The sequence below is a fragment of the Myotis nattereri genome (assembly GCF_964212035.1).
Source record: "Myotis nattereri genome assembly, chromosome: 7".
In the NCBI taxonomy this organism is placed as follows: domain Eukaryota; kingdom Metazoa; phylum Chordata; class Mammalia; order Chiroptera; family Vespertilionidae; genus Myotis; species Myotis nattereri.
In genome coordinates, this window is record NC_138082.1 from 30,491,465 (window position 1) to 30,595,456 (window position 103,992).

At 41.7% G+C, this 103,992-nt stretch overlaps 1 protein-coding gene across 1 annotated transcript; it reads left to right on the forward strand.

The window, feature by feature from the left end:
- The first annotated feature begins 5,720 nt into the window (after positions 1-5,720).
- LOC308522142 (nuclear autoantigen Sp-100-like) lies at positions 5,721-69,169 on the forward strand. The gene is made up of 27 exons (XM_081095356.1): positions 5,721-5,823; positions 24,287-24,449; positions 24,904-25,072; positions 27,899-27,982; positions 29,257-29,319; positions 32,407-32,556; positions 33,007-33,090; positions 36,537-36,662; positions 37,395-37,457; positions 40,049-40,102; positions 40,777-40,869; positions 41,835-41,888; positions 42,496-42,579; positions 47,702-47,818; positions 48,988-49,041; positions 53,376-53,420; positions 55,418-55,489; positions 55,853-55,900; positions 56,713-56,817; positions 58,733-58,875; positions 59,325-59,360; positions 60,349-60,390; positions 64,532-64,647; positions 66,315-66,435; positions 66,717-66,788; positions 67,336-67,479; positions 68,790-69,169. The coding sequence occupies exons 1-27, from the start codon at positions 5,792-5,794 to the stop codon at positions 68,910-68,912; spliced, it is 2,457 nt and encodes an 818-aa protein (XP_080951482.1). The 5' UTR covers positions 5,721-5,791; the 3' UTR covers positions 68,913-69,169.
- Positions 69,170-103,992: the final 34,823 nt, after the last annotated feature.

The following is a 103,992-nucleotide window of genomic DNA, read 5'->3' on the forward strand; positions in this document are numbered from 1 at the left end:
TTCTAAACCCACTGTCCTGCAAAAGAGACCCCTGTCCCTGTTGGTAGACAGACCACTGCCCTACCACTCCCCCCCCCCCCGCCATTTTGCCTGAACTAAAGCAGTGTCCTGCTTCCCTTATCCCTCCTCCTCCCAAGAAAATTCTCACAATAAGTCACTGACCAAACTAAGAATATACTAGATGAGCCTGCTGGCTGAAGAGATAGTTTACTCCAACAGAGCTGCAGGTCTGGCAACGTGTGCTAACTGTCACAGCAAGATGAGTAATTTGTGTAATGGGCAACAATATGTCATCAAAAGAGATTATAAATAGATGATCAGATGGTTGAAAGAGGCATCTGCCATCCCTATTTTATATTCTAACATAGTTTTTCCAGGTTCACTCCCACACACAACCACTGATCCATGCTGGCCAGCCAGTCCTGGTCCTTTAGAAAGCTCATCCAGAGAACCCAGATAGCCAGGGTGACAAGCCTATGGTTCAGGTGATCCACGGAACCAGATCTATCACTCCATCTAGCAGCAGAGCCCCACCAATGGCCCTATCCAACTGACTAATACAGCCTATGCCCTCACCCATTCAGGCAGCCTAGCCAGTGAGCCCACACAATCATGAAGCATAGCCTGTAGCTCCACCCAATGAGGGAGCCTGGAGGTGACTCTGCCCAACGTGGAATGCAATGCAGTATGCCACTGGAGGCCCCTCTCAATCAGAAAATGTGGCCAATAACTATGTCCAACATCAGAGAACAGCCAGAAAGTTAACTTATTGGGAAGCCCACCCTGTAGCACAGCCAACTTCAGGGAACGACCAATGGCATCACCAGATCTCAGATCACAATCGAAGGCCCAGTATGAGTGTGAGGCCCTTATAGTAGCACCAACTGAGCATTAAGTCCAGCCAGAGACACCATCAGACTAGGGGACACAGCTTGAAACTCTACCCAACCAGGAGCTATTGCAGAGCCCAGCCTGTAACCCTGACAAATTACAGAATCCAAACTTTGGCACCAACATAACACAAAACACAGGCTGAAACCTTACTCAACAAGAGATGACTGCAGAGCTCAGCAAGTGGACCCATCAATCCCCAGAGTACAGACAGCAGTTGTGCCTGATCAGGGAGCCCAGCCTGCAAGTTCACCAAACCACAGAGCTCAGCCATCATCCAACCACCAACCTCAGAGCACAGGCACTGGCCTTCCCAACTGAGACCCTGATGACATATCCATCTTCTCATTGATGCTATCAGCTCTCCTGTACTGTATTCCAACCTGAGTTGACTGACAAAGGCATTTTTCTGGTTAAGTGAACCTATAAAGTCTATGAGAGGAGATTGCTTACTTATGTGCACTGATACCAAACAAAGGGAATCAAGGATCATGAATATTCGGGTAAACATCGAACTACTCCAAAAAAAAAAAAAAACAAAAAAAATAAACTCTAATAACTACCCTTAAAGAAATGGGGGGATATATAAGTTGTCTGACAAAGAATTTGGAATAATCCTCTTAAAGAAGTTCAGTGAACTATAAGAACCCATAGACCAGTTATGGCGAACCTATGACACGCATGTCAGAGGTGACATGTGAACTCATTTTTTGGTTGATTTTTTTTTTGTTGTTAAACGGCATTTAAATATATAAAATAAATATCAAAAATATAAGTCTTTGTTTTTCTATGGTTGCAAACATCAAAAAATTTCTCTATGTGACACGGCACCAGAGTTAAGTTAGGGTTTTTCAAAATGCTGACATGCCGAGCTCACTGTCATAGACAGACAACTAAAAAAATAAATAAATAAACCAAATGAGAAGTTTAACCAAAAAGAGAAACTATATAAACAAACCAGCCCAACTAGCTATTCCCAGTCAGGACACATGCCTGGGTTGGGGGCTCATTCCCTAGTGGAGGGGGCAGGGTGAGTGCAGTAGGCAGCCAATAAATAATTCTCTCTCATCATCGATGTTTCCATCTCTATCTCCCTCTCCTTTCCTCTCTGAAATCAATAAAAATATATATTTTTATTTAAAGTCTTAAAAAATAAAATAAATAAGTAAAAAGGACTTTTTAAGTGGCCAGGAACAAATTTATTGAAATCAATAAGAATAGCTATTCTGAAATCTAATTTAGGCAGAAGTCCTTTGTGCATCCTTCTCTGAGTGTATCCCTCTGAGTCCCTCTGTGCAGGGACAGTTTAACTGATCCTTCTCCCCTGGTGGCGCCTCCTTATGACATCCAACTCCTGTCCCACAACCACTGAGTCTTCACGAAGCTGCAGGGGCCACCTCCACTGCTTCTGTTCTGTTCAGCAACTCTGAGGTCCCATCCGTGGATCCTCCACTCAACAGAAGCACCCACTTACAAGCCAAAAGAAGCAAAGGCTGCTGCCCAATGGGCACCTTCTGTGTGCTGAGTGGAGATAACTAGAATGAGCTAAGTGTACGACTTTTCTGGCTACATATGCATCACTTGGCTATCCTAAGGTTCAGGACATTCACCATCCGGTGGTCCGTGGACCACTGGAGGTCCGTGAGGTCCGAAAGGTTGGCAACCGCTGGTTTAAGGAAACCTTTGGAGCAGCGATCGCCAACCGGTGGTCCGCAGACCACTGGTGATCCGTGAAGTCTGAAAGGGTCACCATGATTAGTAATGGATGAAGGCGGAACTTGCAGAAATGTTAAGAGTGGGGCTTCACTGTTCATTCAATGGCCTCCTTCACTGGTACATCCCAGCTTCTTGTGGTGCCCAGCCCAGCTAACACTCTGGGTCTCACAGGGAAACCCCAGGTCGAGGTAACTCCCAAGAAACATTCCTCCCCCTTCCTGAGGGCAGGACTGACACGTACAGCCTTGCATTTTTCTTATGAGGCAAGTCTGATGTGGAAATGCCTGGTCCCAGTGATGGCAGCAAGATTCCACCAGGATTCCCGGGATTAAGTGTGGTGAACCCCGTAAAAGGTCAGCCTGTTTTTTCAGTCACGCAGTTGGGCATCTGAGTCAATAAGAGTTGGGTGAGGTTAAGACACTAAGGTTCCGATCCTCGAGGAGGCAGAGAACCATAATGGTGGAGGAAGGTGAAGACAATCCCCCAGGGGACAGGGGTTGGGGCATGGCAGATATGATACCCCACAACTTCCTTAAAATCTCACATTTTCTCTTAATCAGTCACTCTATGTCATTCATTTTTTAACTTGTTTAATAGTTTTAATTGCTCTACATAGCTCACCACCTAGTAAAATCAACATGCCTGGCAGGGATGTCAGAATGATTCTCTTGTGTGCACCCTAGGAATGCCAGTCTCAAGCCAAGGAGGAGCAGGTTTGAGCAGTTCTGTCTCCAGGAAGGTGAAAAAGGCAAGGTCACTGTGGGGATTCAGGACAGAATGAACCTCTCTGGGAAACAGAAGGGTTCTCAGGGGGTGGGAGGGGCCACAGTTTCAGGACCCCCCCAATTTTAAACCTAGACTTCTCTGTCCATGTCATAAGCTGGTTTTTGTGCTCATGAACTGCCAAATAATATCAAAATTATCTCAGAATCAAATCCATAAGTCATTTCTCCTTTATTTAGATAAAAATAATGGTGCTCCTATTGCTAATTTAGAGGGTTTAGATAGACACAATCTTGAGAGAACAGGGATAACATGTCCCCCTTCATCCATTACTAATCATGGTGACCCTTTCAGACCTCGTGGACCACCAGTGGTCTAACAATCTTGAGAGATAAGGGATTGTTAGTTTTGGTTTCTCTAAACAGGCAACCAGATGCCGTTCTAAGGAAGCAGTAATACCATGCACGACCAATAGAGAGAAGTGCAGGCATGGTTGGAGTCAAGTCTGGGAGGAAAGGGCTACCCAGTTGATGGTAATGGGGACTCTTAGATGCTAAAATGAGAAATGTGATGGCAGTAACAGGCTCCTTCCTTTGTTTATGTCCACCCCATGTGTCTGAGGCTGGGTGGTCATGAGAGAGAGGCATTATGTGGTTTCAGGGGGTTTCAGGGAGTGTGGTGCTATCCAGCAGTAACCAGGGTACCACGAAAATCTATCCTTGTTCCGTTCTGGATACAGGTCACTAACTTCCCCTGAGGTGGAGCCCAGGGCTCCAAATGAAGGGCTGTTGTTATGGTGGTGACTACGGGTTGGGACAGGCCATGTGGCCCTGAGCCAGCCTTCTTCCTCTTTGACCTGCAGAGGGGTGTTTCTCATGCATAGCCCTAGACTTTCCGAATGTGGCCCAGGTAGGATTACTGTGTTCCCCTATAGTCTCTTCCTCTTCTGCACGCCTTAACCTCACTCCTTAACCTCTTCTTCCTCTGCCCAGATGTCTCTTCCAGACCCCTTTTCTAAGGATTCACTGCCTTCTCTATAGAGATAATCACATTTCCCCTCCAACAACCCATCTGGATTCTTACCAGCTTTGTAGGAAGACTCAGAAGTCCACAGCTGTACCCTCACTGAACCCAGTCACAAAGGTTCTACTAAGTTCTACCACACCCCAGTCCCTAAAAACTGAAATATTGCCATTGAGTGCCACCAAGTCTACACAACCATGCAATTGCCGGGGGTATGATTCCCCCTCTTTACCCATCTAGGGCACAAATGGACAAGAACTCAAGGAGCAAGACATACACCCAGGTGCTTGACTCCTTTCAGGGTGTTTATTTCCCCGCCCTACTCCTGCCCAAAAAAATGCATACCTTTCCACCTGAATTCCAAACCAACTGACAGACAAAAATGTGAGACAGATGGGGAGCAAAATACCAGCTTTCTTCCTCATAAAAGCTGGGGACATGGTTTGGATGTGTGTGAAAAATAATTCCTCAATCTGAACCCCAGAACTGGGCTTATCCACAAGGCCCAAGGCTGCTCCAATCAACCACACACATTCCCCACATCCAGACCGCTGTCCCTGAGCACTGGAGCTCAGAGGAGCACAGAGCCCTGGCCCCTCCAGCAGGATGAGCCCATGGAGACCCACCAAGGAGCAGACTCACCTTCACAGAACTCCAGCCTCAGAGACTCCACAGGAAGAAGGGAGGGCAGGGAGGCCAGGAGTCCTGCTGACTGATGGGCCACCTCCCAGAAGGGGACATTGGTGTGGGGCCTGAGTGCTCCCACTTGGGTCCCAGGTGCCCCTCCTCTCTATTTCTGCATCCGCAGAGGTGCCAGGTCTTCATTCTCTGCACCAGAAGCTGCTGATGCTGTTGCCTCCGCTTCCTCCTGCCCCTGAATTCTCAGGTCTGGGACTCTGCCTCCTCTCAGAGACAACCCTGTCCCCACAGGGTCTCCCAGGCTGGAGACTCAGCCCACAACTATCCTCTGAATGGAAACTGCTCCTGGTGAAGCTAAGGAAGCATGTCCCCTGGGTGTATTCTCTGCCCCCTGTCCCTTTTCAGTCGCTGCCTCTCCTGCTCTCCAGGTTTCCAGGCCCCATAGCTAGGCTATTTTCCTGTTTTTGGAGTCGTTGCTCAAACAAGAAGACTCCTGGGGGCTGGCCCTGCCCCTCCCCTTGGGTCGTCCTCCCCTTGCCTCCTGGTCCTGACTGTCTCTTTTTGTCCTCCATTCCTGCTGCCACATGTCCTGATGGCTGAGAACGACTGCGGGGCTGCAGAAGGAGGGAGATATGTCTGAAAACGCTCAGAAAGTTAGTTTCACTTCTAATTTCCCCATTTGGGAGGAGCTCTCCTCGGGTGATTGTACACACTTCCTGCTCGGGGCTGGGCAGCCACACTAGACGCAGGCTGGGGACACAGGAGGGCCCCAGGCCCAGAAAGGGCCCAGGGCAAGACGATGGCCAGTGAGGGCACCGACCTCAGCACCAGGTCAGTCTCTGCCTCCCTTTAACTTTCTCTCAGGTTGTGCTGCTGCTTTAGTGTGTGTCATTCGACTCTCGTGTAAACCTTGACCTCATCCTGCTTTACAAGAACACTCATGTGCAATGTAATGAAATACAGGAATACCAGTGAGGGAATCGGATCTTTAAACTGCAGAGGGACAGCTGCTGGTGTGAGTGCAGCTGCCACAACCCACAGGACTCTTGTCTTACAGCTACTCCTCAGCTGTGGGCCACCTGGACTCGGCTGTCCTTTCTGACGCAATTTGTTATTTTCTCATGATCTCTGAACCCTCTATTTTCCCTCGGGGCCCCTCTGCCTTCACCTAGGTTTATTCAAAGAGGGTACTTTAGAAAATATAAAATTCTGGGTGCCTTGGTCTCATACCTGAGCTAGGGACAGGTCAATGCCAGGCCTAGTCCCATCTCTGGCTGGGGCTCTGGACTCTCCCTCCAGGGATCTTGATCTAAGGGAGTAAGAGAAAAAGAAAAGGCCAAGACATGAAAGCCTAGTTCAGGCTGAGTATTTTCATCTGCACTTTGAGTTCTGCTCTGTAATGGGTTATACCTCTGACAAGGCAAAGGCCAGAAATCCTATCCTTTTCTCTAGTAATTACTTAATATGTTTAACCTTTTTTAATAGAAAAGAATTACATTTTACATTCTTGCTCATAAAATTTCAAATGACATGCAAGTGTGCAGAGGGGAAAGTCCCCTTCCCTTGCCACCTGCCTGAAGCCATCAGTCCTGGCCCTGTTGAGTGTTGTGGGCACAGCCTTCCACGTCTCTTTCTCTGCGTTCACACATATAACTGATTGTCCTAAATACATAATTTGTGTTTTGTTTTTTAACAAAGAGGATAATATTGGACTAGAGGCCCGGTGCACAAAAATTTGTGCACTCGGGGGGAAGGGGGGAATCCCTCAGCCTGGCCTGTGCCCTCTCGCAGTCTGGGACCCCTCGGGAGATAACGACCTGCTGGCTTAGGCCTGCTCCGGGTGGCAGAAGGCAGGCCCAATCCCTAGGTGCAGCCCCTGGTCGGGCTCAGAGCAGGGCTGATTGGGGAGTTGGGGCGCCACCCCCTATCATGCACAGAGCAGGGCGGATTGGGAGGTTGCGATGCCACCCTCAGTCACGCTCAGGGTAGGGCCAATTGGGGGGTTGGGGCACCTCCCCCACTCCGTCACACTCAAGGCAGGGTCCATGGGGAGGTTGTGGCTCCACCCCCTGTCACTCACAGAGTAGGGCCGATAGGAGAGTTGGGGCACTACCACTGTCACACCCAGGGAAGGGCAGAAGGGGAGGTTATGGCTCTACCCTGTCACAGAGCAGGGCCCGTGGCGGGGGGGGGGGGGTTGGGGCACCGCACCCTGTCACACACAGAGCGGCAGGGTGATCAGGGGGTTGGGGCGCTGCCCCCTGTCACGCTGATCCCGGTGCCAGGAGGCCTCGCGGCTCCACTGATCCCGGTGCTGGGAGGCATATTACTCTTTTACTATATAGAATAGAGGCCTGGTGCATGGGTGGGGGCTGGCTGGTTTGCCCTGAAGGGTGTCCTGGATCAGGGTGGGGGTCCCCACTGGGGTGCCTGGCCAGCCTGGGTGAGGGGATGATGGCTGTTTGCAGCTGGTCGCACACCCTTCAGGGTGGGAGTCCCCACTGGGGTGCTTGGCCAGTCTGGGTGAGGGGCTGAGGGCTGTTTTCAGGCTGGGACTGAAGCTCCCAACTGCTCCTTTTTTCTTTTTCTTTTTTTATTCTGGGCCAGCTTTAGCTCTGAGGCTACAGCTCTTAGGCCTCCGCTCCTGAAAGCAGGTATCTGGTTTGTTTCGGTTCTACAATCGAAACTCTGTATCAACTCCAGCTCTGTGATCCCGGGCTCACTGAATGCAGGTTTCTGGGTTTTTGTTTAGCTTCTATGTTTGTTACATAGTTGCTTATAGCTCAGAGGCCTGCAGTGGCAGGCGGGGAATGTTGGAGTCCTCCGTCAGTGAAGCAAGCAAGCCTCATGTTAGTTTCAAGCTGCCTGGCTGCCGGCCGCCATCTTGGCTGGCAGTTAATTTGCATATCTCACTGATTAGCCAATGGGAAGGGTAGCGGTCATATGCCAATTACCATGTTTCTCTTTTATTAGATAGGATATGCTATTTTGCATTGTTAATTATTTTAATAGTGAAAATACTGAATTTTTTTCACATTAATGAACATACAGATCTCCTCCATTCTTTTTAAAAGCTGCATACTACTCCATGGAATCTATATGCCCTAATTTTTTTTTAAAGAAGTTTTATTATTTTTTTAAATTCTTTATTGTTTAAAGTATTACATATAGTATTACATATGTCTCATTTTTCCCCCATTGACCTCTCCCTAGCCACCCCCAACCCCACCCACACATGTCCTCAACCCCCTAGTGTCTGTGTCCATTGGTTATGCTCATATGCATACATACAAGTCCTTTAGTTGATCTCTTATGCCCCACTTCCCTCCCCTGCCTTCCCTCTGAAGTTTGACAGTCTATTCAATGCTTCTCTGTCTCTGGATCTGATTTTGTTCATAGATTTATGTTGTTCGTTATTTCCACATATGAGTGAAATCATGTGATATTTATCTTTCTCCAACTGTCTTATTTTGCTTAGCATAATGCTCTCCATGTCCATCCATGCTATTGTGAATGATAAGAATTCTTTCTTTTTTACAGAAGCATAGTATTCCATTGTATAGATGTACCGCAGTTTTTTAATCCACATATCTACTGATGGGCACTTAGGCTGTTTCCAAATCTTAGCTATTGCAAATTGTGCTGCTAAGAACAAAGGGGTGCATATGTCCTTTCTGATTGGTGTTTCTTATTTCTCGAGATATATTCCTAAGAAGTGGGATTACTGGGTCAAATGGGAGTCCCATTTTTAATTTTTTGAGGAAACTCCATACTGTTTTCCACAGTAATATGCCATAATTTTTAAACCATCCTCTTCCATTGACAGATACTTAGGTGATTTCAACAAGTTGTGATAACAACAATTATGTATTTCTCTTTTTTGCATGTATATACACTAGAGGCCCGATGCACAAAATTCGTGCAAGAGTAGGCCTTCCTTCCCCTGGCTGCTGGCACTGGCTTCCCTCTGAAACCTGGGACCCAGGCTTCCCTCCGGCCCTGGCTTTGTCCAGAAGGACATCTGGAATGATATCGGGAATGATGTCTCATCTAATTAGCATATTACCCTTTTATTATTATAGATATATTAATTTGTCTTGTGTCAGTAAACAAAAAATCAAATTGTTGAGGCAATGAATACTAATACTTACTCATTTACATATTCTGCCAAGCTGCCTTTCTAAGGAACTGAACCAATATATTCTGCTAGCAATAGCGAATGAGATGAATCATCTCCCAACACCCATTTTCACAGATTCATTTAGTTAATTTAAATTTTCTTTTTTTAAATTAAATCTTTATTGTTCAGATTATTACATTAGTTACTCTTTTTTCCCACCATAACTCCCCTCCACCCAGTTCCCACCGCACCCTCCACCCTCACTCCCCACCCACTGTCTTCATCCATAGGTGCACGATTATTGTACAATCTCTTCCCTCACCCCACACCCCTTCCCCCCGCAAGAATAGTCCATTCCCTTTCTATGTCCCTGATTCTATTATAATCGCCAGTTCATACTGTTCATCAGATTATTTATTCCCTTGATTTTTAGATTCACTTGTTAATAGATGCATTATTTGTTGTTCATAATTTGTATCTTTACCTTTTTCTTCTTCTTCCTCTTCTTAAAGAAAACCTTTCAGCATTTCATATAATACTGGTTTGGTGGTGATGAACTCCTTTAGGTTTTTCTTATCTGTGAAGCTCTTTATCTGGCCTTCACTTCTGAATGATAGTTTTGCTGGATAAAGTTGTCTTGATTGTAGGTTCTTGGTATTCATCACTTCGAATATTTCTTGCCACTCCCTTCTGGCCTGCAAAGTTTCTGTTGAGAAATCAGCTGACAGTCGTATGGGTACTCCCTTGTAGGTAAGTGACTGTCTTTCTCTTGCTGCTTTTAAGATTCTCTCTTTGTCTTTTGCTCTTGGCATTTTAATTATGATGTGTCTTGGTGTGGTCCCCTTTGGATTCCTTTTGTTTGGGGTTCTCTGCGCTTCCTGGACTTGTAAGTCTATTTCTTTGGCCAGGTAGGGGAAGTTTTCTGTCATTATTTCTTCAAATAGGTTCTCAATATCTTGCTCTCTCTCTTCTTCTGGCACCCCTATAATTCGGATGTTGGTACACTTGAAGCTGTCCCAGAGGCTCCTTACACTATCTTCGTATTTTTGGATTCTTTTTTCATTTTGCTTTTCTGGTTGGGTGTTTTTTGTTTCTTTGTATTTCAAATCTTTGACTTGATTCTTGCGATCCTCTGGTCTGTTGTTGGGAGTCTGTATAATGTTCTTTATTTCAGTCAGTGTATGCTTAATTTCTAGTTGGTCCGTTATCACAACATCGAGGGTCTCATTAGATTTCTTGAGGATCTCACTACATTGATCAGCGGTCTCACCAGTCTTCTTGAAGATCTCACTACATTTATTGGCGGTCTCACCAGTCTTTTCGAGGACCTTTTTAAGTTTATCGGTGGCTTCTAGACAGTTCTTTAAAGACCTTAAAAGTGTGGTTTTGAACTCTATATTCAGCAGTTTGCTTTCCTCCAATTCTGTCGTTTGTGTCCTGTTTCTTTGTCTCGGCATTTTCTATGCTTCGCTGTGTTGGTAGAGTTCCTTTCTGTGCTAAGTGTCCCAATTACCTGAGGTAGACACTCTTGGTGCACCCCCTTGTGGGCTTTGTGCACAGTCTTGTTGTAATTAAGCCTTGATTGTTGTAGTTATCACTGTGAGGAATTGACCTCCAGGCCAATTGGCTGTGAGAATCAGCTGTGTCTGCAGTGGGAGAACTTCTGTGCTGGAGACACCCCTCTGGGGCTAGACTTGCTTCAATGGGGCTTTGGTGCTCACTGAGTCTTCCCCCTGAGTGTGTCTTTTATGGTTCCACAGAGCTGCAAACTGGATGGTCCCACTCTGACCTCTGGGCTTCCTGGCTCCTGGATCTCTTTGGAGGTGCTAATCTAGCCTTTGCCTGAGGCTATCCAGCAAAAATCTCCCTGCAGGGCTTGGGCGGGGAGGGTCCCACGGGATCAACAGGGCAGGGTTAGCAATTATGGCTGCTCTCAGTCTTGCCCTCAGAGGCTCTGCTTCTCAGTGTCCCAGTAACTGCTGCAAGCCCCACGGAGAGAAAGCTGCCCTAGGGTTCTGAGCGATGCCAGACAGTCCCGCTTCTCCCATATGAGTCTGGGTCCCTAGAGACTCAGAGTCTGAGACTCCCTCCCTATTGAAAACAACAACCACGTCCTCAGCCACCAACCCGCTCTGCATGCACTCAGCACCTTAGTGTTTTACTTCAGCACTGCGCCTCCTCTGAGTCACGGTATGTTTTACTCTTTCCTCCTAGTTGTAGAACTTCCACTCAGCCAGCCTTCCTGTGGTTCTGGATGATGTCTGTTCCATCTTTTAGTTGTATTTTTGAAGTGGTTGTTCGAGGCAGCAAACTCCGGTGTTTACCTATGCCACCATCTTGGTTTCTCCCCGCATTTTCTGATTACATGGGAGGTGGACGTGTTTTGTGTCTATTGGTCATTTAAATTGCCTCTTAGGTGAGTTGCTGGCTTATTTATTGCCAGTGCTATTAGTTGAAGTGGTTGTCTTTTCTTTGGTAATAAAGGAGGGTTTGTTAAATATTCTGAAAGTTATAAATTTACTTTCCTTTTCTTTAATTTTGTTTATGGTGACTTCTACTTGTAAAGCTTGAAATTTAAAGACTTATTATAATATTGATTTTATAAGATAAATATACTCTAGTTATTATGAATAAATGGAAGTGATGCTAAAAGTTACTGGTGAATTCCATGCACACCATCTTCAACCATAGTTCTCGTGTTCTTAAGATGGCAGAGTCAACTCTACCTTTACTTCAGTGAAAGTTTCTTCTCTACTATCTTCAAAAATGTATTCTTATTTAATTTGGGGACAAAACTATTCTTCCATTGGTGCAACTTTAGCCTTCACAGCTTTATCTGTCCCTAATAAATCTTCTCTTTTTCTCTTTACTTTCTTTTGTCTCAAACCTTTCTTCTATAGGAGTTATTTAATTTTTAGTCATTTTTTTGGTTTATAGTTATATCTAACTAGAGGACTGGTGCATTACATTTGTGCACCTGGGAAGAGAGGGGGAGGAGGGGTTCCTCAGCCCAGACTGTGCCCTTTGGTAGTCCGGACCCCTCAAGACTCGGTTGTCCTTCAGGCTGCCACATTCGCCAGCCATGAGCCTGGCTTGTAGCTGAGAGGCACTCCCCCTGTGGGAGTGGACTGACCACAGGGGGCAGCTCCTGCATTGAGTGTCTGCCCTCTGGTGATCAGTGCATGTCATAGCGACCAGTCATTCTGCCGTTCAGTCGATTTGCATATTACCCTTGTATTATATAGGATATTATTTTAAGTTGGTTGTGTTTTCTTGAGGGGGTGTCTTAATTTCCCTCAATAGCTCTGCAAACTCTACTTTATTATTATTTTTTAATGGTCACAGAACTAATTTTATTTTTTAACTTGATTTAAGCTTGACTTTAAACCACATGTTATTATATCAGCCCATTGGTGCACAGTTGCTTTATTTAGTTGTTTCTGTGATATTAAGTGCTTTGGGGATGTGTTCCTCACCCTCTGGGTGATTCCTCCAGATTGACCCTGTCTGCAGTTTGGTGCCTGTGTTGCTTCACTTTCTATTTATTTATTTATTTACTAGAAGCCCAGCACATGAAATCATGCGGCCCCACCCACCTGTGCCAGTCTTTGCTCATTATTGTGTTATGGCCACTGGGTTTTTTATCTATATAGATTTATCTATTTATTTATTATTTGTTTGTTTGTTTTCCATCACCATTTATCCCCCTCTATGTCCTTTTAACCTCCACCCATACCCCAGTACCCCACTCCCCAATCACCACACTTGCATTGCTACACTCTCTTTGCCACGTGCCTGCCATGGTTTTACAGCCCAATTCAGTCATGCTTGACTTAGCCAGCTCTCCCCTCTTCTCCAGTTTGCACTGTCCTCATCTGGGTTAACCATCCTTTTCCCTCTGCTCTTACCCAGGGGCCACATGAGCAGAGTGTCTTCTATTCTCACTTCTCTGCCATTGGCCCACAAGAGTCTCTCCTTATGCCTCACTGACTGTCATAGCTCCATATGAACTCTTGACACTTGGTAGAGTACATCTACCCATCTTCTTTTCTTCTTCAAAGTGTCATGACCCTTTGCATCTCCAAATAAGCATGTCGAAATCTTGTTCCGAATTTTTTTTTTTTAGGATCGTAATGATCCTATGGATTGATTAAAAGAGAATTGACATCTTTATAATATTGTGTATTCTACCTCATTAATATGGCACATGTATACTATTAATTAAAAATATTTTCTGATAAAATTTATATTTTTCCTTCTGCTAGATTTATTTGTAAATACTTGATATATTTAGGTTATTAAATCTACATAATTTAAAATGAACTTTCTAGCTGTTTGTTATTAAGATATAAAAGTAAATTAAATTTTTGCCAAACTCTTTTTAATTCTAATGCCTTTGGAGAAATATATACATATTAATTTACATAATATATTTATAATGACAGTTTCTTTCTACAAATCTGATCCTTACTAGTACACTTATTATTTCTTTTTCTTGCTTGTGTTGGCCAGGACTTCCATTATTATGGTGAATACAAGTAATAATAGTAATCATCTGTACCTTAAGCCCAATCCCAAAGGGAAAGCTTTACTCATTATACCATTATGGATAATGTTTGCTGTGGATTTTCTTTTTTAATATCGAAACTTGGACAGATTAAAGAAGTTTTGTAGTTGCATATGATATTTTCAGTGTGTGAGGTGTTTCTCATCCTGTTTTCTACTTTTTCTGCTATTCTCACTTGCAAACATTTTTTTTAAATAAATGATTGTTTTGGAATAATTTTATATTTACATTAAAGATGTGAAGTTACCACAGAACTTTCTGTATACTGCACACCTAGTTTCATTTCCTGTGATATTATCCTTTTACACTATTGGGTATAATTTTCAAAACTGGAAAGCCAACATGAGTACATCAGTGTTAACTAAACCACAGAATTTTGTTCATTGGTTTTTTTAATTGCAACTTTTTTAAATTTTTAAATTACAATTTATATTCAATATTACTGTGTATTAATTTCAGTTGTACCATAAAGTGGTTAGATAATCATATACTTTACAAAATGTTCCCACTAATATTTTCAGTATGCAACTGTCACCAGACATAGTTATTGTATTACTAGTAGTCCCATGCACAGATTAGTGCACATTGAAAGGAAATTAATTAGAAGAAATATTTTAATATCACTATTCACCTTTTCTCTATAATAGAAGTGTCAGAGATGATAGAAAATTAGTAAAATGTATACGAAAATAATATATAAATTGATTAATAAATCAATAATAACAACATGAGGACAACCAAGATGGCAGCATAGGTATATACCTGTATGTGCCGCCCCACCCCACAACCACATTAAAACTACAACTAAAAGACAAAACGGCGATCATCCAGAACCATGGGAAAGCTGGCTGAGTGGAAGTTCTACAACTAGAAGGAAAGAAAAAAGTGCATTGAGGCTGGGTAGGAGGTGCGGAGGTGCCAAGAGCAGAGGGAAGTGGCCAAGATGCAGAGACAAAGAAACATGTCACAAATGAAAGAAATGGAGGAAAGCAGATTACTGGATTTGGAGTTCAAAACCACAGTGATAAGGTTACTCAAGAATCTTCTACAAACCTCCGAGGAACTTAGTGAGACCTTCAAGGATCTTAAAGAGAATGCCAAAAAATGGAAAAGGACTAGTCAGAAATCAAGCATACACTGACTAAAATAAAGAATAATATACAGAGATCCAACAGAAGACTAGATGATCCCAAGAACCAAGTCAAAGATTTGAAATACAAAAAAGCAAAACACACCCATCTGGAAAAGCAAAAATAAAAAAGAATCCAAAAATATGAAGATAGTGTAAGGAGCCTCTGGGACAACTTCAAACGTACCAACATCCGAATTATGGGGGTGCCAGAAGAAGAGAGAGAGCAAGATATTGAAAGCCTATTAAAAGAAATAATGACAGAAAACTTCCCCTACCTGATTAAAGAAATAGACTTACAAGTCCAGGAAATGAAGAGAACCCCAAATAAGAGGAATCCAAAAAGGACCACACCAAGACACATCATAATTAAAACCCCAAGGGCGAAAGACAAAGAGAGAATCTTAAAAGCAGCAAGAGAAAGACAGTCACTTACCTACAAGGGAGTACCCATACGACTGTCAGCTGATTTCTCAACAGAAACTTTGCAGGCCAGAAGGGAGTGGCAAGAAATATTCAAAGTGATGAATACCAAGAACCTACAACCAAGGTTACTCTACCCAGCAAAGCTATCATGTAGAATTGAAGGTCAGATAAAGAGCTTCACAGACAAGAAAAAGCTAAAAGAGTTCATCATTACCAAACCAGGATTATATGAAATGCTGAAGGGTATTCTTTAAGAAGAGGAAGAAGAAAAAGGTAAAGATAAAAATTATGAACAACAAAGGAACAACGAATACATGTCTATCAACAAGTGAATCTAAAAATTAAGTAAATAAAAAAATCTGATGAACAGAATAAATTGGTGAATATAATAGAAGCAGGGACATAGAAAGGGAGTGGACTGACAATTCTCAGGGGGAAGGGGTTGTGAAGGGGGTGCAGGAAGAGATTGGACAAAAATCTTACACCTATGGATGAGGACAGTTGAGGGGGGTAAAGGCATGGGGTGGGGTGGGAACCAGGTGGAGGGGAGCTATGGGGGGAAAAGAGCAACATCTGTAATAATCTGAACAATAAAGATTTATTTAAAAAATGAAATATGAATTTGGAAAAAAAATAACAACATGATAAAACAACAGACATGATATAAAAATAAAAACATGATATAAAAACAACATTGATAAAAACAAAGACTGATAAATTGATTAAATTTATTCTAATATCTCCTTGTATACCATATTAAGAGTAAACACACTTTCAGAGTGCTTGACTAATTTCCCTTCTGATGAACTTTAACATCTTTAACTTCAAAGTCACATGTTCTTCTAACTCGAGAGAAAGCAACATATAACTGACCATGTCCAAAAACGGGTTCAGATGGGAATATTCCTACTCTGTCTAGAGTTTGTCCTTGTGATTTATTAATAGTCATCGCAAATGATGGCATCATGGCAAACTGTCGTAGAATTAATTGAAATGGGAGGCCAGTGTCAGATGGGGACAAATATCACGTATGCGCAAGCCAACATTTATTTTTAAATTGCCAGTGCGCATCATATGTACTGGCCAGTCGGTCGGATGGTCAAATGGATGGACAATCAGTAACTTAGTCTTTTATATGGAGAAATATATAGACATATAGATGTATAGATATATAGATATATAGATATATCGATATGTCAATATATAGATATATAGATATATGGATATATATATGGTTAATCTTTAGTTTTACTTTTCCACCTTACTCAAAAATTATATTTAAAAAATTGTATGTACTCCAATTTGCCAATGTTATCCTCCTGTGTCTTTCATAAGAATGTATAAACACACACACACACACACACACACACACACACACACACTTGGATTTTGTGTATCCTCATTACCAATTCTTCCCAAACACTCTACAGAACTATAAAACTCTTCTCAATAGGGTGAGACACATTAGATAATTGATCAGCTCTGTTTCTTTTCTTAGAGAAGCTCTCCAGGAACCCTTTATTCTCCTGCTCTAATTACTTCTGATTGCTTCAAGCCATCAGGGCTGACCTTCTGAAGCTTGATCTCTCTCAGGTTGCATCCTGTTTTGGGGGTTTTATGTATTCCCCTTTCTTGTTTTACTCCCTCATTTTGAGTTGCACATTATCCATAGCCTCCTGAATAATATCATAGAAGGTATGCATATATTTTAAGATCATTCGTGGATTTTTTTAAATGATTATTTTTGTCCTCACCCTTGTGTGAAAATTTGGTAATGAAAAAGGCCTATTCCAGAAATGAATTCAGTCCATTGTCTTGCAGTTTACTATTAGCAATGCTATCATTAGTATTTTACTACCATTAGTATTGCTAATGAGAGCTCTGCTGCCATTCTGATTCTGATTCTTTCTTTGTATGTCACTTACTTTGACTCTGAGACTTTCTGGTTCTTTAATCACTTGATTTCATGATAATTTGCTCTGGTGTTGGTTTTAATCATTGTTTTGGATACTTTAGAACTCTTTCAAATGGAAACTGATTTATTTCAATTCACATGATTTTACTTTGAATATTTCTTCAATAATTTCTTCCCTTCTGCCTCTCTCTTCCATCTTTTTGGAATTCCTGGTAGTTAGATAGTAGGTCTCATAGGTTAATCCTCTACAAACTTTCTGTTTTTGTGTTTGATTGGCAATCTTTGATAATTTTTTCTTTTGCCATATTTTTAATTTCTAACAGCTCTTTTTTATGTTTCTCCTTTTTTATACAATCGTGTGTGTGTGTGTGTGTGTGTGTGTGTGTGTGTGTGTGTTGATGTTAGAGAGAGAAAGGAAGGGAGAGGGAGAGAGAAACATTGATGAGAGAGAACCATCAATAGGCTGCCTCCTGCGCACCCGCTACTGGAGACTGAGCCTGCAATCCAGACATGCACCCTTACTGGGAATCAAATCAGTGATCTCTTGGTGCATGGGACGATGCTCAACCAACTGAGCCATGCTGGCCAGGGTTATACCATCCTCTTTTTTAATAAATCTAATCTTTTCTCTCTATTCCTGAGGATGATAATGTTTTTAATTCATCCGTTTCTTCCAAGGTTCTTTTAAGAGTTCATTTTTCCCCAGCTCCTGCCTCATTATTTGTTTGTTCTCAGCGATCCCTCCAGCATCCACTGGGTGTCCAGCCGCATTTAGAAATGAGACATGAACACCTGATTAGGGCTATGGTAATGAATGGATGCCTCTAGATGACTGGTGAGCTTCAATAAGCCAGTTTTGCTTTTCACCTCCCCACCTGTCTTCTGAAGTAATGGTGCTTCTGATTCCTGAATCCTTTCACAATTCAGAAACCCAAATTGGCTTGCCTCTTGCTAGTTTCCCCGTATAAGTAATTACATGTTTTCGAAAGATTTATTGCGCTATTTAAATACAAAAATTATGACATTAATGTATACATCTTCATGAATTTGGACATATCCATACATTTATGATACCATCACCACAAGCAAGGTACTAAATATGTTCATCATGTCCAAAAACGTTTTAATGCTTATTAACTATAGGTACCGTTTTATAGTAGATCTCTAGGACATATTCATCTTTCATAACTGAATCTTTATACCCACTGGAAAACAATTTCCCATCTCCCTCTCTCCCACGCCTGGACACTGCTATTCTGTTATCTTTGTTTTGGATACCTCATGTAAGTGGAATCATGCAGTATTAATCCTTCTGTGACTGATTTGTGTCACTTAGCATAATGTTCTCTAGTTTAGCCTGAATCTGTGAAACTTTTTGACATTGTTCTTGGCAATAATTTCTTGGATTTGACACCAAAAACACAGGCAACAAATCATTAAGAATTTCAGCCGAAACCGGTTTGGCTCGGTGGGTAGAGCGTCGGCCTGCGGACTGAAGGGTCCCGGGTTCGATTCCGGTCAAGGGCATGTACCTGGGTTGCGGGCACATCCCCAGTAGGAGATGTGCAGGAGGCAGCCGATTTGGTTTCTCTCTCGTCAATGTTTCTAACTCCATCTCTCTCCCTTCCTCTCTGTAAAAAATCAATAAAATATATTTTAAAAAAAAAAAGAATTTCAAAACTGTAAAAGCAGAGCATTAGAGCAAACACAGTGCCCTGTGTGACCACATAGAAACATGCGCTATACTGGCCCTGCTCTCACATTTAGGTCTACAATCTATTTTGAGTTGATTGTGGTATATGCTCTGAGGTAAAGGTATAAATTAATATTTTTGCATGTAGATATTCAAATATCCTATCACCATTTGTTGAAAGACTACCTTTTCCTCATTGAATTGTCTTGGCATTTTTTATTGAAAGTCCATTGACTAATAACATAGTGTATTTCTTCACTCTCAATTCTGTACCAGTGATCCATATTTTTTTTCTGCCAGTATTATTACTGTAGCTTTATAATAATGGTTGAAATCAGAAAGTATAATTCCTCCAACTTGGTTCCTCAAAATTGTTTTGGCTATTCACATTTCCACATAAAATTTGGAATCAGCTTTATAATTTCTGCAATAAGGCCTGCTAGGATTTTGATAACTGCATTGAACCTATAAATCAATTAGAGGAAATCACCATCTTAAATATGTTGAGTCTTCCAATCCATGAACATGGAGTGTTTCCATTTATTTAGATCTTTAATTTTTTTCTTAGCAATGTTTTGACGTTATCAGCATATAATATTTGTGTTCCAGCCCTAGCTAGTTTGGCTCAGTGGATAGAGCGTCAGCCCACGGACCAACTGGTCCTGGGTTCAATTCCGAGTAAGGTCACATACCTTGGTTGCAGGCTCAAATCCTCAGCCCTGGTTGGGGTGCATGCCCTGCCCTGTTTGGGGCACGTGTGGAAGGCAACCATTCCATGTGTTTCTCTCACATTAATGTTTCTCTGTCTCTCCCCCTCCCTTTCACTCTCTCTAAAAATGAATGGAAAACTATACTTGGACAAGGATTAACAACAACAATAAAGATTTGTGTTCCATTTGTTAAATTTATTCCTAAAAATTTTATTCTTTTTTCCTACCTTTATTTTTTAATTAGAAAATCAACTTTTAAATTTCTAAATTTCCCAGCCAGTTGTTTTACAGAAAGAATATTATCTCATAAGCTATATGGGTATTAAATATACTTATTCTAAAAGTCTTACTTTGGCCCTATTTTTTTCTATTTCGTCTGATGTTACCAAAAATGATAAAACAAGGAACTGAAGGGTCTGGGGTGAAATCCTGACACTCTGAACTAAGCCAATGTTAACAGCCTGGGTGTAACATTGCATTGCTTTCCCAACATTTGCTCCACACTTCACACACAAATAAAAGACTTTTATTACTTTGATTTGTATAAAAATGGAATCATAACATATTAATATGAAATTTATGTTTTCATTCATCAATAAAACTATGACTTTCCATTCAAATACTAGAAGTAAGTAATTATGTATCCAGCAATATGAATTTACCATAATTTACTCAACCATTTAGCTGAATGAACCATCAAACTGTTTTCAGGTGTGGTGGATCAGTATTATGTTGTTATGGTTATATTTTGCTTCAACAAAAATTTTTGTACTTATGGGCATAAATATTGATTATCAACTTATGTGTATCAAGTACCCCCCTAAAAAAATCAAAGGACAAAACAGACACAATCCCTATGTTTATAACATATATATTTTTGAAAGAAGACAGACAATGAATATGACAATTAAACTAAATAAAATATATAAATAATTGACAATATATTAAGGAGTAGTAAGGACATGGCAAAAATCGAGCTAGGTTACAGGATTGGAAGCATAGGAGTAGGTTGGAGTTTAATATTGTTAAAATTTCAGTTCTCATCAAATTTCTCTATGGTTTCAAAATGCAAAAGGCTATAAAAATCCAAAAAGTTTTTCTTATAAAATTTGACAAATTTATTTTAAAAGATATTGTGCTAGATGGGTACTGGAACTATCTGGGGGAATGCTTTGTGAAGTATATGATTGCCTAATCACTATGATGTACACCCAAAACAATATTTTTCAAAAGGACAGTGCCCTCAATAAACATTTGTTAGATTTTTTAAAAAAAAGGAATGAAAAATAAATAAAAGATATGTGGAAAGCCAAAAGACTTAGAAAACCAAAATAATCTTTCCCTAATTAACATCAAGACCTTCCATAACCTGTAGTAGTTAAGTCAATATGCTATTGGCAAAAGGATAGACAAATATATCAGTAGCACAGAAGAGAAAAATCCAGAAACATACCCATGCTTATATGCAAATGGCTTTTTGAATATTTTCATTAACTTAGGGTAGACAAAGATTTCTTATTACACTAAAGTTATTAACCACACAAAAAATAGATTTGGCTTCATCAAAAAGATTTCTCCTCATCAAAACACATAGTTATGAAAATGAAGGGCAAACTGGCAGAAAATATTTCCTATACATAAATCAAACATGGTGCCTCCGGGAACATGGTGGGTGCGGTGCGAGGGCAGGGATCCCCTCGCACTTCGATCTGAGGAAATGGCCGGCCCTGGGCAAGTTGGTGTAAACCCAGTGAGGGAAGGGAGCCTGGGGGTGGGTTCGCAGATCTTTTCAGATCCGGATTTGGAGCCCAGGACTCTGCCCTTCTTCTGGGCCTTGGGCGCATGGGCTCCCAGGATCCGAGGGGACCTGAACGCCATCTGCTTTGCATCCTTAAGCTTTGGCCACTAGCGCCCCCTCCCACCCCACATATTTTTCCATCCTTTGGTAATAGCCGCCAGAGTGCAGCCATAAGACTTTAGGACTTTCAAGTACACCCCTGACTCATCTCTGCACTGCTCCCTAGAGGCCCCCCAATGAAGCTGACAGAGCTAACTCCTTTCAGCAAAAGTTGGGCGGGGGTGCGGGAGGGGGTGGGGAAAGGCATGTGATAGGGCTTCCCCTCCTACTTAATTTCTGGCCCCAGCCCTTTGTCAGTTCATTGCTCTACTTCCTAGCCCAAGAGATGGGGATGGATAACTCCTCAGGTTATTGTTACCTAACAACGCACAGATCATAGGCACTTTTGTACCTGTTTTCCCTTCTTCACCCCTCCTCATAACCCCTCTTCATACCAAATTGTACAGTTTTGCCTGTGTGCAGTTATGAAGGTTTTAACAGGAAATTCCTCCCATATTTTGTCAGCTGAGCCTCTAGGGACAAATATCCTTGGTGCTTTATTCCATCAGCTAGAGGCCCAGTGCACAAAATTTGCAAACAGGGATGGGTCCCCTCAGCCAAGCCTGCACCCTCTCCAATCCAGGACCCCTTGGGGGATGTCTGAGTGCCAGTTTAGGCCTGATCCCGGTGATCGGGCCTAAACTGGCAGTCAGACATCCCTCTCACAATCCTGGACCACTGGCTCCTAATCACTCACCTGCCTGCCTGCCTGGTCACCCCTAACTGCCCTCCCCCCCGGCTGGCCTGATTGCCCCTCACTGCGTCTGTGTACCAGCCTGATAGCCCCTAACTGCCCCCCCTACTGGCCTGGTCACCCCTAACTGCCCACCCTGATGGCCTGGTCACCCCCAACTGCCTTCCCCTGCCAGCCTGGTCACCTCTCACGGCCCCCCGCCGGCTTGGTCGCCCCACGCAGCCTGCTGTTCAGTCATTTGGTCATCCCTCACTAACGCCGCCCCCCTTGCCAGCCTGACCATAGGCAGCCATCTTGTGAGGGTGTGAGGGTTAATTTGCATATTACCTCTTTATTATATAGGATTATTTATGGGCCTGCCACATGCCAAGCCCTGCATTTTGTTCTGTAGGCCCAGATGAACCAAATAGACTTCCCATTAACTTGAGACTAGTGGGAAAAATTAGGATTTGTGAAAAGGAGTGGAAGGGTATAGTGCCATAGGAAAGGAACAGAGGAAGTGCTCTTGAAATTGGTGGTGGGGGAAGAATTAAGTCTTTAGAAAGGATATAAGCTGGAACCAGAGTTGGCATTTGCAAATAAAATTGATGGGAGAAGGCAGCTTGAGAGCTCACTAGGCCCATGGAGTGAACATAATTAACTTTGTCTGTATGTGTGTGTGGTGGTGGGTGGGGGTGGAGGTCGGAGGTAGGGGTTGTGCAGTTTAATTGCTAACAGCATATTTGCCCTAAGACTTCAGGCATATAACCTCTTAAAACAAAAAAAAAACTAAAAGAAAAAAAACTACTTATTTCTGCCATATATTACAAACTCCTACACATCAATAAGGAGTAAAAGGCAGCACAATAATCTAAATAGGACAAAGACTTGAACAGGCACTTTACATGAAGATACATAATACATAAAGATACATGAATCTCCAATAAGCATATGAAAATGTGATCATTATAATTAGTCATTAAAGAAATACAAATTAAAGCTATTTGAGATAGCACATCACACATTAGAATAACTAAAATTGGAAAGGGTATATCTTATAGACTTTGAAAAACAGTTTGGTAGATACTGTAATGGTTAAACATCTTGCTACACAATGACCTAACAATTCTAATTTTAGCTGTTTCTCCAAGAGGAATGAAAAGCAGAGCAGCTTTATTTACACTAGTCCCAAACTGGAATCAATCCAAAAGTTCATCAATAGGAAAATAAATAAGCAGATTGTGGTAAAAACATCCAATGGAGTATTCTCTACAATAAAAAGGAACAAACTTCTAATTACCCAAAAACATAGATAATAAATAAAAGCAGTTAGACACATAAGCATACACAATGTATTATTCCATGTACAAATCCAGTAACAGGCAACATTAACATACCGTGGTAAAAGGACAGCAATGTTTGCCTCTGAGAAGCTGCCTGGATCCAGGGGTCAACTTGTGGGTTGTGGAGTTGTTCTGCTCTTCATTTTTCAAATAACATGTTGGTATTAAGCACCAGGTCTCCCATTCCAATTTTCATGCCTTTAGGATTCCACAGGGCATGCTGTTGCTTTCCTGGCCACTAGGAGTATCCTCCACCTACATTCCTTCATTATCATTTTAATAGGGTTTTCAATAAAAGAGAAGACAAATGCTTCTCTTCATCTCCCATCCTTAACCAGAAACATTTTCTTGCAGGAATTTGGAACAATAATGTGACATTATTATTACCTGATGTGTATATGCCTACTGGGTACTTTTCTGGTTTGACAAAAATATGTTATGAGTCTTCATAACATTTAGAAATACAAGATGTTGGTTAAAACATTGTTATAGTAATAAAATGATCAACTAAGAACCAGAATTGCAGACTCAGGTTTACAATTAATTTCACTGGAAACAACAGCAATTTCTGAAGTTTAGATGCATAAAAAAATTCACCGTATATAACAAAGCAGAGGTAGATTTATAACAACACAAAGCAGAAGTCCCAGAAGAAATGGTGATATTCTTGTGAAATGCTAAATTTATTCTATATCATTATCAAACCACGACTTTTTAGTTATGAACTAGTTTTATAACGCAGGGTGATATTTCTCTTAACTGCCTCCACAAGCATCTCAGAATCTTGATAACCATTTTCACATGGTATCCCTTCTCCCTAGGATGTCCACAGAAGACCAGGGCATAGACGACAGTTTTATCTACGATATTATATTCAAGCACTTCAAAAGAAATAAGGTGGAGATTTCAAGAGCAATACATAAAGAATTCCCTTTCCTTCAGATTCTTCGTGACCGTGAACTCATCACCAATAAAATGTATGAAGTAAGTGAGGTTTCTTATGTTACAATCACTTAGTAGTCATACAAATATATAACAATTCTAAATTTTACATGAAAAAATACCTATGCGGGAAATTGTAACACATTTACAACAAAATCGATTTCTAGCTATGGCCTGACTGGTTCAATGGTTAGAGCGTTTCCCTGAGCTCTGTAGGCTCTCAGGTTTGATTCCTGGTCAAGGGCCCATACCTGGGTTGCAGGTTCCCAGCCCCAGTCAGGACTCCTGCGGGCGGCAACCAGTTGATGTATCTCTCTCTCATCAATGATTTTTTTCTTTCTCCCTCTCCCACTCCCTCCCTCCCTTCCACTCTCTCTGAAAAGCAATGGAAAAAAAATATCCTCTGGTGAGGATTAGCAACAACAAAAATCACTTTCTAGGGCTCTTCTGTAACTTGGAAGTCCATATTTATATTTTCCCCATGTATTGTTTTTAGGATTGTCAAGAATCTTGTAGAAACCTGGTCCCTGTACAGAGAGTGGTGTACAATGTGCTCGAAGAGCTGGAGAAGACATTTGACCTATCACTCCTGGAAGCATTATTCAGTGAGGACAACAAACAGGAATACCCTGCCTTAAATAACATTTATAAAGGATTTGAAAATGGTAATTAGTTTATTATCTACCTCTTGCTGTACAGGAATAACTTTTTTTGACAAGTATATATTTAGCTCCTACTATGTACCACTCACAGTGCTGGGCAGTAGGGATATAGCAGTTAAGAAAACAAACATATCATGAGCCTCTCAAAGTTTTTGATAAAATGGCTACACTATAAACACCCACCTGCAGGTCTGCTTAACTAGGCATTTAGGGTCACAGGACAACCAGAGCTACGGTGGCATGAGACCTACTTAGAAAGACAAATGACAAGAAACTCAGCATCCCAACAGAGCAGCATCAGCTGCTGCTCTTCTGTGGAACCCCTTGCAGCTGTCCACACAGCAGTCCACCGAGGTGACTACCACCCACCACTAGTGACAGCTTAGTTGTGCGATCCACTGTGATTTGGCCATCCCAAGCTCATGGGAGTCAACGTCTCATGTAACAATTCTGTAGTTGTAACTTTCAGGGACCCCACAAAGAAGAGCTGAGTTATAAGAGTCACTACATTGAAGAAAGATCATACATGGCTTATAGTTCACATATAGTCCTTCCTAGTATACATACAATTTATCTACCTACAGTCACAGGTCATTTTTTACCATAAGCTCAGTGTTGGCCTAGTGACACAGACGAGAGGCCACCTTCATCAGGTGTCCAGAGTAATAAGCAAGAAATTTAACTCAAAGTCAAATTTGCTCTTAAAGATCAAGAAATGGTTTTATTAACTTTCTTCACAAGGGGTGAAACACACATTAGTCATAAAATCACAAAACCTATTGCTCTCCCAGGGACTACTTTTGATGCTATATAACACAATAGGTATGATTCTCAAAAAGGTATGATTTTTCTAAGAAGACATAATTTATACTTTATAATGGTACCCAGTTAAGAGAATCTTCTACTGTAGATGATAGATAGATAGATAGATAGATAGATAGATAGATAGATAGATAATAGATAGATAGATAGATAGATAGATAGATAGATAGATAGATAGATAGATAATTTACTTGCTTAAGCGAACTTTGTATTCCACTGGAAGCTCAATGGAGTTCTCCAGATAAGAGATAGAGACATTAAAAGAAAAATGGTCATATGTTCTAAGAGGGTGGATGCTATGGGATCAGACATGAGTGTGAAAAGGACTAGTATGTCTTCAAAACAAGGACAAATTTGATTTGGCTCAATCAGAGAGTGAGAAGCAGACTGTGGGAACGAATTCAAGAGAGATAAGTTTGAAGATGATTTTACAAAGTTTAGTATATAAAGCTAAGCAGTTTGAAGTTTATAAGTAGGCAAAAAGGAGATACTAAGAGGTTTGTAAACAAGGAAATAGTTTAAAGTATGCATGAAACATGTGGCTTATTGAATTGTATCAATAGCAGTCTTATGTAATGAAGAACAAAGTTGTTTTGCACAAGTCATTTAGTCAGAAAAAGGGATAAAGGAAGTCAAATACCTAGTCACAAATTTCAAGTCAATATTATATTTGTAACCAGGATGTCCCAAGACATGGGTAAGACGGGAATGGCAGTTACCTTTACTGCCTACATCTTAGGGTCTCTGATCCTCTCCATGGAGTTCGGGAACTTCCCTCCCCAGGGCCTCGCACCCAAATCACATGCCTCTGTTTCTAGGGCTCCCCATTCTGGGATGACCCACATGTATACCCACAGCTGCCCACCGACCTCTGAGGAAGGCTGTAGCTTCCACCTCCCATATTCTGCTGCCCATGTAGCTACAGGTCAACAACACAAAATTCAAGAAGCTAAAGGTTGTAGTTTGAGGTGTGACACTCTCCTGCTGCCTGGACCCCACCTTCATTCATTCAAAGATCTGCTGGAACCCTCATCAGAACACCTGACTATAGGTTACTTTCACCATTTCTGGCTTTAAGCCCTATGTTCTCCTTCTATCTTCCACCTGATTTTTCCTAGATTTATAGCCATGTCCTGGAATGACAAAGCATCCGTGGTTCCCACAGTCTTGTTCATCTACCAACCAATGGGCATGGTCCCAATGGAACTCCCATTATCAGCCTAGGGTAGCCTTCATTTCCTTCCACAGTGCCTCATCCTCCCTGGACTCCCCATAGACATTCACACCCAGACTTCTTGGTTTATGTGCTTCCTCCTTACATTTATTGTGTCATCTACATGCAGGGGCCCTAGGTTAATGCTCTAGTCCCTCCTCACTGCAGCCTCCTCTGCCCCTGGTTCAGGAATCTGGAGGCATCCTCCAGTGCTGAAATATTCATTCCCTGCTTGCAGGTTCAGTGTCCTTTCCTTATTTCTGAAATCAATCCCCCAGGAGGTCTGTCTAATTCCACCAGTGTCCTCTGGTCTATCTCTTTGGGGAAAACTCATCCTCCCTGACCTAATTAAATCCAACCCTACTCTTCTCCAGGCCCATCTTTAAAGCTGTTGGGCTTTATCTTCATCACAAGGATCTCTAGGATCCTAGTCCTCCTACTGAGAAACCCTCTGTTTCTTCATTATACTTGGAACAGTTCAGAAAACATATTTAACTTCCAGTATTTATTTTGATATTTTATTTCCCAACCATATGATTTTTTTTTTACTATGTTTCCCCAATTCCTTTATACTGACATTTGAGTGGCTACTTTCTGTGTGCAAAATCTAAATAGTTGCTTGTTGGGGGCTCTTTTTTCTGTCCCAACAATGATGGAGAACTTTACCATGAGGATGGGGGCCCAATGAGCTCTGAGTGACCCAAAGGTTAGAAATTCTTAAACATGTAAATTTGAGATGATGTCCCTGGTCTCTGATGGAAATCTCTGAGTGTCTTTTCTCTCCATCTTCTCAGCAATCCGTGAGAGCATTTGTTTCCAAGAAAATGATGGAGAAGAGAGTGTGGAGAACCCTAACACCCAACTAAGTCTTGAACAAGGTGATTGCAAACATAAAAACTGATTCTCATCTAAAGTAGAAAGGAAAACGGGAGATGGGCCCTTAGTCCTAATGAAATTTGGGAATCAGAGAAGAACTGTTGAGGAGCATGGAGAAGGCAGGGAGCGCTGTTTTTATGAGCATCTTACCAGAAACTGATCCAGGAGTAGGAGCTATGACAAGATACCCTTGGCTCAATAAACAAGACAAAAGAACAGGAACCCAATATGTCAGGAAACCAGATTTATAGACAATGCTAACCTGGAAGTAATTGTGATTTAGAGAGATCCTGTAGGAGAAGATCAGTGTGAAGCTATATAGGGTTAGGAACTATGGACCCCAGGTCAACATCACAGAGGAGATCCTTGATAATGAGAGAAAAAGGGACTGATTCAAATGTGGGGGATTCTGTTCAAGAGCAGGAATATTCAAGGAGATGGGCAGTAATAGAAAGAAGAGAGGAAATGTGCATATTTTGAGAAAAGAAGGAGGGGAAATGAAAGACAGAAGAAAGGGGTAAAGGACACAATAAAACAACCGTATTACTAAGAGCTCACTTATTGAATATTTACTCTGACAGCTGTGGACTTAGTGCTCCCAGGTGCCATTAGAAGTTAATATTATGTATGTACTCTTTCTGCAATTAGGAGACTAAAATCTGTGTGTAGTTGGCAGGTTGTATGTGTAGTTGGACTGGGGTCAAATGAGCAAGATGAACCAGGCATTCTTAACCCTGCACACACCCAGATAATCTCATGGAAAAACCAGAAGCATGAAACAAAAATAGGGAAATATACGCAGATAGAAACACAGAAAGAAGAATACTACGAGCTGGAAGGAGTATAGGAGAATCAGACACTGAACCTCATGAAAAGGCCAACAAGACAGAGAAACAGACATGGGGAGGGAGGGTATGGTGCAAAGAGGGGTGCAATGAAGCACCAGGACTTTGTAGGAACTACAGCAAGGCCACCAGTCAGGGGCAGCTGTGGGAACAAATACAGGTTCACTATGGCCATGGGTGACATGAAAAGCCATTGCCAGTCACCTAAGGTGCTCATGGAAAATACTTAGTGAGATGGGCTGGCCAAGGCGCTGTCAGTCCAAAGAGGGACTTGGGTCTGACTATAAGAGTGAGGTTGAATCCTCCAGGTACGGATGGGCTCTGTATTGATACCTGGGGGGAGGGCATCCTCAAGTCCTACTTTATAAAGATTAAAGGGGAATTAGGGGAGAATGACATTTCTGAAATAAACTTCTCATTTTTCACCCCAGGCACTGGTGAAAATTCATATCAAAGCCTGACCTGGATCTGCTCACATCCCTTGAATTACAATGGTCTGTTCCTGTTGATTTCTGTGACCTTTTGCAGTTCTGGTCCCATCTGGCAGGTTCTATGGTGGGAGGGCTGCTTCTTTTTAGTAATGATCACCCAAAATTGTCCATTTTGGCTTCTGCAATTTCTCCAAGGATTTAGATAACAGAGTCTTCATTTTCCTGGTTGCCTGGGAGGATCACTCCTTCCTTATTCCTGAAATGCACTTGCTGCCAGCTCCTGACAACCTGGGCCTGGACCTATTGCCCATGCACCTGTCTTCATAGTGTTCTGCCTCCGTCTTGCTTGAATCTGGCTGCAGCCTTGCTTTGACATCACATCCAGCTGTGGCCAGCACTGTAGCAAGGGTGGTGAGGTAGGGGTAATAAGTGTGTTCCTCCTGGGCTAGGTTCTCTTACCTGTTGGGTCCCTCACCATGGACGCCATGTGCCTCCAGAGCAAACCCTCTCCCATCATCTCTGGAGCAGCAGGCCTGGAGCTGCCCTCCAAACACCTGACCAGCCTCCAAAAAAATACTTTGGTAATTTAGCAATCAATAGCCACTGTTTACAACTCTTGACCTTCCCTTAATCTATAACACTCTTAATGATGGTATTAAATTATTTAAAATATTATATATTTAAGATATTAATCAAAAAAGTTAATTTTCTAATCAGTCACAATATCTCTTATAGTGATATAAGCAATATTTTATTTAATCGTCTCAAACACTTAAAATGATGGTATATCACCCTGGCCAGTGTGGCTCAGTTGGTTGGAACATCATCCTGTACATGGAAAGGTAGAGGGTTCAATTACCTGGCAGGGCACATACCTAGGTTGCCGGTTCAGTTCCCAATTGGGGCACATACAGGAGGCAAGCAATTTCTTTCTCAATCTCTCTCTCTCTCTCTCTCTCTCTCTCTCTCTCTCTCTCTCTCTCTCCCTCTCCCCCCCCCCCTTTTTTCTCGAAAATCAATGAACATGTCCTCAGGTGAGGATTAAAAAAATACAATGATGGTGTTTCAACCACATTTTTCAGAGTACAAAGAATGAACGGAGACTTTGGCTATTTGTGCAAGTTCAGCCACTGAGACTAGGGATAGACCTCGCCTTAGAGCAGTGTCAGAACAGGAAGTCTGCTGACCCATGGCTGGCTTTATTTTATTTTATTTTATTTTATTTTTTATTTTTTTATTTATTTTTTTAATTTTTTTATTTCTTAAAATATTATAAAGAGTATTACATATGTCTCCTTTTTTTCGTGCCCTTGACAATCCCCTGGCTTCCCCTCCCATGGCTGGCTTTAAATTCTGCCCTGTGGCCTTGGGAATTGGATTTCCCTCTTTGTCCCTTAGTTTCACCATCTATAAAATGGAGATGATAACAGTACCTACTTCACAGGGTGATGGATTTTAAACAAGTTATGTGATGTAAAGTATTCACAATCATGCCTGGTACCTCATCAGTGTTCCCTGCATGTGTTAATATCACTACGTTTAATGCTCATTATTATTTATATCTAGTGCCAGAGTCTACGCTTTTAAATACTACAGTGAACTGGGATATTTGGAAAAGCAGTGATAACAGTAATACCAACCTCAGGCCCCAGAAAATAAATTGAGGGCCTCAGTATCTGTACCCTAGAGCACACTAGCCTATAAGAAGAATCATGTGTTTGTTGCATGACTCTCCTTTGGAAATGAGTGATAGGGAGGGGATTCAGGAAAATTCACTATGGAAGGCATTGCAATGTAGCTTCCAGTGGGAAGTGTTATTTAAGAAAGAATATTTAAATTAGCAATACATTTTTATAAAAGAAAAACTTCTTTTATTTTTGAAAGCATAGTTATACTTTTAGCAAATCATATTTACTCAAAAAGTTTAATTTAAAAATATCTTTTAAAGTATATGAGTCAATGTTAGGCATGTAGCCACCAGTCCTGCTGGTGGTAATAGGAAGGGTGAAAGGAAAGAATTGTGAGGAGTAATGAGCAAGGAAGGGATTCTTGTGTGTGTGCATGTGCGCATGTGTGCGTTTGGAGGGGGGAGGGGGGCGGTGGGGAGGAGGATGCAATGACATTATGACTCCCAATGTGATCTGAGAGCGAACCTTCTTGGAAATAAAATCCCAGAGCATCATAATGATTGGGAACAATGTATACTAGTATAAAGAGAGGAATTTCAAATTTCAAAGATAAATTTTAAAATTTCTTAAATTTTTAAATAAAAATAAAGGGAGGGATTTCAACCTACAACCCAAATGATGCACAATAAGCAGGGATGGTTGACTGTGATATGCACAGGCGAGGGAAGGGCTGTGTCTCATGCTTATCACCCTAGGAAGAGGCTCTAAGGAACTCTAGATGTGGCATTATAATGCACCAGGATTCACATTCTGTATTAAAATTAGGGGAATTACTTTTAAATCATACTTTACGTAAATAACTTTGCTTAGAAAATAGCACTAAATGAAAAAATCCAAACTGCACTGAAAAATATATTTACCAATTCATACAACTATTGAGGTTGGTAGGAACAGAGTGGATGGGTCAATGGAATCAATAATGAACCAAGGAGGCCCACCGTAGGGAAGAGGGTGCACTGGTCCTGGGTAGTTTACTCAGGGATTCATTCCTTATGGGCTTCTGCTCTGCTCTGCCCTCTATCTCTGGCCACAGACCCCTGCAGCCTTGCTTGCTAGGTCTCTTGCTACACCTTCCTGCTGGATTCCTAAACTGGGAGACACCAGCAAGGGAGTGGAGAGTGGAAGCAAGGGAGAAGCATGGTATTTCCCTATCACTGTCTTGGGCAGCAATTCTCTCAATAGCTGCATCTCCCATGACTCTACCTCCCACCAAGCAGGCCAGCCATGGTCCAGCTTCTACCTACCCGGTAACTTGACACATGAGCTCACCCTTGGTCCCTCCCATAGCTTCCTGTTGACTATTCTTCAATTTGGAATTGAAAGTTCTTCCACCAGATGTATAACTAATCCCCTGGATTAAATTCCCTCTGCTCCAAAGGCTTAGAGAGCTTTATATTTTCCTGTTGGACCCTGATTGATGCTCAAAGCAAATAAAATAACTACTAATCAAAATGTGGTTTAGGTACATCCCCACCTGAAAATGGACTGTCAGAGCACCATCGTGAAAGAGGACAGATAAATGTGAATGAAACAGTTACAACCAGTAACAATAATGATGCACTAGAAAGCCAACAAGCGAATGAACAATGTGCCCAAGAGACTGAGTCAGCAGGTAAGCCTGAATGCCTGGGTTGGATGAATGTGGAGAGGCCAAGGGGCATTTGCTGGTGGCAGAGAATGAAGTAAGGTAAGACTCAAGGAGACATTCACTAACAAAAAGAGGGCAATCACACAGACACACAGAGTGCAGAAATGGATCCTGATATATTGATAGGAGAGACCTGGAGAAAAAGAGAAATACTAAGATAAGAGACAAAGGGAGAAGAGCTGCAGAGCCTCACTGGGGAAGATAGACAGAAACAAAAGTCAAAATAAGTCAGGGAGAGATTTACCGTGGAATCAACGAAACACAAACAATTTCACTGAGTGAAAGTGGCAATATATGCAGTCAAGCTCTAAGTAGGAACAGGAGAAGAAAAGAGAAGCCAGTAAGGTGCAACAAAATGGTAATAGGCAGAGTAAGGCTCTGTGGGACCTCAGCTGTTGTCTTTTTTTATTTCAGAGTCCTACGAACAAGTATCCATCCAAGGAAATAATGGAAATGCAAGACTAGAGATGCCCAGCCCATTGCCCTCTGATGAAGAAAGTAATTATTACCTACCTTACCATTGATCTAAGTATATCTTTGCTTTCCTTTGTTCTCCCATAGTAACCATCTCCCCCAACCACCTAAACATCAGGCAAGACACACAGCCTTGTGCACAGCCTCTAGCTGTTTTTAATAGGTGGAAAAGGCCAGGGAGAAAGAGAACTCAGCTCTTTGATAAAGGGTCATCCCTGGAGGAAAATGCAAAGAGAGAAACTATAGAGAAGGTAGACTGGGAACACCAAACAACAATGTATAAAAGTGAGATAGAGTTCACATAAATTGACATGGAATCCAACCAGTGCCATGTTGTGGAGTTGGTAAAAAGAAATAAGCTGCACTTCACTTTTAGAATTTATAACAGAAACGTGGAAGTCATGGGTAATGCTGCTGGTTAGATCTTCAACTAAGGAAGCCCAGGTGAAGGACCTTTAGAATGAAGTGGCAGGTGGAGGGATTTTATGCAGTGCACAGAATCACAGGGGACAACTTTGGTGATGATTTGAATGCTTGAGATGGGGTATTAGGGTCCAACCACAGCAGGTCCAGGAGTTCCCAGAGTCGGCGAAGAAGGAATAACACGGAGACAGTGTTCAGTCGATCATCATAGCCAGGTTCTCTTGCCAGGTTCTATCCAGGATCTCCAGCCAGGTTCTGTCCAGGTTCTCTTGCCATGTTCTCTTGCTAGGTTCTCCAGCCAGGTTCTCTGTCCAGGTTCTCCAGCCAGGTTCTGAGTTTTATTGTCTTGTTACATCTGTATTTATACCAGTTGATTTTAACCTTGTCCATTTCTATTCCAAAGGTTAGGGCGTTTATTATCTCCATTCAAAGGTTACTACTCTATTGTTCTATTAAGTTACAAGGAAGTAATTGAAGGAGATTTTCCTAAGTAAATATTATGTAGCATAAGCGTGATTGTTATAGGTAAAGTGATTAACTACCCACCTGGCACTTAGTAAAGAGGTTTTATTCCCTCCCTAACTCCAGGGAAAAATCCTCACCTGGGGAAACAACCTTTCTCGGGGAGTTGGTCTTGTTTAAAACACATAGCGTTAAGAGGAGGAGCAAACATATGCCATATACTCCAGGTCCCTTGAAACATAAGCTGTGCAGATGTTTCTTCCTGCAGCAACTGTGTCAAGCAGCAAGGGTGGACCGGCTTCCGGCAATGAGGAAAATATATGGAAAGACAAAATTGATACATAAGAGGCATACACAGGTCCCATTACCAATTAAAAACCAGGGATAGAATGGAAGAAAGCAGGAACCAAACAGAATGTAGGAACTAAAAAATCAGCTAGGAGATAGCAGCGCAAGGTCTAGAATGAAGCAAGAGAAACCTGAGGTGACAGATAAAGGGGATCTCACTCAGCACCTTCTTGTGTCCTGAGTACCTCATTTGCATCACCTTAGACCCTGCTGGGCCCTGAGGGAAAGACATAAAAATGTGAAGGAAAAGAATATGAACAAAGAAAGACACAGAAGGAAATGAATGCCAGTACATAGAAAAACTGAGGGAGACACAAAAGAAACTATGTAAAGAATGAGTAAAGAACAATGAATAAAAAACTGGTTCAGAGATGACCGAATAAAGAGAGAGAGCAGACAAATCAAGATATTGTTTTATTTGAGAGACAGTCATAGGTAAAAAGACACAAGGGGCTGTTCACAATACCATTGAGAAGTTAAGGTGTCCACAATGATCAAAAGGGCCCTGGAACATTCTCAGATAAAAATAGGCCTCCTATTGCTTCTTGGCCTTTTGACTAAGATCAGGTGTAATATCTATTTTTATCAGTTTAGTATCTGATACATCCTCTCTCTGAGGACAGTGTTGTGTGGGGTTGTATGGTGTCACCCCAATGAATTCAATTAAAAAGATAAATTTTTTTAAATGACCTCTTTCCAGATATCTAATTATTTCCATGACTTCAGTCACCATTTATGACCTATTGATTTCCAAATACACATCTCCAGCCCAGATCTGTCACCTATGCTCATTTGATCAAGTGCCTGAAGCTCTTGATGGGAAGATCTAATGAACATCTCTACTGGAGGCTGTATCAGTTATCTACTGCTGAGTGGCAAACAGTTCCAAAATGTAGTGATTAAAAAACAACCATGATTTTATTTGCCACTTCTGTCAATTCCAACTTTTACAAATCTCCTCTACTCTAATCCAGACCCCTTTCACTTCTCACTTCAGTATAGGAACAGTCTCCTGCTGGGCTCCTTTTTCCTATCTTGCTCCTTTCAGATCCATTCTTCACACTTCAGCTCAATGGACCTTTCAAAAATTCAAACAAGGTCTTATGGCTCTACTGTTTAAAACTCAATACCATCTTGTGGCCCTCCGTATTAGGTCAATACTGCATGCTGTGGGGATTAAAGGACGCTTACCACAGCTTCATATTTCCCCTTCCTTCATGCCACCTTCCCATTGAAAAAAACTCCTTTTAGTTACTTGAATTTGCCAAGCTCTCACAACTAAATCTCTGCCTTTACACATGTTTTTGGATAACAGTTTGGTATAATCTTTTAATGGTTTTATTTTTTAATGGATAACTTATATTATGGAATACTATACAGAAGTGAAAATAAATGTGCAAAGTAAATACAAATGACTTTAACACACATAATGTTGAAAAAAAATAAGTCAAATCCCCACAACTAAATGGCAGAGAAGCAGAGACATAAAGAAGACATGGTTCCATTTATACAAATTTATATAAAATATAGAACTGACAAACTTAATTATCTGTGATATTGAAAGTCAAAGTGATGGTTAACTTAAGCAAGATTGGTGGGAACAGTTAGTAACAGTCATCACTAAGAGGCTTCTGGGGTGTTGTCAATCTTCTATTACTTGACCAAAGTTATGGTTACTCAGATATTCTTCCTCTATAACAGTGGTTCTCAACTTTCCTAATGCCGCGACCCTTTAATACAATTCCTCATGTTGTGGTGACCCCCAATTTCATTGTTACAAATTGAACATAATTAAAGCATAGTGATTAATCACAAAAACAATATGTAATTATATATGTGTTTTCCAATGGTCTTAGGTGACCCCTGTGAAAGGGTCATTCAACCCCCAAAGGGGTCACCACCCACAGGTTGAGAACTGCTGCTCTATAATAATTCAAAATACATGATTTACCCATTTTTATCCATGTATGTTTACAGCAATTATTATTCTTATTTTTATAAAAGAAAATAAAAAATCATCGTCATCAAATAATGAGAAGAGTGAGTAAAAACAAAAAACAATGATAGTTAAGAGATGCATAAAGGAAAGACAGAGTTGAGCAGCTGAAAGGAGAGGGATGGAGGTAACTTTCCCTAGGGTGGAATTACAGGGAGAAGGGCTTGTTGATTGTAGTGAGGGTGCTCTCTCCCTTTGTGGGAGACAAATAAAATTATTCATTTATTATAATTTTGTTCAGGAGCAGAACTACCCAACCATGGAATCCAAATAAATTCCTGCTCTGTACGTCTGGTAGATATAAAGAAGGAAAAGCCATTTTTTAATACAAATGCTGAAAAGGAAACCCAAATATCTAACGTAATAGGTAAGACTGACTGAAAGAATGTGTGATATGAATCCCAAATACTGTAAGGGTCTGGCACATGTCACCAGGGTCCACCGAGGAGATTCAGGTGACCTTGGACGGAGGCAGGAGAAGAGGGAACCAGCACCTTAGCAGTGATTTTTAGCAGAAGAGGGTTCCTAGGAATTGAAAAAAAAATGCCAAAAAACTGAAATTGCAGATATAAGAATTGATGTCTGAGAAACTATTTCTAAAATAAGAGAGTAATGTATAGTAGTAGGAGATGAAGAAAAGAGAAAACAAAAGATTTTTAAAAAGAAAAAAATAATCAGAGCCAAGATACTTCTGAGAGGAAATGAGAAAGAAATGCATGAAGAAAAAAAGAGGTATAAAGAGATAACATCCCCAGAAAGACAGGCATAATTAAGGGAAATGGGCTGAGCCAAGAGGAAAGTGAAGTAAAATGAAAATGAAAAAGAGGTGGGATGAGGGTGGGGATTGGAGGTAGGCTGAGGATGGAGGTAGGAGGTAGAGTAAGGGTAGGGGGAAGAAGTGTGCTGCAGGATGGGCAAAGCTGCTCTCTGTGCATGAATTTCACCACCTTCTGGATAGGACTTGGAGCAAACTGCAGGTCGCACATTTGGGTACAGACCAGGGAGACCTGAGTTAACTTAGCTTCTCGTTATGGGGTTTTCTGTCCATGGGCTCCTTGGCCCCATCCTGAGACACTAAGGGGTTTTTCTCTCTGTGCAGTGATCAGCAGTGATGAAGATGAGTCTCCCAAAGCCTCTACCTCGGAACAAAGAAGGAGGCCTGGTAAGGAGGTGGGAGCTCAAGGTTGGGGCTGCAGGAACCTCAATTAAGTGCTACTGTTTCCTGAGGCATCAGTTCTGATTTATTCTGTACCACGGATCCAGTTTATCCTGCAATCCCATTCTCTGCTTCATTTTACCTTCACCTTTTTGGGAAATGCAGGAAGATAAGAAATAGATATATATAATTATTAAATATACATATACATTTTTTGAGGATGACATCTATTGATGGGTCCTAATAGTCAACATATGTACTCTATGTTGATAGTACAGTAGAAATAAGCTAGCACTAACTAGTTGTTATGACTATAAAGTGCTGGATTTCTACAGTAATTTCTATAGAGAAGAGAAATCTCATATTTCTTAATTGGACAGTCATGTTGTCATCTGATTACAAACTTTGAATCATGTCTGAAGGTAATTCATCCAGCTCTCTAGTGTTAGCAGAAATAAATACTTAAGTAAAGTATTCTGAAACCCAAAGTGGTGTTTTTTAGAGTTTTTCAGCAACTCATGATATATAGAGTGATTTTTCAAAGGATCTTTGCAAATAGTGTCTTAGTTTTTCCTTTATAACAGCCTTGAGGATTAAGCAGGAAGGACACTATTATCCTTGTTTCTGAATGAGAAAATGCAATCACATAAACCTTTCGGGGTCATCTACAAAGCCTCATGAAAATTAAGGGAAAGACAAGGCTACTGGATTCTGTGTTATTTCCTTTGTAAATTAGAGCTCGAAATGGTTAACAAAATGTTGTTTTCTCAATCCCATGAGCATCACAACTGGTCACAAACTACAGCTATTTAGTGCACAGACTGGTGGTTGGTTTCCCCTTCCTACTTTCTCAGAGAGCATTTAGGAAAACACACTAGGAAAAGATCTAAGAAAAAATAAAAATGTTACCTGGTCTTGAGGTTACAAATGATCAGTATTTCAAATAATATATATGTTCATTCCACTGATCACTAGATCTATCAAAGTAAAATGTAAATGTACTTCAGTTTTCAGGGAGTATGCATTCTAACTTATGTGTTAGTGTAAGCAAACTGCTCTAAAAGGCCATTTCGATATAGGTCTACATCTCAGACACAAGAGAACATTATTTCTCAGCCTTGTAAACAGTTCAAGTTGGTATACAGGAGGCTCTTTACCTTTAGCACAAGATTTCCAAGCTCTCCCCAAAAAGAAATAACAAATAAAGGAAGTGTGAAATGACAAGAGAAGGGGTAAGAGGCAGGAGAGAGGTATAGGAAAGTAAGGTTCAAACAGAGCAGAGGGGCTCTTTGCTAGTGACTTGTCTCTGTTCTAAGGACAAGGAATGGAGCATCACTAACCTACAAGGCAGGTGACTTAGAGGGACAGACCGGGTGGGCCTGTGTGTAGGCCATTGTATACATGGGTTTTCAAGATTTTTCAAGTTGTATTAGAGCAGTGGTCGGCAAACTGCGGCTCGCGAGCCACATGAGGCTCTTTGGCCCCTTGAGTGTGGCCATGAAGTTTCAATCGCACTGTACGTGCGCACCCGCACGTGGTATTTTGTGGAAGAGCCACACTCAAGGAGCCACAGTTTGCCGACCACTGTATAAGAAAATTTCCTGCTGAACCAGTTTCTTGGTCACATACTGAGACATCTAAAGAATCCTATTCTTTTTTGCACTGATCAATAACCTTGACTCCTTAGAATCAAATGAGGAAGGAGAGATCCAAGAAGCCACCTGCTCAGCACCTGAGATTGCACCACATTTAAGAATATTAGGATTGCATTCCTGGATGAAAAATATCCAGAGTCTAAACCCAGAGCTCTATTTCCTAATAAATCTTATTCTGACATTCTCCATATGCATTGATTCTATTACTTCCAGGGCACAATTTTCTGCTTTTAACTTGTTTGACCCTTTGGAATATGAAAGAGGGCAAAAAGGCATTATAAACTGTTGTTTAACTAGATGAGCCCAATCAATTGATATATTGAAAAGGTAGAAATAATACACTAGCAAATGACTGTCTTTTTTACTACACACTATCATATCTATTAGTGTGAAGAATTGAAATAATGTAGGTAGTCTTTACCAACATGCTTTATATTCTACAGAGCATAGTAAGCACAGCATTTCTGTATTTGTTGACAATATTGTCATTAGTCCCCAACTTAGAAAGTCTTCAAAGAATAATTCGTGCTGCTACTTAATTATTGACATAAAAATAGCTTCAGCCCAACTACTCTCAAACACAAATGATAGTTAAGTGGTGGGCTTACATTGTGATTTTTTCACAGGGCTTTTATGAATAAAGATTTATTTTGTTTTCACAAATATTTTAACTGGGAGATAGAGTAACTAAGTTATCCCCACATTATAGATGAGAAAACTGGAGATAGAAAGTGTAAGGGTCGGTTATAAATTCACATGGAGTATCAAAGGGAGAGCCCAGCATTATGACCCTGGGCACCAGAACTTGATTCAGTTGAAGAAAAGAGGAAAATGATCATCTCAACATCAATATTATCATAAATCCTATCTGCTATGTGACTTATCATAGAATTTGTAAGACTTTGTTGTACAAATAGCTGTTTCTTCCCTCCTACTTCACAGAGCCCCTGGATTTGAGAACATCACCCACATGCAGGAAAAGACTTTGGGAAAATGGTAAGAGTAAATAAAAATTCTTCATAGTTATAAATGAACAGTATTTTCTACAAAATATCCATTCTAACTTTTTTATGTCCTTCAAAGTAAAATATAAATTTGCTTTAATTTAGCTGGTTTGGATTTTAACTTTTGTATAAGTTAGGCTAATGACTATAACATATAAACACAAAGAGTCAAAGACTCAAACACAATAGAATTTGAATTTTTTCTCAAGTAAGCATTCTTAGGAGGATTAGATGGTGTGCAGGTGGGGCTCTATTTCACAAAGTCATTCTGGAAAGCAGCCATGGGGAGGTCTGCCTTCTTCAATACCAGATTTCCAAGACAGCCCTGAAAGAGGAGCAGAGCTAAAAATAAATGTGAACACAGATAAAAAGCAACAACAAATCCATAAAGAGACAAGTAAAAGAAGAAAGCAAATCCAGTATAAAAAAAAACAGAGGGTCAAGAGAAAGCAGAGATGCCCACTGGGATGAAATAGCTTAGTCCCAGGCTCAGGGGAGAAGGGGGATAAAATACTGACCTACAGGTCACATGAATGCAAAAGGCAGGTCATCGAGGTCTCAGGGAGGGTCATTCTAGCCTGGGTTTCCAGAGCTTCCCAGGTTTTTCCTCTCTAGGCTCCTTTTCATACACTGAGACCTTCAAAGGGACATTTGCTCTTTCTGCAGGGAGAAATCATGAAGAGTCTTCTGAGTCCAGTGCAGATGAGACGCCCCCGGCAATCAGGAGTTATACAATGAGAAGTGATCCTGATGAGGAGGGTGAGGACTGCCATTGCTGGGCTCCAGGACATCAGGAGCCTGAGCTCAAGTTTCCTGTTTCTCTGCGCACACACCATGGCCCAGGGAGCCCATTCCTGCCTTGGTCTCATGTAGCCACTTTAAAAACTGCAAAGAAAGGAAACATTATAATTCTGGCTTAACCAAAAAGGATGGCTCTTGTTGGATGGCAGTGAATCTTATTCCATGTTCTCAGACCTGTCATCATCCCCAGGTGTGGTGGATCACATTGTGATGTTCCCATACTCACCAGCTATTCTGCACAGAGCAGAGAAAGTGGGACAGGCAGCTACTGTTCAGTTTTGTCATAAACTTGTTCAAACCTCAATGGACTCTGGTCATACTCTCTATTGACAGAAGGAACAGCTTCTGGTTATTACCATCAAATCCCATTTACAACTTTTGTCCAATGACCCCCAATATGACATTGGCCTACAGAGTGATAGTTTTTGAAATAGCTTCATAATTATAGGGAATCACAAATGTGATAAATAGTTTACATAGGCTCATGGTAGCTAAGTCCAGATTCACTGCCAAATTAGTTAGCTGCCAGCCTATGAAAAAATGTTGGTTTTCTTTTTCTTAATTTTGTTTTATTGCTTAAAGTATTGCAAAGAGTATTACTTATGTCTCCTTTTTTTTTCTCCCCTTGACCTTCCCCTGGCCTCCCCTAGCCCCCAGTGTCTTGTGTCCATTGGTTATGCTTATATGCATGCATACCAGTCCTTCGGTTGATCTCTGTGGGTTTTCTAATACTACTTTTGCAAATGGGCTAAAGGATGTGGGTCTTTGCTCCACTTGGTATTGATGTCTTTCCTTTAGATGGGAAGAAACAGAAATAAAAATTATCCCGTCTTTATGTTCCAAAGCCTTCTACAATGTGAAGAGTCATAAGATTTAACTCTTTTCCTTATGGAGTACTAGTTGTGTTTTCCCTTATCTCCTAGATTCCCCAGATATTGGAAACCAATCTACTCTGAAGATGAGCAATAAGAAAAGACGTAAGAACAATCAAAACTCTTGATGTAACAAATTGCTTTCTTTGCTACAAAAGCTTCAGCCAATTTTTTGTTATATCCTTTATATTTAAAAAAGTTATTAGGATTTTAGGTGATACACATGATACATTTTGCATTGGATGGGCTGAGCTAATTGGTATAAAAGTTTAATGGCATTACGACCAATGCAAGTTTATGTTCTTCACTCAAATAAAGGACAAACTAGTTCTGAGGTGGAGGGATACTCTGCTCCACACGATCATTGAGGACGCGGCTGATAGAGGCCCTGACTTCTAGAAAATGTTGTTTCCATGGTTCCCCTGGAAAAAACAGAGTAGAAGTAGAAGTATCTACAGATAAGTGGAAGGTTAAGAAATGATGACAAAAGGAATTGCCTTCCATGGCAAAATTGTCCCTGACTTTGGGGATGGCTCACAGAGCTACCTTGACCAACAGGTCAGATGGAGCCACAGGGTGGCCTGGCAGTAGGAATGTTCCTACCCCTCTTACACAAGCTTTCTCTTTCCAATTTTTCTTTTGAAGATCCCATGCTGGGTTGGTTCCTAAGATGCAGACTGGGACTGTTATGGAATTTTATTTTTTTCTGCAGGGATCAACAGTGGTGACTCTTCAGAATTGAGTAATGGAGAAGATCCTCAGGAAACTTCTAGTTCAGCCCTCAGAAATGGGTCAGGTAACGAAGATTAAGATGCCAAGCCTTGGTCTTCGAATGTCAGGAATCTGAAATTAAAGCTACTGTTTCCAGATGCATTTTTCCTCTGAGCATCTTGAAGAACTTATACCCAGTTAATCCTGGCAACTCCTTTCAGCATTTTAGAAAATGGGAGGAGGCAGGAAATTATTACAAGCTCATGTTTAACAGGATGAGTCCTATTAATTAAATGTATATAATTATACATTGCTGTTTTAAAAGAAATAAATAGAAAAATGATAACACCTTTTTAAATACCTGCTATGTTGCCCATTAAGATCATAGATTATATTCGTTCACATTAATATCATTTGTAACGGTAAAAGAGAACTGGTCCTGCTATGTAATTATAGACAGAAATAAAAGCTTCAGACCAACCACTCTCAAACTTAGAACAGTTTGTAAAGATTTCCATCACAATGTGATTGGATTATATCGTGTTATTTTAAAGAAGTACTTTGGCAAATGAGATTTTACTTAGTCATCACAAAGTCTTTAAGACTTAGGCAGGCTAATTCTTTTGTTGTTGTTAATCCCCACCTGAGGGTACTTTTCCATTTGGTTTTTAGAAAGAGAGGAAGAGACAGAAACATTGATGTGAGAGAGAAACGGATTGGTTGCCTCCCACACCAAGGTACTGGAATCGAACCAGAACCCTCAGTCTGTGGGCCAAAGCTCTATCCACTGAGCCAAACTAGCTAGGGCTAGGCAGGCTAATTCTTTCTATCCCCGTTTTAGGATAAGGAAATTGATGTAAAAGTTTATAAGGGTCAAAAAGGATGAGTTTTGCATGTTGCAGGCAGGAAAATAAGGGCTATTTCAATATGATCAAAGTCCAAAGAGGAGGTACAAGGGACTTGGCATATTCACAAGGGAATGTATCAGTGCTTAATATAAGAAAACTTATTTAGCAAACAACAATAAATAAATATATACATATACATATATACGTGTGTGATGTATTGTTATAACCACCTATAATGGTGTAGATATTAACATATTAATATCTTGATGGAGAAGGAAATATGAAAATCATAAAGAATCAGAAAGGTAGAAATAGAGCCAACTATATGGTATACAAAACACCTAGAATAATAAAACTAGAAAGAATGGACAGAGAAATAAAAATAAACAGAGATTAACAGTGTCATTGATTTAAAAAGAGAAATCAAGGACAGAGAAGCTCACAAAATCGACAGGATGGAGACAGAAAGTATAAGGCAGAGCAATGAGCAAAAAAACTGAGAAGTAATAAGAAAATGTAGTATGGCTAGATAGAAAAAGAAACAGGTATCCATTGTATGCGAGGTGTAGTCATTGGAGTAGGTGTACTTTTCCCTGGCTCATCTGAGCGGTGAATGTAGTTCAGCATAACCACATTGAAGTGCATTCCTGGTCACCATGTACTGTGTGTTATTTTCTTACTTCCTGTCAGTGTCCAGTGTCCTGTCTTCAAATGAATAGAGGAAGAGGGTCAGAAGAGATGCCAGCCTGATAGACTGTGGTGGACAAGCCAATTGTGATACTACTTATCAGTTACTAGAGGCTCGGTGCACAAAAATGTGTGCACTCGGGGGAGGGGGGGTCCCTCAGCCCGGCCTGTGCCCTCTCGCAGTCTGGGACCCCTCAGGGGATGACCACCTGCTGGCTTAGGCCTGCTCCCCAGGGGATTGGGCCTAAGCTCACAATCACACATCCCTCTGGCAGCCCGGCAGCCCTCAGGGGATGTCCACTTGCCAGCGGGGAGCAGACCTAAGCTGCAGTCTGACATCCTTAGTGCTGCTGAGGAGGCAGGAGAGGCTCCCACCACCACCGCTGTACTGGAAGCCATCAGCCTGGCTTGTGGCTGAGCAGAGCTCCCCCATGTGGGAACATACTGACCACCAGGGGGCAGCTCCTGCATTGAGCATCTGCCCCCTGGTGGTCAATGTGTGTGTCATAGTGACCAGTCATTCCCAGTCTTTCTGCTGTTAGGGTCAATTTGCATATTATCCTTTTCCTATATAGGATAGAGGCCTGGTGCACGGGTGGGGGCCGGCTGGTTTGCCCTGAAGAGTGTCCTGGATCAGGGTGGGGGTCCCACTTGGGTGCCTGGCCAGCCAGGATGAGGGGCTGATGGCTGTTTTCAGGCTGGCCACACCCCCTTTAGGGTGGGGGTCCTCACTGGGGTGCCTGGCCAGTCTGGGTGAGGGGCTGAGTGCCGTTTTCAGGCTGGCCAGCGACTGAAGCTCCCAGCCTCTCTTTTTTTTTTTTCTTTTTTTTTTTTCTGAGATTTATTTACCTTCTATAATTGAAACATTGTTGCTGTCACTGGCAGTCCCAGCTCTGAGGCCGCAGCTGGCTGAAAGCAGGTATCTGGGGTTTGTTTAGCTTCTATAATTGAAATGTTGCTTTCGGGCTCAGAGCCAGGCCACAGCAGGCGGGGAACCTTGGCTTCCTCCATCACTGGAGCAAGCAAGCCTCATGTTCGCTTCAGCACTTCCTTCTTTTCCCTACCTCTCCCCAAAAACATTGCCTCACATGTGCACACAACTGAACACACACTCATATACAGACAGACTTGAGCACAGATTATGACTACAGCCTCCACTTTGCGGGAACCGACGAGAAAGAGGAGCAGGACTCCTGAATGGAGGGAGGGGACAATGAGTAGATAATGTGAGGAGAATGGAAAAGATAGGCTGAGGTCATCAAATGAAAAGGTATCTGAGTAAGTTTCAAGGTTTTCTAAGTGGACATGGGATCCAAATATCACCAGATGGGGATTTTGTGAGGCGAAGTAGGATGACTTTCAAGATATGTCTCAGAAGTTTGCCAGAAATCTATAATAATAAAAGCATAATATACTAATTAGACTGGACGACCTTCTGGATGAAGCCCAGGTCCAAGGTGCCAGAGGGAAGATGGTGCTGGCAGCTGGGGGAAGAAAGGCCTATTCTTGCACAAATTTCATGCATTGGGCCTCTAGTATGGTAAGAAATTTCATGACTGACAGACCTGCAATGCAGAAAGATCAGAGGAAACTGGCAAAAGAAATAGTGGTCAATAGAGAAGTCAGTGTCAAAAGAGCAGGCATTTGGTGATGATAAAAGTAGTAATCTGTAAGACTAAGCAGAACATTGATGAAGAAAATGTGAAGACAACGATTGCAATTATAAAAACAGCAAAAAGATCAAGATACGACAGAGAAGGAAGCTAAGAAGCAAAGAAGAACAAAAGGGAAGTGACAGTGGAAAGAGGATTACTTCAATAGTGAAACCATATCCAGAGGCAGAAGCATAGAAAATAGATGGGAATGAGATGTATATAGGGGGTAATCAATGGAGAGGAATTAGATGAGGCACAAAAAGAACTGTAGAGAAAGAGTTAAAATAAAAGAGAGAAATGATAGAGAAGATGGGGACAGTGGGAAAGGGAGAGAAGGGAGAGATGGAGAAATTGTGGGATCTGAGATGACCATAAGACAAAAGCAATGTCTGCACAAGGGGTGGTTCACACCAGCAGTAAGTTTTCAGAGTAAGGTGTCCCCAGGTATCCAAATGGTCTGTGTAACTCATCCAGATTACTAGAGATGTCACCAGGCATTTCACCCATTCTTATGGCTTTAATCACCATCCATAACCTAATGGTTCCTATACATGTCCAGTCCAGCCCTGTCTTCTAAGCTTCTAAACTCATTCATCCAACTGTCAGCAAGACCTCTGGTCAAGGCCTTAAAGGCCTTAGACTTCTCCTCTTAGATGTTTTCCCATTTGAAACTCAACTCTTCTAAAACTGAGCACATCATTTTTTTCCCTAAAACCAACACCTGCTCCCAGTGTTCTCCAGCTCTAAAACACACTATTAATTTACCAGTTCTTTAAAGTTCATATTCTCAGAGTCATCAGTATGACACTCTGTGACCTAACTCTATTAATTCTTCCTTTTAAATATCTCCAGGCTGTCCATGCATCTCCATCATCAAAGCTATCACTTTAATCAATGTCTATTATCACTTCTCACTGGAACTAGAGTGACAGGCTCCTGCTTGTCCTCCTGCTTTCAATTTTGTTCACAACAAATGTATTCTAAGTTATTTAGCTAAATTGGTCTTTCAAAAATGCAAATATGTCCATGCTGCTCTCCTACATAAAATCCATTGTCATTCACTTTCCTTTAGGATTAAGTTAAATTTCCTTTGTGTGGCCCCCAAAGCCACCTACCTTGAGGCTCCTGCCTCTTTCTCCATCGTTATCATTGCCACTAACTTTCCTACTTCATGTTCAGACATCCCTAAACTCCTCTTGGTTACTTGCAATCACTGAATGTAGACCTTTGCACATGCTTCTCCATCCACGTGGGGCTATTGTCTTGGTCCCTTTCCTCCATAATCTGGCTAGCTCCTGCTTCCATGATACATACTCTGGAAGGAGTCCCTTATCTCAGACTAAACTAGTTCTTCATTCTGTACCCTCCCCTCCTTCCAGAGTACTCTGTGTGATCTGTGTTCTAACATTCTTCAACTCTCAATATATTCACTTCTTTATGTTTCAATGTCATGGTTGCTCTTAAGCTGACAAGCACTGACACTTCAGTAGTCATATGTCCTGCACTGTTATCAGTGTTCGCCTCAGCACCTGGCACAAAACAGAAGCTTAACAAATGTGCTGAGCAAATGAAAATAATTGTTTACTCTCTGTATTCCAACATTTGGAAATTTGTCTGGCCAAAGTTAGCTTATTAGAGTATCTATATGGAATATTTACAAAAACTGTTTTAATAATTTAATTTTATATATGTGTGTATAGACATATAAATGTAATAGTATTTCTGGAAAAGAATAACATCACATAAAAATAAATACAAATATTTGTAAAAAATGTCATTAAGGAATGGATGGGAGAAGCACATAAAAAAATGGAAAGCCAAAGATGCAGATTTGAGGCAAAGAAAATCGAAGAAAAAAAAGATTGAAAGGAAGGGACAGAGATAATGAGGAACAACAATAGACAAAGATATTTCAGAGGTAGAGCCATTCTTTGATGTAGTGGGAAAGGAGGATGATTCAAGGCCAGGGGTGCAAATTAAAATTGCAAATTAAAGTTTTTTACAAATCATAACATAGGAGCAGAGCTCCAAGGACTTGGAAATCAGAAGTGTTCCTGTGTCGTGTGTTCACCAAGTGTTGTGCCAAGAGGCCAAGAAGCAAGGTCTGAATGTAGCCAAGCATCTGACATGATGGGTAAGGCCACCCAAGGATCTTGGGGTGGAGGTGATTCAGCAGATACTACAGACCCTTGGTATGTCAGTGATAGGTGATCAGGGCTCAAGGACAACATGAGGTATCTTACCAGCAGGGAGTAGGTCAGTTATGAAGGTGAGAGTCACAGGGCCCAGGCTGCAGGATGTCAGGAGTCTAAAATCAGAGTACCTGTTTCCTGCTGCCCTTGACTCTGAGGACACTTTGATAAGGAAGGGGTCCAATCCATGTGAGAATCTCATTCTCTACATTTGCTTGACTTGACGATTTTGAGAACAGCAAGAAGGCAGCAGATCATGATCACAAAATGGGTCCCATTGATTTTACATGGATTTATATTCTAGAAATACACTGATTTAAAAAAAAAACAACAGTATCTGGTGTACTATATTAGTGTATCAATACCAAAGTGTTGGATTTATATAGTTACTTCCACACTTCTTCATGGAGCAAAGAAAGCCAAGTATTCTGTTGGTAGATAATAGTGTCACTTGGTCACAACCTTGAAAAAAACCTCAAAAGACATAAAAATGGTCCTGTTATTTGTCAGGAAAAAGACCTCAGATAACTAATCTTAAAACCAACATATAATTTTAAAGGCTGCCCTCCAGCATACTATTGATTTAAATAGTGATTTCTCATTAACTTTTGCAAATAAGATCTTATTTAATATTCATTAAGAAATCCAAAGCCTGCCCGACTGGAATGGCTGGTTAAGCGTCGACCAATGAACCATGAGGTCCCCAATTCCATCACAAGTCCAATTGCAGGCTTAATCCTCAGTCCAGGGCGTGCAGGAGGCAGCCGATCGATGTCTCTCCCTCATCAATGCTTCTATCTCTCTATCCTTCTCCCTTTCTCTCTCTCTAAATTCAATAAAAACATTTTTTTAACCTAAAGCCTGAACAGGATAACTTTGCTACCTACCCATTTCATAAATGAGGAAACTGATGCATATAAGTCGTGAAGAGGGTTTTTTTTTTTCAAAGTCTCAGAGAAATCAAGACTTTAGATATCAATTTATATGTTTAATTCATTTACATACTCAGACATCCTTATAAACTCAAGCTTTCCACAATGTGAATTGTCATAAGATTTGTAATTTTTATTTATAAATTACAGTTCTCTGACCACCACCTGTTACTTTCTAGATACTATGGATATTGGAAGCAGTTCTATTTTGGAAAAACACAGTGGGAAACGAAGTAAGAGTGAATAAGAATTTACTTGATTTTTATGTTACAAATTAACTGGTTTTAAATGCTAACATTTATTATCATAATTTTCTACTAGAGCCTAGTGCATGAAAATTGATGCACTGGAGGGGTTGTACTTGAGCCCAGCCTGCCCCTTCTCACTGTCTGGGAGCCCTCAGGGACAGGAGGTGACCCAGGGATCAGGGGAAGGCAACGCCCCATCAAACCTCTGTTGCTGCCACTGCCGGCAGTGCAAGCCTCAGCCAGCCCTGGTTACCTGAGCCTCGGGCGGCCCTGGGTGACTGGGCAGCCACCATCTGAGGCTTGCCTGCACCTGGGGCCAGCCCTGGGCAGCTGGGCAGACACCATCCAAGGTTTGCCTGCACCTCAGGACAGCTCTGGGCTGCTGGGGGGCTGAGGGGACTGGGGGACTCCAAAGGCAGGCACACGGAGCGGGCCCAGCCTTGCCGAGCACCTGCCGCCCCGGCAGGTCTGAGAGGACTGGGTGCCACCATCTTGTGGCTGTGGGCACCGCCATCTTTGAGGGCAGGGCAGTCAATTAGCATATTTCCCCCCTTGTTGGCTGTGGGCACTGCCATCTTTGTGCCAGCATGAGGGTCAATTAGCATATTCCCTCTTTATTAGATAGGATACCTTTCATAAGGCAAAAAAAAAAAAAATGCCTTTTAAAGTAACTATGTTTTTTTCAAAATGCTCATGTCTTTATGTTGGTTTTTATTCTGATTTTGAAGTATATGTGGTTTATAAAAATTAGTGTATGTCATTCCAGAATTTCTCTATGCAGGTATTAGTACATTTTGGAATATAGTTTTATTTACCAAATAGGTTAATTTATCCATACCTCTCCTTTTCCTGCTTTTTAAAATTAATATGTAATACATAAACAATAAAAACATTTAATATTTTTAATAGCTATAATAAGTCTTATTTAAGTGCTTTAACATGCAATACTTTCATTTTTGCGGGTGAGCATTTTTTATTTTTTTAGTCATTTGTTTTACTTCTTTGTGGAACTCTTTGTCATGAAATGTTATGTCAGTGCTTTCTGTTATGGTGTTTGTCTTCTTGCTATGCTGAATTAATACAGAAATTCTTATATAATATATATTAAACATTCGTCATAAATGTTGCTGGTATGTTGTGCCGCTTGTTTTTGTTTATTTATTAATATAATCTTGCCTGATAGAAGTTATAAATTTGTAGGTAGTCAAATTTCTCATATTTCTCTTTAATACTATCATATTTACAACAGCCATTTCTAGCTTAAGATTTTAAAAGTATTATTCTATATTTAATTCTAGGGTGTTTTAAATATTTGATCATTTTTCATGTATGAATCTATAATCCCTGAGTTTTGCTTCTTTGGTATATGTGAGATGGGAATCATTAAATATTCAATCCACTATTACATCGTGGTTTGAATCACCTCTTTGACCACACAGTGTCTTTACCTGTCTATCTACTAGTTTTTGTCCCTCGATTGAAGGACTTACAGAAAAGAAAGTTGATCCAGAGGTCCCACCATCTTGATGACTTACTGGGAGTGAATTTTTTTTAATATATTTTTATTTATTTCAGAGATGAAGGGAGAGGGATAGGGAGATAGAAACATCAATGAGAGAGAATCATTGACTGGCTGCCTTCTGCATGCCACCCACTGGGGATCGAGCCCACAATCCGGGCATGTGCCCTAGATTGGAATCAAACCCAGGACCTTTCAGTCTGCAGGCCAACACTCTATCCACTGAGCCAAACCAACTAGGGCAAAAATATTTTTTTTAAATAATATTTTATTGATAAAAAATGCTACCCATTATCTGGGCCTTCAGAGAGTCATAATCTTTTTGCAGGTGGAGGGTGCTGCCTCAGTGTTGGTGGCTGCTAACTGATTAGGACAGTGATGGCGAACCTATGACACGCGTGTCAGAGGTGACACGTGAACTCATTTTTTTGGTTGATATTTCTTTGTTAAATGGCATTTAAATATATAAAATAAATACCAAAAATATATATCTTTGTTTTACTATGGCTGCAAATATCAAAAAATTTCTATATGTGACACGGCACCAGAGTTAAGTTAGGGTTTTTCAAAATGCTGACATGCTGAGCTCAAAAGGTTCGCCATCACTGGATTAGGGTGGTGGTTGCAGAAGGCTGGAATGACTGTAGCAATTTAAAAAAATAAGACAACCATGAAGTTATTGAATCTTCCTTTTATAAATTATTTCTCTATACGATATGATGTTGTCTGATGCCATTTTACCCACAGTAGAACTTCTTTCAAAATTGGATTCAATCCTCTCAAACTTTGCCACTGCCTTATCAACTAATTTCTTTTACTATTGAAACCTTTTATTGTACTTCAAAAATTTTCACAGCTTCTTCCCCAGGAGTAGATTCCAACTCAAGGAACCACTTTTCTTTGCTCATCCATAAGAAGCAGTTCCTCATCTGTTGAAGATTTATCATGAGTTCTCGCCAGTTTGGTTCAGTGGATAGAGCATTGGACTGTGGATTAAAGGGTCCCGGGTTTGATTCCGGTCAAGGGCACGTACCTGGGTTGTAGGTTCCCCAGCCCTCGTTGGTGTGTGTGCAGGAGGAAACTAATCAATGTGTCACTCTCACATCAATGTTTCTTTCTGTCTCTCACTCTCCCTTCCACTCTCTCTCAAAAAAAAAAAAAAATCAATGGGAAAATAACCTCAAGTGAGGATTAACAACAACAAAAATTACCATGAGATTGCAGCAATTCAGTTACATCTTCAGATTCCACTTCTATTTCTAGTTCTCTTGCTATTTCCACCACATCTGCAATTACTTCATTCACTGAAGTCTTGAACCCCTCAAAGTCATCCATGATGGTTGGAGTCAACTTCTTCCAAATTCCCTGTTAATGTTGATATTTTGATCTCTTCCCATGAATCAAGAATGTTATTAATGGCATCTATAATGCTGAATCCTTTCCAGAAGATTTACTTTTATATAGCTGCCATAGATGATTATTTCATCAGAGGAATAAGCATCTATGGCAGCTATAGTCGTATGAAATGTATTTCTTAAATAATAAAACTTGGAAGTCAAAATTACTCCTTAATCCATGTGCTGCAAAATAGATATTGTTTTAGGCATGAAAGCAACATTAATGTCATTGTACATCTCCATTAGAGCTCTTGGGTGACCAAGTGCCTTATTGATGAACAGTAATATTTTAAAAGGAATTTTTTTCTGAGCAGTAGGCCTCAATGGTAGGCTTAGAATATTCAGTAAACCATGTTGTAGCCAAATATGCTGTCATCCAGGCTATTTTGTTGCATTTATAGAGCACAGCAGAGTAGATTTAGCATAATTCTTAAGGGCCCTGGTGTTTTCAAGATGGTAAATGAGCACTGGCTTCAGCTTAAAGTTACAGCTGCACTAATCCCTCACAGGAGAGTCAGCCTATCCTTTGAAGCCAGACACTGACTTCTCTTCTCTTTTTTCAATATAGAGCTGATTTTTCTATACTGAAAAATCTGTTGTTTATTGTAGTCACCTTCATTCATTATCTTAGCTTAGATCTTCTGGATAACTTCCTGCAGCTTCTTCATCAGCATTTGTTGCTTCACCTTGCACTGATATGTTATGGAGATGGCTTCCTTTCTTAAATCTCATGAACCAACCTCTGCTAGCTTTCAAGGCAAGCCTCTGAAGTCCAGGATGTACACTTTGCTGGTGATGTCTGAGATCTGTTGTTCCTTGATCTCCTTGACATTCCCTTTTATTTGCTGTCAGCTTCTTCCTGATTTCAGCTGCTCTTACATTTTCCTTATTGTGAATAAGGAAACCTCATATGACTATGCAAAAGCATACTGTAAACAACTGGTACTGTGTAAAGGTAGGTTGTTTTTGTTGCTATTATTGTTTTCAGTGTGATGGCAACCAAGATGGTGTATTGGTAACTGGAGATTTAGCCCCACAAAAGTTGAGTGAAGACAAAATAGCCATAGCCAGTTTGACAGAGTGCCAACCCTCGGACTGAAGGAAATCGGGTTCACTTCCGGGCAAGGGCATGTACCTTAGTTGCAGGCTCCATACCCAGTCAGGGCTAGTGCAGGAAGCAACCAATCAATGTGTCTCTCTCACATCAATGTTTCTCTCTCTTTGTCTCTCCCCTCCCTTCCACTCTATCCAAAAACCAATGAAAAAGTATCTTCCGGTGAGGATTAACAAAAAAACAAAACAAAAAAACTAGACAAAAATAAAATATTTGAAGGTTACTGACATATAAAGCTTGTAAATCTCTATTTATAATTCTAAATGATTATTTTATTTTCTGTTTAAAGGAAAAAAGAGAAGGCACATAAGTAAAAAAACCAGTCCCCAAAAAGGTAAGAACAAATATGAGGATTCACACCTGTGAGCTTACTACAGACCTAGTCTTCTTGCCAGATCCTGTCTTTGCCATAGCCCCAAAATAGCCTATGGCAGTGGTCAGCAAACTCATTAGTCAACAGAGCCAAATATCAACAGTACAACGATTGAAATTCCTTTTGAGAGCCAAATTTTTTAAACTTAAACTATATAGGTAGGTACATTGTTATTAACTTAATTAGGGTACTCCTAAGGCTTAGGAAGAGCCACACTCAAGGGGCCAAAGAGCCACATGTGGCTCGCGAGCCACAGTTTGCTGACCAAGCAAACTTCATAGCTAATAGATTATTTAGACTACAGATTGAATTATTGTAACAAAGAGACCCCAAAATACAGTGGCCTAAATCACATAATTTGTTTCTCTTTCATCAAACAGGTAGGAAGAATCTGCCTATTTCTTCTGAGTATTTCTGCCACCTTGATATATATATAAATATATATATATGTATATATATATATATATAATATATACTATATATATATATTATATATATATATATGTATATATATATATATATATATCAAGAGTCCCAGTGCACAAAAATTTGTGCACTCGAAGGGGAGGGTCCCTCAGCCTGGCCTGTGCCCTCTCGCAGTCTGGGAACTCTCGGGGGATGACCACCTGCTGGCTTAGGCCTGCTCCCCAGGGGATTGGGCCTAAGCTCACAATCACACATCCCTCTGGCAGCCCGGCAGTCCTCGGGGGATGTCCACTTGCCAGCAGGGAGCAGACCTAAGCTGCAGTCTGACATCCTTAGTGCTGCTGAGGAGGCAGGAGAGGCTCCCACCACCACTGCTGTACTGGAAGCCATCAGCCTGGCTTGTGGCTGAGCAGAGCTCCCCCATGTGGGAGCACACTGACCACCAAGGGTTAGCTCCTGCATTGAGCATCTGCCCCCTGGTGGTCAGTGTGTGTGTCATAGTGACCAGTCATTCCCAGTTTCTGCTGTTAGGGTCAGTTTGCATATTACCCCTTTACTATATAAGATAGAGGCCTGGTGCACGGGTGGGGGCCGGCTGGTTTGCCCTGAAGGGTGTCCCGGATCAGGGTGGGGATCCTGCTTGGGTGTCTGGGCCAGCCTGGGTGAGGGGCTGATGGCTGTTTTCAGGCTGGCCACACCCCCTTTAGGGTAGGGGTCCCCACTGGGGGGCCTGGCCAGTCTGGGTGAGGGGCTGAGTGCTGTTTTCAGGCTGGCTGGCGACTGAAGCTCCCAGCCTCTCCTCTTTTTCTTTTTTTTTTATTCTGAGATTTATTTACCTTCTATAATTGAAACTTTGTTGCCGTCACTGGAGCTGAGAGCCGGGCTCTTGCTCACTCCAGCTCTGAGGCCATGGCCTGCTGAAAGCAGGTATCTGGGGTTTGTTTAGCTTCTATAATTGAAACTTTGTTCCTTTTGGGCTCAGAGCTGGGCTGTGGCAGGCGGGGAACCTTGGCTTCCTCCATCACTGGAGCAAGCAAGCCTCCTGCTCGCTTCAGCTGCGTGGCTGCCAGCGCCATCTTGGTTGGGTTAATTTGCATATCGTGCTGATTAGCCAATGGGAGGCGTAGCGAAAGTATGGTCAATTACCATGTTTGTCTATTATTAGATAGGATTATGTTCCATACATGAATATATATATTCATGTAAGGCACATAATAAGCATGTGTTAACTGTTAGCTCTCATTATTATTATTCTCAGTGTTCCTTGAGATGCAAATTAAACTCTGTCTTAAATTCTTTTTATAATTAATGTTGGTATAAATAAATTAGGATTAATGTGAGGGTAAAGAAAATGAATCTAAAATTAAACTTGCTTAAACATTTAAGGCTTGGTAAATATAAGGCTATGGGTTATATATTTTTCTTTATATGTTGGACTCTTGAAAAGTTACAGTAAAATGGAATGTTTAAAAAGCACTATTATATACAATGTGACTTCTCACAGTGTCTGTTTTTATTTTTATTTTTTTCAGTGAGAAGCAGAGGCCGAGATAGAATCCAGTCTCTGAATAACAGAGTCCCAAGGAAAAGAAGCAAACCAAAAGGTAAAATTCTTAAAGATGGATACATTTTCAATTACAAAACATCTAAATTCTCATGCTATATTCTTTACTTTAAGTAACAAACCTATTTCCCTAATCACTTTATGTAATTATACTAACTGTTGACGAATAGATCAGATTTAGTCAATTCCAAAATTCATCAGGGATTGAAAGATAACACTGCAAACAAGTAACTTGGTAATGAATCCACAAACAGAATCCAGGGCCCAGGGGCCATGGCAGGGCCAGGTCTGCTAAATTGCTAACGTTCTGACTGGAAATACAGCTGGGGTGTTTTTCTAAAACACTACTATTTGCAATGCAATTTTATAAACAAGAGACATTTATGTTATTTTTCCTCCCTAGGGATAAAAGCAGTCAACACCAGGCCTTTGAAAAGAAGCAGAAAAAGAGGTAAAAAGAAGTGATTAATATACTTTTAGTAATTAAGCATCTAAATTTTACATGCCCAGGTTGTGAGCTCAATCCTCAGTGGTGAACATGCAGGAGGCAGCCTATCAATATCAATGATTCTCTTTCATCAGTGATGTTCCTCGCTCTCCCTCTTCCCTTCTTCTCTGAAATCAATAAAAATATATATTTTTAAAAGACTTTCAACCCCTACTTCAGCAGAATCAGAGCCAGTGCCCCACCCCAAGGATGTACAGAGGCCCTCTTCCTGGGCAATCTGCAGTTTCTTCTAGGAGCACCCTGCCCTGATTCACAGAGTGAAAGCCATACAGAAAGTTCACATGGAAGAGAAGTGAAACAAGGCAGAGAGCAAGGAGGGAAGGCAGACACTATTCCTGCTAAGTTCCCCACTGTCATCCTGTTCTCTGTTCCCCCAGTGTGGCCTCAGATGGGGAGACAACTAAAAGATGAGGGGTTTTCTTTCCATCCACATAATTCCAAGCAATAATATGGCTAGAAATCTTCCTTAAAAACAGGAGAAAAATCATTGTGCAATAGGTAGTTGTGGCCAACAAGCTTGGGAATTCAGGTCCTTCACATGAGGCTATTATGCAGGATTTCAGAGAACAGAAATGCAGGATGACATTATCATTGTGTGTCTAACCTGCCATAAAAGGAAAACGTTGTTCATGGGGAAACTCCCTCCACTACATTTTGATTTATAAAAGAAGGCTCTAAAGATGGGTGAGAAGAATGAGGGCGCAGTTAGAAGAAAGTGAAATGAAAATAATAATAACAGTAATGCTTCCTTGCAGTTCCAAGAATTCCCAGAGATAAACATATGAACTTCAATCGCTCTATACTTCCCGTGACCTGTGGTCCAGCAAAGGGAGAATTACATAAAGAGAAAATGAAACAAGGTAAGTTTCCTGGTCTTCTAGGCTTTTCAACTGGAAACTATCCATGTGGATCTTATATTGTTCAGGGGCTAGACACCTGTGTCAGGGTCTCCGAGACCATCCAACGCTTGGTGCTTTACTAAGAGGACTCACAGGACTCAGCATGTAGTCTAACTCATTGCTCTGGTTTATCAAGCTGACACAAAGCAAAATCAGCAAAGGCAAAAGCACATGGGACAAAGCCCAAAGGCAACAGGTGCCAGTTTCCGAAGGCCCTCTCCCAGTGGAGTCACACAGGACACGTTTAATTCTCCAGCAGCAACTCATAACAACACATGTGAGATGTTGTCTATCAGGGAAGCTGCCCTGGCCTAGGAGTCACGGGGTTTTTACCAGGAGTTAGCCACATAGGTACACTTTACCTCGCATCTGCCAAAATTCCAGACGTCCAGAAAGAAAGCAAGTTGCCCCATGGGAACAGTGGGACCCCTCCCAAAATCCAGGCTTTCAGATGTCAGCCAAGGATCAGCCTTGGAAGCAGACATTTCTAAAGGTAGTTGTCTCAGGTTTGCTCTCTTAGGTCTTTCCTGCACAGCATCTCAAATAGACTGGAGGAAAGATGACATTTCCTCACTTTTAAAATTCATAAACATTAGCCTACCAGGCCATCTTTCCTTTCCCCCAAGGAAAAGGTCCCTATAATGCCCATCCAGCACCCAACCCCAGAACAAGTGCTTCAATATCAGGGTAGAAATGTACACATTTGAGAAATACAACAACAACTTCACAGTCCCATTCCCGGCAACACCTGTACCACCTTTTTTTAAAAATATATTTTATTGATTTTTCACAGAGCGGAAGGGAGAGGGATAGAGAGTTAAAAACATCAATGAGATAGGAATATCGATCAGCTGCCTCCTGCACACCTCCTACTGGGGATGTGCCCGCAACCAAGGTACATGCCCTTGGCCGGAATCAAACCTGGGACCTTTCAGTCGGCAGGTCGATGCTCTACCCACCGAGCCAAACTGGTTAGGGCACCTGTACCACCTTATGCTAGCCAGGAGCACAGATTTTAGAATCAGGATACCTGGCTTCAAGTTTCAGCTATATCAAGAGTGTCTGTTGCAACTGGACTAAGCCATTCTTCTCTCTCATCCTAAACTCCTCCTCTACAAAATGGGAATAGTACTAAAACTTGCTTCACCATATTATTATGAGGGGAAAAATGGAATAACAGATATAAAATAACTTGCAAATTATAATTGTTAAAGTAGAGCACAAATGTTTGGCAGCCAGGATTGATTCCCCCTCCCAAAATAGAGTTCTTTAGACATCAACAAGTATAAATGTGTGCCCTATGACTATATTGCATATGAGTAATTTAACTTTTCCTACCACATAACATTTCCATAATTACTTTCCACATAAAATAGCCATGAATCCAAAATATGAGAAATAATTGCTGCCATTAACTGGATTATCAACATTGCACAAGACTAGACAGATGTGGCTGTGGTGACAGCTGCCACTTGGCCACCTATGTGCCCTCATCTGCCCTCTCTGAAATTCAGCCTGGCTCTATCCTGAGTCTCAGAGAAGGGATGGGAAAGAATCCTCGTCTTTTTTTTTTTAAGAGTCATACTTTTTTTTCTCTCTCTCTTGAATATAATTAAATACTTTTTAAAAGAAAATGTTAGTAATAATTATTGCCCTTCTCATTGCACAGTAAAGGAAAGTGTGCACGCATGGCAGGAAGTCCCTTCTACCACCGCCCATCAGGTTGTTGTGGGGCCCCTGAGAGGGAACTCAGCTCTTCTGGGTTGCTGATTCTAAGCCCAAAATGGGTGGTAGGAGGCCAAGTTCTAGGGTTTTCACAGTCAGGGACACTCCCTGGTAACAAAGGGAACTCAACCTGTCTTGCCCGGTCTCACAGGAATCTCAGCAAAGTGTATAAAGACAAATGATGGGAAGCAGCTCACCCTCAAGGAATTTGAAATTGAAGGAAACCACAAAAGGTCCAAGAATTGGAGGCTGAGTGTGCGCTGCGGTGGATATCCCCTGAAATACCTGATTAAGGTATCCTAATGACAAAGGGCTTCCATTAAGGATGGAGTGTCATAGTTCACAAACTCTAAGCTTTATCGATGTTCAGAAAACCATCATGACTTCCTTTGTGCAGGTCACAATGCATGCTATTACAAATATACCACTCCAGTGTTATCTTGGCCAGTTTATCACAGTGTAATTCTAAGTACATGAACTCTTCTCCCTTTGAAGGTAGACAGTAATTGTGGCCTTGACTCTGTCACTAGTAGTTGCCACTGTGTAATATGGTCACAGGAAAATAATTTAAATTGGGGAATGGGGGGCAGGGAAGGCCATCTTAGGCTCTGGGGACCAATAAAGTAGCATAATAATGTATCTGGGAGGCACTGGAAATACCAAGCTCAAAATAGTAGAAAAAGTACAGAAGTACAAAGAGGACACAAAGACTCCTTACAGCATTAATCTCATTTCTCTTTCAGAAAGGATTTCTACCAGACCCGCCAAGAATAAGAAAGGTAATTATCGCATGACTTTCTGCCTATATCTCACCTATAATATTGTTGATTTTCCATTTCTCTGGCCTTATTCTATGGCTCCTAACTTCATTAATTCTAGTAAAATTTGATTTATAATATGGGGATTTTTGCACTTGCTGCTTTCAAACATTGCAGTGTCAGAGACCAGAACTTCTTTAAGCATTAAAACATAAGAGATAGAGGTGAGACTAATCCTTTAAAATAGATAATGAGACAGAGCTGACCTTATATGATTGTTTCAACTTCATTGTCTAGCATGGAAGAATAACTCATGGGGTGGGGTGGGGTTCTAGGACACCCAGAGATGCAGGCAGTTATATGGCCACCTCTTTGGTCATTATGCCTTGGGTCCACTAGGTGGTTTCTCTATGGCCTCTCTGCCCTAGCTAAATGTAAGAGCTGAGGTAGTCATTGCCCCAGGCTGAAAAAAGGCCCAGTCATTTCACAGATACCCAAGGTCAATGCAAGCCCTTGGGATTCAGGAGACAGTGGAGAGGTAATCACCTTCAAGAAAAGATGCAGAACTGGGACTTTTTACCCATTTTATCTTTAGCACTGTGTCCCAGGAGAGCTTCAGAAGGCCGTGGAGTCTGCAGAAACATTTCTTTGGCACCCAGGACTCTGGGCCCTGAGGTCACTGGGCGCTGTGGGTGATGAGTCCTCAGTCTGAGTCTCTCATTTAAGTTCCCACTCCATCTGTGAAAACCAGGGCCAGCCTCCCTCCCTACATGGCTTCACAAAAGCCACCTTGGATCTAAGATCCACAGAATGGAATTTGCATTGGGCCAAACCATCACTGACACATAATTTAATGTTTTTTATTCTCCAATTAGATATATAGACTCACAAAAGGAGATGTAAAGCAAAGGGAAGGCATGAATCCTTTGCATAAAAAATATGCTCAAATGTGTGGTTAATGAAAACTCGTATTCAATATTGTCACTCGATCTTTCTCTGTTTTCTATAGATAGTACCAGATTCTCACAGTGATAACATTATTGACCCATATGTAAGTATTGCCACCTGTAACCCCAGAATACTCTAGGCCTTTTCAATACATTATCTCTGTCATGCTGTCTTTCCCTGAAGCATGCTCACACTCAGTTAGAACATGTCGCTATGTGTGATGAGTAAAGAACAGCAGATGCATCACCCATGCCAGGTAGATGGTTCTGGAGTTGGCTATCTCAATGTGAAAGCATCCTTTCCATTTGTTTGGTGGAAAGCTTCCTATTTTCCCATTAGTATGGGAGGCAGAGCTCTAAACCACTGGGGTCTCTAGAGATGGGTCTTGAAGTAGAAATGGGCAGGGCTAGCCTGCCGATTAGGGGTAGGGAGCAAATTCGAGAGGATAACAGAATTTTAAAGAAAGCAGAAGGAAAGAGAAGGAAAATCTCAAACATCCACTCCATGGTTCAGGCAGTGATAAGATGGTTTCATACATCAGACAGAAGGAATAGGCCTCACCAGGCTGATGAGTTCAAGGTGTACATCCTGTGATGAGTCCTGCAGAGAAATATACTCAGGATGTACAAAGTTTACATCCTATCATGAGTCCTGCAGAGAAATGTACTGAGTGTTCCCCAATTGTGTAACATGGGGAAATAACTAATGGGGTGGGTGGGGGTCCTAGCACACTCAGAGAGGCAGGTGGTGTCACCTCTCAGGTCATTATGCCTTGGATCAAACTGGGTAGTTTGTCCATGGCCTCTCTGCTCCGGGCTGGAGGTAAAAACTGAGGCAGTCATTGTTCCAGACTGGAAGGACATCAATTCATTCTAACGATACCTAAGGTTCAGAAACCTTGACCCAAAAGCCTAACAATAGGTGGTCAGCATCCATGAGTCTCATTTGTTATGACAAAAAGGATAAACAATTACATGGCCCCATGCCAGAGTCAGGAAGGCCCATGTGGGGATGTGCCCAAGGATGTCCCTAATGAGGCATTATACAAGTTTTCCTATTGAAAGAGAGAACATGGGCAAGAGACACATTGCAGCTTAGAATTTCCTCATACATGTATGTAAGTTTTGAATCTCTTCTTATATTAAACTTATAAATGAAGAGAATGTACAAACTGGGGTATAGTCCAATTCACCCAAGCTCATTGGACCCAGAGATGATATTCTGACTGTTATGATTTGTAACTTTAGTAGCAGACCTTTTTTTTTTTCCTAATAAGATGGTATTATGATTAGGGCCTCTACATTCTTGTAGCAGTGGAACTCACAGAAGCACTAAGAATGAGATGAGATATTTAAAAATTTGGACTTGCAACACTGTTGATGGATTGGATATCTAGGTGTGGAGAAAAGTAGAATCCGTCTTCAATTCTGGGCTCCTGGGTGAATTATGGGTTCCTTGGTGAGATGGGAGCTAAAAGAGGAGCAGATTACAGACAGGAAGACAAGGAATATAGTTGGGGACAGGGTGGATTTTAGACTTGATGAAAGACTTCTAACTGGAGATGATGGAAAGTAGAGTGTGAAGGTTTATGGTCTCAGAAGGAGACCAGGGACACAGGTTTTAAAGTCTAAGGATAAGTAAGGTAAGCATGGTCATGGGAACGGTGAAGGAGGGTGGGTGTAGGACAGAGCCCCAAGGAATTCCAACATTCTAAGTGAGGAGCCTTCAAGAAGAGGCAGAGTCTTATGGGGGTAAATCCAAGGGAGTAGAGAGTCAGAGAACAAAGCACAGTGTTTCTAGAAGGAAGAAGTGGAATGGCACTTCCTGTCACCTCCCCACTTCCTCACCACCCACCAGCATCTCAACCGCCCATCACTGAGTGAGCCAGTCCTCAAGTCTGTGCATTATTTTGTACCTACGTTATCACAAGACAATGTGAATTCCTCCTTCTAACCCATTGTGTAGACAAGATATTTTCATCTAAGTGTAGAGCTGTTACCAACACATTGGGTGAGACATTCCCCCACCACAGAGTTCTCTTCAAACAGTTATCTATCTGCTCAGGTGGAGCCAAAAACTTCTGGACATTTCTCCATCACAGACACATGACCCTCATACATAGAAAGTTAATATGTAGAGATTCACGTGTTATTGCCACATAGATTATCATCCACACACAAAATAAAGAAAAACATGATTTTTCTCACAGCCCAATGGATTCATTCCTTGGCCAATTCTTACTTTTGTCTATAATTTCTACCATCTTCACTGTGTTTTTTTCATTCCACAATACTTAGATGCAAACACTGTCAAATTATTGACTTCACTCAATGAAAGTAAATCTGGCTGAAGGACCTGCATATTAAAATTGTGGAAGACCCAGCATCATTCAGTTTTGTGGGTTCTTCCGTCTTCCTTATATAGAACAAAGCACTAGATCATCCATGAACCCAGTGGTTGTAATTACCATACTCTCTGGCCATTCAGAAATGGAACCTCCACACCTTTCATGCCAAGCTGAGTTGGGCATCTTCCCCAGACTCCCAGAACTAAAGAGCTCAGTCTAGCCTGGCATTTACCTGGTCATCTATGCCCAGGGTCTCTCCAATCCAGAGGTACTGTCACAGGCCTAGGGTCCCTCCAGGCACAAAATCCATCATCCAGTAATACCTTCCCAGGCTCTTAAACTCATGGGGAACTTATGGTTGAGAAAATGAGGTGCAGTGATATCTCAGGAGTTTATTCCATCATATTAAATTCTCAGTAAATCACTCTTTGATGAGTCAGTTTTGATGAGACAATATAGACAACCAGATAAGACACTGTATTTCTGAACCATATTTTTCCAACAGAATAATAAATATCTCAGATTATCTTTAATTCACCCTTTTTGTTGCTAGCCAAATCTCTGTCTCCATAGGGAAAACTTTCCTGACCTAATACAGCCACTTCCTCCTGAACATCGCTGCAGACCAAAATGTCTTCTAAAAATCTCTACTCAGATATCTTTACAGACACAGCTCCTGGGGCAATGTAGACTAAGGAGAAAATAAAATAAAAAATGGGACTACATCAAAATAAAAAGTTTCTGCACAGAAAAAAAAAAATCAACAAAACAACAAGAAAGCCCACTGCATGGGAGAACATATTTGCAATGATATTTCAGATAAGGGTTTAATCTCCAAAATTTACAGAGAATTCATACAACTTAACACAAGGAAGATAAACGATCCAATCGAAAAATGGGGAAAGGATCTAAATAGACACTTTTCGAAAGAGGACATACAGAAGGCCCAGAGACATATGAAAATATGCTCAAAGTTACTAATCATCCAAGAGATGCAAATCAAAACGACAATGAGATACCATCTCACACCTGTCAGAATGGCTATCATCAACATACGACAAGTGCTGGTGAGGATGTGGCAAAAAAGGAACCCTCCTGCACTTCTGGTGAGAATGCAGACTGGTGCAGCCACTGTGGAAGACAGTATGGAGTTTCCTCAAAAAGTTAAAGATGGAACTCCCATTTGACCCAGTGATTCCACTTCTAGGAATATATCCCAAGAAACCAGAAACGCCAATCAGAAAGGATATATGCACCCCTATGTTCATAGCAGCTCAATTCACAATAGATAAGATTTGGAAACAGCCTAAGTGCCCATCATCAGATGAGTGGATTCAAAAACTGTGGTACATCTACACAATGGAATACTATGTAGCTATAAAATGAAGGAACTTTTACCATTTGCAACAACATGGATGGAACTAGAGAGCATTATGCCAAGCAAAATAAGCCAGTCAGAGAAAGATAAATATCACATGATCTCACTCATATGTGGGATATAATGATCAAAATAATTTGATAAACAAGAATAGATCAATCTAGAGACAAATGGTAGGGGATGGGGGTTAGAGAGCAACCAAAGGACTTGTATGCATGCATATTAGCATAACCAATGGACACAGACACTGGGGTGGCAGGAGCTTGCCCAAAGCGGGAATGGCTTGCGGGCGTGTGGGAGGGGGGGTTGATTGGGGAAAAAGGAGTCATATGTAAAACTTTAGACAATAAAAAAAAATAATAATAAATAAATAAATATCTCTGCTCAGTGTTATTCTTTAATATTACAAGTTTCACCTTGGTACAAGCAAAATCTGTGTGTTCTAGAGTCCAATGAAATCTCACTGTCCTTCTGGAATCTCACTGATCCCAGTGATTTCTACATTATCTCCCTTTCTAGCCAGAAAACTCAAATATATGTGAGATGTGCCATAAAGGAGGAACGCTATTTTGCTGTGATACTTGTCCAAGATCCTTTCATGAGACATGCCACATCCGTCATATTGATCCTCACAGGTTAGTGACACTTTGTCCCCTCTTGCCCTTCCTTCTTGTGGTAGAGCTCTTCCCACCATGCACACTCAGCCTGCAAAGTTTATCCGGTTGTATGTGTCTTGATGCAGAGGGAGCAGGGCCCTTAAGTATCAGGATCCAGAATTATGATCCAGAGCTATTTAACTGTGCTGGCAGCAGTAGACTCATGGGAAGTGAAAATTCCTCAAGTGGTTTTTAGGGGGAATAGAAAGAGGTCACCACCACCTCCTCTGCTTTGTTCCCTAACCATACACTTTGATGGGATGGTGACACCGTGCATTAGCTGCCAGTTGGAAGCATATACCACCTGCCTTGGGAACATCTCAAAGCTGGCAAAGCTGGGGCTGTGATGAGTCCTCCGAAGGCCATCCCCACAGTCCACCAAATCAGCTGACACTGTGTGACAGGGTCCATAATAAGACTCATGAGTTCTGAGGGTGAGTCCACTGCTACATTTCCTTTGCTGTAAAATGTATCCTTGGTCAGAGGTGATGTTATGCAGGCTAACATCAAGATTGGTAAGGCATCTATAAGTGGTGGTGTGGGCAGAGAATGTCTACCAGGAATGTGTGTATCCCCATGAGGACAAAGCATTGCCCTCCATAATGGGAGGAAACTAACGTAACCCAGCTGCTCTCAGGTAGCTCTAAGGCAGTGGTGCCACCTCAGGGATTTGGCATAAACCTCTCTAGTCGGTCAGGCAATCTGCAGAGGCAGAAGACAGATCTACTTTTTTGTTGAACCCACAGATAGCCCCCATCCCTGAACCATGGACACTGTGTAATGGGCCTCATTTTTTTCAATTACAATTGGCTGCAGCATTATATTATTCATTTCAGGTGTATAACATAGTCAGTAGACATTTATATCATTTACCTGTTGATGTCCTCAATAAGTCTAGTGACCATCTGACACCATACATAGTTAGCATAATGTTACTATGTTCCCTATGCTATACTTTACATCCCCATGACTGTTTTTATAACTGACAATTTGTACGTCTTAATTTGTAATGGGCCTCTGAGAAAGGACTGAAGTGGCCCTGGGGAGAAGCTAAATGATATCTCTACGATGAATCATTGTATCCACCTGATTGTGGAGAGCCTCCCAGCACAGAGAACCTGGGAGAGAGGGCTCTAGAGGCAAATAGAGTATCTGACACTCTGTTGGTAGGGTTCCTTCCCAAGACGTCTCTGCAGCACAGATTCTAGGTATAGATATGGCAATGCCAGAGGGGAGGATGCCCATGGCTGGTGCTCTGTGCTTATTCAGCAAAGTTGGGAGACTTTTCCTCTGGCCTGATGGCTCATCAAGGCCCAATACTTTGGTCTTTATGGTACTGGTTGCCAATACACAACGGTGGCAGACAGGGATCGTTACCATACTCACAGTGGCTCAATTAGAAACCCTAAGTGTTGAGGTGAATGAGAGTCCATCACCCACTATGGCGCCTAACTCAACGGACTACTTATGGGAGGGGTGTCTTTGGTAATTGAGTCTAAATGGGACTCTAGTGCGGAGGGGTTTTCAAGAGAAAAGTTGGCTTCAAGGTGGTAACCAACAGTCCTTTTGAGGACTTCAACAGCTGCAGGAACAATGGCTGTTTCACAGAGAACCTGCCCCTGCTCACTTCATGTCCTGCCTCTCAGGGTCCCATGGAGTTGCATCTTCTGCGAGATAAAGTTTATTCAGAAAATGTGTCCAGAACGTCAGCCATGTCATCAGGAATCGGAGATCCTAGAAAGGAAGATGCTGCATGAGGAGCGCTTGGTGAGTTGCAAGGGGAAGCTGAAGTCTCCTCCTTTCTGTTCAGTTGAGAGAAGAAGCAGTCTTGCAGGGGCTGGAGGAATGGTGCCCAGAGGCAAGCATCTGTGCTTCTTCCTCTGTGCTTTGATCACACCTAACACCAAAATTTGTATCCAAAGGAGATCCCCGTTCTGTGTTTGTTTCAGAGTCCATGGGTTTGGGCGTTGTGCATTCTGCCTGAACATGCAGAGCAGTTCATTCTCTCCAAGCTGCTTTTCACTTAAGATCTCCTCTATCTTTTGCAGAAATGTGAATTCCTCCTCTTGAAGGTCTGTCACTGGTCAAAAAGCTCCTTTTTTATTCAAAAACCATATTATGTAAGTAATAGCAACAAAGCCCCAAACTGGCATTTGTCAAATTTGTGGTATGAATGCAATAGGTACAAGTTGCCATTATCATTGCCTTGTTGATGGATGTCTCAGTCAGCTTAGTCAGCCCCTAGCAGCTTAGGCTGCTATAACAAAGTACCGCAGACTGGGTGGCTTCAACCACAGAAATTTGTTTCTCACAGTTCTGGAGGCCAAAAGTCCAAGATCTGAGGACCAGTATGGTCAGATTCTGACGAGAGCCCTCTTCCAGGTTGCAGACTGACAACTTCATGTTGTGTCCTCACATGGTAGAAACAGGGAGAGAGCTCTCTGGGGTCCGCTTACAAAGGGCATTAATCCCATTCATGAGCACTCCACCCTCCTGACCTAATTATCTCCCAAAGGCCCCGTCTCCTAATACCATCACATTGGGAGTTAGAATTTCAACATCTGAGTTTGTGGGGGGAGGGACATAAACAGTCATAGCAGTGAGAGTCTATAGAAAGTAGACTTGGAACCATGCCAATAGCCTGCCCTTTGGCACTTTCATCCACAGAGTAAAAAGCGAACTCAGAGCCTGACGAAGTACATGTGGTTAAACAAAATCAGAGAAACACTGGCTTCAAAGTTGTACCTCCAAGTGAAGGAGTTTGTGCAGGACATGCGCCTCATCTTTCAGAACCACAGGAAAATTTATGAGGTAAGTGGCTGTCCCTGCATCCCTTTTTCTTTCGATTAAGTCACTTTGCCTTTCCTCTTCTCATATCAGGTAAATGTTACAACTTTCCTCATCATGCGGCAAGCACACACAAGTAAAAACTCTAGAAGGATTCTAAAAGCCCTGTGGTCTACAGAGGTGAAAATATAATAATCAACCAGAGGTATCATTGCAAACACTGTCCCTGGATCTCAGAGTCTGCTCACTGCTAGCCGATTTTGTCCCAGAGAATAGTAGACTGCAGATCTAGTCCCTCCACAGGAAACAGAAGTGCTTTTTAAAGGCAACCAGTGTTTCTCTTCTCTAAAGGAAGATACCAAATCAAATTTCTCAAATTTCAAAATCTTGGATTTCTTTACATCCAAATCCCCTAGTGCTGTGTCAAAAAGTTAACAAGGCCCTAGTCCGTGGTAGGCAAACTGCAGCTCCCGAGCCACATGTGGCTCTTTGGCCCCTTGAGTGTGGCTCTTCCTAAGCCTTAGGAGTACCCTAATTAAGTTAATAACAATGTGCCTACCTATATAGTTTAAGTTTAAAAAATTTGGCTCTCAAAAGAAATTTCAATCGTTGTACTATTGATATTTGGCTCTGTTGACTAATGAGTTTGCCGACCACTGTGGCCTAGCCGGTTTGGCTCAGTGAATACAGCGTCAGCCTGTGGACCAACAGGTCCAAGGTTCAATTCCAGTCAAGAGCAAGTACCTAGGTTGCAGGCTCCTCCCTGGCCCAGGCTCTGGTCAGGGCTCATGAAGGAGGCAACCAATCAAGGTGTTTCTCTTACATCTATGTTTCCCTGTGTTTCCCTCTCGCTTCCACTCTCCCAAAAACCAACAACAACAAAGATCAACGGAAAAATATCCTCGAGTGGAAAAATAGCCTCGGGTGAGGATTAACACACACACACACACACACACACACACACACATTAACAAGGATTGCCTCAAAGGGTGAGAATGAAGGGAGAGGAAGGCACAATGAATTTACTGTAGACATTTCCATACTACTATACTGTTGCAAATAATATGTGCTGTGCTCAAAACTCAAATAACTTCTATTTTGTCAAATTAAATCAATCAATTTTTGGTGAAGAATTAGGCTGCAAGATAGTACTATTTTTGCTTCTCTGTCTTCCAGATAAAGAGAAATGATCAAGCTATCAGGGAACATTAGCTATTCCTAACTGGATGAAGTCTCACTTAACATTTGGGGGTGGCCTAAAATGAAGATCTTGATCACCTGAAACTTTGGGTAATTGGCAATGGCTAATATTGTTTTTCCCTTCGCTTTTTCAGGGCCAGAAATTCATCATGCTGGGAATTCAAATAGAGGCCGAATTTGAGAAAAACTTCAAAGACATTTTTGGAATTCAGCAAAGCAGCAAGAACAGTTCTCAGTCCGAGCCCATTACTTTGTGATTTTTGTCCATTTCTGTTTCCCCCTTCAGAGCCTCCAGCAGTACATGGTCAAGTGCCCGTGGTCCCGCGGACCATTCTGCCTAATGATATGCAAAAGCAATCACATCACACTTCTTTTTTCAAACTTATTTTGTCGTTATTTCAGCTCATTTATTTTTCTAAATAGAAAACGTAAAATTGCTTTATCCAGATCTCTTATTAAATAAATTGGAGTGAAATTTACAATAAAAATATTTAGTCTTTCTATAAAGAATCATATCATGTGCTTCCATTTATTTAAATTATTATGTTGTTAGTAAAGTTTTCTCTCCTCTCCTCCTCCCCACATAGAACTTATTCGTTTCTTGCTTTTCCTTTTTACTGTCAGGTATTTTATACTATTTCTTGCTATGAAAGTGAGCTTTTTCTTATTATAGTTTCTTACTTATTGTTGCCTGTTATAGAAAACTACTGTTATTTATATATTTTGGTAAAGCCAGTGTTATTTATATAGTTTGGTTACTGATTACCATTCTGAGTACTTTTTTGCCTTTTACCCCATGGCATCAGGAAGCACATAGCATAGCATACTGTTCTCAACATTTAATTCATAGGTTCAGAATCCTAATTGGTACAGCTGACAAAAGCATTCCTCACACACTAAAACCTCTGACGGTTCTTGGTTCTGTTGGGGAATGGCTCTGCCATGACATCCTGGTGACCTTGCATGTCTCCACATGGCACACATAGGCAAGACTTAAATGCAACTGATCTGATTTAGGCCTTGGAAGAATGCCCGGTGATTTTTCCAAAACATGAGAGCATTCATCGCCTTATCTTCCAGACGCTATCATGACTCTCTCTCCTTTCATTCCAAGTTCTTTTTTTTTTTTTTTTTTAAATGGAAATATAGTTGATTGCCGGAAGCCGGTCCATCCTTGCTGCTTGACACAGTCGCTGCAGGAAAGAAACATCTGCACAGCATATGTTTCAAGGGACCTGGCGTATTTAGCATACTGTTCTTAATATGTTTGCTCCCCTTAGCGCTGTGTGTTTTAACCAAGGTCACCTCTCCGAGAAAGGTTGTTTCCCCAGGTAGGAATTTTTCCCTGAAGTCAGGGAGGGGATGCCTCTCCTAGAAAGGTTGTTTCCCCAGGTAGGAATTTTTCCCTGAAGTCAGGGAGGGGATGAAACTCCTTAACTAAGTGCCAGGCGGGTAGTTAATCACTACAAACAATCATGCTTAAGCTACATAATCTTTACTCCCTGGAATGGAGATAAGAAACACCCTAACCTTTGTAATAGAAATTGACAGGATTAAAATCAACTGGGATAAATACGGATGTAACAAGACAATAAACAGCAGAACCTCTCTGGAGATCCAGACCAGAACTTGGCTGGAGATCCTGGCTGGAGATCCTGGCTAGGCTGCTGATCAACTGAACACTGTCTCCGTGTCCTTCCTTCTTCGCCGACTCCGTCTACACCTTTGGGGACCCCTGGACCTGCTGGGGCAGGACCCCGGCAGTTGATGTTTATGGATTAAAAGAATTAATATTGCTAAAATGCCCATACTACTCAAAGCAATCTACAGATTCAATTCAATCCCTATCAAAATTCCTATGGCATTTTAAATAAAACTAGAACAAATAATTCTAAAATTTGCATGGAACCATGAAATACCCCAAACAGTCAAAACAATCTTGAGAAATAAGGATAAATCTGGAGGCATTACACTCTCTGATTTCAAATTATTACAAATCCAGAGTAATCAAAACAGTATGGTTTTGGCACAAAAACAGACACATAGATCAATGTAACAGAATGGAGCCCAGAAATAAACCCACACACATATGGTCAATTAATTTACAACAAAGGAGCCAAGAATACACAATGGGGAAAGGACAGTTGGTGTTTTTTTTTAGTAAGTGATGTTAAGAAAACTGTTGGACCACATACAAAAGAATGAAACTAGACCACCACCTTACACCCACCATACATAACAATTAATTTAATATTGATTATAGATTCTAAGACCCAAAAACATAAAACTTCTAGAAGAAAATATAGGCGGTGATCTTGATATTGGTCTTTGTGATGAATTCCAAGTTCTGATGAGGTCTGAAGCCTTCTGATGCTTTATTTAGGGCACAGCTGTAGGCTATACAACTGCTGGCTGCAACATGAATGTGGACCATCACTCATGTCACACCATAAGGCATCCACAATCCCTTTGTTTGGGTACAATCCTATAGTACAAAGGACATGGGAAGCTGGTACCTTTGCTTTTTTTACTTTTATTGTCTATGTAAGTATCAAACTGTCTGAATAGTAAAATGCACCCATCATTTCTTTACCAGTCAAATCTTTTAGCTTTGCTTGACAGGTTCTCAGACCCAAAATATTCCGGTTATAGGAAAAAGAATACCACATATTGATAGCTGGTTCAGAGTATACACTATACCAGTGGTTCTCAACCTGTGGGTCGCAACCCCTTTGGGGGTTGAATGACCCTTTCACAGGGGTCACCTAAGACCATCTTGCATATCAGATATTTACATTATGACTCATAACAGTAGTAACATTACAGTTATAAAGTAGCAACGAAAATCATTTTATGGTTGGGTCACAACATGAGGAACTGTATTTAAACGGCCAGGAGGTTGAGAACCACTGAGTTATACCATTCAGAAAGGTACCTCAGCCTCAGGAATTATTGTCTCCAGCTGGCTCCAGTGCACCATGTCACCATTCAATAATAAGATTTTGTTATTGGAATAGAAAATGTTGAAGATTAAATGAATTTATAAATGTCAAATGTTCAAAATCATGTCTGAAACACACGAATGTGTCATCGTGGGTACACACAGTAGGGATTCTGTATTCAACATGTTAACTCAAGCAAAAGGTAGCCGTTCTCATTGTCCATTCAGCTAGTTGATGGAAACAGAAACAAATGGAGGCCATAAAAACCAAGGTTGACAAGTTTCCTAGCCCTTCCCAAAGAGACCAATGTCTACTTTCCAAGTTAATGGAAAAAGGAAAATACCCATATCCTTAAAGGATTATTGAACAAGAATCCTCAGCTAATTCTAGAGGCCGAAATGCCATAATGACCTAGCAGAACAGGTTAGGTGTTAAATGCAATTTCTATCTCATAGTCGATTTAATCAAAAAACATTTCTTATTACAATTGATGGAATAATTTAGGGATGATTCAAAAAATAAACGTGTCTGCAGCTCTGTCTCCCTTTACTGATGTTATAACTGTAAAAGGAGGTCACCTAAATAAGTAAAATGTTCAGAGTTCCTGCCAGAGAATAAACTTTCTTTCTGGGACTACAGTTATTTAGAAAAATGGATAAATTCCATCACACACCAAGCAAAATATTTTATCCTTGAAGCTCTTTCTTGTAGCATATTCTATTTTCAATACTTTAGCTCCTAAAAAAGTTATATTTTTCACTTAGGTTTTCAGTCTAAATTCTGACTGGGGTTTTTCCCCCCTTTTAACTTCTTTTTGTGTGCTTTATTGGGTTAGGGGGATTCAGTGATGCATCATTATTATCTAGAATTGGTGGTTTTTTCAGTCTATCATTTTCCATTTGTAGCAGAGATAGTAGTGTTCACCAAATATTGCCTATATCCTCCAAATTTTTCCATTTCCTTGCATTAGGACTGACGAATACACTTACCAATGGGCTGTGATCAGAGGTGGCATGTGTCATTTGCAAACTAATTCATAGGAGAGCAGTGAGAATTCTCCATGCACCCTCTCTCCTACCACGTTGATTATGGAAGCCTGGTTTTGAGAGGACAGAGCCCAAAGACTGAAACAGCCTAGTACATGTACTTACTACCACCTCAGAGGGGCTCCCAGATGCACCGTGGGCTTTGAGTAAGCAAGAAGTGAACTTATTTGTGTAAGCCAGTGGAACTGAAAATTGTTTATGGTCACCATACAAACTAGCAAGTCCTGACTTATTTGGTACTGAAAACAACAGAGAACACTTGCAGGAGTGAACTTTGGGTTTGGGGGAGCTCTGTGCCAGGAACTAGAGACAAAGGCCAAATACATATTTTTTATTATAGGCATGCTATCTTGTTTCTATTCTGATGTCAACATATGAACCCATGTGCAATAAATAGAGCCTTGCCTCCCACATTTCCCAAGAATGGGTTCCCAGGATTAAGTGAACCATGGTCTGTGGAGTGCACTCAAAGTAAAATGTACCAAGCCCAGCTGGTGTGGCTCAGGTGGTTGAGGGTCGATCCACGCACCAGGAGGTCGCTGGTTCAATTCCCAGTCAGAGCACATGCCTGGATTATGGGCTCAATTTCCAGTGGGGGATGTGCAGGAGGCAACCGATTGATGTTTCTCTCTCACTGATGATACTCTCTCTTTTCTTCTCTCTGAAATCAATTTTAAAACAGTATTTTATTTTATTTTTTAGTAAAATACATCAAGAAACAGGAGCTCTGAATTCAGATGCCAGGTGCTCTGCAGGCTGAGGCTGGCCATCCTCACACTCCTCACCAGGTCCACATCTTGGTGCTGATTTCTGGGCTCCCGGAGGCACTTCCTGCCCATTGGGTTCACTGCTGATCACTGCGCAAAGGAACAAAACCCTTAAGGAGTCTCAATGTGGGGCCCATGAGGCAGCAGAAAACCCCATAAAAAAGGGACTCCAGGAGAGACCCAGCAGCTTGCAGAATTTCTAGATAGGAATGTCCCTGCACCAGATGGTCTGTCTTCCCAGGGAATCCTCTCACTGGTAGAAGCTCCCTGCACTAAGCACCAGAGTCTCCCTCTCTTGCACCACCACCACCTCACCCCACTCCACCTCCGCGCTCCCTCGGCCACCTCCTGTCACCTCCGCTGTGACATACACAGTGCCATCACATGCCAGACTCCCTTAGCCAGCCTTACCAATTATTTCAGGTGCTTGGTCACGTGCTGGCCTTGCTTGCTGGCCTCCTTCGTTCATCTCGGGGGGAGAAGATGAAATTGTCTTCTGCATATCCATCAGACCCACAGCACAAGATTGCACTAGACTTTCATGTGTGGATAGCTCTGCCCCTAAAATAAGTATGGATTCAGGAGGAATCTTCCTTTGTCCCCCTCAAAGAACCTTGTGGCTCCCTTTCTTCCCTCTCTCCCCGTGTCCCTTGAGAGGCTCACTCTCGTGAGGAATCTCACCTTCTCAGCTACTGCCTACCTCTGTATTTGTGTCTTTCTCTCTCCATTTCTCAAGTGCTTTTCTTTTTACCTTGAATCTACCTTTTGGTTTTTCTCTTTTCCCTTTACCTGCTATTCTCACTCACTAACTGATAACAATCTTGGCTGAATTTGTGTTTATTCGTAAGTTAGGCTCTTTTCCACAAAGGTAGCTTATTAAACACATATATAAATGTAATTTTGAGAACTATTTTGTAAAGTTTTCCTATAACTATATCAGTAATGTAATGTTTGCCAAAACATGTGATCCCCTTTAGAGCACAGAAACACGAGGACTTTCCTTTCCTGAAAAAATGTTAATTGAACATTTTTTTAAAAAAATTATTTTTATTGATTTAAGAGAGGAAGGGAGAGGGAGAGAAAGAGATAGAAACATCAATGATGAGAGAGAACCATTGATTGGCAGTCTCCTGCACACTTCCTACTGGGGATCAAGCCTGCAACCCGGGCATGTGCTCTAATGGGAATTGAACCATGACCTCCTGGTTCATAGGTCAAGACATAACACCGCCCTAATGGGTTTGGCCCAGTGGATAGAGAGTCAGCCTGTAGACTGAAGGGTCCCAGGTTCAATTCTGGTCAAGGGCATGTACCTAGGTTGCAGGCACATTCCCAGCAGGGGGTGTACAGGAGGCAGCTGATAGATGTTTCTTTCTCAGCTATGTTTCTCTCTATCCCTCTCTCTTCCTTTCTGTAAAAAATCAATAAAATATATTTCTAAAAAAAGACATAACACTGAGCCACACTGGCTGGACTTAATTGAGCTCTTATTATGTGCCAGTCACCATGCTCAGGTCAGGGACACAGCAAGTACAAGACAGATGAGGTCCCTGGCTCAAAATCACAGTCTACAATGGATGCCACAAACTAACTGCATTATCACGATGAAGTGTGAGTGTCATCCCACAGCCAGTACAAAGTGCTCTGAGAACATACAGACAGGAATAAATCCCATCCTAGAAACAGAAAATGGCTTTTGAAGAAAGTGTCATATAACCAGGAGGTTGCCAGTTTAGGGAGGGAGTGAGAAGGGAAATAGACCTAAATAGAGGACAGAGCATGGGCAAAAGCAATTCAAGTAAATAAAGGAAGTCAGCATGACTAAGACTTGGAGTGAGAGGACAGAGGCTAAAGAAACAGGAGAGAATCCTATGGCCTGTGGCTTTGGAAGCTTCGGGAAGGAGAGTGACTTAATCTCAAGTGTCCTGACTATCACTGGAGTTTAGATAGGACAACGGCATGAACACATCCACTCTTCCGTCACCTTCATCAACTGATGGTCAAAGGAAAGTTTTCAGAGATCTGATTAGCATCATGGCATTTGCGATGGAGAAATGGTCAGTTTGAAAATACTGCTAAGGTCAAGTCTCAGGGCTGGGTGACTGATGGGGTATGAGGGTTAAAGGAGAGGAGGACTCGGGAGGAGTCCTCCTGAGTTTCCTGCTTAAGAAAACTGGACAGGAATGACGCTTTTACTAAAAAGGGAAGTGGTCCTAGCTGGTTTGACTCAGTGGATAGAGCCTCCGCCTGCGGATCAAAGGGTCCCGGGTTCGATTCCAGTCAAGGGCACGTACCTTGGTTGCAGGTTCCTCCCCAGCCTGGGCCTTGGTCCCAGCATGCAGGAGTCAACCAATTGATGTGTTTTTCTCACATTAATGTTTCTCTTTGTCTTTACCTCTCTCTTCCACTCTCTCTAAAAGATAAATGGAAAAGTATCCTCAAATGAGAATTAACAACAAAAAAAAAAAAGGTGGGGGAGGAGTGGCAAAAGAAGAGGAGGAAGAGGATCTGGTTTCATGGAAGAAGATGATGAGATCCATTTTGGAAGCATTAAATCTGAGGTTCCTGAAGGATATCCCAGTGAGATGTCCTTCAGGCTCTTAGACAGATAAGCTGAGAAGACAGATCATCTGGCCATATGGATTGGGTGTCATGGCTATACATGTTGACAGAAGACATAGCGGTTCGGAGGGCGGTTTATTTAATCTGAACAGATTACAAATGTCACTTTGAAAAGTGGGGACACTTTACCCTGAAAACTCACTGTTAAAGAGGACAACCTCCTGTATCAGCAGCTTGTCCAGTGACTCTCCCTCAAATTTTAAATATTTCAAAAGAGAGAGGACCCAAATAAACAAAATCAGAAACGATAGAGGCGAAATAACAACTGACCCCACAGAAATACAAATGATTGTTAAAAAATACTATGGACAGCTCTACTCCAGCAAACTAGACAACCTGGAGGAAATGGACAAATTCCTAGAAAAATGCAACATTCCAAAACTCAATCAGGAAGAATCTGAAAATCTCAACAGGCCATCAAAATTGAAGAAATTGAAGCAGTCATCAAAAAGCTTCCAGCAAACAAAAGCCCAGGACCAGACGGCTTCACAGGGGAGTTTTACCAAACATTCAAGGAAGAACTAAAACCTATCCTCCTCAGACTACTACAAAAAATTCAAGATGAAGGAACACTTCCAAGCTCATTCTATGAAGCCAGCATCACCCTAATACCAAAAGCAGGTAAAGACAACACAATGAAAGAGAATTACAGGCCAATATCCCTCATGAACATAGATGCCAAAATCCTCAACAAAATCTTAGCAAATCGGATCCAGCAGTACATCAGAAAGATCATACACCATGACCAAGTAGGATTTATCCCAGGGATGCAAGGATGGTACAATATCCGCAAATCAATAAACATGATACATCACATAAACAAATTGAAAGAAAAAAACCACATGGTCATATCAATTGATGCAGAAAAAGCATTTGACAAAATTCAACACCCATTTTTGATAAAAGCTCTCAGCAAGGTGGGAGTAGAAGGATCATACCTCAACATAATAAAAGCCATATATGACAGGCCCACAGCCAACATCATACTCAATGGACAAAAACTTACACCATTTCCCCTAAGAACAGGAACAAGACAGGGATGCCCCCTCTCACCACTCCTGTTCAACATAGTACTGGAAGTGTTAGCCATTGCAATTCGGCAAGAAGAAGAAATAAAAGGCATCCAAATTGGAAAAGAGGAAGTAAAACTGTCCTTATTTGCAGACGACATGATATTATACATACAAAACCCTACAGACTCCATCAAAAAGCTACTAGACTTAATACATGAATTTGGCAATGTAGCAGGATACAAAATTAACCCCAAGAAATCTGAGGCATTTCTATACACCAATAGTGAACTTTCAGAAAGAGAGATTATAAAAACAATCCCGTTTACCATCGCACCAAAAATATTAAGCTACCTAGGAATAAACTTAACTAAAGAGGTAAAAGACCTCTACTCAGAAAACTACAGGACATTGAAAAAAGATATAGAGGAAGACATAAACAGATGGAAGAACATACCGTGTTCATGGATTGGTAGAATCAACATCATTAAAATGTCCATACTACCCAAAGCAATCTATAAATTCAACGCACTTCCCATTAAAATACCAACGGCATACTTCAGAGATCTAGAACGAACTCTCCAAAAATTCATCTGGAATAAAAAAAAGACCCCGAATAGCTGCAGCAATCCTGAAAAAGACCAAAGTAGGTGGGATCTCAATACCAGATATCAAGTTGTATTACAAAGCCACTGTTCTCAAAACTGCCTGGTACTGGCACAAGAATAGGCATATAGATCAATGGAATAGAATAGAGAGCCCAGAAATCGGCCCGAACCAATATGCTCAATTAATATTTGACAAAGGAGGCAAGAACATACAATGGAGTCAAGATAGTCTCTTCAATAAATGGTGTTGGGAAAATTGGACAGATATATGCAAGAAAATGAAACTAGACCACCAACTTACACCATACACAAAAATAAATTCAAAATGGATAAAGGACTTTAATGTACGACAGGAAACCATAAAAATTCTAGAAGAATCCAAAGGCAACAAAATCTCAGACATATGCCGAAGCAATTTCTTCACTGATACAGCTCCTAGGGCACTTGAAACTAAAGAGAAAATGAACAAATGGGACTACATCAAAATAAAAAGCTTCTGCACAGCAAAAGAAACCATCAACAAAACAACGAGAAAACCCACTGTGTGGGAAAACATATTTGCCAATGTCATATCTGATAAGGGCCTAATCTCCAAAATTTATAGGGAACTCATACAACTCAACAAAAGGAAGATAAACAATCCAATCAAAAAATGGGCAAAGGACCTAAATAGACACCTTTCAAAAAAGGACATTCAGAAAGCCAAGAGACATATGAAAACATGCTCAAAGTCACTCATCATCCGAGAGATGCAAATCAAAACAACAATGAGGTACCATCTCACACCTGTCAGACTGGCTATCATCAACAAATCAACAAACGACAAGTGCTGGAGAGGATGTGGAGAAAAAGGAACACTTGTGCACTGCTGGTGGGAATGCAGACTGGTGCAGCCACTATGGAAGACAGTATGGAGTTTCCTTAAAAAACTGAAAATGGAACTCCCATTTGACCCTGTGATCCCTCTTCTAGGAATATATCCCAAGAAACCAGAAACACCAATCAGAAAGGATATATGCACCCCTATGTTCATAGCAGCACAATTCACCATAGCTAAGATCTGGAAACAGCCTAAGTGCCCATCAGTAGATGAATGGATTAGAAAACTGTGGTACATCTACACGATGGAATACTATGCTGCTCTAAAAAAGAAGGAACTCTTACCATTTGCAACGTCATGGATGGAACTGGAGAGCATTATGCTAAGTGAAATAAGCCAGTCAATGAAGGAAAAATACCACATGATCTCACTCATTCATGAATAATAATATTCATTATAAACTTTTGAACAATAATAGATACAGAGGCAGAGCTGCCTCAAACAGATTGTCAAACTGTAGCAGGAAGGCCGGGGAGGGTTGGGGGGCAGGAGGTAGGGGGGTAAGAGATCAACTAAAGGACTTGTATGCATGCATATAAGCATAACCAGTGGACATAAGACATTGGGGGATAGGGGAGGCTAGGGGACTGTCTAGGGCGGGGGGATAAAATGGACACATATGTAATACCCTTTGTAATACTTTAAGCAATAAATTTTAAAAAAATAATAAAAATTAAAAAAAGAAAGAAAGCAATTCCATCTACAATAGCATCTAAAAGAAGTAAATACTTGGGAGTAAATCTACCCAAGACATGAAAGATCTGCATGCTGAAAACTACAAAACATCCTTGAAAGAAATTAAAGAAGGCTTAAGTGAACAGAAAGACATCCCATGTTCATGGATTGGAAGACATACAATGTTAAGAAGTCACTGCTACTCAAAGCACTCTACAGAATCATCACAATCCCTATCAAAATTCCAACAGCCTTTTTCACAAATATGGAAAAGCTGATCCTCAAATTCCTATGGAATTGCAAGGAACCCTGAATAGCCAAAACAATCTTAAAAAAGAAGAAAGTTGGAAGACTCACACGTCCCAACTTTGAAATGTGGTACAAAACTACAGTATTTAAAACAGTATATACTGGCAAAAGGACAGAAATATGGATCAATGAAATAGAATAGAAAAACCATCAATAAACCTTCATGCATATAGTCAATTGATTTTCAACCAGGGTGCCAAGATCATTCCATGAAAAAAGGATAATCTTTTCAACACATGATGCTGAAAAAAACTGAATATCCACATGCAAAAGAATAAATTTAGGCCCATACCTTACCCCACATACAAAAATTAACTCAAAATTGATCACAGACCTAACATGAAGATGCAAAGCTATAAAACCATTAGAAGAAAACATTGGGGAAAATCTTCATGGCACTAGAGTTGGCAATGATTTCATGGATGTGACACCAAAAGCACAGACAGCAAAAGAAAAATTAGATAACCTGAACGTCATCAAAATTAAAAATTTTGTACAGCAAAAGACACTTTCAAGAAAGTGAAAAGACGCCGAAACTGGTTTGGCTCAGTGGATAGAGCATCGGCCTGTGGACTGAAAGGTCCCAGGTTCGATTCCGGTCAAGGGCATGTACCTGGGTTGCGGGCATATCCCCAGTAGGAGATGTGCAGGAGGCTGATCGATGTTTCTCTCTCATCGATGTTTCTAACTCTCTATCTCTCTCCCTTCCTCTCTGTAAAAAATCAATAAAATAAATTAAAAAAAAAAAAAAAAGAAAGTGAAAAGACAACTTACATAATGGGAGAAAATACTTGCAATCACATATCTGATAGGGGATTAATATTCAGAGTCTACAAACAACTCCCAAAACTCAGTAACAACAAACAACTTTATTCAAAAATGGGCAAGGGATTTGAGGAAACATTTTTCAAAAGAAGATATGCAAATAGCCAGTAAGCACACGAAAAGATGCTCAACATCATTACTCATGATGGAAATGTAAATCAAAACCACAATGAAATATCACTTCATTCCTATAGGATGGCTATAATAAAAAAACTTTTTAGTTTTTTAAACAAACCCACACACAAACCCACACACAAAAAGGAACAAGTATCGCCCTGGCTGGTGTGGCTCAGTCTGTTGAGTGTCGTTCCCATGCACTGAGATGTCAGGGCGCATGCTGGGGTTTCTGGGCTGGACCCCCAGTGAGGGGTATGCAGAAAACAGCGAATTGATGTTTCTCTCCTTCCCTCTCCCTTCCTCTCTCTTTAAATCAATAAAAACATCTTTTTAAAAAGAAAAGTAACAAGTATCGGTGATGATGTGGAGAAATTGGAATCCTCAGACATTGTTGGTGGGTATGTAAAGCGGTACCACCACTGTGGAAAACAGCTTGGTAGCTCCTCAAAAAATTAAACAGAACTACCATATGACCTAGCAATTTCCCTTCTAACTACATATCCAAAAGATAAGTACACACAGGCTTCCGGGCCTCTGCTCCTCCCCTCCCTAAATTCAGCCACATCCTGGTTTGGCTCTTAAACTGAATAGTTTGACAGAAAACAAAAGGGGAGAGATTCAAACTGAGCAGGACGTCCTGTCCTATAGCTCCTCGCTCTTCCCCAAAGGACGGAAACCTTATCTGACCCAGTCCCTTCCCGGACCTGGGCCGGGCCACTGACTGAAGCCCAGGCAGCAGCTGGGTAACACAAAGGTCAGGCAGAGGGGGTTTGCCAGTCAACGCCGGACAAAAGAACAAAAAACCGGGCGGCCTCCTCTTTCTTGCACAAGAGCTCTTCCGGGAATTCAGCTGCTGGCCCCGGCAGCTGGCTGAGAGCCCAGACACTTTCCCAAAAACACCCTCCACCTCGTGGGTTGACCTCAAGTAGAACGCTCTCTCTACTAAAGCCATACTACTGATAAAGTATGAACATGCTTTTGACCCAGATAGTGGAGAGCCGATGTCCCGAGACCCTACAAGCGCCTCCCACAGGTCCATCCCGCCAACCCCTACCTCAAAGACCACCCTAATCAGGAAACTAATGGCAGGGGGTCCTCCGGGAACCGGATCCAACAACCTTCGGTAAGAATCAGTGTTCACCAGTGTTCACCGGGTTATTTTTTATTCTAATTTTAGCAAGTGAAACTTCATTTTAAAGTTGCATTTCAACGTTTGCTTCTCTCTGTAGCCAGGCCACTCTCCGGGTTCTACACTGGTCTACACTGCCCTCTGGTGGCAGAGTGTTGATATTGCAAGTCCCCTGTAGAAGTATTTTGCCCCCTTTCCCCTCTGAATTCATCCTGTCGTCCTGTGGTGGGGGGAAATAGAACTCTCGTCTCAAACCTTTAACCAAATAGTTCAAAATTAAGATCGGAAGTACCATATTTCCTTACAATGAAGGGTGAAATAACATAAACAATTGGTGCATGACATGGTTGTCCTGTTTGGCAGTTCATATGCCCATAAATGGGTTTATGACCTAGTCCTAGACAAAGAAGTTGTATTACAAATTGGGAGGGAGGCCCTGTGTGTTTGACTCTTTCTACCCCTTTTCTGAGCTGTCCCATTTCCTAGGTACCTGAGGCCTTCATTGGGCCTAGGTCTCCCCCAAGGTCAAGGCATCTGCCCTCTGGATTCCCCCACAGGCTGGAGTGGCCTGAGGTTGCAGAGCAGTGAGGTGGCACCTGGACACCCACCTGGACAGCCTCCCCGGCGTGCAGAGCCTGTTGGCTTCCACTGGCTTGCCCCTCCAGATTCTGCACTCTGTGAGTGCTTCCTGCAAGGTGGCTTGAACAGAGAAGGAAGGCTGGGCATCACAGTGAGCGTAAACACAGCAGACAGCTGTCTTGTAAGGGGAGACCGGAGGTGGGTTGTTGTAAGTGGACATCATCATGGGAAGGGCATCACTCACTGTCTTCTCTTCCAGCGTGAGTTAATGCGCAGCACCTGACCATTGCTCTGGAAGTGACGGGTACTGAAGAGGCTCCACACCAGAGGGCCCTCTCTACCAGTGGGAGCTCTCTGTGACCTGTGTATTTGGCAGACAGACCTGAACTTTGTGTGTTCATGAGGGTCCCGTTCAGAGAACAAGGTGGCTCTTGTCGGACTGACAACCAGAACGAAGATGGCATCATGGCTGTGGCCCCGGGAAACAATATAATATAGAGCAGCGGTTCTCAACCTGTGGGTCACAACCCTTTTGGGGGTCGAACGACTCTTTCACAGGGGTCGCCTAAGACCATCGGAAAACACATATATAATTACATATTGTTTTTGTGATTAACCACTCACTATGCTTTAATTATGTTCAATTTGTAACAATGAAAATACATCCTGCATATCAGATATTTACATTACAATTCATAACAGTAGCAAAATTACAGTTATGAAGTAGCAATGAAAATAATTTTATGGTTGGGGTCACCACAACATGAGGAACTGTATTGAAGGGTCGCGGCATTAGGAAGGTTGAGAACCACTGATATAGAGCACCCACCAGAGGCAACCAAGGGCTGGGAGCAGATGCAGCAGTGCCCATTTCCCCTGCCTTGTGAAGGGGGAGCAGTCCGGTAAACAAAAGAACTTCGTATCACAGTTCCTGAAAGTTAAAATCCCAAGGAACAAAGGAACCCTTAATATGTTCCTCCTCTGCACGAACATTGAGAGCCCTTTATAAATCCTAAATGTTTTACTGGACAAATACTGTGACGTTTTCAAATGTTTATTACCAGTACTCTCTCCATATGGCTCTTTGAAGAGTTCCACCACCCCACCCCATGTTAAATGTTGTTAGCTCACATCTTCCTTACCTTCTGCCCAGCTGACTCCGAAGCAATAGTGGAGGGGTGAATAGGTTGTATTTGTATGTTATGGTTTTTTAAAAAAAAATAAAGGAATAAATAGGGGGTAAATCATTTTCAAATTTATAAATAACAAGTCTTTTTGCAGAGAGCACTGGAGCAAAGCACTCTTCGTCTCCCTCCCCAATTGGAGCAGGTGCAGGTAGAGAGACTGAGGCTTTCTTGCCATTGAATAAGTGCCCAGCAGAGGGAAGCAGCTACACAGCACAGACTGCAGCAGGACAAGATCTGGGTAGGACACACAGACAGAACTGGCTGACCCGGAACAGAGCCTAAGAGAAATCCAGCTGGGGCCTGGTTTCCAGAGTCCTGTTCAGTGAAGCTTTCACGCAAGAAGAGGAGTCAGAAGTTCATTTCAACCTCTCCATGTCCATTGTGTGTGTGTGTGTGTGTGTGTGTGTGTGTGTGTGTGTGTGTGTGTGTTTTGTTTTGTTTTTTCTTTTGAAGTCTTGAGTTAGAAAACCCTCCAGGTAATATCTACCGGTAAGACAGCCATGTTAACCAGAGACACTTGCAGTCAAACCTGTAGAGTCATTTCACTGAGGTTGCAGTGAAAGCCCCAGGGGCGGCTTTGCAAGTCTCTTTCTCCACCCGTGTACACTCTTTCTTCCTGTGAGAAAAGACTTTTGCTTTCAGTGAAGAAAAAATAACTTCACTGAAGTCATTTTTGCCTTCTAAGATGTGTAAGGTTTTGGGGGAGGAGTACCAAGGAGGGAATCGTAACAGCAAGTCTGCCAACAAATTTAACCCTGCCCGCTATAAAAATAAAAAGTTCAGGGTTTCTCCTGGTGCACTGCAATGCTCGAAGATGCTAGAAGATGCTGAGCAGAGATGTCCTTTAGGGTAAGGAAATACATTAGTGAGTTTTTGGCTATGGAACGATGGTCTCCAAGCTTAGTTTGGCAGGCCTTAAAAGAGATTAATTGGAAGAAAACATTTAGTGTTTAAAGAAGCAGTTGATGGAGAAGAAAAGAAAGGGGAATAGCAATAACCCTACCAGCTGGAGCCCTGTGCAGAAGGACAAACAGGAAGATGCTCCCAGGGTCAGGACCTGAGGAAACTCCCCTCCACTGCCTCAAACGCAGGCGTCCATTAGTTCTCTTGAACTTGCCTGATAACTGAAGGTGGCAGGGTATGTGGTAATCCCAAGAAGTTCACAGGGCTATCCATCAAGGCTCATATGATTTCCTCCGTGAAGTGGGTGCCTCAGTCACTAGAGACTGGGGAAGGCATATCCCAGTGGGAAATGCATTTTCTGACAGTTTCTTTGTCACTGTGAGGGCATCAGCCTTGTGGCAGGGGAAGGCTTCAACCCATCTGGAAAACATACATGCAATAAATGAGAACATATTGATAACCCATACTGAGTGGCATTGAATGAAGTCTGGCTTCAAAGCACAATGGTGGATGAAGAAACGCAAAAAAAAAAAAAAAAAAAAAAAAAGTGGGGCAGGGTTTGCCAGGGAGCTTGGAAGAACCAAGTGGCCATCTTGGGTTCCCCATTGCCCCAGCTATTCATTTAATTTACAGCCATTGTTTACCCATACAATACAGGGTGGGGCAAAAGTAGGTTTACAGTTGTGAGTACAAGAAACACAGAGTTGCCGAAACCGGTTTGGCTCAGTGGATAGAGCGTCTGTCTGCCTGCGGACTGAAAGGTCCCAGGTTCGATTCCGGTCAAGGGCATGTACCTGGGTTGCGGGCACATCTCCAGTGGGGGATGTGCAGGAGGCGGCTGGTCGATGTTTCTCTCTCATCAATGTTTCTGACTATCTCTCTCCCTTCCTCTCTGTAAAAAATCAATAAAATACATTTAAAAAAAAAAAAAAGAAACACAGAGTTTATTCTTGCGTTATTCTTTACTAGAGGCCTAGTGCACAAAATTTGTGCACTAGGGTGGGGTGAGGAATGTGTGTCCCTCAGCTGGGCCTGCGCCCTCTCACAGTCCGGGAGCCCTCAGGGAATGTCGGACTGACCACTTAGGCAGGGGGCAGGCCTAAGCTGTCATTTGGACATCCTTAGTGTTGCCACGAAAGTGGGAGAGGCTCCCGCCTCCTCCGCTGCCCTCGCCAGCTGTGAGCCCAGCTCAGGGCTTCTGGCTGAGCAGCGCTCCCCGTGTAGGAGCACACTGACCACCAGGGGGCAGCTCCTGCATTGAGCGTCTGACCCCTGGTGGTCAGTGAGCGTCATAGGGACCAGTTGTTCTGCCATTTGGTCAATTTGCATATTTGCCTTTTATTAATAGAATTAATTATTGTATTAGCTTCTATATGAGCAACTGTAAATGTACTTCTGCCCCAACCTGTATACCCTAGAAGTTATCATCATGGACAGCCGCTAGTGATTTGACAATTCTTCCCATGCAATTTAACATACCTAATAAGCCTAATTCCTTTTTAATATATTTTTGTTGATTTCAGAGAGGAAGAGATAGGGAGAGAAAGATAGAAATATCCATGATAAGAAAGAATCATTGATTGTCTGTTTCCCGCACATCCCCAACTGGGGATCGAGCCCTCAACCCAAGCATGTGCCCTTCACTGCTATTGAACCCAGGACCCTTCAGTCCACAGCCCAACACTCTATCCACTGAGCAAAACCAGCTAGAGCAAGCCTAATTAGTTTTACATTTCTCTTTTGTAAGGAGAGAAAACAAATCTTTTGAGATATTTCAGGGGCCCTCTGGGATTCCTCAAAGTTATTTCTAGGTCAAGAAAAGATTCTATTTATAATTTGAATTTTGTGGAAATTTATCAAAATATAACAAAAGGTTTGGATAATTGACTAAATTAGGATCATGTCATTATAAAATGCTTAATTACCCATTTTACCAAAGTAACAAAGATTTTAAAGACAAATACATAATTGTACGCAAAACTTAGCTCTTTCTATTGAGGAGATTCCGTTTTCTTAAGTAAACAAAGACCTGATTAAGGCAACATACAACACACCAAAAAAAAAACGTATTTCCATAAAACACAAAATCATTGCTTTCTCAGCAGATGACTAGAAAAGAAGCATCTTTTAGCAGGCAAAAGAAAACCAAGTGTTAGCTTTATATAAGCACACCATTGATATTAAAGATTAATTTTAAAACCCTTATAATAACACTTCAGTTGTAGTCAGCTTCATTACACAAGGTAAAATTTTCTCTCCCACTTTCTATGGGCCTTTAGTTTGCCCTTGAAAACCAGAAGTTCTAGTTCAAACATAATTACTCTCATTTTCCTTAGCAAACACGCATCTTCATTCCTCTCACCTTTTCTTGGTTAAAAACACATTCTACTGTTCTCACATACAGTTGCCCCCTTTTCCTATTTCCAGAATATATTAGAATTTTTAAAAACCTCAAATTCTAGCAAAAACTAAAAAGTAAGCAATTATGAACTGTCTTTACATTAGCAAATTTATAAATATTACTCATAATTGCTAAAAATAAGTGCTTTTTCACAGAAAAATTTTCAGCATGGCATAACACATGTTTGCTAATAGATCCAAATGTATATTTTTAGTTTTTTGTTGTGTGTGTGTGTGTGTGTGTTTTGTTTCGTTTTTTTGTTTTTTTGTTGTTGTTTTTTGGCAGTAGGGAACCAAAAGTATATAAATTTGCATTTAATAATTAATGTTCCATTTTATATTTTTAGGAAATGTTCTAGATATGTAATATATTTCTATCATTTAATTTAGCAAAACTCTAAAGTTTCAGATTACAAAATATTTGAGAAACTATTTTTAAGTATACATATAATAAAATATAATTTGCTAAAGAGTCCACCCAAAAAACTCTTATCCCACTTACATCTACTTAATTCATTAGTCCTTAACGATTATGTTTAGGTTACTTATGAAATTTCATGAGACGTCAAAGTCAGTTATTATTCAAAGGTATTTTTCCTGATGGCAAATTTTGAAACACAGATAAGAATTTATTTAACTAATAAAACCAAGTAGAATAAAAGTATTATATTTAATTGTCATAACTCTAAAGACATCTATTTAGCCCTAGCTGGTCTGGCTCAGTGGATAGAGCATCGCCCTGGGAACTGAAAGGTCCTGGGTTTGATTCCAGTTAAGGGCACATGCCTGGTTGCAGGCTCGATCCCCAGTAGGAGGCATGCAGGAGGAAGCCAATCAATGATTCTTTCTCATCATTGATGTCTCTATCTCTCTCTCCCTCTCCCTTCCTTTCTGAAATCAATAAAAATATATTTTTAAAAATTAATCAATTTTTAAAAGATATCAGTTTAACAAAACCAAACTCAAACTGATACCATTGTAATTAACTCATCCTATATAATAAAAGGCTAATATGCAAATAGGCCAAACAGTGGAACAATCGGTTGCTATGACGTGCACTGACCACCAGGGGGCATGCACAGAACATGGTGGGCATCGGCCGCGGCGGGATGGTGGAGCAGGTGAGCGGGGGGACCAGACCAAGGCAGGGCGCCAGTCACTGTCATCAGGGTGAGCCTCTGGTGGTTACTGAAAATTCTTTGCTCCTGCACGCCACAGTCCCACCCGGCGCTTGCACCTGCTGCCAATTAGGTGGTCCTAATTGCTGATCGCCCCTCAGGGCTTCTCCACCTCTGCCTGCTCCTGAGGGGCAATCAGGGCCAGCAGCCGCCTCTCACACCGCTGACGGCACCAAGCGTTCGGGACCAGCTCCAGGTGCTGGCAGTGGGTGCGAGCAGCAGCTCAGGCATTGTCAGGGGGGCAAGTGGGACTGGCGCTGTCAGCACATGGGAGCAACGGCAGTGGGTGCGGGGCTGCCAGCAGAGAGGGGCCCGGGGGTCACAGCAGGAGGGGCTGGGCAGGGGCGCAGAGAATGGGCCAAGACCCACCGCCTCATGGCCCACAGTTCCTTTCAAGGTGCACACATTCGTGCACTGGGCCCCTAGTTATTAATAATAGGAAAGGAGCACAGGGAAGATCCAGACATGGCCATGCTCCCTGCAAAACACTGGAGGGATCCAACAAAGGGAAGACAGACACATGCTGAGTAAAGTTGGGATGACATAGGGAAGGTATTTGCTTGTCAATCACACCTGGGGATAGAGATGGTTAGCCAGAATGGGCATGGCCACTGCAAGTGCTCAGAAATTTGGGCTGTATAATCCCCTGAACAAAGAAGTTTACTCCCTTGGTTCCTCTTGGCACACTTGGCTCATTGCTGGCCCTTGGTTTCCTGGCATTCTCCCATGTGGCCCACAGCCATGCAGACCCCCCACACACAATGGACGAAGGGACTGCAGCTAGCCTGATGCTGTACTGGGCCCAGCTGCAACATGGAACGGAAACTCTGTACACTGGCTCTGATTTTAGCCCTGCTGAAACCCCAGCTACACTTCTATGACTGGACTAAGGGAGATGGGACTTCGGAAACCCAGGGTTTAAATAAAGCTGTCTACCATATCATATCCTCCCATGTGAGTCTTAGAAAAATCCCTGTTCTCAGAATATCACAAGAACCCCACTCCTACATGTTTCTCTCTGCTAACAAAACCAGCTTTAATATCATATATTTTCCTAGATCACATGGTCCTGAAAAGCATTTAGGTTACTTTCTGTCATATTTTTTTAGAATATTTTTATATGCATTTGTATTTAAGCTAATTAAATGAAGCTTTTTAGCAAGTTAGCATTGTCATCCAGAGGTATAAAATACTATACAACACACATGAACATACAGACAGACAGACACACAGAGACCTCCTGGCCTTCATTTTAAAATTGCCATTGCTCTAGCTTGTTTGGCTCAGTGGATAGAGCGGCAGCAAGCAGACTGAAGGGTCCCGGGTTCGATTCTGGTCAAGGGCACATGCTCGAGTTGCAGGCTTGATCCCCAGTGAGGGGCATGCAGGAGGCAGCCGATCAACGATTCTCATCAGTGATGTTCCTCTCTCTCTCCCTTCCTCTCTGAAATCAATATAAATAAATAAATAAATAAATAAATAAATAAATAAATAAATAAAATTGCTGCATGATCCCTGGTCAGGTGTGGCTCAGTTGGTTGAGCATCCTCTCTTTGGATTCCCAGGCCCTATTTGGGGTGTGTGCATCAGGCAACCAATCGATGTTGATGTTTCTCTCTCTCCCTCTCCCTCTCTCTCTTTGAAATCAACTTAAAAAAACATATTTTTAAAAAATAAAAATTGCTGCTGTGAGATGAGCAATAAGTTGTTTATCCACTCAGATGACTAAGGCTTTTTCATATTAATATTTGTGGAGAAGACAGTTAGGATTTGTATGTGTTCTTGGCGAGGGGGACTTGGAGCCAGAGAAGCAGTTTGTGCCTTCAAAACAGCCCTCGTCTCCTTTTTTTTCTTTAGTCTTAGGAAGTGGGAATGATAAAGATGGAGGTGGGAGGGTTTGAACTGCTCCTAGAGCCACATTTCTGGTTTTGCAAAAATTTGTAAAATTGTTCTCAAAATCGGATTGTAATTTACTGACATTATAAGTTGACCTACCTGTCTAACTACACAATCCCTCGTTTGCTTCCTTTCCTCTGGGCATATAGTTTTATTTTCACTTTGGGGAGGAGGCAGAGTCTTCCCTGGGTTGAAGAAATACTTTAATTATTGCCCTGAAGTTGGCCTTGGATCAAGGAGTGGAAGATATCCTAGGATAATCACCTGTAAATCAGTTTTACAGTCTTCTGTTTTAGATACTTTTTATCTTTGGATGAAACTATTTAAGCTTTTTCTTTAGCATATCTAATTAATATTGCTTGAAGAGTGCATTTATGTTTTCTGTTTACAGTATTAGTCAAGGGAATGTTCCCCAGGGAGACACAATGTCTACTCCACATTGCAATCAGGGAAAAGAGACGCAATCACTGCCTAGAAAGCCTACCCAGAGTACACCAATTCACCTGTAAATGTTTATCTTAATTCCATCAGCTCTTAAATTCTTAACTACAGTCCCATTAGGACTTTATCAATGGTTTTGATCATAAAGACCATGCTCTCAGGCCATAACAAGACAACAGCATAGATACTAGACAGAGACAAGAGAAAAGCAAAATTAACAAAACAAAATTAACAAAACTCATACCAAATAACCAAGAATCATTAAGACCAAGAAACTAATTTTACAAATATTTTCTCCTGCTAATTGTGAACACACACAAAAAAGTGATTCTGTAATAGAACTGACAAGTCCAATAGAAGTAACTTTGTAAGGGATCTGATCATAATTTCCTAACTGTCCAGATTGTGGTGGGTAGTCCTGCCCCCGGCCTATAACTTTTTTAGTAAAAGTTTTATCTTTGTTTAAACAAGCCCTATTCATTGTTCTTGTGTATCTTGGTAAAAACACCTTTGAAATGCCAGAATAATCAGACCATCCTCAAGAGAACACATAATCGAGTTAACTATCCTATAATCCAGTTCTCACCTGGCTTTCTTCCACCTTCATTTAAGCTTCCTTACATCCCCTCCTTAATTCCAAATGTGTAAAAGAACTACAAACTGTCATTCTTGGGAGCATTTGAGATTTTGCTTCCCTGTATTGTTGTCAGTTTGGCTCAAACAAAATATTATAAAACTTTCTTACAGTCTCGGATGTTTCTTAGGACATAACAAAACAAAAGGAGAGATACCAGACAAACAGAGAAAAACAAAATCAGCATTTACTTGGCAGAGTCAGCCCACCCAGGACCACCTTGGTACCCAGTGTCAGGTACCAGCACGGGCCCATTGTGCCCCCACCGGCTCCCTGCCTCACATTGGGTAGAAAATCCCTTAAGGTGCGTAAGGGTTGAGAAAGGGAAAGGACAAGAAAAATGGGTGGCTGATTTTAATTTCAGTTTTTTAATTGGATCGCTTACTGAGGGTCTGAACAAAATCTTTGCTGGTTAAATGAGAAAGAAAACTCTAGCTCCCCAAAAGGAAGGACACTTGCTTTCCCAGTCCAAATAGCCAATGGGGTGACGATAGTTGTTGTGGAGTCCAGAACCCGGAGTAGTGGAGATGGGCGCTGTCGGGCATCCAGTGAGGTAACACAAACAATTCTGAAGCCAGCGGCCTCCTCGGAAAGAGTTCTTTGTGAAGGGCAGGGCACCCCCAAAGAGGGGCCCATGCCTTGGAAAGCATCGTGGTTCTGGTGGCATCCAAGCATAAGCTCTCGCTGGCCCTTGCTGGGGTCTTTTTAGATGACTAGGAGTCTTTGAGGAGTTGCCTAAGGAAAAATTTCCTCTAGGGCAGTGGTTCTCAACCTGAGGGTCACGACCCCTTTGGGGTCGAACAACCCTTTCACAGGGGTCGCCTAAGACCATCGGAAAATACATATATAATTACATATTGTTTTTGTGATTAATCACTATGCTTTAATTATGTTCAATTTGTAACAATGAAATTGGGGGTCACCACAACATGAGGAACTGTAGTAAAGCGTCGCGGCATTAGGAAGGTTGAGAACCACTGGTCTAGGGCATGAAGCAATCCCCTAGGGATTTCCACCACATTTGGCTCTTCCAGAGATGTTCGTGTAAAGGCTGGTTTTCTCTAGAAGTTTGTTCAGGCTCTACAGATCCCAAAGGAAAAACTAAAATTAGCACAGGGAATTGTGCCTCTGAGGCCTACAAACCCCAGGACAGTCAACCTCCTATTTATATAAGATGGCCAAGAGGAGAATTCTTTGATACTCCTAAATTAATCTTTTGTACGCACAATTAGCAAACACGCCAGCTATAAAATTAGTCAGGACAAGTAGAAAACATATTTTAATTGCTCTCTTGAAGCTTCAAAAAGAGGATTACTCTGGCATTTCCAAGGTGTGCTAACCCAGATGCACAAGAACAATGGGCAGGGCTTGCTTAAGGCAGAGGTAAACATTTCACTAAAAAAAAGTTACCTGCCTGGGGCATGACTACCCACTATGAGCTGCCCAGTTAGGAATTTATGATCAGATCACCCTGTGAGGTGACTTCCCATCACTGCACTTCCAGTCAGCTTTATTACAGAACCCCTTGTTAACCATATTACCTAAATTTTAAAGGGAAAAGAAAGGACTCTCATCACTCTGCCTCCACCGAACTCCACAGGGTACAGACCAGGGAGTCTCACCTGGCAAGGAATTCCAATCTTTGCCTGCTCAGGTTAATGGTCCCGGGACTTTTCCCCTGGAGCATCTGGGGGGTGAGCAGCGCCCAGCCGGTGAATAGCCTGCTCACAGCACCGACTGTGGGGGAGGCAAAAACTTTCCTCTGCCATCCTAGGTCCTTTCAGTCAGACTAATAATTAAATCTACCTGAGACAAATTAACAAGAGAAAATAACCAAATTAAATTACATACATACAGACGGGAACCCCACATACAGGAGACAGTCAGAGACCCTAGGTACATGAGAGGTTCTGAGACAGAAGAGAAAATGAGTGTAGTGTAGACATAAGAACATTAAAAAAAAAAAAAAACTATAAATATTTATTTGAACTAAAAAAAGGGTACACCTGGAAGCAAGATCTCAACAGACTGAGGAAAATGCTTCCAGGAATAACAGTTTGCTGTTTCTTTTATGTGCTTGAAGTTAAGGCAAAGATAACTTTTTTACTAAAAATGTTATATGCCTGGGGCATGACTACCAACCATTACCTCCCCAGACAGGCATTTATGGTCAGATGACCCTGGGAGGTGATTTTCCATAAAACCCCTTTTTTGTCCACAAGGTACATATGACATTCTGAGCTAGGGATGAGGTAAGATGCCTTGGGACTTCAGAGGGGAGGAAGGTCATTGCAAGATGATAAGAAGAGCAAATGTTTAGAAGTTAGTAGTTTGCCCCACCCCCAGTATAGGTCATAAAAAGTAATTTCTGGTAATAACTATTATTATGGGCAAGGCCCCTAATTTAAATTCTTGCAGGTAGTTAAAGGGGATAGGGGTCTTGAGTCCACAGGGTCTCGGTTGCCTTTAACTCAAAATTATCCACATATCACAGAAGCCCATTTTAGGTGACTCGCTCGGAATCCTTATATCCAGTGGTTCTCAACCTTCTGGCCCTTTGAATACAGTTCCTCATGTTGTGGCCCAACCATAAAATTATTTTCGTTGCTACTTCATAACTGTAATGTTGCCACTGTTATGAATCATAATGTAAATATCTGATATGCAGGATGGGTCTTAGGCAACCCCTGTGAAAGGGTCGTTCGACCGCCAAAGAGGTCTCGACCCATAGGCTGAGAACTGCTACTTATATATCTTTGACATAAAAATGAATTTGAGTTGAAGATAATTAAGAAGTGGCAAACATAGGAAAAGTTCTCTTTACCCTCCCCTTTTTTGCCTACAGGCAGGATATAAATTCTCCTTGTACTGGAAACAGGCTCTTATCAGCCCAGACTCTTATCTGCACCAGAGGAACCTGCAAACAAACCTTCCTCCACCACCTGCCTCCTTTACATTTACCTCCCCGCAGTAGCCACCCTTGGAAGTTGAAAACTGCTTTCCTTCGTCCTGTCATTTCTCTGCAGATCTTTGTTCTTTGTTGAAGATGTTAATGAACCAGGGTTCTAAGCCACCTGCTTGAGTTACTTACCCACAGGATGATGTGCACTGCATGAGTTAACAAGCGGTTTTGCTCTCGTTAATCTGTTCTGAAAGAGCCCCAGCTTAAAACCTAAGGTGGTAGAGGTAAGGTTTTGCATCCCCTACTTGGGAATGAGGCAAGGACTTGGGGACAAGGCATTTATTTGAGAGACGGACTAGGACACACATGTGGGACAGGGGAGGAAGAAAACGCCAACAAATGGCCTGCTCCTGAGGGAGTGGACCCCTGGGGGCTCCATCCTGCTGGGATCACTGAGAAGCTGGAGGGTGGATGTGGGGGGCGGTGGCAGTGCCCTGTGCTCACAGAATCCACCCTGCTTGGGTTGTCCCTGGGGGCAGTACTGCTCAGAATGTCCAAGTCCTCCTGCTTGCAGCCCAGCCAGTTCCCACGAGGCTCGGGAACTCAATTGGTCAGGGAAGGCACAGACCACTGTCTCTCCTTTCCTAGGTTCATTCACTCTGTCCCAGCTTCTCTTTGCCTCCCTTTAATCTCAGCCTCTCTCTCTCTTGCTCCCATTGGACTGTCTTCTGCTAAACGCTCCATCTGTGCCCTCTACCTGGTACACTGTCCTTATTTATTTCTCTGGCTTCTCCCTTGTGCCTGATGCTCCCTGTCATCACTGCTGTCCTCTGCAGTCACCCACCCTTTAGAGGCTTTGAGCCATGTCCTCGCCAGCCTACACAACAGTGAGACTTCTGAAATATAACTATATCTACATTTTGGGTAAAAAAAAGCGTATCTTGCCATAAAAGAGAATGTCAGATAAAACCTCCCAATGCCAAATGCATTAAGTATCCTGTGCACTTTGCCAGTTTGAGCCATGTTGTTAGCACGATCACGGGAATCACAACATAGGGCAAAGGCAGTGGCCCTTCAGGGGACAGGGGGCAGGGGGCAGCTACTTCTCGGATGCCATCGTCCATGTAAGAAAGGTCCAAACCTGGAGATAATTTTTATAAGTATTTATTTGAGCCAAACTGACAACATTACCAGGAAGTAAACTCTCAAATGCTCTGGAGAACAACAGTTTTGCAGCTTATTTTATGCATTTGAAATTAAGGAAGGAGCATACATGGAGATGGGAGGAAGCAAGTTACGCATTATGTGCTCTCTTGCTGACTGATGACCCACTTTGAGGATATTACTTCTGGTATTTCAAAGATGTGTTATCCTAGATGCACAAGAACAATGGACATGAGGTAGGATAGTAAGAAGCTAGGAATACTAGTATTTCTTGGCAAGTGGAATGAGCAAACAGACAGCTGAACAAATTAGTCAGCCAGCTAAAAAATCGCAAGGTCTTCTCTTCCCAAACCAAGGACACTTAGGAACAAATGGTTTATACATTCCAGACCGTGTAGGGGCAGACCTACCTTGGTCCTGGTCCCTCTTCCGTGACACTCTTTGAAGGTGAAACTGACCGGAGAATGACCCAGATCTCTTTATACACTCATTCTGATGAATCAGCATATTGAACGGCACACCTAGAAGCTGATAGCTTATTGAGATCCTTACCTGAGGCCTTCTCTAAAATTGCCACCTTTAGAAAACATAAAAACCCTCAAGATAAAGGAGGTCAGCTCATGTTCCTCTTTGGAGCATGCCCACACTCCTCCTTTTCTCGGGCATGTACTTTTGTTCTCTTCCTCCTAAACTCTAAGGGGCCCCGTGAGACTTGTGACCAGGGGTAGTAGTGGGAAATGGCAGCTCATCCTGGGCTAACCCCCTGGACCTGTCTCCCAGGTCCCATTTTTCTAACTTTTCTTTTTTTAATCCTCACCTGAAGATATTTTTCCATTGATTTTTAGAGAGGGAGTGGAAGAGAGAGGGAAAGACAGAGAGAAATATTGATGTGAGAGAAATACATTAATTGGTTGCCCCCTGCATACACCTTGAACAGGACCTGGGCCAGGGAGGAGCCTGCAACTAAGTTACATGCCCTTGACCAGAATCAAATCTGCGACCCTTCAGTCCACAGGCCGGTGCTCTGTCCACTGAGCCAAACCAGTTAGGGCATAACTTTTCAATGATCTAAGAAGAAGCCCTGCCTTGGCTCACTTCTGTCATTGTGACTTTTACTCTTCAGTGAGTCCACTCAGTCCTGTGTGGCTCACTTCTTTACTATAATGTTTCTAGAGGACCAACCAGTTCCACCTCGGCTCTCTCTTGTTGCTTCTTATACCCTAAGTCCTTCCTTTGTTTCACTGTCCCCGGCTTTCATAGATGTACTCTCAGAATCACCTGGACTGGTGTTATGAAATCTTTCCTGCATGAAGTCAAGAACCCATAGACTATAGGCGGGCCTGAAGCAGACCTAATCCATGCCAGTCCCTTTCCAGTGAAAGATGGGACTGGCTTAAAACCTTTCACTAAAGAAGTTATAGGCCTGGAGCATGACTACCTACCATGACTTGCCCAGTTAAGAATTTATGGTAATGTTTAATTTTTTAAACTGGGTGCTTGTTATGTTTTTATTTATATATTTTTATATATTTGAGTCATTAGTAATTATATTTCTAAATATATAAATTACCCAAAAATTTGTTTTAAAGAAAAGTAATGGGGGACCCTAGCTGGTTTGGCTCACTGGATAGAGCGTCGGCCTGGGGACTGAAGAGTCCCGGGTTCAATTCCGGTCAAGGCATGTAACTTGGTTGCAGGCACATCCCCAGTAGAGGGTGTGCACAAGGCAGCTGATCAATGATTCTCTCTCATCAATGTTTCTAACTCTCTATCCCTCTCACTTCCTCTCTGTAAAAAATCAATAAAATATATTTTTTTAAAAAGAAAAGTGATGGGGGGATTAGATTTACTGTATCTAAAAATACGTTTTAAAGCATCAGTAATTAAAACAGTTTGGCATTGGCAAAAATGGATTGACCCATGAAACAGAACAGAAAGTCCAGCTAAAGCCCCCAAATGTATATGAATAAAGACCATGATAAGGGAACATTTCAGGTTAGTGTAGTGAAGTGGTGCAATACAAACTTTCAGAAAGAGGGAGATACCTGTATTGCAGAGGAAGTGACCTGCCTCCAATACTGGGTTGGACCCTGACTGGCTTAGCCAATCAACATCTTCCATTTCCTCACCCATAAATCATTGGTTCAGGGATGGACATGTATCTTAAACTTAGCCAATTAGAGTGACTCTCAGGACTCTTGTTTAGAACAGTTGAACAGAGAAATCTCCAGAGAAGGGTGCAAACCAATAGATGTAAACCAGAAAATATGCAGCCTGGATTTCATCTGGCAACCACCATCTTCAGAGACAGCCAACACAGCAAGCAACAAATCAGAGAAATGCAAAGATGCTGGGTCCTTAGAGATCTCTTTAAACCACTAGACCAATCTGCCCCCAAACACACCAATTCCAGTTAGAGGTGCTGAAGTTTAAGCCACTTGAACTTGGATTTTGCATTCCTTGTGTCCCAAAGCTTCCTAGCTGACAAGCTGGTATCAGAAGGCAGTTTGCACCATCTCAAGCCAGTGAGAGGGGCTTGAAGAGAACCCCTTGGGGATTAGAGATGAAGGACACAAGGCTGGAACCACACCCACAAAATCTGAAGGCTGTGAGTTGTAGGACTCTGGCAGCTGCAGGAGATGGCATGACTACAGTGGGAATGGCCTACTCTTTGAGAGCTTGGTGGGACAGGGACAGATGTGTATGCCCCATTGGCCAGAAGCGGGCTTGCTGAAGGAAGCCAGGCAGATCTTCTTGAGAGAGACTCTGACCACGAGACCTACATGGAAGTCCAGCAGGAGACTGAATCGCAGCAGAAGGGAAAGCCCTGCGCTGGTATCAGTCGGCCACCAGGAGGAGTCATTGCCCACTTCAAGGCAGCTGTAGGTGCAAGATACCCAGCAATGGTAGAACCCCTGAAGAGCCCTCCTCCCCCGCCAAAAAAAAATGATCCCAGAGAAAATAATGCACCAACTGTGCCTCTTCCCCATGCTGAAGACACCAGGATTAAATTACAACCCAATCAGTCAAGTAAAGTCTTTCCTGCCTCTCACCTCCCCTCCCCTGCCCAGTCTAGCCCTGCAGAGAACAAACAGAGCAAATAGTAAAGGGGGGGGAAAGATGGAGTCACAAAGAAAACCAATCAGATTATTTTCCGACTGGTACCCAGTGTGAGGAAGGCCCCAGGTGAAGTAGGGGAGAGGATTTAAGTAGAACAAAATATCAAACCTTTTTTCCGTTGTTACAAGGAGTCTTTTCTTGTGACTAAAACCCTGGAAAATTGAGCCCTCCCAGATTCTAAGCCAGTGGTTCTCAACCTTCCTAATGCCGCGACCCTTTAATACAGTTCCTTATGTTGTAGTGACCCCAATTTCACTGTTACAAATTAAACATAATTAAAGCATAGTGATTAACCACAAAAACAGTATGTAATTATACATGTGTTTTCTGATGATCTTAGGCAACCCCTGTGAAAGGGTCCTTCGACCCCCAAAGGGGTGGCAACCCACAGGTTGAGAACCGCTGTTCTAAACAGTTATGTTATCCCCATACCCCTTGGCACTGATGTTATGAGGATGGCTATGTTTTGAGGATACCTGTGACACTGGCTAAGGGCTTTTATCTAACTAGGGATGGTGCCCAACCCTTGAGCAAGGCAAACTGAAAGTGCTATAGAGCTCAAGTGTGGGGAAGCAGTCCTCTACCAATGAGGGACAGCAGGCTGTGGGTAAGTACTGCAGCTTCCTAGCCACCACTGTAGATAGCTCCATGATGCCTGAAATGCATTTTCCATCTATACGAATAAAAGGGTAATATGCTAATTAGGCCGGGTCTACCGGCCATCTTCTGGATGTCCGACTTCCTTCAAGACAAAGCCATGGTGGTGGGAGTCGAGGCAGAGGCAGTTAGGGGCAATCAAGCCAGCAGGGGAGAGCAGTTAGGCGCGAGATCAGGCTGGCAGGAAGTTAGGGGCAATCAGGCCAGCAAGGAAGGGCAGTTGGGGGCGATCAGGCCTGCAGGGGAGGGCAGTTGGTGGCAAACTGGCCTGCAGGGGAGGGCATTAGGCAGGCAGGCAGGTGAGTGGTTAGGAGCCAATGGTCCTGGATTTCAAGAGAGATATCTGACTGCTCCTGAGGGGTCCCAGATTGGAGAGGGTGCAGGCGGGACTGAGGGACAACCCCACACACACACACACACACACACAAATTTTGTGCACCAGGACTCTAGTATATATATAAAAGCATACTATACTAATTAGACCACACAGCCAAACAACCTTCCGGATGTCCTTCCAGATAACCTTCTGGACCAAGCCGGGCTGCAAGGGCCGAGCCCCTTCGTGCATCAGGCCTTTAGTATATATACACTGAGTGGCCAGATTATTATGACCACCCCATCAGTACAATGAAATAAATTAATTATGCAAATAATAACAATAATAATAATAATAATAATAATAATAAAACCTTGAGAGCATTTGTTTAGGAAGTTTTCAATATTCAGTATTTTTGGAAGTGTCAATGAAGTACTGATGGATCATAATAATCTGGCCGGTCATAATAATCTGGCCACTCAGTGTGCATATGTATGTGTATGTGTATATATATATATAATTTTTCAGTTATAATTTACATTCAATATTATTCTATATTAAATTCCTATGTACATCATGGTGGTTAGAGTGACCCCACAATGTTTTCAGTGCTCACATGGCCCCATACATAGTTTCTATGATTTTACTGACTATATTCCCTATGCTGTAATTTACATCTCTGTGGCTGTTCTGCAATTACCAATTTGTACTGCTTAATCCTTCACCTTTTTCACCCAGTCCCCCAACCCCTCTCCCCTTTGAAAACTGTCAGACTGTTCTCTGTATCTATGATTCTGTTTATATATACATATTTGTTTTCTATTGATTTCAGAGAGAGGAAAGAAGAGGGAGAGAGAGAAATAGAAACATCAATAATGAGAGATAATCATCAATTAGCTGCCTCCTGCACTCTCCCCACCAGGGATTGATCCCACAACCCAGGCTTGTGTCCTGACCAGGAATTGAACTGGGAATCGAACCGTGATCTCCTGGGTCATAGGTCAATGCTCAACCACTGAGTCACATCGGCTGGGTGAATCTGTTTCTATTTTGTTTGTTTTGTTATTTAGATTCCATGTATCTGTGAAATCATATGGTATTTGTCTGTCTCTGACTGACTTATTTCATTTAGCATAATACCCTTTAGGTCCATCCATGCTGTCACAAAAGGTAAGATTTCATTCTTTTTATGGCCGAGTAGTATTCCATTGCATATATGTACCACATCTTCTTTATCCACTCATCTATTGATGGGTACTGGGTTTCTTCCCTAACTTGGCTATTATAAATATTGCTGCAATGAACATAGGGGGCATATATCCTTTGGAATTACTGTTTTGAGTTTCTTGGTATTTGGACTCCTATTCCCTTTCCTACCTCACTCCCTCACAATCCTACCTATTCGACCTGAGATTGCCTCCATATAAACTGCTTACACTCAAATTTGTGTCTCCGGGTCTGTTCCTGGGAAGACCCAAAGCAAGATAGCAGGAAAAGACAAGCTTATTTCAAAGAGCAGGTTGGAGTTGGCATTAGGAGGAGGGGAAAAAATGCTTTCTTCCTGCTCGTCCATTCAATACATGAATCATGCTGGCATTCTGGTTTTTACTCATAATGAAGTTTCCAACCTAAAACCTGGGGACCAGAGGCAGCGGGGCTTTCCATTCTCTTCTGCATGCTCATCAAATCTTGAAACTCAATCTAAATAGAGTCAGATACTCATCACACAACTATTCTGACTTCTTCCTGCCTACTGAACTTTCCACTTCCTCCCATGATGTCTTTGAATTGGAAAGAATTTCACAGGGGGACACAGATTGCATGATGCACAGTTCATGGAGTTGGGGTTGGTGGCTGATATATGTCAGGGTGGCTAGCCTCCCAACAGCCCAATAGCCTTACTTTCTTTGTTTTTATATTTTCTTATCAAAGCATAATTTACATACAGAAGAATTCAATCATTTTCATGTTCTGACACTTTTGCTTTGCTTCTTAAATAAATTTTATTGTGAAGTATAATCCTATATAATAAAATCCTAATATGTAAATCCACCAAACGGCAGAACGACCAGTCACTATGACGTGCACTGACCACCAGGGCTCTTTTCTGTTCCATCTGTCTATTTTTTCTACTCTTGCACCATCAGCAGACTGTCTTACTTACTATAGCTTTATATAGTAAATCTTGAAATCAGATAGTATAAGTCCTCAAACTTTGTTCTTATTCAGAATTGCCTCCGATATTCTAAATCATTTGAATTTCCCATACAAATTTCAGAATCATAATTCAGAATTTTATTATCATAAAATAACCAACTAGGATTTTTACTGGAATTTCCCTGAATCTATAGGTTAATTTAGGAAGAAATGACATATTTAGTTCATAACAATATTTAGTCTTCCAATCCAGGAGGCAGCCGATCAGTGATTCTCTCTCATCACTGATGTTTCTATCTCTCTCTCTCCCCTTCCCTTCCTCTCTGAAATCAATAAAAATATTTTTTTAAAATCTGCTTTAGTCTCCCCAAATGTGTTTTTCTACAGTACAGAAGTCATGGCCCTGCCCATTCCAGATACACATGTTTCCAACCCTTCACCTGGAACAAAAACTATCCTCCCTATTTCCCATTCAAGTGCTGGGGAACTAATATCGTCTCTAATCAACTGCAGCTTGTATTACTGGCCTTTGGCTAGGCTGGCAAACAGTAGCAGAGGTAGCTCCTACTAGAACCCAATAGTTGGAGTTGGGATGTGGGAAGAGATTTCTTCCAAAGGGATGTGCTATTTCCAAAAGACAGATGGACTTTACACAGGCAATTTCATAAATGTCTGTGTCATCCAGGCCCCTTCTTTCCTGGAATTCACTTCTCTGATGACGTCTGTCCTTTCCAGACCGATAGTTTATGCCCCTGACCTCCCCTGGGTTAGTCCTCACATGCAAAGACGCCTCAGTCCTGCAGACAGCGTGGGAAACACTCTCGTGGGTGTACTCAAGGTAAACAGCCACTTCTTGTGCCCAGTGGCACTTTGTACCTTTAAGAAAGCCACAAACTGAACCATAGCAATATGTGGTTCAGTCAATTTGGCAATGCCTACTACATTTTAAGTATTTATATCTTTGACCCAGCATTTCTGCTTCTGGAAATGTACTCTATACTCACAGAAACACTCCCAAGTACACAAAAATATATGTATAGGGATATCTATTGTAGTATTGTTTCTTTTAAGAAAAAATGCTGTTGAAAGGGGTTGAATTCCAAGTATTTACAAATAGGAAACTCATTACAAACATGATTATTCATACACACAATAAACATTGTACAATGGTTTAAAAAGTAAGATCCTAATACTGGAATAAGTTCAAGATATGTTAAGTCAAAAAGCAAGTCGCAGAATAATTTTTATGGTAACAATCATAAGGATGATGATGATCATGATAATGTTATCTATGCTAGTTAGTTAGGAAAAAAATCGGAGCAATATATGCCAAAGTATTAACAATAGTTTTCTGGCATTGGGGGAGGGGAGGAGGTTGATGCAGATTTATGAGGAACTTTCATCTTCCAAAGTATTGCTTTCTGTAATATTTGAGTTTTGTTTTTTTAAATGTCTTTCTTTGGGATATAAAACATAAAATAAATATTTTTTTTAAAAAAAGAAAGAGTCTTGAAAGTTGGGGCAGTGTGACAGATGCTGTTTGATCGCCTTTCAGACAGATGTCATGTGCTCACAAGGTTATTTAAGAATTCAAACTTATCTCCTTGCTCACTGACCCATAACACAGCAGACTAAATGTTTGACATGGGAAAATTCTCTGAGACAAAAGAGCTTATTCAAGCAGACCTTACAGCCATGAGCTATCTCATAATCAGCAGAGACAGACGTGTTGTGCCTGCACTGGGGGTGGGGAGAGGGTGGGAGAGGCTGGGTTGGGACAGCCATGGCCTGGGAAGGTGACTAACTCTTTTCTGCTACTACCAGAGCCGGTGGCCTTGGCTTTCCTGAGAGCAAAGGGCCCATGCTGGTCTGAATGGGGGGGGAGCCTGGGTAGGAGGCCCCAGGGAGAGTCAGGAAGCTGCTGCAGAGAGGAGGAAGCCATGCTCTTCACAGGGCTTCAAAGGAGCAATCATAGTTAGAAAAAGTGCAGACGGTGAGATGCATTTGAAGGTGGGTGATTGAAAAAGTGCCGTTAAAAAGAAGGCCTAGGCCCTGACAGGGTAGCTCAGTTGATTAGAATATCATCCCCACACACCAAGGTTGCCAAGGTTGCAGGTCAGGGACCATACAAGAATCAACCAATAATTTGAACAACAAATTAATCTCTCTCTCTCTCTCTCTCCTCTCTCTCTCTCTCTCTCTCTCTCTCTCTCTCTCTCTCTCTCTTCTTACCAAAATCATCTTTAAAAAAAAAACTTAAGCCTATGTTAGGGAGGCCAACATAGAAACTGCATCCTGTGTTTTTCTGGCCTGACAGATAATCTCTGAATCACTTGATGCTAATGATAATGTCGAAACCAAGGGACACGTGCTGGTGTCCAGCTCCCTCCTAAGAGCCATCTGACTGTACAGGTCACAGTGAGTCCATTCCTGTCAGAAACCTAGTTTAGACTCAAGTGGACCCTCTACCACATACTTTATCACTATCTCAGGCCACCTTTTGGTGTTATCGTCTCTCCTTGTGGAAGGAGCAGGGTTTCCACGACTCCTTACGTAAACACAGGCATGTCTGCCGCTCTTTTTTACCAGCAGTGGGGTGGGCCAAACACTGGTTTCCCACTAGTCTTGATTCCATTACAGCTCATCAGAAATGGGCTTGTTTATGCATTTTGTCAAGAATGCTGGTTTCTTCTGAGAAGGAAATTATTAATTGCATCACACAAAAATAGTTCTGTCCCAGACCAGTTTGAGAACAACTTTTCTTTTACAGATTGTTGGCAACATAAAAAATCACCCGAGCTGCTGACTAAAGAGCCAAACGTGTTCACAGAGGAGGGTGGGGAGCGGAAGCCCCACTCCCCAGGCGTGTCCAC

Bases quoted from the DNA above. Each gene is read 5' to 3' on its own strand.
- LOC308522142 (XM_081095356.1), top strand. From the start codon at position 5,792: ATGGCCAGTGAGGGCACCGACCTCAGCACCAG. The intron at 36,663-37,394 runs GTAAGACTGACT...CTCTCTGTGCAG, and splicing joins CCAAATATCTAACGTAATAG to TGATCAGCAGTGATGAAGAT. The intron at 41,889-42,495 runs GTAAGAACAATC...TTTTTTCTGCAG, and splicing joins GATGAGCAATAAGAAAAGAC to GGATCAACAGTGGTGACTCT.